General features: G+C 41.5%; 6 protein-coding genes and 1 long non-coding RNA gene across 12 annotated transcripts; 3 read left to right on the forward strand and 4 right to left on the reverse strand.

The window, feature by feature from the left end:
* The first annotated feature begins 8061 nt into the window (after window positions 1–8061).
* Window positions 8062–10408, forward strand: LOC133452604 (uncharacterized). Its single transcript, XM_061732035.1, has 3 exons — window positions 8062–8413; window positions 8515–8632; window positions 9604–10408. The coding sequence occupies exons 1-3, from the start codon at window positions 8347–8349 to the stop codon at window positions 10253–10255; spliced, it is 837 nt and encodes a 278-aa protein (XP_061588019.1). The 5' UTR covers window positions 8062–8346; the 3' UTR covers window positions 10256–10408.
* Window positions 10409–12495: 2087 nt separating this feature from the next.
* LOC133452605 (lymphotactin-like) lies at window positions 12496–14071 on the forward strand. The gene is made up of 3 exons (XM_061732036.1): window positions 12496–12877; window positions 13017–13134; window positions 13577–14071. The coding sequence occupies exons 1-3, from the start codon at window positions 12640–12642 to the stop codon at window positions 13845–13847; spliced, it is 627 nt and encodes a 208-aa protein (XP_061588020.1). The 5' UTR covers window positions 12496–12639; the 3' UTR covers window positions 13848–14071.
* Window positions 14072–36994: 22923 nt separating this feature from the next.
* Window positions 36995–37614, reverse strand: LOC133451918 (uncharacterized). The gene is made up of 3 exons (XR_009783223.1): window positions 37415–37614; window positions 37183–37291; window positions 36995–37021 (listed from the first exon to the last, which is right to left on the reverse strand). It is a non-coding gene; the product is annotated as an uncharacterized LOC133451918 (long non-coding RNA).
* Window positions 37615–53156: 15542 nt separating this feature from the next.
* Window positions 53157–54370, reverse strand: LOC133451919 (C-C motif chemokine 7-like). Its single transcript, XM_061731077.1, has 4 exons — window positions 54216–54370; window positions 54012–54120; window positions 53680–53757; window positions 53157–53562 (listed from the first exon to the last, which is right to left on the reverse strand). Exons 1-4 carry the CDS (start codon window positions 54292–54294, stop codon window positions 53418–53420), a joined length of 411 nt encoding a protein of 136 aa, XP_061587061.1. The 5' UTR covers window positions 54295–54370; the 3' UTR covers window positions 53157–53417.
* A 6398-nt stretch (window positions 54371–60768) lies between these two features.
* LOC133452606 (ephrin type-A receptor 4-A-like) lies at window positions 60769–86370 on the forward strand. The gene is made up of 19 exons (XM_061732037.1): window positions 60769–60995; window positions 61798–61865; window positions 64086–64283; window positions 64645–64755; window positions 65172–65526; window positions 76112–76267; window positions 76859–77356; window positions 79663–79787; window positions 79923–80082; window positions 80175–80286; window positions 81262–81320; window positions 81500–81613; window positions 81702–81887; window positions 81971–82032; window positions 82208–82417; window positions 82504–82680; window positions 83761–83948; window positions 84088–84273; window positions 85360–86370. Exons 1-19 carry the CDS (start codon window positions 60854–60856, stop codon window positions 85475–85477), a joined length of 3225 nt encoding a protein of 1074 aa, XP_061588021.1. The 5' UTR covers window positions 60769–60853; the 3' UTR covers window positions 85478–86370.
* A 6586-nt stretch (window positions 86371–92956) lies between these two features.
* LOC133452607 (phosphatidylinositol 4-phosphate 5-kinase type-1 gamma-like) lies at window positions 92957–111554 on the reverse strand. Of its 6 annotated transcripts, none has more exons than XR_009783267.1 (18): window positions 111324–111554; window positions 105526–105554; window positions 105251–105340; window positions 105005–105135; window positions 104790–104907; window positions 103420–103572; window positions 102632–102931; window positions 102219–102427; window positions 102056–102139; window positions 99612–99660; window positions 99430–99514; window positions 99159–99332; window positions 98723–98879; window positions 97642–97710; window positions 97007–97550; window positions 96799–96833; window positions 94496–94573; window positions 92957–94393 (listed from the first exon to the last, which is right to left on the reverse strand). XR_009783267.1 is itself a non-coding variant. In XM_061732039.1 (18 exons), exons 1-18 carry the CDS (start codon window positions 111415–111417, stop codon window positions 94391–94393), a joined length of 2442 nt encoding a protein of 813 aa, XP_061588023.1. In that variant the 5' UTR covers window positions 111418–111554; the 3' UTR covers window positions 92957–94390. The 6 variants fall into 6 exon arrangements, 5 of the variants coding, with proteins under 5 accessions (XP_061588023.1, XP_061588025.1, XP_061588024.1 ...); XM_061732039.1 differs by lacking the exon at window positions 96799–96833 and adding an exon at window positions 96394–96468; XM_061732041.1 differs by lacking the exons at window positions 96799–96833; window positions 111324–111554 and adding exons at window positions 96394–96468; window positions 105747–105830.
* Window positions 111555–112686: 1132 nt separating this feature from the next.
* Window positions 112687–116136, reverse strand: LOC133451920 (phospholipid hydroperoxide glutathione peroxidase-like). The gene is made up of 7 exons (XM_061731078.1): window positions 116044–116136; window positions 114960–115054; window positions 114337–114481; window positions 113919–114070; window positions 113581–113605; window positions 113421–113480; window positions 112687–113171 (listed from the first exon to the last, which is right to left on the reverse strand). The coding sequence occupies exons 1-7, from the start codon at window positions 116104–116106 to the stop codon at window positions 113139–113141; spliced, it is 573 nt and encodes a 190-aa protein (XP_061587062.1). The 5' UTR covers window positions 116107–116136; the 3' UTR covers window positions 112687–113138.
* Window positions 116137–122661: the final 6525 nt, after the last annotated feature.

Genomic DNA, 122661 nt, shown 5'->3' on the forward strand with positions numbered 1-122661 from the left:
CAGACTTAAAATAATAAAATAATAAAATAAAATAAAATAGTGCTGATCGTGTCCCTCTGTGTGTGAAGCTCAGTCAGTCAGGACTCTGGTGCTGCTGGAGCTGCAGCCTCCTCTTCACCCGCTTTAGGACAGAACAAATGAGGGGCTGCGTTTAGGGAGCCCCACGGAGCCCCTAAAGGGACTCAGATTTTTTTTCATATATATGAGTTTTACGCGCGCGTGAAACCTTTACGTGCAGGTGTATGGTGCCTAAATTAGGGTCCCGCGTTAAAACGACGCAGAGCCTACGGCGTAGGGTACGCGGCGACGCGCACCTACGCCGTAAGCTCTGCGGTGGTGTGACGCGGAACCATAAATCAGCCCTGAACAGCTCTGAGGGGAGACGGGAGAGGAGGAAGGGTAACGGGGGGTGAAGCGGGGCTGCGGGGCCGTTTTCGTATCGCTTTCATACAGTGTCTTGATAATTTGCAATTTAAGGCTGAGCCTACCGTTAGTTTTTAAACTGTAAAAAGTAAGGGGGAAAAAAACATGATTTTGAAAAGACGGGGGGACGTGTCCCCCCTGTTGCGCCGGGGAACTCACGGCGTTTAGCGCAGCAACGGCGTGCTGCCACTCACTCGCTTTATTTTATTGTACTATTTATGTAGTTATTCTAACTTTTACTGTGACCACCAAATAATGTGGTTTTCCTGTCCTCCACATCATCTACAACATCTCTGTCTCCGTGAAAGTCAGTGTCACGGTGGCTGCTACTTCAAATTCATTCTGACGCCAAACAGGCTGCAGGAAGCCACTGCGCATGCTCAGTAGGCTCATCCATATGCATTTATGGGCGTGTACAGGGCGGGGATTCAGCTACGCAGCCTTCCAGCTGGACTGTGATTCATAAAGGAACGTTGCGTGCAAATCTGCGTGCACATGGTTTTATTGATCCGGATTTTTTTTTGCGCCCGGCATTTTCGGCTTTTGAGCGTACGTGCACTTTTAGTATGACTCCTACGCAGTCCATTTTAAATGAGGCCCCTGGTCTGTTAGAGCATTGTTCCAGAGGTTGTTATGTAGTTAATGTTCATGATTTTTTAATTATGAAACTATTTTAATGTGAAGATAATTGCTTTTTTTTCTGTGACAGATGTGACAGGCTTTTTTTAATCACAAAATACAAGTTATTTTACTTGTATTTTGATGTAGACACGAGGCAGGCTGAACACCTCCACCACATAATGTTAAATGGCAGTACAGAAATATCAGTGACAGGCGACAATAAATCTAACAACTAACAAGCGATATGTACAAAAACTGGAAAAAAAAAGCTTTACTTTTAAAACTAAAGGAAAGTAGTATTGCAGTTTTATAGCTGAACCATCAATATTCATTTTTACATTAAAATAGATCTCTTGGAGTGAGCTTCTTCTTTTTTCTATTTTTATAATAGTTAAAAAGTCAGCTTTCTGGTCAGTCTGATGTGTTTTATTTACCGTATGAGCAGTGCATGAAGAAAAATATCCAGAGACCTACAACCGCATTTCTCTGGCAAGATTGAAAGCAACACTCAGAGAAAAGTTCCTTTCTGAGGACACACGGCTAGTCTCTCAGGTACCCTCTCTTTCCAAGGCCTGAACCTGTCCTCCCTGAGTCTGGCTTTGATAGAGGTCTCTTCCTGTTAAAAGTCAATTCTTCCTCTCCACGGGCGTCCACCAGGCTGTCAGGATCACAGGCAGAGGCAGAATCAAAGGTTCACTGCAGGCTATTAGTTTACTTCGCCAGACTGTTTTAAGGAAGTGGAATTATATGAGAACAGTTTTAATGAATTAGACTGAGTGAGACTGAACTGGGATGAATTGGAGGAACCAGATCATAACAAATTTGAGTGACTTAAAATATATTTCAAAAATATCAGAACCATGTTGAACTTTTTAGTTTCTGTGTTAAGTGCCATGAGATGACTTTTGTTGAGACTCCATGCTGTACAATTATGCTGAACTGAACCAAATTCATACCTTGAAGACAATGAATGGTATTTACAGCAATATTTAAAACATTCCTCTCATGGAAATGCTCCATCTTTATACCATCTCCATGAAATCACATTTTACATTTGAAATTTCATCCTGCAAACAGACAACTAAACATAAAAAAACTGAAAACATTCCCCTCTCTTTATATGCTTTTTTTGTCTTTGTCCAAATCTTGGATTCAGTTCAGGAGAGAAAGTGATATGATGTACTGTCAGAGTAAGCCTTCACATTTCAGCTGGGCTTTCTTGCTTCTTTCCTAACCAAACTGTATAAAAGTGTTTTTCAGCATGACAGTGAGAATCGAACCTGCAGTCTCATACAAAAACACATTCACTTCCGTTGCCTGGATTAAAAAGGGAAACTCTCTACTTGTAGCCAGTTCGGCATGATCATAGTGATTTAATGATATGCTATAGAGGCCTCATTTAAACTCTTAACAGCTGTTTGAGATCTATACTTCTATGTTACACAGCAATCAATATGTTACACAAACGGCCTCATACACCCGCACCCCGGGAGGAATTTCTCCTATCGGGAAACATCAGATCAAGCAGATACACTTGAATGGCTATTGGGGCCAGATTGACTCACAGTGAGGGGATTCTGGATCAATGTTTTTGCTACCAAGCCAAACCCGGCCTGTTGTTCTGTGTGTATGTGTGCTAGCTGAAGCGTGTGGCCAGGGAGTGCTGGTCTGCTCAACCAGCTGTCTGCTTATTCAGGGCATATTAATATTAAGATGGCCGTGGTGAGGATCAGAGGACAGATTGGCAGCTCCAGAGCGGGCCGAGCACGTCCGTGGACTTGCCTGGAGAGAGGGGCCCCTGGCGGAGCTTCCCCGTCGGGTCTGGGAGACAAAGACAAGTGCCCGTGTTTCCAAACACAGGCCCCTCTCCCCACTCGGAGGTCAGGAACTTGGTATAATCTCGCTCAAGCAGGAGGGACGATGCTCTCACACACACACAAACACACACACATTTAGGGATTAAAGCCCTGATACGACCCTGCTTAACCCAACAGAGAAGCAAATGGCTGGGTGTCACAGGGGGATGAGAAGGTTAACAGGAGAAAGTTTTTGGGTTGGGTGTCTACGTGGCCAGAAAGACAAGAAAGTGGCGGTGCTGGTGGGTTGAAGGGGGAGACCAATCATGTGACATGTGCCGAAAAAAAGACTAATCTAAACATAAAGCTGGTGAATGCTCTCTAAAGGAAATGTGGAAGCAAGAAGGGGAGACATGGACTGAATGGGCTGTATGATCAGAGCCTAACCACAGAGAGAGGATGGAGAAAGAGAAGACCTTGCTGCAGCATGTTGTGAATGGTGGTCTCAAATGGGTTAAAGCTGTTCAATTTTTTCAAGTTCATTAATAGGAGCCTCATCCGATGTGTCTCTACCAAGTAACTCATAGCTGGATAAATAAACTGATCAATTGATTCATCAGCTGTGGACACACATGTCAACATTTCAGGGTTTTTTGACACAATGTGTGTGTAAGAGCGGACAGTTTACCCTGTTTTGTGTGAAAAGGGGAGTTTAAATTATTCAGTGCCAATTGACAAGAGCAGAATAATTTTATCCCAGGGGGTACAGTGGTTGTATTTTTGCCATTCTGAACTAGTTTTCTGAATTTGAATGTCTCTCTCAAACTCTGTCAAACCCCCTCTCCCTTCCTTGACTACTGCAGGGAAAGTGCGCCATCTAGTGGACGAGCAGAACGGTCCACAAAATAGAGTGTCGTCGTTCAGTGTGTGCATAGGCCTCTTAGCTCAAATTAAGGGAAGATTACTGACCTGGAGGTTCTGCTGTCAGTAGTGCTTCTCTGTTTTATGATCCTTTTCTTTTTCCCAATGTTGCTGTAGGAGAGAATTATTATGAAGGAATTTGCACCTATGGAGAAAATGACCAGAATAACTCAAAATCAAATCAGCATAACTCTACATATCAACTCATTATATTCTAGAAACAAATGTGCAAAACGATAAAAAGTTTTGATACAAAGAAAATTAATAAAATCATAATCAAAAATTGGAAAGCTCCCCAGCATTACGAGCAGCTGGTGCAACTGTGGAAATGGGGGGTTCAGTATCTTGTCCAGGGCCTCTCTGGTTGGACAACAACCCCCTCTACCCACTACACCACAGCCACATGTTATCGCATATCAATTAAGACCTACAAAGTCTCATGCAAACTCAATAGAGCAGCTATAAGCAGGACAGACTCTGCTAAAGACATTTCATACAGTTCATTACAATTTTACAGGTAGTGGTTTCAAAAACTGAGGCAAACTGAGGCAGACTGTACAAACGGATGGGTCTTAGAAACTTGCTAAATATTTTTTCTTGCAGTGCAGTCAGGGTCATACTTCAGATGTCTATGAGTCTTGAAGAGTTTATTTGGTGAAACATTGTGAGTCAGATTTTTTTCTTCACTTTCTTCTGCAAGTAATAACCTTATGAAACAACCTGTATAGAAAACGTTATTTAAGCTTATTACTGATCTCCACTTTGTGCATCTTCAGGACTTCAGCAGCAGATCCACTGATACCCTATCTAACTACACACAGTCAGAGGAATGAATACCTTACTTTACATTTACACTTTTACAACTGTTTACTGCTTATATTTTTATAAATGTATTATGTAAATGTATTCCTGCAATAATTTTTAATGCCATCAGTGGATTGCATCAACATTTACTCAATACAACAATAACAACAACAAAAAGTACAAAATAAAAAAAGAGTATTAAAAAGCAACTCTTAATATCTGTCGGTATTCCCATAGTGGCATTACTGGATCTGTCCCCCTAAATGTGTGACTGAGATGGTTTAATTTTACACAATAGCAGTTTTACACAGTTTTAAATTATGTAAAACAACTTCCTATACAGAAACACAGAGAACAGCAACAATAAAATATGGTTATTAAAAATGCATTTGATTCTGCCTCTGGTAGATATAAAAATAAACACACACATTCAATGTTTTATGCGACGCTTTTGCTCAACTCATCTTGTTTTTGTTGATTCGAAAACTCCTTCATATCTTCATTATACCTCAAGGCTATACGGATAAAAATATGAACAATGTTCCCGTAAACGGCAATAACACAATAGACAAAAGTCCACGGCTGCCTCCATACTAATGGGCCCATTTTACCAAACCCATAGAGAAAAGAGAACAATTTGCCGTCTATAATGGTGTTGACCAGAGACAGGTTACTGAAGCGATGAAAAACGGTTCATCTGAAATGATCGTGCTGGATCAGCTGTGGCATTGCATGTCTCTCAACCATGAAGAGCCGCATGCCGAGGAGGCCTCTATAATTAAAGGGCTTATTGATCAGACTTCACCCACTCTTACGTCCCCTGGACCGTGAGCCGGAGGCGAGGGGGCATGCTGGTCAATCTCACAGACATTCAAATCACCCCAGAGCCATGAGAGCAATGTCTATGTTAATGCGTATGGTAATATGTCCTCACAGTTTAAGTCGATTATTGATGCTTCCCTAAATGGACGGTTGATCCACAATTGCAGCTTTATGAGAAGACGTCAATATGAGATTGATACTGGGGCATCAGGTCAGTTTCATTTTAACTCCACCGGTTTCTGTTAATGAATTGGGCATTACTTAGTTAATTGAAAGATTAATTGGAAAGTAAATGACATTTTTCAGCTCCAAGTGGGATTTCAGTTCATCCCATGGTATTGAACAGAAATATACAATATCCATGCGGCGAGGCCCAGAGGGAATAGACCAGGGACCTTTCACTGGTTTCATTTAAAATGGTTTGCACGAAATGAGAATGTGTTTGTGTGTTCGCATGTGTGTCTGAAGACAATACAGACATATAATGTGGATCAAATGAAAAGAGCCTGACACCATATAACTCCTGAAGTAGATAAGAGTTGAGAAATGAGCTGGTCATACACAGCTGGACCAGAGAATAAGAGCATGGTTGATTTGTTGGCACTGGGAGCACAGTAGAACATCATGTGATCAGAAGAAAGAGGTCAGTGTATTGATTAGTGTGTATGTCTCCGCTGTTACATATCAAAAACATCTTTGCCGTTCCTAGCACTCCTTCAGCACTAAATCTGACTAGCAGGGCTCTGCTCCTCACAAGAGTACACACTCCGACGACTCCGACAGACTTTCACTTTGCCACGTTGAGGTACCATTTTCATGCGTAACAAGGTCATTGTTATGTAAAAGTATTTTTATGTGGTTATAATCACTTAAAAATGTATTCTAACCTTGATTTTTATGTTGGAGGATGACAAAGATTATGGAGATTCTGTTCTTTTCAGAATTAATGAGGATACCCCCCATGATGGGCTAAGTCTGCTATTATTAACACACCATGCAGAGACCAGCCAGCACCTGTCACACTCATCTCACATCTGGCCTTTATGCTAATTTCACGTCAGATCAAGATCAGATCAACAGAAAAAAGGTAAAAGGTAAAAAGGTAAAAAGGTAAAAGGAGACATATGTCTGATCCTAATTCCTCACTGGATTACAGGATACAACAGAACCTAAAGCTATCTAATGATGATTCTTCATCAAACAGGGGGAACAGACTCAACCAAAGATATCCAATAGATAAAACAGACCTTTAATCACTGCCGTCATGTCCCACATGCCACTTACACTGTCTTTGCCGGAAGGTGTGTCATTTACTTTGAGCAGAACACTAATCACACTGAGCACTTTTTCCGACTCAGCCCCTACCTGTTCTAATAAATTTGCTAAGAAGGACAGAAAGAGTTTGCAAGCACAGTTTTTAGTATGACTCATGCATGGGTAGGTGTGAATGTGTAAAGTGTTGGTAGGGGAGTTGGGTTTCTTTATACTGTTTCTCACCTTCTCTGTGCGAGATGATAGGGTGGGCCTCTGTAAAACACCACTCACATTTAATACAGTTTTGTTGTGTGGTTATGTGCAAATATGTTCTTGGGCATGCACCCCTATCCATATGTCTACCACGTCTCTCTCATTTGCACTTTCCATTGATGCAGAATGAGGATATGAGGGTCCATATTGATTGTAATTTCCTGCAACGCAACATTTTTCTGTCTTGCTATGTCAAGAGACTATTTCCTATCTGCTACGCTGTCAACCACCCCGCCTGGCAGCTGCCCAGGACAACAGCTAATGAATTAAAAAGGAATGCATAATCCTGCAAAGCATTTCACCGCTGAGGAGAAGCGTGCCACAAAGACAAAATTAATGAGTTTTATATGTGGTGTAAGGAAAAGTGTATGTGGGCATTTTATATGCACTCTGGAGGCAAGTCATTATGCATGTATTTGCTTGCATAGCTCCATGCTTTTGTGCTTGTTGCATGGTCTCGAGTGAGTGTCTTTGTTGAGTTTTTGTACTTTGGAGAGGTATATACCAGTCAGGGTTTAGGACATTTGGGCAAGATGTCAAGATTGGCCTTCTAATCATTGGGGCAGGTATAATAACGTACAGTAGATGCATTTGGGGTAAATTTGGGCTAAATTTATATTTATATACTAAATTTATATACATACAGTACAGACAAAAGTTTGGACACACTTGACTTGACTAACTTGAGTTCTTAGCGAGGTGTCGTTGCCTGGCTGGTTGGTTAAATGCTGTGCCACAACCCGAGTAATGGCAAATGTGTTGCCCTCAGAAAAAGCTATTTAGGCCAACTATTTCCTGTATGTACATCCTTTCAAAACTTTATCCTGCCCAATGCCCCCTTTTCTGCTTTCTTTTTTCTTCTTATGTTTCAAAATAAACAAAGAAACTACCACCTCTTTCTTGGAGGATTGAACTTTAGGTGAAAGTTCGGTTCTTCATTTCAAGGACAACATTTTTCTAATTGGGAGTGACTTTTTTTACATAAAGCATGGCTGTCAGAGAGAGCGTAGTGGAAAAGAAAGCAGCAGCTTTGTGTGTGTATGTGTACAAGCTCGTAGTTTTGTTTTGCACTCGTGCTTGTATGTTGTGGGTATCGTTGTGGTGAATGAATAGTTTTCACATCTTTGACCTAAAAGAGGTGAGCTCATTGTTTCCTTTTCCTCCTGCACAGTCGCGATGACTACTCCCTATAGCAACGTTATGGGTTAAGTGGTGGGAGAGTAGGGGGCTTTTATTTTATAAGAGGCGAGTACAAAACTCGAATATTCAGTGAGACGGAGAGAAGCAAGGACGACACCTGCCATGCGAGAATTCTGCATTCTTCTTTGAATCTCAGATCTGTTCATACAAGCTAAAAACATTTGCTGGAATACGGCGAGGGTGCCGAAAGATTCAACCCTCAACCACTGAAGGACAAAGTGAAATTTTGACGATGAAATTCAATCTGGTTTTAGTCGCACTTCTCTCTTTTACTACATGGATGAACGCAGTCTACGCAGGTGAGGACCACAAAACAGTATTATGTTGAACATGTGGTCAAGTTGTTTGCCATTCAGAATGTTTAAATGGATATATTTTTTTCTGCTTCCTTTCTTTTCAGTCCACGGACCCACAGACAACTGCTTGTGTCATCAGTGGTCCACCACCACAGTCCATCCTGATCGGATTGTGGATTACACCGTTCAGAAGGAAGGCGTCTGTCCCATCTACGCCATACTGTTAGTATTCTGGCAATTTTGTACCATTTCAAATTAAATAACATAATTAAATAAATTAAAAATATCCATATAAACCCCCATTTTAATTAAAAAATAATCTAAAATCATGAGCCATAAAAAACTTGGGTGTTTTTTTTGTCATTCGAGTTAAACCTCTAAATGATTCTGGCTTTAATTGTTTAACTTTTCAGATGGATTTATCCGTGAAACACCACGCTTATTTCGTGGTGCAGGGAATTTCAATCACTCAACTGCTCCAAGAACTGTATTCAGGTCAAAAAGAGAGGACAGCCTCTATGAGTTTTAAAGAAAAAAAATACACTTTGTCAGTATTTACCATTTGTAAAATAGGTCATAGCTTGTGTAAACATCAGTACAAGTAAGCAGGAGATTTGGTAAATTCTTGGTCTGAACCCCAACAATTTGGTGTCTGTAAGTCTACACTGAAAAAAAGATTATTCAAAAGTGGAAACATTTGTCTTCCCAGGAGTGGGAAGAAGAATGACATTAAGGCCTGCATGACTAAAAGGGAAAAAGAAGAGACCCAAGGTGTTAAAATGACTCAGACAGGGTCTCAAGCTTAAAACGAATTGAAATATTTACTTTATTGTGTTGATACACTAAACATTAACAGACGGTTGTCTTTCTTCCTTCCCAATTCTCCACGTAATAGATTTATTATCAACAACATTTTCGCCTTAAGCCCTGGTGCATTTTTTTTGTTATTAATTCAGGCCCCCAACAAGAAATGAAACATTATGACATAGACAACAGAACATGTCCACATCTGTGTACACCAGGTCTTAAGAGGTTAAATGTCCCTCTAATTCTCAATATTGCAGAAAACACACTGTACGTTTGAATTTATTTTACTTTATTTATTTTTTCAAACTGACTGAACCCACATGTGCACAACAGAAACAATGTCAACCTGCATTACAATGCCATTAACAGCTCATAATCCATTGCAGGTTCAGGACAGTGTTAGGAAAGAGACTCTGCTCTAAGCCCAACACTGAATGGGCGCAAAAAGTGATTTGGACGGTGGATGCAAAGAAAGCAGCATCACTGGGGACGACACAGAGCAAAGACGGGTCAGCCAGTGAGAGCACACCAGCAGCAGCCTTACTAACAAACCCAGCTGAAACAAAAGCCACAACTGTAATGAGACAACTGGAGAACAATGATGACGAGGGGGCGAAAAGCAATGTTCAGATGGAGGATGCAATGATGGCAACAAGTCCCAACACACAAGGACTGGGATCAGCAGGTATTACAACAACCACAATGTCCACCTTAACAAACCCAACTGTAACGAGACAACTGGAGGACTATAAGAACGAGGGGGTGACAAAAGTGAATCAGAATGAGGATGGAAAGAAAGAAGCCTTGATGAGAACGACTCAAAACACAGGATTGGGAATGTCAGGCATGACAACAGCAATGTCCACCTTAACAAGCACAACTGGAAAGAAAAGAACTGCTAGAACTACAAATCCGAATAAAAATACCAGGAAGGTGGTGAAAAAAGTGAATCAGAGGAAAAAGAAAATTAAGTGGCGACACAGAAAAATACAACGGAACAAAAGAAAAATTAGGCAGTGGCAGAGGAGAAGGTCGTAGAAAAAACATAAAGAATCTAATTATACATGAAATGTTTCTTTCACCAATCATAAATATCTGCTAAATGTTTTCAATAAATGTAGCACTTTGTTGTTTATAAATGTGTTCATGTGTCAAAAAAAGCTTCCTATGATTTTAACCTTTTCACTGTCACTTGCCAATAAACTATTTTTCAGCAGATTTTGTGTTTTTGTTGTACAAAACCAATGAGGATAAGAACTCTGGAACTTTCAGACTGTGTTTCTTGATAATTCTCGCAATATTTACTCTGAAATAACAAATGATGCAGGAAGGAAGTCAGGTCAGAGATACAGCTGCTAGGGGACAGTGATAACGATCTAAAAAATGACAAACCTTAAAGTACGTGTTGGACACGGCAAATTAGCGAGATGAAACAGTAGTAACAGAAGTGCAGCTTGCCTGTTTAAAGCATGTCAATTTAAAAATATAAATACTTCATAGATATAGTAACAGTCTTGATAAGTAATGTTTCTCCCCGGTATAAAGCACAACGTGGGTATAAATTTGTCCCATTCTGCGTGGGAACTCATGTTAAAAGGTATTTTCTTATCACATCCAGCAGAGGGAATTAAACTGTACCTACACAAATCTAATGGACCTCAAATACGCCACACTATTCTTCAAACTTTAACGCTAAACAAGGCTGGCTGCTCATTCTAACCCTTACTGGACAGCTCCATCTGTGAATTGGCCCGTACAGTCGTTTAGCTGCAGCTGCAGATCAGTTGTATTTGTACAAGGACTTCTCATCTACCACATCTCAGAACCCAAACAAGGGATTATTGAGAGGTGTCAGGGGGCAGCGTTTTTTCAAGCCAAGTTTATTTGTTCAGCGTGTTTCAGCAAGGTTGTTCAGGGTGCTTTACATGATGAACACATAAAAGGTAAAAAGAAAAAAAAAGATTATGAGTAACAGCACAGCGGCATGATAAAGAAATGTTAGACTTTAGCTAGAGGTTTAGTGTAGTACTGAAATGAACATCTAAATTCAGAAGGGTTTGAATAATTCAGTCAAAGGCAGCTGTAAAGAAATGAGTTTTTAAGCTTGATTTAAAGGAACTGAGGTTTCAGCATCCCTGCAGTTTTCTGGAGCATAAAAGCTGAATCTTCTTCTCTATGTTTGGTTCTGATTCTGGGGACACAGAGCAGACCTGAAACAGAAGACCTGAGAGGTCTGGATGGTTGACATGGAAACAACAAGTCACTGATGTATTCTGGACAGAAACCATTCAGTGATTTCAAAAGTAACAGTAGTATTTTAATGTCTATCCTCTGAGGTACAGGGAGCCAGTGTACGGACCTGCAGTGATGTGGTCCACTTTCTTAGTTCTAGTGAAGATTCAAGCAGCAGTATTCTGGATCAGCTGACTGACCTGTGAAGACACTGTTGCTGTAATCAATTCCACTAAAGTTAAACGCATGGATGAGTTTTTCAAGGTCCTGCTGAGGCGTTAGGCCTTTAATCCTGGAGACGTTCTGACAGAAGGTCGGCTTTGTAATTGTCTTGATGTGTCTCTGAAGGCTCAGGTCCGAGTCCATGACTAAACCCAGATTTAAGGCCTTAACAGTGGCTTGTACTGTAGCTGTACTGTAATACCTGAAGCTGTGTGCTGACTCTTAAATGCTCTTCTTTCGGTCCAAAAACAACCACTACTGTTTTTGTTCAACTGAAGGAAATTGAGACACAACCACTCATTGATTTGTTCTTCTACTCAACGCTCATACAGGCTCATTGTCACAGGCTGTGTCATCTGCGTAATTATGCTACCTTCATTTTAAAACTACCCTTCAGGAAAACTGAAAGGAAAACAAACTAAAACTAACACAGGAAGCCAACATAAAACTGAAAGAGTATATCAGATTCACTGAGGGCTATGTAACAACCAAAAAGGGTTTTATATTCAGTGTTCAAAGTGAAAATAGCAAACACTGATAAACTCAAACTGAGAAATTTTATTTTGCCTTGATATTGATTTTATTTAGATATTATTTTATCAACAATTTAATAGCACCTGATAGCACAAATCCTCCTTTCAGGGACCAAACTGTAACTTTAAGTGACTTTTAAAATGGCGTGTTGTGGTTTTTAGGAAAGTGGAAAGTGACAACCATCTGTGTATCTGTATACGCAGTAAAGATGATGAGTTTTTATGTTTGTACTTAAAAATAAGCCTGCCCACAATGTTGTGCATTGTGGGCAGGCTTGTGGCTAATGGACTAGTTTCAAATCTGTCATTCAAGAGAAACAAACTCATCGTTTCCTTTTCCTTCTGCACAGTAGATGCCCTACGGTGGCATGGTATGGGTTACGTGGTAGGAGGGCAGGATGCTAATATTTTATAAAGGCCGAAATCAATTCTTGAATGTTCAGAAAGACAGAAGGATCTTCACAAGAAAGCAAAGAACTACACAAAGATACCTGCCACGTGAGAAAGATTGTATTCATCAGCAAGCAGAACGGTTTACTGAACGATTGGGGAACTGTGTTGAAAAATTGGAAGCTCAATCACAGGAGGATAAAGTTCATTGTGAAGATGAAGTTCAGCCTAATTTTAGCCACACTTCTCTGTTTCGCCACGTGGATAAACTTGGTCCACCCAAGTGAGTACTGCAAAATAGTATCAGTCTGAATGTTTGTTTATAATATGGTGATGCACATATGTTTTCTTCTTGCTTTCTCTATTAGAATTTATCAGAATGTTTAAATAGATATATTTTTTTCTGCTTCCTTTCTTTTTAGACCACGGACCCACAGACAACTGCTGGTGTCATCATTTGTCCACCACCAGAGTCCATCGTGATCGGATCGTGGATTACACCGTTCAGAAGGAAGGCGTCTGTACCATTAAAGCAATAATGTTAGTACTCGGCAGTTTCATGCTAATATGAATTAAACATACGCTGAATTATGTGAGCTATATAGTTTTTTTCATCCCACTCTACTTATACATTTGGCTTAATTGTTAATTAATAAATTATGACATAGAGTAGTATATCATCTGTTCTTGTCTCTATGAAGTTGTGTTTATCTAAATTTTAGACCTCCTTGAGACTATTTTTTTACAATTTTGATATGCAAGAGATGTACTTTTGTTATATAATTCTTTGTTATGTATCTTTAAAATATGATGCTGTATATAGTAGATTTATCAAGAATATTTTTTTTCATTAAATGTTCCAGTCTAAATATTTAAAACGAAAAAAAAGTTGTCAGAAGAAATGAATTGTACTATTTTTGAAAATATATTTTGGAATTCACACTAAACATTATGATGCCATTAACAGATCAATATTTTGCAGATTTCAGACAGTCCGTGGAAAGAGAGTCTGCTCCGACCCCAGCAGCAGCTGGGCAAAAACAATGATTCTGGTGGTGGATGAAAAGAAAGCAACGCTGAGTTCAGGCAAAGAAAGATTGGCATCATCAAGCATAATGACAACAACAACAGCATCCACCTTCACAAACACAACTGAAACAAATGGCACAACTGTAACTAGACACCTGAAGAAAAGTAACAGCAAAAGGCCAAACACAATGATTCAGAAGAAGGATGACAAGAAAAGGCAGTGATGGGTTTGAATCCAAACAGGGAAGAATCGGGGTCATCAACAATCATGACAACAACAGCATCCACCTTCACAAACACAACTGAAACCAAAGGCACAACTGTAACTAGACACCTGGAAGATAGTAAACAGACAATGAACGATGACAAAGAAAACAATTTATTGTTAACACGTGTATATCAAATAAGCTAAAAGCTTTCCCTCTTTCACTTGCAAATAAATCACTTTTCCCCAAGTTCAGTGTTTGAGTCATTTCTGTTTTTGTTTTTGCAAGCAAACAAACATGAATTGCAAGTGTTAACTCTGGTGCTCTGATACTGTGTTTCTGCGTAGCTGTCTTGGCATTCACACATGTAAAAAATAAACATACAGGAAGGAAACCAGTTGAGACATACTGCCGACAGCGCTATCTATCGAGAGACAACTAAAACCTCAAAAATGTAGTGCACATGAGAAAGCTTGAACACAAGTCACAGGCAAACCGCCTTACAGCCTGCCTATTTACTGATACAACATCAATACTTCATATATCTCTTCATGCAGAACTAAGAATCATTGCAGGAAGCTGAAAGAACTCTGCAGGGTGTTTCGAGGCTACAGACTGGGATGTGCTCTGTGAACCACATGGAGAAGGCATCAATGCCATGACTGTGTGTGACTGACGATATCAACTTCTGTGTAGACAATATCATCCCCACCAGAACAGTGAAGTGCTTCCCAAAAAATAAACCCTGGATCACGAGTGACCTGAAAGAGCTCCTCGTCAGGAAGAAAGAGCCTTCAGGGAGGGAAACAAAATTGTTGGGGTCAGTTAAAAAGATAACTGAAACTCAAAATTAAAGACAAGACAGAGGTGTACACAGTACTGGAGTTGAGGGGGGATGAGGGGGGATGAGGGGGGATGGCATCCCCTCTGAAATAAAAACGGTCAAAATCATCCCCCCCTGTAAAACTGCCATCCCCCCTTTCCATCCCTTATGTCATTTCATCAATGAATGTGTTATTACTGCTATTTCAACGTTTAGAGTCATCACCAGAAAAATAACACCAGAAAAACGTGACAATTTTAGGTAAATTTTCACTTGAAATAAGTAGGAAAATCTGCCAGTGGGACAAGATTTATCTTCTTATTACAAGCAAAAAAATCTTGTTCCACTGGCAGATTTTTCTAATTATTTCAAGTGAAAATCTTCTTGAAACAGGTGAAAATTGTTGTTTTTTCCAGTGTTGTTATTTTAAGTGTAATGAGATTTTTTTTTTACTAAAATGAGACATTTTAACTAGAAATAAGACAAATATTCTTGTTAAGATTTTGAGTTTTTGCGGTGATCCATTTTACTTATCCTGTGAAGGACAGAGTCATATTGATAAATTCAGAAAACTGTTTTTATTTTTGTGTTTTGATGTATTTGATGTAAGTCCAGTGGATATTTAAAGCTTACAGAAGGCTGCATTTAACTCCTGCAGTGTTTCTGCAGGTGTTTTGGTCAGTGCTATTATTTGTAATATATTATATTATTTGTAATCAGCACAAATTATCTGTCCCCATATGATAAAATCCACCATCCCCCCTGATTTTTTTTTACAACTCGAGTACTGGGTGTACAGGAGTAAGATGAAGAAGAATCTCCAGCAGAACAACACAAGAGATGCGTGGTCAGAGATGAGGAAGATCACAGGCTTCATGCAGATGGAGGTTCAGATGGATGTAAGTCTAGACATAGCCGATGAACTGAACATATTCTTCAACAGGTTCAGTTTAGAAATAGTCTCAGCATTCTCGCTCCCACCCCAGCCAAACAGACCTCCCATCCTCCCCTGACCAACAGCTTCCCTGTCACACTTGTCTGTCTCATCGTCCACCTCATTCATGGATCTTACTGCTGCTCCATCACTGTGACCTACCACCTCAGGAGATGCTTCTCCACCTCCACCTCCCCCTCCCACCTGTCTGTCCCCAGTAGTCAGGTGATGAGGCAAATGGAGAGACTGAAGTGGAACAAGGCTTCAGGTCCAGATGGCGTCAGCCCCAGAGTCCAGAAGCCTGTTTGGACCAGCTATGTGGGATTTGCAGCACCTCCTTAACCTCAGCCTCAGCAAGGAGAAGGTTCCAGTGCTGTGAAAGACATCCCGTCTTAGTCCGGCTCCAAAAAGTTCTCATCCATCTTCTCCCAATGACCATAGACCTATAACATCCCACACCACAAAAGTCCTTAATAAGCAAACAAGCACCCTCCAGGATCCACTGCACTACCTGACAAAAACGGATCACAGACTGACTAGCTGTGTGTCTGACCAGGTGGCCAGCAGCACAAGAGTACCACAGGGGACTGTACTGTACAAGAGACTGAGTACAGAGAATTGGTGGATCATTATGTGGCAGGGTGTGGGAACAATCATCTCATCTTAAATGTGAGCAAGACAAAGGAGATGACTGTGGATCTTAGGAGAGCTGGGATTAAGTTGAATAGTTTTCCCATCATGGAGGATCGAGTGAAGGTGGTTGAGGAGTATACATACCTCGGTGTTCACCTAGACAACAGACTGGACTGGAGGTACAACACTGATGCTGTTTATAAGAAAGAACAGAGCAGACTTTCCTTGTTGGGGAAGCTTACACGTCCTTCAGCGTTTGCAGCAAGCTGTTGGTCTGGTGTTGAAAGTGTATTCACCTCTGCAGTCAGTTGGGGAAGCAGCATCAGAGCCAGTGACTTAAAGGGGACCTATTATGAAAAACAAGTTTTTTCTTGCTCTAACTTTATACATAAAGGTGTCTCCCCTCAGCCTGCCAACTCAGAAAAGGAGGAAAGCAACCAAATTCTGTAGTGTCTGTACAGCCGCCCGGATGAGCCATCCAGTGTGATGTGGCTTCTACGAGCCGTTCAGATTCTGCTCCCTTTCGTTACGTAACGAAAATGCGATTTACATCGGTTGGCCTCCGATGCGTGAAGCCACGCCCACAACTCATGTCATTTTGGCGCAATTTATGCCATTTCTTCGGCCGCTTCTTCGCCCGAACCGTAACGTGCACCCAGGTGTGTTATACATCAAAATGTGCGTCTCGATCCTGCGACGATGCACATTACTTTTCTCATTCAAAAGCGTTACCGTGGCGACAATAGATAAAGCGCGCCCCCCCTTCATCTGATTGGTCCATATTTGATAGTTCCTACTTTCTGCTATTACTTTTGAATGGTTTAACATAAAGATTCGTGGGTGGTGTCATCGGACTTGGTTTTGAGTCCTTGAACATAATTGGTGCAAATTAGCCCGCCCCTTCTTCTGATTGGTCGATATTTGATAGTTCCTATTTTCTGCCATAACTTTTGAATGGTTTGACATAAAGAGTCATGGGTGGTTTCATCAGACTCGGTTTTGACTCCTTGACCTTTATTGGTGGAAATTGCACGTGCGAGGGCCCGTTCATCGCTGCTTGCAGCTTTAATTGTTATTGTTATTATTGCACAGTGATTGATTTCTCTGAGACTATGAGTTATGAGAGTTCATCAGAGCAACAGCTTGGGGGAAGATAGAAAGGCAACAGTAACTCAAATAACCACTCGTTACAACCGAGGTATGCAGAAGAGCATCTCTGAACACACAACACGTCCAACCTTGAGGCGGACCGGCTACAGCAGCAGAAAACCACACGGGTGCCTTTCCTGTCAACTAAGAACAGGAAACTGAGGCTATAATTAGCACAGGCTCACCAAAACTGGACAACAGAAGATGTAAAAACGTGGCCTGGTCTGATGAGTCTCAATTTCTGCTGCAACATTCGGATGGTAGGGTCAGTATTTAGTGTCAACAACATGAAAGCATGGATCCATCCTGCCTTGTATCAAAGGTTTAGGCTGGTGGTGGTGGTGTGGTAGTGTGGGGGATATTTTCCTGGCACACTTTGGCCCCATTAGTACCAATTGAGCTACTTTGGGATGTGGTGGAATGGGAGATTCGCATCATGGATGTGCAGCTGACAAATCTGCAGCAACTGCGTGATGCTATCAAGTCAATATGAACCAAAACAGGAATGTTTCCAGTACCTTGTTGAATCTATGCCATGAAGGATTAAGGCAGTTCTGAAGGTAAAAGTGGGGCTAACTCGGTACTAGCAGCGTGTACCTAATAAAGCTGAAAAAGCCCAATTAACTAGAAATAAGTGTTAAAAGCAGACCAAAATTCCTCTGTGATGATGCAGACAACAATACTACAGTGCTTAACGATACTGCCAACATATACAATAGTTATGTTTTATTCAGCGAATAATAGCACAGAGTAATCAATCATGTATTGCTGTATCCTTTAAGTTGTATTTAGTTTTCAGTTTTAAGAGCTCATGAAGATCAGATGATTTTTAAAACATTTTTTGATTTTATTTTTACTGTTCAAGATTTTAGTTTTGGAGACTACACATTTCCTGTATTGGATAACTGTAAAGAGTGTTTTTGTCAACAAAATCTTTCCATGAACTCTTCCCATCAGTCGAAATATTTCAGTCAAATGTCAGAAGAAAAATACTTGTTGAAGATGAACTACAAATAACAAACATAGAAGTCAGAGAGGAAAACTATTTTCATTCAGAATGACTCAAGTCACACATGTATAACAATTCCAAACTGGATTATGATGCCACTAACAGCTCACAATCATTTGCAGGTTTCAGTGAATGGAAAGAGACTCTGCTCTGACCCCAACACTGACTGGTGAAAAATGTGATTCGGATGGCGGATGCAAAGAAAGCAGCAATGACGGAAATGTGTTTCACCAAAATCAACAAATATGTGAGCGTGTGTGTGTGTGTGTGTGTGTGTGTGTGTGTGTGTGTGTGTGTGTGTGTGTGTGTGTGTGTGTGTGTGTGTGTGTGTGGTGGTGTGCGTGTGTGCGTGTCTGTGTGTAAACCTCAAACATGCACCGCACTTGAGCAAGATAAGAAACAGAACAAACACATGTAAACAAAATCCTAGATTAATATTTCAGTCTTGACTGTAATGTTGCTTCGCAAGTAGTACAAATGGGCCGTTGTCATGTGGTTGCAAAGTAGTTAATAATTCTGACAGGTCACACAGTTCTCTAACTAAAGACTAAAGCATATTAGCGTGCCACCCTGAAAGTTTCATCTCTTCCTTTGGCTCAGCCAGTATCTTACCCAAGTTGATTTGTACAGCACATGTCAGCAACAAGGCAATTCAAGGTGCTTTACATAATGAAAACATGAAAAGTAAAGAGAAAAAATAACTAACCAAAGTGTTTAGATATACATCTCCTTCTCTCTGTTTCTAAACCAACATTTGGTATTTTGATTTGTTGATGAACAAATACACTTTTTGTAGGAGACAGGGTTTGACACAAAGATTTGCGGTGTATAGGCCATGACAGAAAAGCCTAATGCTAACCAATTTTGACACATCGATAATTTTACTGAGGTCACTGATCAGATCATCTGTGCCTGCACATACTGTACATCTCAGTTTCAATGCAGGAATGACCCAGAAAAACACTAAATCATTATCATGCTAGGTCATCGCAGCTGTGTGTGACTGCAGAGCCCAAACTCTCAAAGACAAAATATGAGTCTGCACGAACGCGTACTCCTAAGGAAGGTCATAGATGAATAAGTCTAATATTTCTGCCACAGTCGTCAATCAGCTGTGTGGTATCGTGGGGCTCACAACACTGAACATAGACCAGAGAAAGCAAAGGAGAGAGTTGTCTGAGGGGATCATAAGAAAATCCTAGACAAGCCATCAACCAAAGAGGTAAAGGCTGTAAAACCATCTCCAAGTAGCTTGACATTCCTGTGGCTAGAGTCACTTTCAAAGACATTAAAGGTACAATTCCAAGGTCAAAGTGTTGCACCATTTGTCACTTTTTGAGCCAAAGTGGACGACTGAGGAGGACGCCACTCTAGAAAGCTATTCTTAAAAAAAGCCAGATTGGATTCGTGAAAATGCAAATTGCTAAGCCACAAAGCTTCTGGGAGCTTTTCAGACAGTCACATCACCACTACGCTCACAAACATAAAGATAAAGCATTCTAAGAAAAGTACACTGTAACTTTTGTAAGACATGGTGGAGGCCCTGTTATGTTTAGGCACTGCTTTGTCGTGTGTGCTACAGGACTGTGGTTCTCAGTTCAACACCAAATCTATCTGGAATCAAAACCCAAAATCTGTGACCAAGAAATCCAAATCTCTAACTGGAGATGCAGTCACCTTTGTCTGTTGCATTTTTCTTTTTTCAGCATTAGTCCTAAAAGCATCTACATTTTGGAATGCTGTTGCTCAGTTGCAGGGCATAAATCAAAGCAGCTCATTAGCTGCTGAATGACAGCAGAGGTAAATCGTTAATGTCATTAATAACAACAAGAGACAGACATGAACCCCTTGCATGCTGGTCCTCCATGACAGCAACAAGCAAGGTTTTGGCGCTCTGACATCAATGTAAGGTCTTTATTGTAACATAATATATAAAGGAATGTTTCCGTTCCTTTATTCGTTAATATCACTTTTTACTATGATATGTGATGTTCAATATCACATTGTCTAATTTCATAGCCCTTTTTCAGATCGTGGTTGTATTTTTTAAGGGGTCTGGCCTTCCTCATCAAAAACCACATCCTGATTACTCAGTAAAGTGTGCGAAAGCCAGTGAGCTTGTGGGGGTCTTTTTCAGCAGAGCAGTATTAGGAGGGTTGTTTCCTCTCTTCTGAGAAATGTAAACATACTGTGATAAAACTCGCCAGGTGCTATGCTGCACACGTCTTTGACAACACTTTCAACCACAAGCAATTCTGGTACGCTATGTCTCTACACTTTACTTTTACTTTTACTTTTTTTATTTGCACCATAAAAGAGAAAAACAAAAAACAACAATTAACAGAAAAAAGTAATATGTGCGGGAGAGGTTAAAAAACCCTGTACGGGCTTATAAAAAGCACCTACACTTATATTTACATATGTCTGCAAACATGCACAAAAGAGAAAAAGGGGGCCAGCACAAGAAACTCAGGAACGATGGACCAAAATGATGGCTATGAGACACTAAAGTTTACACTAACTAGAAAGCTACTAACACCAGCTAGAGTCAACTTTTCTGGTCTTTTTTTCAGCCCATCTGTTGTTTTTTGCATAACTTCTTTTCTGCTTTGGAGAAGAAGTCTCCTCCTGATCAGATTTCTTATCATCATTCCCATCAATGCCCATCTTTTCCTTTAGTTTTTCAAGCAGTGAATGTTATTTTGATTCTCTTGCACTTGCACCTTGATTTTCCATACAGAAGCGTCTTCCTGATAACCGATCTCCATATGTTGGGATGTAGCCAGCCAGAGTGTCATCATCCATACAGTCAATGACTGTGGCATCAATCTTCCCACAGTTTTATCAATTAATTTTCTAAACTTTTCCATAACTTTTCCATAATATTTGATATTTTTGGTACATCTAAATTAAGATAGCAAGTGTTAAAGGATGAAATTCTTTGTTTTGTTTTCTTAAACTTATCATGAAGTGTTGTTTTTTTTACATGTACAAAAATAAAATAAATCAAATCAAATAAAAAAAAAACATTTCCATGACTTTAATAGTAGTTTAAAATAAGCAGAACAATATATAGATCATAGGGCGCAATAATGAGGCTCTTACTCCAGGAGGAGGAGGAGAGGAAGAGAAGAAGAGAAGAAGAAGGAGTGATGGGTAGGAGGAGGAGGAGGAGGAGGAGGAGGAGAGGAAGAGAAGAAGAGAAGAAGAAGGAGTGATGGGTAGGAGGAGGAGGAGGAGGTGGAGGAGGAGGAGGAGGAGGAGAAAATGAGGGGACACTGTGGCCATGTGCAGGCGCGTCATTTCCGCCGGGGACGGTGGGGACGCGTCCCCACCACTTTGTCTGACGAGCAGATTTGTCCCCACCACTTAAAAAAAAAAAAAAAAAAAAAAAAAAAAAAAAAAAAAAAATTAAGTAAGACGCGATTTGTCCCGTATTTTCATTAACGCCCCATACACACGTCTGTCACACACACATCAACACTAAATGTATCAATAATGAACAAAATAAAACAAAGGAAACATTAAGGCCAGCAAAATCTTAGTGGCGGGACAACAGGACCTGCTGCGTCTGTGCCCAGATCTTGTGTGTGTGTGACAGACAGCGCTGCGGGGAGGACTCGAGCTTCACCTCCAGGTAGGAGTTGGGTTTTGGGAATTAAAAGTTGCGTTCCGCAGGCCCGGTTCTACGAGGGCGCATCAGCATGCATTGCACCCTCATTTTATGTGTCTTCATCATGGATGTATTATAAAACGGTCTTCATGCTCAGTTGAAAAGACGAAAAGTCTGAAAAAACTGACACATGCGCGCGCGTCAAGCCTGATTTATGGTGACGGACACTGGCTGATTTATGGTTCCGCGTTAAATCGATACGGCGTAGGTTACGCAGCGTCGCGTACCGTACGTTCGCATCCCTGCGTATCCTACGCCGTACGCTTTGCGTTGGTGCAACGCGGAACCATAAATCAGCCAGTGTCCGTCACTGATCTGCTTCCAGCGCGCAGTTTCCTGCAGCAGCCAGTGCTGCTCTCTGCTGCTCCGTTAACACAAAGTAACCGTGGATATTCGGAAGTTGTTCAAGCACAACGACATAAACAAGTTTACAGGACTGTCTCAGAAAATTAGAATATTGTGATAAAGTCCTTTATTTTTCTGGAGTCTAAAAATGTCATACATTCTGGATTCATTACAAATCAACTGAAATATTGCAAGCCTTTTTTTATTTTAATATTGCTGATTATGGTTTACAGTTTAAGATTAAGATTCCCAGAATATTCTAATTTTTTGAGATTGGATATTTGAGTTTTCTTAAACTGTAAGCCATGATCAGCAATATTAAAATAATAAAATAATAAAAGGCTTGCAATATGTATATGATGTTTCCGACGACCTAAATAAGACCGCGCAAATGGCTTTTAATATGGGGACAATATCGCGTCAATACGCATCATCTAATGCAATGCCTATTATTTATCATGAAACCTCAATTCGGAAGTAATGGGCCTAGCTCGTACCCAGCACTTTTCAAACCTTACTCAGGTTTATGGTAAATGTCCCCAGCACTTCTGAAATCAAACTGACGCCCATGGCCATGTGCATGCTCACACACACGCACGCACGCACGCACGCACGCACGCACGCACGCACGCACGCACGCACGCACGCACGCACGCACGCACGCACGCACGCACGCACGCACGCACGCACACACACACACACACACACACACACACACACACACACACTGTTTTAAAATAGCTAAATAGTTGACAGATTACTTGGGATAAACAGTTTATAAGTAGCCCAATAACTGTTGATTGTTTTGACGTAGCACCAGCATCTCTTTCTCCTGGTAATTGTTGTAACTGCACCGGTGTTATGGCGAGTTTTGCATCCCTGCCGAGAATTGCGTCACCGCGGGGCAACTCAACCCTTAAACACTCAGTAATGACACTTTAAAATCAAAGTTTGATAGAAATCACATGGTAATTCGGGGCAGGGATGCAAAACTCGGCATAATAGCGGACTGTGTTACCCGGTAACCCTGGCTGGCTGACTAAGTCAGCTAGGTTATAGGCTACTAGCTACATGACTGAGCCTTGACAGCAGTGAAATAGAGTTTTTACAAGAAGTTTACACTTACATGTTGTTGTTCCATGCGTGAGAGGAACTCTTCTGGTACACCGCGATTTCGTAGAAAGCTCAACAACAGTGGAGTAACTTTATCCATGTTTTTGGTCATGGTGATGCCAGTTCACAACACATATCAGAGACTCACCTCGGCCGACACCAGCCAAAATAACAAACGTATCACGTGATTAATAGCATATTGTTCTAACAATAAACTTTTTACGTTATTAACGGGATCATTTATTGTTCTAATAATAAACTTTTCACGTTATAACGTGATAAATAGTATATTGTTCTAACAATAAACTTTTTACGTTATTACGGGATCATTTATTGTACTAATAATACACTTTTCACGTTATAACGTGATAAGTTTGTATATTGTAATAACGTGAAAAATATCACGTTATAACGTGATAAATAGTATATTGTCCTAACAATAAACTATCACGTTATAACGTGATAAGTTTGTATATTGTAATAACGTGAAAAATATCACGTTATAACGTGATAAATAGTATATTGTTCTAACAATAAACTATCACGTTATAACGTGATAAGTTTGTATATTGTAATAACGTGGAAAATATCACGTTATAACGTGATAAGTTTATTGTTAGAACAATAAATGATCACGTTATAACGTAATAATTTATTGTTCTAAACATTTCACGTTATAAAGTGATACAGACTTTTTTTTTCTGTGGTTTCTGTGGTGGCAGCACTATGCTTCCGTAGGTTTGTGATCTGTCAATCATTGTTTTCAGAAGGTACAACCCAAATGTTTCCAAGCAGAAGCAATTTGTGGCTTTCAAAATTTTATGAGAAAGTGATGTGGGGTCTCATTTATAAAGCTTGCGTGAGCACAAAACAGGGCTTGAAAAATGCGCAGGCCACCTTCTACGCAAAGGTTGGGATTTAAAAAAAAAAAAACTAACGGAAAAATGTGCGTATCTTTACGCAAACCCTGACCCTAGCGCACAAACATTTTGAAGATATGGGGAACTGGCGACGCAGGTGGTGAGGTGGTGAAATGAAGCCAGATTCATGTCATTGTCAGGGTTTGACACTTCCCCCCAGTTTTTGAGTTTCAGTTCTGTCCCTCCTGTGTCCCGTCTGCCCTGATTGTCTGCACCTGTGTCTCGTTATCCCCTGTGTATATCTGGTCTTGTCATTCCCCTTCTCCCTGTCGGTCCGTACTGTTTTTGTTCAGCCTTTGATCCTGCTCTGCAGCGCTTTTGATTTTTGTTTTACTATGATAAATCCTGTTTTGTTGCGAACTCCTGCCTCCTGCTCTCCTGCGCTTGGGTCCTCAACAACCACACCCTGACAGAACGGACCGACCAGATGGACCCAGCGGGAGAGCGCATCACGCTGCTGGAGTTCTTCTGCCGAGAATCGGCCAAGAACATGCGCTGGGCCGAGAAGGAGGAGTCCCCCTTCTGTGGAACACGCCTGGCTCTGGGTGGGCCCAGGAGCCTGCAGGCTCAGGGGAGACAACGACGGCGGCGTCGGCGCCAGCCCCAGCCCCAGCCCCAGCTTGTTCCTGCTCCGGCGGTGGTCCTGGACGCATCGCCCCCTGTTCCTGTTCCGGCGGTGGTCCTGGACGCATCGCCCCCTGTTCCTGTTCCGGCGGTGGTCCTGGACGCATCGCCCCCTGCTCCGGCGGTGGTCCTGGACGCATCGCCCCCTGTTCCGGCTCCGGAGGTGGTCCTGGACGCCTCAGCTCCAGCTCCTGCTCCCGTTCCTGCTCCGGTGATGGTCCCAGACCCCCCGCAGCCAGCGCCGAGGACCCGGGTCCCCCCTCCTCCAGCGCCGAGGACCCGGGTACCCCCTCAGCCAGCGCCGAGGACCCGGGTTCCCCCCGAGCCAGCTCCGAGGATCCTATCTGCCCCAAAGCCGGCTCCCCGCATCCTGTCTTCCCCGCCAGTTTCTGTTCCTGGGGCGGTCCGACCAGTCTCTGTTCCTGGGGCGGTCCCGCCAGTCTCTGTTCCTGTGGCGGTCCCGCCAGTCTCTGTTCCTGGGGCGGTCCGACCAGTCTCTGTTCCTGGGGCGGTCCCACCAGTCTCTACTCCTGGGGTGGTCCCGCCAGTCTCTGTTCCTGGGGCGGTCCCGCCAGTCTCTGTTTCTGAGGTGGTCCCGCCAGTCTCTGTTCCTGTGGCGGTCCCGCCAGTCTCTGTTCCTGGGGCGGTCCCACCAGTCTCTACTCCTGTGGCGGTCCCGCCAGTCTCTGTTCCTGAGGCGGTCCCGCCAGTCTCTGTTCCTGTGGCGGTCCCGCAAGTCTCTGTTCCTGAGGCGGTCCCGCCAGTCTCTGTTCCTGTGGCGGTCCCGCCAGTCTCTGTTCCTGGGGCGGTCCGACCAGTCTCTGTTTCTGAGGTGGTCCCGCCAGTCTCTGTTCCTGTGGCGGTCCCGCCAGTCTCTGTTCCTGGGGCGGTCCCGCCAGTCTCTGTTCCTGTGGCGGTCCGACCAGTCTCTGTTCCTGGGGCGGTCCCACCAGTCTCTGTTCCTGTGGCGGTCCCGCCAGTCTCTGTTCCTGGGGCGGTCCCGCCAGTCTCTGTTCCTGTGGCGGTCCGACCAGTCTCTGTTCCTGGGGCGGTCCCACCAGTCTCTACTCCTGGGGTGGTCCCGCCAGTCTCTGTTCCTGAGGCGGTCCCGCCAGTCTCTGTTTCTGAGGTGGTCCCGCCAGTCTCTGTTCCTGTGGCGGTCCCGCCAGTCTCTGTTCCTGGGGCGGTCCCGCCAGTCTCTGTTCCTGTGGCGGTCCCGCCAGTCTCTGTTCCTGGGGCGGTCCCGCCAGTCTCTGTTCCTCTTCCTGAGGCGATCCTCGATGCACCTCAGCCGGTGCCACGGGTCCATCTGCCCAGTCCCGAGAACGGCCCTCTGACCGGTGTGCCTGGTCCCGAGTCTGGTTCCGGGGTTGGCCGCCTGAACTGACTCTCCGGTTGGCCCGGCCTCGAGGACAGCCCCCGGAACTTTGGCCGTGTGTTGGCCTAAAACTGATTTAAAAAACCTCAAGTGATCGTGCAGATCGAACATGAAACGTCAGGTTATTCCAGAGTCTAGGGGCTGCTGCCGCAAAGGCTCTGTCACCTTTGGTCTTCAGTCCTGTTTTGGAGGGCGACCAATTGCAGCTGATTCTTAACTATTCAAATCTTCTTTTTTTTTAATTTATTCATCATTCTTGGGTGAATTTTTCTTTCAGTCTTCAGAGACTGGGATAGAATTGGTCACGGTTCAAGCAGACAGGTTCTAAAAGTAAATTAATGATTCTTGATCCTCATAATTAATCAGTCCCAGAGCTGTTGCTTAACCTTCCTAACAAACAAAAAAAAAACCCTGCTGAAACATCTTGTCATAGTTAAAGCTGAACTGCAAAGAAGAAAAATAAAGATAGGGATTCCAAAAAGAATATTGAATTCAAACATAAGTTCATATTTAGAGAAAGTCAAATCTATAAAAAATAGATTTAGAGTGCACCATAACATTGAAAACTGCAAGTGACATTCTGTATGACCCCCTTTTTGCTCTGGCAGTTCTTTTCTTTGTGATTGACCTATTCAATCGGTGCCACATTTGACCACACTGACGGCAACATCTTGTGGTGACTCAGTCACCAGTCATTTCATCTGAAAAAAAGGAAACCACTTTCTTTTACCCAGCTGGTTTGATTGGGTACTTGGGTTTGGTTAAGGTCTTATTCTAGAACCCTCATCGTCATTGTCATCATCAGAAAATATGACGCAAATTTCCATTTTTATGCTGATGCCTGTTAAACCTGTTAAAACTAATCAATTCGTTAAGTTAAAAGAGAGAGAATTGTTATACTTTTGAATGCATTCTGCAAACAGACAAATAGTTGGTGTAATTGAAATGAGCCATATAGATCAGCAGTTGAAACAGTTTACCAGCTGCTGCGGCTGAAAGTTTTGCAGAGCCACGTGGAGATGAATTACGTTTGCTCCACTCTGTCACAGAGTGGAGGAAGTTACATAAAGACTGAGGGGTTCATTGGTTAGATTGTAAACAACTACGCCATCTAGGGGTGTGGTGACTATCTCACAAACAAAAAGAAAGTTTGATTAGTCCCACTTGCGGTGGTTAGGAATGTCTTTCACTCATAGCCTTCTTGCGTCCAACAAATCCACTTTCCAGAGCAGTTCTCCTTTGGGTGACGTTCCCATTTATTGCACAAAAATTATGATTTAGAAAACTGTCATATTACCAAATAATGTTGGACACAATGGTTGTCATTCGCTACGGTAAAAACGTGTGCTCCCTCCACCACTCTGCCCTGACTGCTGACAATCACCAACCTATAACACCTGTGCAGGTGCGGCAACCAATTACCTGTGACTGACGTAAATAGCAGAGTGAAACCTACACCCTCTAGTAGGAAAAATAAACTAAAAACATACACATACAATTAAACTAGGAAATGGCTCCTACACACCGGCCCCATAATTGTATTGGTGTGCACTTACAATTACATACTAATAACATAAATTATCAAAAGGAGCCAAAAAGAGTGTATGTGGGCAAAATCTTCTTTCTTCGTTGGCTCTTCTTTCTTCGTTGGCCAATGCTGGGACCTATACTTATCAGGCCTTAACTTCTCATCAGTCCTTAACTTCTCATCAGTCCTTAACTACATGCTTTCATTAGCATGCAGAGCTTTGTGACAGGTCTTTCCAGAAATCCAGTCTTGGTTTTAAGTTGAACTGATCGGACTGCTCCTCTTCTATCTGGAAAGGTTTTCACTTTGCCCATCAGCCATGAACTACGTGGAGCAGATGGGTCCAGAATAATAACAATGTCATTAACAGAGAAGTTCCTTTGTGACTTTGTCCATTTTTGTCTCTCTTGAAGCAATAAAGTGTTTTCAGCTGTTCCAGGAAGGGGCTTGAGATTGTTCCACTGCTTCAGATTACATTTGTTCCAGCCTCTGGTATTCAGCGGATTTAGGTCGACGTGTGGATCTGGATCTCTTGCCCTCCAAAACAAAGGCAATTATCTTGTGTTTGTTGTGGTAAGTGACGTAAAGCACTGCCACCAACACAGCTGTGGAGACGAGGTATGCAAAGAAATGACTGCTTTCAGCCTCCTCTCTTATTCTAGATGGATTATACTGAACTTTCGCTCCAGTTTCTTCTTTTTTAGTGTTCAGTCCTTCTGGATTTTCAAACCCACCATCACTGCCTTCTGTTTTTATTTTACTGGCATCGTCTTCTCCCGTTTCTTTATCTTTGGTAGCTTCTAGTTCTGGTCTTTCGTTGCCACTGTTGTCTGGTAGTTTGCTCTTCTCATCAGCTTCTTCAGTTTTTTTATTGATCTCATCATTATTTCCTTTAGTGTCTTTGTTCTTTTCAATTCCCAATGTTGGTGTTTTCTCATTAATGTTATTATTTTTTTTATTTTCCTCATGAGGGTCCTCATTTTTTTGGTATTTTTCCCATCATCATCATCGTCATCGTCTGTTTTCTTATCAGGTTCCGTATGCAGTTTTTCCTGGTCTTTGTCATCGTCACCTCCTCTGGTTTCCCCATCACCCTGATCTTTTCCAGCTTTATTTTCTTTGTCACTGTCTAAATGGATTATTGGATTGCTGCTCTCTGGTTTATTTTGTTCCTTTTCTTTATTCATAGTTTCATCATCATCTCCTGTGTCCTTATCGCGGTCAGATCCTGATTCCAGTGGTTTCTTGTTCTTATCACTGGGATCTTTAGCTTCTGGGTTTTTCTCTCCATCTTTGTTACTTTGCAATTTTGGCTTTCCATGTTTGCTGTTTAGTTGTCTGTCTTCTGTCCATCCTTCCTCCTCTCTGCCGCTGCAGTTCGAGTGGACACCTTCTCCTCTTTTCTTACAGTTTGACCGGGTATTTCGTCCTTCTCTTTCATGTCTTCCTCCCTCTTCCTCTCTGTGGCCTTGAGGGTGGACATTTTTGTCCTCCGTCTCCGCTTCGTTCTTCTTCTCTAGGTTCTTGCCCGTTGTCTTTAGGCTTCATTGACTTATTGTCTGTAAAAGTTTGGGCTACCTTTGACTGATCAGGGTCTGTTGACTTTTTGTCTAGAGGCATCTGGTTTGTGTCTTTGTAACTTGCTCCACGATCAAATACAACTCGTAGTTTTTTCTTTTTAGGATGGTACACCTCATGGTGTGGAATGTAACAAACTTTGCCTTCTGTGCGTTGTTGTTGTTGTTGTTGTTGTTGTTGTTGTTGTTGTTGTTGTTGTTGTTGTTGTTGTTGTTGTTGTTGTTGTTGTTGTTGTTGTTGTTGTTGTTGTTGTTGTTGTTGTTGTTGTTGTTGTTGTTGTTGTTGTTGTTGTTGTTGTTGTTGTTGTTGTTGTTGTTGTCTATGTGTAGCTGTCTCATCAGGTGCTCTGTACAAAAGGAGGCTGAGCTTCCTGGATCCAAGAAAGCATAAGTGGTCAAAATCGTATTTCCATTCTTGGCCTTTATTTGCACTGGCACAATTGAGAGTACACATTCTTGGTTACCGGCCCCAGTGCGAGCACAGGTCTGCTGAGGGACAACAGCATACTTTGTTGGCTGTTCTTCAGATGATTTGACCTTGGTTGTGATATGAAGTAGTGTTGGATGCCTTGAGTTGCATATACTGCATGTTACACGACCTTTGCAGTTTTTGCTGACATGACCAGGGTTTAGACAGCCAAAGCAAATGCCTCTCTGCTTTAACAGATCAAGTCTCTCACGATGAGTCGCGTTCTTGAGTTGTTCACAGTTTTCAATTTTGTGATATCCTCTGCATATGCAACATGATACAATCTTATTTCTTGATGAAGTGGAGTCATGGCAGATGAGTGATTCTGTAGATTTGATATCTGCTAAGGTGCTGACTGCAGCCACAGTTGCAAGATTTCTATATCTTGGCATAGATTTTGTGAGAACATTTCCTTTAGCGGTAGCAGTCTGCATGTCCTGGATGTTTCCAAAAATAGGATCAGAGAGAACCTTGACTTGTTGCTCCATAAAGTTGACAAAATCAGGGAATAACGCTCTGCATCCATGTCTGTCCTGTAAGTCACAAGCAGCTGATCTCCATATTTCCCTTAACTTGTATGGAAGTTTCATCACCAGAAGTTTCAGGTTGGATGGTACATTCATCTCCTCCATATACTGCAAGCTTCCCATCATATTACAGCATCCTCTCAAGAACAACATAAAAGTTTGAAGGGAACCAACATCCTCTGCCTTTATTGTTGACCAATTTAAAGCCTTTTCCATATATGCTGCTCCAATCTTCATTTCATTGCCAAAGTGCTCCTTTAGTAGGTATTTGGCTCTGGTGTAGCCTTGATTACCTGGCATATGATAGCAGCTTCTTATAAGTTCTCGTGGCTGCCCCCTGGTGTATTGCTCTAGGTAGTACAAGCAGTCTTGGCTATTTGAGGCTTTACGTTCAATCCCTTGTTCAAATGCCATTATAAATGATCCATATTGTAGAGGGTTACCATCAAATATTGGTATTTCTCTTGGTGGAAGAGATGCTGCATGCTGTCGTTGAATTAATTGAGCAGTGATGTCCGTTTGTTGCTGAATGATGTTTCCAATGTTGTGAACTCCATTTTCATTTGAGGTCTGAGTTGCACAGACATTGCTTGTTCTCTGGTCCTGTTGTGAATTAATGGAGGTTACAGCGCCTCTCATTGGTGTTTGAGAAGATTGTGCTGGCTGCCGTGAAGTGAAGCTTGTCCTTTGCGTTTGTGCATGTTTCCTTTCCTTTGGACGTGCACCATGTGGGTGTAGATATGGCTGTTGTTGTGATGGTGGCTTTGACTCGCGTAAGCCTTCCTTAATTGATGATGATTTCGTAGCTTTATTGAAATATGAATTCATTCCATCAGATTGAGCATGGACACTTGTTTCACTGCTGGTGTCCAGTATGGCTATTTTAGCTGTAGCAGCAGCTAGTTCGGTTTCCATTTCCAGTTGTTCTCTTTGTCTTTTCAATTTCTCCTCTTCAGCTTCCAATGCATGTTTCTTTTCCAAAGCAGCCATGCGTTGCATTAATGCTGCCCTTTCCGCCTTTGCTTTAATACATGCAGAACTTGTGGAAGATCTTGAAGAAGCCTTTGAATGCGATGAGAGCCGAGTGTTTTCATGTGCAGATATATTTGAAATACTGTCATGGGGTTGTATTTCATCCTTGTTTTCATTCTCCATGTCACATTGTTTTGCATCCAACAACCATTTATTTACATCATGCAAGAAATCATCATTTGCTTTGCTTTTCTGTTCATACCAAGTTTGTTGCCTTTCATGTTCTTCTTCAGGCAGTGGGATTTCCAACAATGTCCTGTGGGTGTCAGCAGCATCATCACACAGCCTTTTAAACTCACTTAAAAGTTCCTCAACACTGCAAACAATATCCCTTGTTATTTTGAGAGGTAGCAGACTGTGAATCTGTTGCTTGATTTTAGAAGCTTGATTTAGATTTAACTTCCGATTTTTTTGCAGATTTTCAAGCAGCAGCATGACACCTTTTGCAGTCAATTTTCTCTCTCTTTTTCCCACATCACTTTTTGCAGTGTTCTCAACATGAGTTACGTCTTCAGCCTCATCGTTATCATCCATTTTCAATCGTCAATTGTGTGACGTCAGATAAATTTCATTCATTCATAAGCGGCAGAATTCATCCACTTTCCAATTCATATCCATTTAATTCATCCCAGCAACAAGGATTCCATTTTCCATAACTCATTCAAACAGACTCAGATTTTATGACGTTTTATTTCCTCTTCAACAGGCAGCGATTAAGCAAATCCGCTCTGTCTCTTTACCTTATTTCTTGCAGCGCTGTTTGAATGAGGCGAGGAGGTGATCGCAGTGCGCAGTGTGTTTCCAGTTTGCGAAGCCGATCCGACCAGCAGCCTCCTTCCAATGCCGTTCATTCCTCCGTCAGGAACGTTTTTACTTTGTGTGGTGACTATCTCACAAACAAAAAGAAAGTTTGATTAGTCCCACTTGCGGTGGTTAGGAATGTCTTTCACTCATAGCCTTCTTGCGTCCAACAAATCCACTTTCCAGAGCAGTTCTCCTTTGGGTGACGTTCCCATTTATTGCACAAAAATTATGATTTAGAAAACTGTCATATTACCAAATAATGTTGAACACAATGGTTGTCATTCGCTACGGTAAAAACGTGTGCTCCCTCCACCACTCTGCCCTGACTGCTGACAATCACCAACCTATAACACCTGTGCAGGTGCGGCAACCAATTACCTGTGACTGACGTAAATAGCAGAGTGAAACCTACACCCTCTAGTAGGAAAAATAAACTAAAAACATACACATACAATTAAACTAGGAAATGGCTCCTACAAGGGGACTGCACCCCAATCAGTTAACTTTAAACCACAATACTCTAAGCACAGGTGTCAAACTGAATCCAGTGAGGGCCGGTGTCCTGCATGTTTTAGATGTTTCACTGCTTTAACACACCTGATTCTAATTAATCATCGTCACCAGCTTGTCATCAAGTCTGGATAGTTCTGTTGATGACACAGCTCCTTGTATCACGGTGTGCTAAAAAAGGGACCCATCTAAAACATGCAGGACACCGGCCCTCGAGGACTGGAGTCCGACACCCAATTAGGCATGTAAGTTCACTTATACTATAAAAGAACCAGAGATGTTATTTTCCAAATTACACAATGCAATTATTTATAATCATCCAGTTTGCCAGCACAGTAAACACATTAAACATGCACAAGGCTATATGAGCCCAACATAACAACCACCAGACATGGACCACGGGCGGCCAGGGCTAACAAGTGCACTTCAATCAGAAGGAGAGCAAGGCTGACCCTCCCACGGTGAAGGAGGATAACCGGGGCAGCAAAGGGTCCTTACAAAACACAGTGTGAATTGAAAACACAGTGTGAACTTTGCCCTCTTTTTTGCTGTGTTTACACAGAAAAAAAGAGGGAAAATCAACAAACAAAACTACAAACACCAGAGATGTCCAACAGTCAGAGACCAGTGAGGTGAAGGATCCTACCACCTACTTGCTGGTGTAGGCTGCACAGCTCCTGTCGCAAGAGGATGACGAGAAGAAGGAGTTTAGTAGTAGGGCCGGTTAAAGAGTCCCACTAGGTGGTCGGCTGCATCACTCAATAAGATTTGAATTATTTTTCTTAAGTCACTGGAACCCCACTGCAAAAGGATACCGAACACAGACACACTTCCAAGCACCCATAATCAGACCTTATCCACACAGAAAAAAGACAAGACCACACTAAAACGGAGCCCACTTAGTTAGGGAATCAGGCAACAAAACAACAAAAAACTAAATAGGTCTGTCACAGAGAACACACGCAATTCTGAGATGGCAGAAAGGAGCAAAGCAACGTAAGTAGCAATTGCTTTTGATATAATACGATGATCAATATCAAATTGTGTAATACTGCTCTTCTCTTTCAGACCATGGTTTTATCTTAAACAGTGGGCCTGGCATATAAAGTACCACATTCTGAATCAGCATGTTGAACACGCTGACTCTGACGGTACAGCTAACCTGTTAACAGCTTGGGGGGAAGAACTGAAAGGTAGCAGTCGGTTAATGTTAAGACGGTGCAGATGGAGCTGACAAAACTGAAATTACAAGAAAGGACAGGAAGCTCTTAGATGAGCATTTCTGACTCTTTACTCTTATAGTCAGCAGCACTCAGTCATGTGTCTGCGGAGTCGGATGAGTCTGTGGATTCAGGCAAGTTTGACTCTGCTGATTCAGAATATATTGTAATGTACAGGATAGATGTTAAAGTTGTGAATAAATCAATTACTCATGAAATGATTTGTAGTTCCTATGACCCCAATGTGGCACCGATTCATCCAGGGATTCATCCTAAAAATGGGGTCCAGGTCATACTTTAGGTCAGTACTTTGTCAAGATGAACACACTTCAAAATACTATAATATGGGAGAGTCACAAGTACTTTATTACATAGTAGTACAATAAAACCCTGCGTCTGAGTGTTCATTTTGTAAAAGTGATACTTTAACACTTGAAAATATTTAAGAATTAGCCGAAGAACACAACTGTGGTCAACAGTCAACAGTCATTTGTTCAGTAATGACTTTTATTTTGCTTTTGATTCCTTGTAAAAGTCTGACTATAGTGAACAAGTGTAAGGCTAACCACCTCATGTGACAAGTAAGTTTTACATGCCTGCTAGAAAAGTATATTTAGCAGTTATATATCTAGTAGTTAGCATATTTAAAGTTGGGAGTATGCTCTCAACTCAACTGGTGAGGTGGTGGTGAACATGAACCTAGAAGGAAAGTACGCCGTGGTTTGTTGTCAGCTTCCTACCCTTTCACACACCTACACACTCTTGCAAACACACACACATGCACACATAGCACATATGACCACACACACACGCAAGCATGCGCACAATGAATGTTTAGTTACATAACGGGTGAACCATCTGAGCATTTTTGCTAATTTTCTAACACACATTTATGAGCTTAATTTGAGCCACTTCTTGATGTTTGGTTATTTAGAATCAGAATCAGAATCAGAATACTTTATTGTCAGTGTACCTGGGTACAGTGAGATTTGAAGCAGCATCACCTCTCCAGTGCAAGATAAATAACACTAGTGCAAACAATAAGAAATATAAGAAATACAAATAATATAAAAAATATAAAAAAGGTTAAGGTGCATTTGAATAGTTTTTTTATGTATTCAAATGCTTGATAGCTCAGTCATACAAATAGCAGAAAGGGTAGACCACTACATTAGGCGAGAGGTGGGAAAAACCCATTACAATGTGGTTCGAGAAACGTTGCATCGACCTCAAACACTCCACTCCGAGCCCCTCAAACCTCCCCCAGTTACAGCACATGGAGGGAGAGCGTACTCACTTTCTCACCCACAGTAGGCTTTTTTTAACCCTTTTTTTCAGATGATTACACATCGTGAACTGACAAATGGTGGAAACATAGTGACTGAAAGCTTCCACCTGGTCAACTGAAGCCCCCCGTGTCAAACCGCCATGTAAAGGCAAGTGGAATACAATGGTTCCCTATCAAGTTAATGTGACTACAGGGACCACTGCCACAGGAGGAATATGTCACTCCTTTCTCTAGAAAATTTATCAGAGGAGGGTCTTTATCAAAGAAAGGTTTAGGTTGTGGTTAGGTGTTTTAATTAGCTAGAGTGCCATTTAAATGCTAAATAAAACAGAGTGAAAAACTCTCAGTTTAGACTTATCATATCATATTTTAAATGTTATCACAAGTCATTCTTTTTTTTTAAAGATTTGTTTATTCAAAAAAAGAAATCCTGTACATCATTGCTCACAATAGAGTACAATACAAATATCTTTTTTCTTTTTTATAACCCCCCAAAACACAAAACACCCAAAACACAAATATATATAAAATAGTAACATATTACACTAATATATTATAAAGGTAAAAAAACAACAAAAAACTGCTGCAATAGACAATATTACCCCAAAAGGAATAAAATAAAATTGAAAAACTAGAAAAAAATAAAAAAGGCGCCCCTCCCTCCCCTACTTCACAAGTCATTCTTAAAAAGAAAGAGCTTAATATTTTCGATGAATACGCTGAGGAATGAACGAAGAATGTGAAGGTCTCATATTATATACAATAAATATTAGAAGATATAATGTGTGATTATGGTATTCTTATTGACTCATCTACACTTACGGCTGTTGTAACAAGATGTTTACTGAACATGTGAAACACCTGGCATTTCGAATTCAATTCAAACTCTTTTACTCAGCAATGCAGGATGGATGACCCAATCATTTCATAATACACAATCATCACTGGGCACTGAGGACCTTTGCATTTGATTATTATATTTTGAAAATGCCCACTTTTATCTTGGGAAAATTGTTTTAATGTATTTATTTTTGCATGGCTTTACTTTAGGAGTTACTATAGGATACTATTTCTATACTATTTTCTATATTCCAACCCAGCTGAGCTCTTATCAGAAATAACTCTCCTCAAGCTCGGGAACTCATCTCATCTTTCAGTGTCAGTGTCAATCTCTAATGTGAAATATACAGTATAAAGAGATGAGGAAATAAACTATGATTCGATCATATAACACAGTTTGCATTTTTTCTCTCTCTATGGACCTGCGCTAATTTGATCAAAAACACAGATGCCAAAAACGTATAGATATTACGATGTTTATTACACATGCCCATCAATACCATTATACAATGAAATTGCCAAGTTATTTACATATCTACATTCATTCAAACGCTTATATAAACTATTAAATTGTTCAATACAATAGCTTTTATTTGAATTTCACTAGAATTGCATACATTCAAAGTGGAAATAGTTGGGTTGTTTTGCCTAAAGGTGGTTATAATGTCAGTGGCGGCGCTGGCCCGTGGTAACTTGTCCTTTCTGCCAGTTCTTTCCATCCAAAAAGGCCATGCTGGTGAGGGTCCACACACTTTTGGGGTCAGCGCAGATCCTTTTGTTTTTAATTGTGGTGAATCTAGAAAATCACAGAAATCACAGAGACAATTAGCTTAATGTTGATTTGTGTTGGGTTTTTTTTCAACAAGTTCAGAAGTTTTCTAAACAACAACGTATCAAGATACTTTTAAAAACTTTAAATGTGCTAAATGATGTCACATGGGATAGTTTTGAACTTACACCACAGCATGAAGAGCACACGATGGTGAATGTTGGTCATAGTAACTCTTCAGCCATTCTCGAGGAACACGAGTATTGGAGATTTTGAGACAGCAACTTGAGATTCCACCTTTGAATAAAACAAACAATCAAAAAAAATCTAGCATGATCATCAGCGTAAATACTACAGAACATAAGAAGATGCACAAACATACGTAGTTCTGCTGCTATTCATGATACTGCTCTTACCTACAGCTGAAGCTGTGGACACCATGGTAGTTAGAAGTAAAAGCGAGATGAAGATAAGACGTGCCATTGCTCAGCTGCAGTTGAATCAGTTAAGATGTAGGAGCTGTGCTGCGAGCCTTTATAACACCCCTGACTGTGCCGAACTTCATTTATGCTGCTGGCAAGGCGAGCAAAGTGCACCCACAGATGTGCACATGGATGGAAACAAGAGTAAATGCTTCCTATCACATCTCCCCCCACTCTTTTCGCTTGAGGTCATGAGGTGTCAAACTGTTTCCCCTTTCCACTGTAGTCAGATGTGGTCTCTGCATCTATTATCATTTTAATTGCAGTTCATATAAATATATGTAAATAACTTAAGATACCAGTTAGTATAATATCAGTAATATTAAAACACTGAAACCTTTTGTAATCATACCGAGTAACGGTCTTTTTTTTTTTTAAATGTTATTCATGCTGTTTCATGTTTCATAAAATAAAGTGTCACAGCTGTTAAACTAACTCTGCCAGCTTCTTAATCTCACTGATAAGGATGATGTATCTTAAAACATTTAAAAGCAAATTTAACATTACTTAAGTGCAGAGTTTATGAAGAATTTCTATAGCACATCTCTACTCTACTGTCTATTTCACTTTCTAGCAGCTTCCTGTTAGGTTTTTGAGGTAAGCATTTCTCGATGCAACTTGTGTTGCTTCTAATTTCTGCAACCACACTGCATGCAGAGCGATGAAAACATTTACCCTAGTTATTCTCTTTATACAAGCATGTGCAAAGGTTATAAACGAATGCAAAGACATGAGCAATGCCAGAAAATGTCCTGTTTCACTGTAATCTTCATGGTTTGTGTTCATATGTCGTTTTGCACATGTGAAGTAGGGTATGACCAGAGGGACTTTTCAGTCTGTTCAGTTATGAGTTTTGCAGTTGTTTCTTAAATGTGCACATGTAAAAGCAACTGCGGAAAGTACTGGGGACAAAAAGGATTCACGTGTTTTTTCTCTGAAACACTTCATCACATTTTATTTGAAGATGATCATACAACCTCATTCCGAATGATTATATAACATTTAGTGGCCAACACAGCAATGTATGTCAGTCTGTGACAGTAATATACAATTCAATGGCTCTAAATGATAAATGATGCATACAGTTGAATATCTATGACAGTATTGTATGAGGCTATTAACATTTCTTTGTAACTTTCCATCTTGTAAGCCTTAAATGAGAACATGTTTATTGGATTTAATCTTTTTCATGTGGTTTTTATTTTTTGTAATGAAGACCCCTGTCGACAAAAATGACAGATACCCTGTAATAAGTATTTTGTGACCGCCTGGTCACTTTGCTTTCAGCTTACTGAATGAAAAGTAATTATTGATTCATTTTCTAATCCTACTTAAGGTGTGATCAGGTGAGAGGCAGGTTATTTTGAGGTTGATTCTCAAATTGAAAGTAAAAAACAGACCTCTCATGACAGCAGGCATTGCTTTACAATTTATGAGTCTTTCATTTAACACCGGAATGCCCAGATATTGTTGGACTGGTGGAACCGATGGCATCTTCTTTTAGGGCAAGTGATTCTATGAGATTTCTAATCTAGAATACTTTTTGTTGGATCCCCTCCAGTTTGCATATTGACCATATTGTGGAGGATGCTGTCATTTACCTGTTTCCCAGATGTTTTTCAGCCTTGGAGAACACCTGGAGCACTGCAAAGGTCATGTCCTTTGACTTCTCCAGCACATTCAACACCATCCAACCAGTACAGCTCAGGAGGAAGCTGCAGAGAGCTGGAGAGGACCATAGACTGGCTGCATGGACCACAGCCATCGTTGGATGTGTATCTCAGGGGAATGATGTGGAGTACTGGGAGGTCACCGCCAAATCTGTCCACTGGTGTGAACTGAACCAACAGCACACCAACTGCAGCAAAACACATATATTTCTCAGTTTCAGCAGGCAACTACCACACACTGCATTAGTGAACATCCAGGGTTTGGACATTGAGATTCAGAAGCCTGGGGTCCTTTGGTGTGTGTAGGTCACTGCTCAGGACTCTTTATGACTCTGTGACAGCTTTTGCTGTCCTGGTGCATGGCAGAACCTGTGCCCAACTGGACACAGGTGCTGTCTGACCAGTACTTATCCATGCTGGACCCTCCTATGTGATTTCTTGCTTGTGTTGTTCTCTCATATGTAAGTTGCTTTGGATAAAAGCATCTGCTAAATGACAGTAGTAGTAGTAAACACTGGGAGACATAAACAGCTCATTCCCTGATAGACTGCTGCACCCACACTGTAAAAAGGGTCATTTTTTCCATCTGCCTTCAGAATGTTCAGCATCAGTATGACTCTGTAACTGCACTCTGGTCCACTCATTCTTCTTCTTCTCACTTCTGCACAAGTCACATATTTCACTCATTCACTCCACTACCTCATCTGACTGTCCCTGCTCAGCAGGACCATATATACATGTTTTTTTTATTTTCTTGTGTACATTTTTTCCACTTTTGTACAGATTAAGTTATTTGGTTTATATTTATATTTAGTCTATTGATTTATGAGCCGCATACTGTGAAATACCTTTCTTTTTCAACCTATATATCCTGCCTTTGGTAGTTAATCTTTGCTTCTGCTGCTACTGGAACAGGGACATTTCCCAGAAGTGGGATAAATAAAAGTCTTGTCTTATCTTGTCATGTCTTCTCTAAAGTTTTGTTTAAAATACCAACAGAGGTGAAGAAGGATGTCCTTATCCTACCTATAGTTATTTTTTATATTCATCTGGGTAGATGTGAAACTGGTTTTCTTTTCTCTCTTACTTTTATGAAAACAGCCCCAAGCAAGAATATTGTAAAGTGGAAGGTCTCCACACACACACAGACACAAAAAACAGGAAAAAAAAACAAAAAACAATAAAACAAGTGAATTGTCAGCTGCTGCGTCTCAGAGGCTGCTAGCTTGACAATGGTGATATAATGCTGTTACAGCGATTCCTGAATATGAGATCTGAAAATCTGCCAAACATAAAGAAGTCCCGGGGTAAAAGGGCTCAGAGTGGAGTACTTGAGGTTGATGCAATATTTCTCGAACCACACAGTAACCTTTTCTGAATACAGTTTAAGTAGCCACCACAATCAGTTTAGGGTTGCTGAGAGAGAATATATAATGTTTCAGGATCCAAAGTTGCCAATGTGCTTAATAGTGACTGAAACTTGACAGGCTTTCTTGCAAATCAGAAATAATGACTATCAAATGAATAGTCTGGAGGTAAATTAATGCTGGGTCTATAATTAGATGGTAATAAGCAAGAATGTGATTTGAATTGTGGTTAATTGGGTTTGCTCTCTCTCTCTCTGCTGGTCTCTTGTCGATGAGTGTGAAAAAAGGATCAAAAAGACAACTTTGACACCAACTTTTATAAAAAAAAACTTTTCAAAAAGAGGTTTATTACAATAAAAGACGCCATAAAACAGACTGCACAATCTCTGCAGAGCTTTCTGAGCCATTTGTGAAAAAATCAATGAACAAAGACAGTTCCGTGCTTTTATAGAAGATGAGGCTGAAACCCTGCCTTCAGCAGCTGTTACCCATCAAACACCTTGACAGGTGTACCAACGGTGAAACTCATCAGTAGAGAAAGACAAGTCATAAGTCGAACCAGATTCTGCTTAAGACATTCTGTTTCCGCGTTAAGATATTCTGTTTTAAAGAAAAGGCCTAGACGAGACCAGACACCACAGAATCAAAGAGAGAGAACAGGAAATACATTGTCAGCACAATCCCAGTTCATGTTCGTCTTGAGAGCAATCAGCTGATGTCCGAATAAACTGCTATTTTAAGCCTCAGATGAGCTTTTAAAAAAAAAATGAATGTAATTCCACAGAACTTGTGGCATGTACTGTATACTATACTGTGTATAAGATCCCTGCAGACACAACGAGGCCATTTTCATTCTGTGTCAACAGAAAGCGTATAAAAAAATGACTATTTGTACTCACCTTCAGATTACTACCATCTTGATATGTATCAATCAAATGTTGGGGATAATACAGACAATGCAGCCAGCTAGCCTGGAACAAAGAATAAAAATAAAAATACATTATTTTTGACTATTTTGTTATTTATTTACAAAATCCACGTTTCCAGATTCAACTTCTTTTACAATGTTGTCAAACTAAGGAACAGAGTGATGCAGGATGTTCTGAAGCTACTCTGATCTGCCTCCAGCTGGTCCAAAATGCTGCAGCTCGGGTTCTGCTGATTAGCAGGAGAATTTCTCCGCTCTTAGTTACTCTTCAATGGCTTCTTTTGAAACACAGGATAGTCTTTAAAATTCTTCTACTCGCATTGAAGTCTTTAAAGAGCAGGCTCCATTTAATCTTGAAGTCTGAGAGATGCTGACCAGCATTGCTAATCATTCCAGGATTTGGTTTTTCAAGGTTTAAAAACTGTCTGTAGCTACAGATAACTTCAGCAATAAAAGTAACCGCAGCACACAGCCATTTACAGAGCATTGCCATATCATGTCTCATGCTTGCTGGTTTTGCTCGCCAGCCCATAGTAAACACACTCTACAAGCTTTTCTATGCTGCAGGGAACACAAGCCAGAACCAGGGAAAACTGCATCTGTCATGAAAAAGCATTCACAACATCACACTGAAACAGAAACCATCGCTTCTACTGAACCTAAAGAGAGTGCAGCGCCTTCAAGTTTATGGAAAGTTGTAGTGAGATCTAACATTAATCTCATCATTTTCGCATGGGTAAAGCTCTGGAAACACTAATTACTTTTTACTAGACAGCAGACAAACTTAATTAGTCAAATGTGTGGGTGCTAAATTCCAGAACATCCACACATTTCCCCCAGGATGCGTACTGGAGGTGGAAGCTGCCTAAAACCTGTTTCAGATCAGAATGCAATCGTTTACATTTCTCAAGTAATGACTATCCTCTATATAAAAAAAAAAAAATGTAATATGTATTTCTTTCTTACAACTTATGACAGAGAGATGGACAGCTAGTTTACAAGTGCAGTGACGGTGCAAACGTTGGCTGACGTAAAAACTAATCCCATGGTCAGAAGAAGTACAGCTTCTGCGTGAGTTTATACTTTGTTCTCCACTACGGAAATGCCTCTGTCAAAATGATTTTATCATCCGGAGAAATAATATGGCCAACATTGTCTTGGTTTTTTCTGAGTGGGAAATCCCTTCCACTCTTCAGTGGCAGGTTCCCGTTTATGCATGACTTAGTCATAACTGATGCTCTCTAGTTGTGGCACAAAGTGCAGCGCTCTGATGTTCAGTTGTTCACTTCCTGATTGTACCAGATTATATATCGTAGCAAATTGAAGCCCATAAATATAATTCTGGTTTAGAAAAAATGTCACTTCATCAAAGTTCATTTCGTGAACATGTCTTGTAGAATAGAATAGAATAGAATAGAATAGAATAGAATAGAATAGAATAGATTACTTTATCCATCCTCAAGGGGAAATTTTGTTGTCATAGCAGTCCGGTATAAATACAATAAAAAGATGGAATAAAAACAAAAAAAACAACAAAAGTGAGGTAGAAAAGAAAGGACACTTGGACACAAGTGCAAGGTAACAGGCATATTCAGTTGTATGATGATCGTGGGTCTGACAGAGGTGGATGAGTTATACAGTTTGATTGCAGTCGGTAGGAACGATTACCTGTAGTAGGAACGAATGGAAACAGAAACCATTTCTTCCCTCCATCTTGCTCTCTACATCTTGCACTGCCAGTCACTGGCCCCTTGATTTGGCTTCTGTCCAGGAAACCATGGAAACCTGGTCGCAGCTCTAACAGTGTTCAGGCAGTAAATAACTTTCCTTATCATTTATTCCCTTTTGCTTCACTGCAAAGGCTTTATGGTAATCTGAGGAACAGACTTAAAAAACAAGTGCTGGATTTCTCAATTTTATAATGTGTTGAGTGTGGTTAAACGTTCAGGACAATAATGACATGAGACAGTTTCTATAAATCTGTCTGAATATCTGGATCTTGTAAATCACCACATATTCACATCATTATTGATAAAGTAACTGTTCAAGCAAAAAGAAATTGATGTGATGTGAAATTATAAAAAAAAATGAAAAAAGGGTCAAGAAAAGGAAAACTCACTGTCCATTCACAAATCACATACTGGAAATGGTGTTTTGCAATCTTACATTGAATTTATTGAAGTGGGTCACACTATTCCGGCTTCCTTCCTCATCTTGGGGAATCACTTCAACTTTCCACTAAACCAGGATTATAAAAGTAAATTCAAAACCTCCAGATCCGGTAAAGTCATGCTGTACTTATAGTCATCAGATAAGTAGAATTGATGAATAACAGACAAGTACATGTCATTACTGTATGGAACTTAAACCATTTATTTCTTTTTAGAAGTCTGGGATCTTTTAAAAATGTAAATAACAAGAAAACAGGAATTGTTAACCCTTTTGTTGAGAGAAAATAATACAAATACAGCATGTCATATGTTGCATCATGGAGAATAGGTATGTTTGTATGCAGTGTTGGCTAGAATACTTTGAAATGGTATTTAGTTACTGAATACTGAATACATGCCTTAAAATGTAACGTATTCCATGACTTTGCCTTATCAGAGTATTGTATTCTGAATACTTTGAATATTTTGAATACTTCACATTGATCGTCATTATATCTATGTACTGTATGAAGATGGCAGATACAGAGGTCCGGGTCGTGGGGGGCACTGTCCCGCGTGGCCCGGCACTCCCCGCCTCACGGTTTTAACAGCAAACTAGACACTGCACATTCAACACTTTATAAATACACTTGACAAGGACACGTAGTTCGGGAGGGGGGGGGGGTCGGTGTCAATCGATGCTTGGCCCTCCCTCCTCCCTGTTTTTATGGCATTAATCACATGCACTCAACACAAGGGGCGGGAGGGGGTCCCACATCGCCCGCGTTCCCTCACCGGCCTGGGCCTCGGACGGGTGGGTCGGGTTACCCGGGCCTGGCGGGGCCCGCCGTGCAGCCTGGGGTGCCTTCTGGCGGTGCTGGACCCCCCCGGGGAGGGGGAAACGGTGCGTGATTGTATGTCTGTGTCGGTGAGAATGCGGTATGGAAGGGTCCTGCCATGGAGGATTTGAGCCTCCATTGGCAGGACATCAAAAACTTAATAATTTATCAATATTATATTATACAAAGATGGTTATTATTATTATTATTATTATTATTAGTATTATTATTATTATTATGTATAGTATATTATATTATTATTAGTATAGGTATCGGATAGGTGAATGGATGAATGAATGGGATGCCTGGGTCTGGGGCCCTCCGTTGTCGGGCCTGCGCGGGTGTCGCCTTGTTGGGGGGTTCCCTCTCTCCGGGCCCGTCTCCGGTCCCCCCCGCTGCCTCTACGGCGGGGCGCCCCTCTGGTCTTGGAGGGCCACTTTCGTGGGGGACGGGTGCGCCTGCCCGCGTCGGCGGCCGGGGCGGCTCTGTCTCTCCGGGCAGGCTGGCCCCCTGCCGGGTGGGGGTCGTTGGCCTGAAGGGTGAGGGCCTCCTGGCCGCGTGTCCGGCCCGGACCGGGTGGCCGGGGATTGCCTGGGTCGCGGTCCGCCGCCGCGGGATCCCTGGCTGCTTCTTTCCGCGCCGTGGGGGCCCCGCCCGCGGGCCCCCTCGGCCGCCGCCGGGTGGGGGGGGGGCCTCGCAGGCGGTGGGTTGCCTCCCTCCTACTTCTCCCCTCTGTGGGGTTTGCCGGTGGCCTGGGTTCCGGGCTCTTCCTTGTCGGCCTCTGGTCTCGCGGGTGGCGGGGTTGCTCCCCCCCCTCCCCCACTATAGATACACTTCAGACACACACACACACACACACACACACACACACACACACATATAGTCATTTAGTCACATGCACGCACACACACACACACACACACACACACACACACACACACACACACACACACACACACACACACGCATGATCATATACATACACACACACACACATAGACATACACACTGGCTTGTTCACCTGCATGCTGGCTCTCTAGTTTTTGGGTTTAGGTAGCGGTAGCGATAGCTTAGCTCAGAATGCGATCAGATCTCAAGATTTAGGTCGATTGCTGTTCGTGTTTTGGTTGGCTCCGTGCCGGTTTCGTGCTTTGTTTGTGGTTTTTTGTTGCAGATTTCCAGTGCTTGACGTGTGTCTCCGTGTGTTCCTGCTTCCTGGATTGGCAGTGGATGTCGTCACCCCCCCCCCCCCCCCACCCCCTCCCCCCCCCCAAAAAAAAAAAAAAAAAAAACACTGGGTTTGTATGTGTATGTTTATGTATGTGTACGCATATGTGTGCGTATATATATGTATATATTACATATAGTAATAATGCACATATATACACTTTTGGTTTCTACCGTCATGGTAGCAATCAATAATATGTGTGCAGACAAGGCAAAAAAAAAAAAAAAGAAGATGGCAGATACAGTAATTACAAAAATGAAGACTACAATTGTTGGAGCACCTGCTACAAATTCACTTAACATGGAATGTTAAGGAACTCAAACTCTCCTGGAAAATGCACAGGGCACAGGGCAGGAACAGAGGGCATATTAATGCCAAAGTTCATTTATTTACTGGATAAAAATAAAAGCAATAACCAATATATTCAAAATATTTTTTTTCTTTATTTAAACACTTTTCTATTTTTGTAATAAAGTGGCAAAGTGCTTGAACATAGCACTGACTAGATATTTTTGCTTTTCTTTTTTTTTAATTTAAAAAAAAAACAGCCCACCCGAGCCCCGAGAGTGATGTTACCGGCTAATTGTTGTCTATAAAGAGAACAAAATTAGAATGCATGCAAGTGCACCCGAAATATCAATAATATGAACAGTACATTTTACTATTGTATGTCAATAAAACAATTTTGTATATTAAAAACAAAAACATATTATTAACAATTGATTACATTTTATGCAACTTTGATTTGCCATATTTACGTTATGTTTTCTAACTTCAAATTGAAAACTTTGCATTGATTGATGGTGCATTTCCAAATGTTTAAACTGCCCACACCCCATGCACTAATGCAGCCCCACACCCTCAGAGATGCAGGCTTTTGAACTAAGCGCTGACCACAAGCTGGATGGTCCCCCTCCTCTGTAGTCCACATGGTTTCCAAAAAGATTTTGATTAATCTTACCACAGGACAGTTTTCCATTTTCCCTCAGACCGTTTTAAGCTGTGGCCCAAAGAAGACGGTAGCATTTTTGGGTCATATTCACAAATGGATTCTTCTCTGTGTGACAGAAACCTAAGCTGCATTTGTGGAGTTCATGGTGAACTGTCTTCCCAGACAGTGATATCTGTGTTTTGGAGCCTCTCCCACCTGTAGGATCTGAGAGCCAAAAGGTCACAAGCATCCAGTTTAAGCATCATACCTTGCGTCCGCATACAGAGATTCCTCCTAATTCTTGGAATCTGTTGATTATATTAAACAATGTAGATGGTGGAATCTTCAAAAGTCTTTGCAATTTTATATTAGTGAGCATTTTTATGAAAATGTTACATGTTTTCGACACAGTTTATCACAAATTGGTGAACCTCCGCCCATCTTTACATCTGAGTGGCTCTGCTTCTTTAAAATGTTCCTTTTAGTCATGTCAGAAACCTGTTGCCAGTTAACCTAATTAGTTGTAAAATGCTCCTCAATTTGTTTTTGATTTGTGCCAATTACTTTTCCAGCCTTTTTTCAACCCTGTTCCAACTTTTTTTTTTTTTTTTAAATGTGTTGCTGCCATCAAATTCAAAGCGAGCCAATATTTTCCATAAAATGGCAAAATCTCTCAGTTTCAACATCTGATGTGTTGTTTATGTTCTCTTCGTAATATAATATGGGAGTTGCAAATCCGTGTCCCAACTTTTTTGGATTTGGGGTTGTGTGATGAAAAGGACAGACTCCATTAGAGCCCCGTGACCCTGTATTCAGCAGTTATATTAAAATGAATGGATGTCAAAAGGAAACATGCCAGTAATGTGACCTTTGAGAAGTCTTTCAGAACTTGTGCTGGCAGGTAAGTTCATTCATCTGATGTACGAATGATAATACTGAAACAGGTAGAAGACATTCATTATTTACAATTAAAGCTTGGAAATAAGATTCAACCAAGTGAAATCGGTAAAAGACAGGTGAAAACTTTCTCAGCTTTTTAATATGACTACACTTAATGTTCGAAGAGATTGTGCGACGTGGACTGTTGAAATACGTTATCACAAGATTTCTTGTTTTTTGACAGGGCCTCTCTGTGTTTGAGTGTCAGAGTTTGCATATTTTCCTTGTGCCTTTGTAGGGTTTCTCTGGGAATTATTGCCTCTTCCCACAGTCCAAAAATATTCATGTTAGATTTCCTGGTCAGAGTAAATTAGACTTAGATTCAACTTGATTGATCTCCCTCTAGGAAATTCAGTCTCCAGACACACAAGAGTCAGCACACAGGGGGGGGGGGGGGGGGGGGGGGGGGGGGGGGAAGAGAAATAAATTAAATACCAATACAAGATTGGATAACAATCTATGAAATAAATAAGTAAGTGTGCATACTTTTACAAACACAGAAGTAAATGTGTTTGTAAAAGTGTTTGTCTTGTTTGTGAGGCCCCTATACATTGAGTTATACCTTTCCTTAACTACCTTGATGTTGTATCCAAATTGAGAGCAACTATTTCCTTGGACCCCCTGTTCTCTGTGGTTCCCACAGAAAATGTATAATGTTGTCATCTTTTGTGAATTCCCTCACATTTTCACATTGCAGATTTCACATCAACCTCTGCAAGCGTGTTATTTGAAGAGAAACTATTTTTTTCTTCTTTTTTTTCCTCAGAAATGGTTTTCTTGAGAAATTATCTCATGGCCCTCATGAAATACTGAAATATTGAAAAAGTTCTGCTTTTTATTTATATCACATGCATTATAGCAAAAAGCCAAGGCATCCACATTTTGCATTTAACCTAACTATTTTTCATATATGTATACCATTTATTTGCATTTTTTTCAATGTGAACTATATGTACTGAAAGGAAAATGTGATTTAAAGTTGAAAAAGATCGCCTCTATTTCATGGAGGCCTGTCGTCACTCCTGTGGTCCAAATACTGTTTGTGTGGGACAGTAAGTTGTTTTTTTGTGGGTCTAATTTTTGTGTTTTCATAAATAATTTGAATCTACAACACACCTAAGAAATATTAATTTGTAAGAAAATAAAAGTTTATAAAGCAGTTGCTTCCAGCCATGAGTAAAGTCTATAGATGCTGCAGACCAGTAATCTAACTTTACAAACTTTTTTAAGAAATCAGATTTCTAATGCATGCTTCATCTTGCACTTCAAACAAATCCAAGGGTTTTTTTTTTGTTTTTGTTTGTTCATTTGCTTTAATCAGGTTGTGTCTTAAGGATAAAACTGACAGCAAAAACAGTATTTCAGCACTTCACTAAATCAGAAAGCCCTCACTGAACATGTGGAGACTTGTTGAGGCTGCAGGAACAAAGGACCAAATATGGATTGATGACGCTCGGAATTTCGGAAACGTTTGGTTTGTGGTTGACGAACCCCATCCTTCCCCTTTTTCCTTCTTCTAATGGTCATGCCATCGGAACCAGCGAAAAAGAGTGACCAGCACATGATACTTCCTCTTCATTACTGCTAAGATCAGCAGAATTAATACCTCAATGCAATCATTTCATACTTAACTATTAGATAAGAGACTATGCAAAAAAAAACAACAACACAAATTGTCATGCAAATCATTAAACAAAATCATGGCAGTGAATAGTTACATGGTTAACACAGGTGTCTGTAGCATGATGAAATCTCACAAAAAGGAAATGGGAGTCTACACAGTGCACCCTCTCTCCCACCCCATCACTTCCACCTCAAAGTTGCATTTCATCCGGTTGGTATATGCCCCACTTCCTCTTTTCAGGCTATAAAACCTGGAAGTCTGCTCAGAGGAGATCAGTTATCTCTGTCCTCCAGATCTCCTGACCAGCATCTGCAAGAACCTCTAGACAATCCAACGCAGGAAACATGCAGCTGTGTATGAGAAGACTGGCTTGTCTGGCCCTCCTTGCTGGTGTTTTTGTTACACTGACATCTGCCTCTGGTAAGTTTCCTTAACTATTGTACTGTTCTAACCTGCTCCATCATTGCCCAGAGACAACGTTTTACCAAGCATCTTCTGCATTGGTTGATTTATGAAGGAAATGTAAAAGTTACAGTGTCGAGTAAAAACTACAAATGTTTAAAACGTATTTTGTTTATTTGTTTTCTGACAAACAGAAATGAAGATTGCAAAGTGCTGCGAAGAGATTGGCGTGAAGAATGTGACTGCCACCATCATTGGCTACAGGATCCAGAGGAAAAACCCACCATGTGTCCGTGCTGTCATGTAAGAGTGGTTTACTCATTTTTATGACTCTCTTATATACTTGAAATGGTTTAAATAAATGAATAAATACCAACATAAATAAATGAGTGTGTGATTGTTTTGTCCACCCAGATTTGAGACCACAGAGGGAGAGGTCTGCAGCCACTGGAAACAGGACTGGGTGTTTGAGAAGATCAAGGAGCTTGAGTGAGTGCAGCCTTCATGCTGAAAAGCTTCAATTAGCCTTTTTCTTTCTGTCTTTTTTGTTTATTTTTTTGAATAATGGCTAAATATTGACACCTTGATAACCTTTTTTGTGTGTGTTTTACAGGCAAGTCCGCAAAGCAAAGAAGACTACTTCTGCTCCTACTTCTACTTCTACTACCACCTCAACTACCACCACAACCTTGAGCTCGTAGAATAAGCTCCTCATCACCTGAGACACCGATAACTGCTCTGAATTAATTTATGATCATTTAAAATGCTTTCGAAGGTTATACATATTTAATATTTATTCTTTGAAGTATTTATTTGTCCATTGTGTCTCTTTGTAAGTTTCTACCTTTGCAGTTTGCTCCAGCTAAAATAAGTTTTATTATTTTGAATAATAAACAAACAAAGACACAAGCTTGAAAATGTATCCTTGATGTATAACACAGGCTGATTCAGATGAGAGCAGTCTTGTATTTGCTATAAATTAAATAAAAAGCTTTCCCATTTATTCATACTTCTCTTTGGAAATTATTTTGAAATTCATAGTTAATTAAACAAATTGTTAAAATCTATGTTTTGATCAAGTATCAATGAAGAGACAGACAAAGCAACATCCCAAGACTGTTGAGGTTATAAATAATCCATTAACCTGAAATTGTTACACACATTTGCTTTGAGGTATTACCCCTCTTATAAACTTACATGTTCACGATCCTATAGTGCTGGACTAAATTGGAACATTTTTAAGTTTATAAAAGTATATTTTAAGCATACTTCAATAAACAACATTGTGGACTAGAAGTATATACGTAGGACACTAGTAGTAAAGAAATTAGTGTATTTGTTGTCTACTTGAAAGTGGACTTTTGTAAAGTTAAAATTACCTTATAGTATACTTTTATAAACCCAAAAATGTTTCAATTTAGTCTGAATAAGTATTAAATTAGTATACTTTCTAGTACACTGCAAGTACATGGTACATAGTATACTTGCTATACTTATACCTACACTCAAGCATACTTAATAAACTAAACGTTCTGGTATACTACTTTTTGCTAAGGGTTACGAAGGCAAAGACGAAGCTAAGAAATTGGAATTACCATGAGTAACATTTTTTTTTAAAAGCTGCTCCCAGTGTCTGCGTGCCACTGCGGTCAAGTCGTTCACATTTTTGTGGTCAAATCAGCCGCTCTTTTTTTTCGTGTGCACTCATTTACGTATGAACCCAACAAAAATACAACTTCCAAAATCCAACTCTCCGGTAATTCAGTTGCCAGAAGCTCCAACGATTACAACCCAATTATGGTCAAGAAATTTGAGGGTGGTAACAGGGGTGGCCAATCATTTTATGGGGGTGGCATCGGCCATAGTGCCCACCCCGTTGAAACCGCGTATGCTACAGTACCTTTCTCCGGAATATTCCTGACTTCTGTTGAAAGGAAAGGAAATGATTTTGCCATCATCCACTGTAATTGTCTTCCAATGTTCTTCGTAACATATATTTATGGATTTTTTTGTTTGTTTTTCAGTCCAATGATGCCCTCCTTCACATGCATTCAGGTATAATTGGAGTTTTATATCTGTAGCTCCAATGAAACAGCTGCCAAATGGCAACTTAATATCTGAATATCAAATCCAGACCCTCTATCCGCTCTTATGAATGATGTTTTCAGCCGTTTTAACTTGTATGAAAACAATTGCACACATGATATAAAGCTATTTCAAAGTTTAACATTCTATATTTGTAGAACAAAGCTACGAGAAAATTATCTTAAAATTGAATCATAATGAACAGCTTATGAAAGCTTTCTATTTTTGATTTAAAAAAATAAATAGATTAACAAATTATTGTGCCGTTAAAAGAGAGCGCAGCTGGATCTTAATGATGTGTGGCACCCAACTGAAAATGCAGTCTCAACAAGGTATCTCAGTCGGAACTGCAAAATATTATGTTCACCCTTAAAATAAATTATCTTTATCATATGAATTATTTTTCTTTTAACAAAGTAACCCCTTCCACACCGTGAAAGTCTAGTTTCTGACTGGGCCAACACAACAAAGGTTGGGAAAGCTTCTGTGGTAGATATACTGTAGTTCAGTGTTCAGGATCAATGTCTTGTGACATCATTACACCTCATCCATCCCCTAAAAACCTCTCAATGGACATCCCAGGTTGTCCCTCGATATTTGGAGGAGCTTGAGGAGATTTTTTCTTTTCAGAACAATATCAGGGGTAGTCTGTACTCCTGTAGGGGGCAGGGTATCCATGCAATGGAGTTTTTGCTTCTTTAGTTATTTTGGCTGGTTCCTCACTAGTGACAGCAAAAGCCATAATGTATCTCCATTTCAGCTTTTTGTCTAACAATTTATTTATGAATATTTCCTTCCTTTTATTTATTCAAGTTATAAAGATTTGCAATTATTGTCTTTATTTATTCGGCCAATGCTTCTAGAAATAAATAGATAAAAAAAGGGGATAAATATATATTTTTTTAAAACATAGAAACTGTAATTTCAAACACGTGACCCCTGTTCTCCCTGTGTAGCAGTAAACTCGTAACAAAACCTCATCCTGGTTCTGAAGCCAATTCCGAAGTGTAATTCTGCCATCTAGTGGTTACTTGCAGAAACTGCAGAGCGGCTCAGCGTCTCACCTTGTCTGAAAATAAAACTCTTTTTTTGTCACATTATGCATTCGCAAGAACCCAAAGATCAGAACAGCTCACTGAAAAGTTTACAGACATTTCTATCAGGTATGCTGACTGCATTCTTTCTAAAGGCACTCATGCTTATAAAACATACACCATCTGGTGTACAGATTTGGCACAAGACCTGTCAAATAAATTGTGTAATGATGTATGACAATTTGCAATGTGGAATCAGGTTTTCGCATGTTACATGAAAACATGTTGTAAGCTTGGTTATAAATAGTAGTTTCACATAGATCACCCTCAGAAACTTGTAAGTTGACCTCTCTTTTTTTCTTTTTCCTTTTCTTTCTTTGTTCTTAAATCCACTTCCACTGAAGCCTTTAAGGATTACTATGACCTCGCTGACTGTTTAGAAAGGCATGCAATGACTTTATAAAATAACCATGAACAATAGTGTGGGGTGAACATATTTATTTTCTATTTCAGGTTAGTACATTGGAAGATATTACTGTAACTTGATCAAACAACAGATTTATTGTCTGAAATGATATTGCCAAACACAAAAGGATTTAAACACATTCATGGACATTTTCTCCAACAAAGATGCATTTGTTTAGGCTGCCCTTCAGTTTTGATAATAAACCAACGATAATGACATTTTTAATACATGTCCTCATCATTTTCACCATGTTTTTGTTTAGTTTTTTCTTCTTTTTTTCAGGTAAGACTTTCAGTGTTGTTCAGGTAGGCCTGTGTGGTATTGATGAAAGAGCCTCTTTCCAAGGTTTTCTGATGTTCAGTGCTGCTCGGTTTCTTCACTGCTGCTCCACTTTCACTGCCGGACATGTTCATCAGTTTCGAACTGAAGAAAAAGACACAATGTTATTTTACTCCACATGCTTTCGAAATATAATTCTTTTACATTCAGATAAAACTTTTTTCATTTTTGATTTTTTTTAATGAAGTCAGCATTTCATACCTCAGTAGTTTCAGAGTGATCCTCACCCACTTGTCCTCTTTCGTCGCACAGACCTCGTTGTCGTTGATGGTAATGAAACTGCAATAGTGAGACACATCAGTCACTCAAATATTATCGGCACATTGATTCATGAGTAATTCCTTTATTTTTACAACAAATAAAAAAACATTCCGGTTCAATATGAAATCCAAACAGATGTCAGATGTTAAAAATGGTCTAATTTGATTAACAATTTTGTTTTCATGGTACCAGTGGTACCAGTTTAGTAAAACAGAACAAAACTGCATGATTAATACATATAGAGTTGGCTATCCCAGAGTAGGGAGTCTTACATGATTGCGTCCAAGTTGCAGTGTTCATTTGTGGTTTGTTCCTTGTACCCCATAATACGTGGGAAGGGCACCCGTTTTCTGGTGAACGATGTACAACAGCCTTCAGAACCTGCAAAGACACAAAAGTTGTTCAACGATCAGCTTAGTCTGTACCAGCGCTGCAATTTGCTAATCAAACTTTCATTTTAATTGCGATACACTTACTGTCCACTGGCGCAGGACTGAGTATGCCAAGCATGAGGGAGAGGAGAGCAGTTGCCACGGTGATGCTTCTGGAAGCCATGCTGTTGTACCGTCTGAGAACTTCCTACATACTCCTGCATGTATATATATACTTTTTTCGCATCCTGGTTTTGAGCAACAAGTGGGTCCTTAAATTGAGGACAGGAAGCGCATAATTACATCAAAGCTGCCGACGCTGCACTTCAATTACAACATGTTTGTTTATGTGGGCAGGTGGACTGACGAAATATATACGCAACTGGTGCAATGCATTCAGACATGGTCTCCCCCACATCCATGCTTACATTTATGTATGTATACACACACACACTTTCCCATTCACTTGTACGTGAAAGCGTGTCCAAACGTTGGACTGGGAGTGTATATGGACAGGACAAACTTAGAAAAGGCCTTAGGTCAGAAAAGGTAACAGCACCATTTCTCAGAGTTTTTTTTACAGATCTTAATCTCAGGATTGTTTTGCGGTTAGACGTTGGAGAGTTCGAGATGCTTATCAAAATCCCCTCTTTTGTTAGCATGACCTATTTAGCTGTCAGAAAACACCACATCCACCACAGGCGACCTAGATGAGAGCAACATCTTCAAGTCATAAATACTTTCAGGTGGCATGAACATATAAAAAATAATGAATACTAGCTTGCTGTAGGAACTAAAGTCTCGGATGCAATAAACTGGCAAAAACGTTTGCAGTATTCCTGAATAAACAGTAATCACAGCATCTTCTACACAGATTACACTGTGATTACATCAAGTCATGTTTCAAGGTACAAAGGCTAAAATCGCTTTTTGAATCACACTATTGGTCCGCTGATAATTTTTTTTGTTCGCTTTTTCTCTCCCATTTAAACAAAGTGTGCAGTGGCTGACAGTTTCTCAAGGCCAGTTTGCAAGCTCAGATCCTTGCAGCTACAGACTGGAGACAGCTGGAGACAGGACGGCCTGCTGAAGGGCAACATTTAAACATGTTTCAGCTGCCATGTACACACTAAATGAATAACTTTGTAGGGGAATGACTGAATAGATGTGCTCATAGATCTCAGATCAGACATCTTCCTCAAAAATCCCCCTCTGCTCTCCCACTTCGAGCTCGCAGTTTAGCACATCGCACAAACTGTTATCACATTTGTTTGTGTCCAACTGTAATTTTCTTCTTTCCTGCTGCTTTCATCCATAGGGGGCAGTGTTGACATGATCCAAACACAATAGATGGATGTGAATACAGTTTTTTTCTTTAGCAGACAATGATCCACGTGTATTTGTCACTACAATAGTGAGTATCAGAGAGGGGATCTTATGATTAGTAAAGAAAACAATAAAAGTTCGGGAGTTTCTAATATTTTCTGTCACAAAAAAATATAAGTAGAGTCCTGTCTGATACACTATGGGACACAAAGTAAGAGTATGACATCAATATCAAGCTTTCTGTTTAATCCCCTTTGAGTTCATGTGTGTGTGTGTATGTGAGACTATTAACTGTGTGTGCTGATAAAGGGACAGGTAGGGTGATAAACTGGATAATTGTCTTGTTTGACAGCTTAATCCTTGTTAATCCTCGATAAAACCCAGCATCTATTCCCCCTACCTTTTTCCAGGAAAGACACAAACACATACACCTTCTGTGAGGTGACGGCGCTAATACCAGCTGAATTCTAATGTAATCATTTCTACCAAAGTGTTAATCAATGAATGGCTGGAAATGATTCTGAACTGGCCTGTTTTGGTCATTCCTTGAGGACAAAAACCAATAATTCAGCTTCAGATTCTTACAAGTCGATATTTAAATACTTTTTCTCATTTGATTGATCAAAATTCTAATCTCGCTACTTTCGAGGAAAATAAGTTGGGTTGGGCAGATTTTTTTGAGTCAGATGCCCTTCTGGACACAACAGAGCTGAATTCAGGTGACCAAACCAGCATTCCCTCCTAATTTGTACATTGTACATTTCTACAACCTCTCGATATCTGGATCTTTAACTCTCTGGATTTTATCAGTCCGATGTTAACCCCGAGGTATTAAACCTGTATGGTAGCACACGGTACGTTTGTGAAACCTCCCTCCCCTGAAAATGTCGGCTTTCTCTTACTGGAAACAAAGTTGGTGAGAGCTGTGAGAGCAAACCAAAATAGCAATGCTAAAGGCGGTAAACCTGCCATGATGCCAAAAAAGCTTGGCACACCAGAGGGAATTGCTCTTCATGGGTTCATCTCTATGAGTAACGCCTTACTCTGTACATCATTTAGTCATTTCTTCATGTGAAAGAAACCACCGATATGTGCAACTTTAACAATGATTCATTTATCAAAAGAGTAAGTAACCGATTAAATGTCACTCGAAACTCCTCACTTCACATGCATAATCTTTGTTCTTTAAAGAAAATACTTGGGAGCTTAAAAAAAAAAGGAAAGCTTTTGGTGCTAACTTGGTGAATATTTACTCAAGGGGTGCAGCGGGAAGCAAACTTTCTCCTCGTGGGCCTCTTTTCTGCTTTCTAAACTCACCCTTCTGTGTGGAGGACAAGAAAAGAGAAGCGGGACGGGAGGGGGATGGGAGGAGGGTGAGGGGAGGGAGAGAGAGGGTCACCATTGAGTCGTCCACCCACACACGGTCCCCTCTGGTCACCTGCGTGGGCGTGGGCTGCAAGACAGGCGAAGATGCGTGCACACACGAGCGGGCACACACATAAGGAACCGATTGACAGCTTTCTAATCCCAAACCTTAAAGGTGGCAGAGCAGTGTGGAACAAAAGCATTTCTAATTAGCACAAAACTTCCTCAAACCTACAGAATGAGGCTTTGTCACGAGCCGTAAAAGCCCTTCAGAACCGAGGAGAGTTCAGACAGTGCAAGAGGCTGCAGAGAGATGAAAAAAATAAAGCTCTAAAAGCAGTTGGCTGTAGCATGATCTTCAAAAGAAGATAAAAGTCTACTTCAGTATAATTGGCATTGTTCCACACCGTCAGACCCAGGAGCTGCACAAAGCAGTGCACTTGTCTGTGCTTTATTGAGGAATTATGGTAAACTACTTGATATATAATTATGTCAGCTGATTCAGTCCTCACCGTTTCCTCCTACATGCCATCTGCCCTGCGTGTCCAGACTGTGGGTGACTGAAGTAGCTGCGTGGGGTAGATGAGGAATTGTGGCAAGTTATAAGTAAAAGTTCAAATACGACGGTCTGAGTTGGTCGGACTTTTGTTGTTCAACCCGACGTTGTGGCAACCTCGGCCTCCAGCAGAGAAGAACAGCAGATGACGAGAAGAGAGGAAGATGTGGAGTTAAAAGATCTCAGAGGTTTTTGTAGTCTGTCAGAGCTGACTCAGGGCCGAGGAGGCTCCAGAGGATACAGCGAGCCAGAAAAGGTGAGGAGGACAGAGGGGGAGAGAGTGGTGGAGTGGTAAAAAGAGGAGTATTTTTAGGGTGGTCCGTTATCTGTTGAGACAAGGCCATGTGGTATCGCACATCGCTGTGGGGGGGAACGGCACTGGGCTCTCCGCTGAGGCGGTAGATAAGGAGGAACAGAACAATGAGTTTCCTCACCATCTCTCGTACCTACACTCACATGTACAAAGCAACTGACACCCGCTCAAAAGGAAAAATCATGACCACATCCACAGGAAGAAACAGTGCAGATCACGCTTCCTCTTGCAAATACTTAAAAACCCTCAAATGTGTTAAAAGATCACATCAAAAGAATGTCAGAGCTCCCACAGCGACCTGAGTGTGTTTTTTTCACTCCCGCGTGCGACTGACAAAACCAACTTTATCGAGGAATCTTTTTACAACCCTGTTTATCTCTCTCTGTCTGTCTCCCCCCTGTTGTAATACTCCTAAAATGGAAATGCCAGTAGAACAGATGGATAGAGAGAACATCTCATCGCTGTGACACCATGTTTATGCAACCACATGAAAACATGCCACACAAACACACTCCAGAGACACACACACACAGACCCTTTTACCTTTCAAAGCAAGATGCAGATTCATCAAGTCCTCAACGTACAGACAATTACGCACACAAACACCTGAGGTAGTTTGGTGTCCTCATGTCCATCTCACTGCACAGCCATGATCACAAACATGGAGACTCAGCCTCTCGTGTACACGCAACAACTGAGTAATTTAGCAAACCGGCAGCTGTTACGTACAGAGATGGGTACCAGCAAAACGCCTCTGACATGCTAATGACGCTTTGTCGACCCAAGGAGTTAAACCACGCGCTCTCACAGGGCAGATTTAGAAACTCTGACTATTATCTGTCATATATCCAAGAGAATATGAGCCTAGTTGTGTGCATATTAAACGGGTTTAGCTCCCAGGGAGATGTTAGCGCTCTGTGTGGGATTGCGAGCCAAATGAAACCCTTGCTCCTTCCAAGAATATCTTAGAGAGCCTTTGAGGGAAGATCCTTTTTCAACACCCAACACCCCACGCCACACCACCACCCACCCACCCATCCAATCAAATGCTCACTGGCAACGCGCTGCTCCTCATCTCTCTTCCCTGCTTCTTTTGTTCATCTCACTCAGCCGCCCACACACCTACCGTCCCTCGGGCTTTTCTCTTTACACTCTCACGATCATGTACGAATTTACATTTGGCTACTTTGTCTATATTTCAGTTTATTTCTTCCTGTCCTTTCGCTTATCTTCACCATGATTCTCTGTGGAGATCCTCCATGTGTCTGAGTGCAGAATCCCATGTGCCTGTATGGTATAGGACCTATAGGTCCTGCTTACTAATACAGATGTGTGGGCAGCAGCCATCTGGGGGCCCCAAACGGAACAAAGTCTGGGTAAGATGTGTGTTTGTGTGGCGTAGGGCGAAGGGCCAAACTTAAGGGTTCGAGTGGGGGGGGGGGCATCATTGTGGAAACCCCCTCCAGAGAGCTGGGAATCTCACGGGAGAGTGAGAAAAACATTGCAACTATCATCAATCAAAACTTCGGTGACACAAATGACCAGAAACAACGGAGCGTTCTCCATCCACCACTGTGTCCCTTCTACCCCACACCAATGTCCCACCCACCTGCGCCGCCATCCCATAGGCCCTAGCCGCACTCCGCCCGATGCCATTGGCCCATTGGTCCCCAAAGCGAAATCGAGTTCCTCTCTTGGCTAATTGGGTCTTTGTGATTGCGCATTCGATCGTGATGCGGGGGGAGAATGAGACGTGGAAACGGTATTATGGTGGACGGCGGAAGAGTGGCAGGTCGAACTGGGGAGATCGTTTTTTGGGGGCCGTTTCAAAGTGCCAGATGCTCTTCCTTGGTCCATTGTGATGCTTCGCAGGGGCCTGAGATGGTTTGAGCGTAGCAACTGTGAAGACATAAAAGCAAGATGGAGACCAACAAAGATAAAGATTCGCACAAACGCACAGTTGTAAAAGCGGACACACTTGCATGTGCAATCACACACACTTATTTGTTCATAACAGTGTCCTGAAAGCAGCCAAATGGTTACCATGTCCTACTGTATTTCTGTGATTTTCAGTACAAATAAAGTACAGACTAAGCAGAATGTAGCATGTTTTTTTTTTCTTTTTTTAAGGCACAAAAGACAGAGAAAAAGCCCAGATCAATGTAAATGAATGTGTTTACTTCTTCAAGCTGTGCCTCCAGTGACAGTTCACCAGGATCTGTGAGAAGGACGTGTAGGAGGACGGGTCACGAACCTACTCTTTGTTTGTCCCATCATACTTTCACTAAGGCCTGAGCCCTGCACCTTTTAGTTTACGGCTGCCTTTTATTAGGAAATGAATCAGCCCCATTTTCCTTTATTATGCCCGTATAGGGCTAAAAATATTACCGACTGTAGTTGACAGCTGTTGGGGGACTGACTGAATCTCCTTATCCCCACGTTATTAGCCTTAAAATATCCCAACAGCCTCTAGTGAATTATCTTACAACAGTCATTGGGTTTCTCCTCCCTCACCCGGCTGCCACCAACAGGTGGCGCTGTGGTCACAGTCTTTATTGCTGCTCATCGGGACAAAGAGCTCCCACAATTACAAACACATTTCCAACCGTTGATGAGGAATTTATGAAATTCATGCGCAGACAACATTTATGACTTTTATGACCACTCCTATGCCTGGCAGCGTGCTTAAAGTTATCACACATAAAAGCTACTTATTTTTTTCAGATGTCTCCATAGATTAGTGGATTCGGGGTCCTAACAGGAGCTCAGCAGGGTTTTTATGCCCATTTTATCAAATCTAAGACGCATCACTCATACCGTTATAATAATGTTTGATTTGTTAAATTTTGGTTTGTGTTTTGAGTTTCACAGTATAATCAGTCAAAAACAGAAAAGAGTGGCTGTTTTCCTTATCCTGTTCCCCATTTCCCAAATACGCCTACATTTTATCTGAAATTCCAGTGGGGTGCGTGTTTACCACGTTATCTGACATTAACAACAAATACTATTGTATAGATAACGCGTGGACGTGTGTATTGGTCACACTATAGTGCACGGGCATTAGGCTCATGTCATTTACCATTAAGAGAAGCTCCTGAGTGGAAGAGACCGCCCCGTTACCCGCCGCTGCATCCAAACTCGCCTTCACACTTGCTCTCATTCACGCACACTTTTCCCACCGGGATGCAGCCGCTCCAGCCGCCGCGCAGAGCCGCCGCGGAGCCCACACACATGGCCGCAGCATTATGGAGAACATTTGCAGTGTCGCTGTGGACAGTAACACTTGTTTCGAGCTCGAGGACCAGGATTTATCCGCCAAATGAAGGTAAGAGATGGGGATCGTCCGCGTGCGTGCGTGCCACGGCGTCCCGGCTTCTGCCAACGCGCGCCGGAAAGCGGCGGTGCGTGCGCTCCGGGCGCATCATAGGAGGATGATGGAGAGCAGGGCAGATTCTGCGTGAATTTCAAATACTGGGGAGAAAATAAATAAATAAAAAGAGCCAGATTCAAAAAATATTCATCAGTTTTTTTTATTTATTTATTTATTTTTTGCTTTGGTTTGTGGTGGAGTCGTGTGTGAATTAGTTTTAATGTATTTCTTTTCTTTTCACAAGAAAATCTATTTTTTGGACTCATGATATGGTCAAACCTTTAGTTGGTAATACGGATATTTATACTTGAGTTTTTTGGATTTGTAAAGGTTATTATTTTCATAATAAATGTTTTTGTGGGCAGCAAGGTGGCTTAGTGCTTAGCACTGTTGCCTTACAGCGAGAAGGTTCCCGGTTCGACTCCCTGGTCCGGTGGGAGTCCTTCTGTTTGGAGTTTGCATGTTCCCCCGTGTACTCCCCACAGTCCAAAAAAATGCATGTTAGGTTAATTGACGAATCTGATTCTGTATATGAGTCCTTGTGATGGGCTGGTGACCCCTCTGCAAGGGATAAAGCAGGTATAGAAAATGGATGTTTGTGTTTAATGTCATGCAATAGAAATGACTAATGGCAAATTATCAGTTATTGATCTTGAAATCCTCCAACTTGCCATCTACTGCTCAGTAATGTTTTTCAGAAGCACTGCAGACCGTTTGTCCACAAACTACTCTCATATGTGTACATGTGCATTTTTAGTGACCCTGCTGGATACCAGGACAGTGCCAGGGGAGCTGAAATGGGCAGCCAGTCCTTCAGAGGGAGGGGTGAGTGGGAGTTCTTTTTTTTTTCATTTTTATTGTTTGTTTTGTCCACATCCACAGTATACAACCAGCTGGCTTCAGTCACAGTATACAACCAGCTTTCTCTTCTGAGCTTGAGAACACACTCTCTCCCTTACACACATGCACTTGGTCTGAAAACTGTAAACATTCATCCCACAGATTTTGCAATGTGCTGTTGTTCACCGAGTCTAAGTGCTAATATGAGATTGCTGGCGTTGTATTTGGCACAAGTAAAAGCACAAGCCAGCTTGGTGGTGGGTGTCATATTTTTTAGGGATTTGTACTACCAAGAAGTTGCCAGATTTGATTTTGGAAATATTTGTTGAATATTTTATCTCAATTTTCATCTGGCATCTGCAAGTACTTCTCTCACTTTTTCTCTCATCACATCTCTGGCTTAGGAATTATCCTTGAACTTGAGTCTTGTTTCTTCAGTCACTATGCTCTCATTCTCTCACATGCTGCGTGATTGACGGGGTCCTGGTCTGTGCGCACTGAGCTTTTGATTACAGGCCTCCCCCACCTTCCTCATCCCTTAGCTGAACACACACATACAGACAAAACTCTGATTCTTTACGGTTTCGGACAAGTGCAAAGCGTTCTTCCCCCTGACAGCTGTATGTGATTGGTGTCTGCCGACAAAAACTCCAAAGGGGGCTTGACAAGGCACCATCATGCCCCACGACAGCTTTTATCCCGCTATCTTCCCCAACACTTACCCTGCAAACACACCACCACAACACACGGGTGCACTACAGAGGGCATGGCAGAGTTAAACTTAGGACCAGACGGTGTATTATCGGTCAATGTTTCATTCTTAAACTTTACTGTTAGATGTGCCACCAGCTTCAACATTATATTTTCATGGAAATAAGAAATGATTAAAAAATTACAGAATGATTTTCTATGTGTGAAATATTTACTGCACTGCAAATTTGTCCAAAATTTACATGCCTGTTAATTTCTCCTTATGTCAGTAATGAGCTTGTACCGCTCCCTGATGACATATTAATCAGACTCAAGACACACACACTCACACACACACATCCCCTCTGGCCTAAGTGTACACACACACACACACACACACACACACACACACACACACACACACACACACACACACACACACACACACACACACACACACACACACACACACACACACACACACACACACACACACACACACACACACACACACACACACACACACACACACACACACACACACACACACACACACACACACACACACACACACACACATTATGTCACTCTCTGTTGCTCCTTCTTTTTCTCTCTCTGGACACGGTGCATTTAGAGTGTATACAGCCCTCACTAGTAGGGAGAGAGGGGATTATTATTCAGTGCCAATAAAAAGCCAATTTGGAGTTGGGAGGCTTGGCGGTCGTTGGAAGGGGTCACAGCGCAAGGCAAATAATCAGCCCTATTGAGATGGATGGTCCAGTGAAGGTTGAGCCCGCTTCAGTTGTATGGAAATACGCCAGCAGAAACCTTGGACTTGCAACAAATCGGAACCGCCATCCACTGCAGAATATTGATGCGAGGGTGAATGTCAACTGATAACAGCGGTCTTTGGACGCATCCCAGCATCTGATTTTTTTTTTCTTTTTTTTTGCTTTATGTTTCTGCATTTACAAGGACAACAAGTTACATAGGTGGACAGAAAGTGTTTTTCACTGCGTCCAAGCCTGTAGCTGCACACTATTCTTGTCAGAACAGTTTGTAAAAACGAACTTGTAACATTGCATTCTTTTTCTACACAAGACTGGTTGTGTAAGCATTTTTATTCTTGTTAAAATTACAAAATGACCTGCAGCTGACAGCAGGGGTCTTTCTCTGTTGTTGCTTGAGAGAACGCTGTGTGCATCTCATCTGAAACTTGAGTGGCTGCAAACTTTACATTAGAAATCCTTAAAGATTTTACTTGACAGCAGACTTTTACATTTTATTTTTTGAAAAATGCTTTAGAAACTTGCTTTTATTCACTCTGACTCTCAAATCTATGCGCAGCTTTATCATCAATCAAAATATTTTGATCAAGCACCATGACATAAAGCAGGCGGCACCCTGCAAATCAGGAATTCAGTCCAGAGATTTATGATGTGCATTAAAAAGCAATAAACTGATAAATACAGAATGTGACCACTAATGCAGCACTATGATTGTCTGTATTTCAAGTGGGAGGAAGTGAGCATTATGGATGAGAAGAACATCCCCATCAGGACTTACCAGGTGTGCAACGTACTCGAGCCTAATCAGAACAATTGGTTGAGGACAGACTGGATCCCTCGGTCCGGCGCTCAGCGAGTCTACGTTGAAGTCAAGTTCACTCTGAGAGACTGCAACAGCCTGCCAGGGGTCACTGGCACCTGCAAGGTAAATGGAAACATCCTCTTCAGGCACTGACAGAGCACACTGATCGCTTTTTGATCTTAGACCAGGAAAGGATTGCAGCACCACTGGACAGCGTGACAGAAATGTGTTATTTCAGCCATTCTGTTATTCTTTTCCATCATGAGTTCTTGTGAGTGTCCCCAGTTTCTGTTAGGACACAAAGTTATTGTTTGACCATTTGGGTTTAGCTGTCCATCATCAAGGATGTTATTTAGTTTAAAACCACAAGCTATCAGAGCATGAATCTCATTTTGACTCAATATCTTATTAAGAGAAAAGATGATTGCTTCTGATGATAAACAGATGCCTCTAACTTTATTTAAATGTGATTTTTGCCTTGTAGGAGACATTCAATCTGTATTACCACGAGTCAAACGAAGACAAAGAGAGCTACATCAAAGAGAGCAGCTTCATTAAGGTGGACACTGTAGCCGCAGATGAGAGCTTCACCCAGGTAACACCGAACAACTGACTCAGGCTCTGAGCTCTTTATCCTGCCTCTTCCACTCACTCTAATTTGCTGCGATGTGGAACATAAAGCCCTCCGGCAACTTTGCTGTAGTCGTTCTTGGTTTACAAGCACTTTTATCTCGGATGCTATGTTTTTTGCTGTCCCAGGAATGTTGGTTGGGTGTTTCTGCTTACCTCCTCCAAAAAAAAATGTCTTATTTAAGCATTGCAGGCACTTCCCTATAAAATCAATAAAAAAATCAAGTTCATCTGAATGAGAGCCAAGTGCTGAAATAGGGAAGATCGGTAATGGTTCGACTGAAAGTCCCATTTCAGTTTGAACAAGCGAGTCGGATTAACAAGGAATGACACGTTTTACTACACATTCCATTACAGTAACTCCATGCTGTTTGTGTTCAGGTGGACGTTGGAGACCGCATCATGAAATTGAACACTGAGGTGCGAGACGTAAAAGTCACAACACGGAAAGGCTTCTACCTGGCCTTTCAGGATGTGGGCGCCTGCATCGCTTTGGTTTCTGTCCGAGTTTTCTACAAAACCTGCCCGCTCACCGTTCGGAACTTGGCAACCTTTCCAGACACCATCACCGGCGCCGACACGTCCTCCCTAGTGGAGGTCAGAGGCTCCTGCGTCAACCGATCGGAAGAAAAAGATGTTCCTAAGATGTACTGTGGTGCTGATGGAGAGTGGTTGGTTCCTATTGGTGGATGTCTCTGCAACCCGGGATATGAGGAGAAGAGTGGTGCATGTAAAGGTAAGAGACTCAATAGTTATATTACACTAAACTGCTGTTTGTGTTTGTGATGATCTCACTCATTCGTGGTGGGTTCCTGAATTGTCTTCCTTTGTGTTCGCGCTTGGGTTTTTATCGTTGCAATCCACAACAATCACTGGTGCTCAACCTAACGGGCTGCTCATAAATTATGGAAACTGTTGAGATTTGGTTTGTGTAGTGATTAATATGCTTCATTTTCGGTGGATTTTAACAGATTTTAAGGAATTTATTTAGAAAGTCTGTGTTAAAAGGACTCATATGTGTATTTTAGTCTTTGTGTAATAATTGCTTGGGGGTCATGTTCTGGGTCTCTGAAATGGCTTGGGGCAAATTGTGTTGTAATAGACGCTATATATATATATATATATATATATATATATATATATATATATATATATATATATATATATAAAATTGAATAGAATTGAATAGTATATAATGGTGCAACTATCCGGTTCAAAAATATCACTTCAAATAATCATTTTTTTCTAATCTTTGTTCTGCCCTAATGTGACTATGCCAGCCTAGAATATGTTACAAGTTTCAATTTATTACAAAAGTTGTAAATATACATATAAGTATAAAACACTTTTTAAGAGATTTATTATAGTGAATAATAGATGGACATATTAAGACAATTATATGAAATTTATGAGAAAAAAAAGTTAAATTCCCTGGTATTTCCTGAACAAAGTCATGTGATCTTTTTTTTATTGATGAAAAAAAACCAATCCATCTCCCTCAATTCACCACAGATGCACGATAATCAGACCTGGCTGCAAGGCTTAAAGGAAGATTATGGTGTTAAAACAACCTTAGGTCTACTGGTAGATGGTGATGAGTGTAAATGATGTAGTAAAGGTAGTAAACAACATCAATAGAAGCAGTTCTGATACATCAGAGTATGTGTTTGCAGCAAAAAGTCAGTTCGTTTTGGTACTCTGGACTATCGACATATGTCCAAATTAATTGGGATTCAAAGGTTCTGAAAACACTCAAAAATTCCATTTAAGTGATGGTGTTGTTAAACTGATGTAATTATCAACTTTTACCAACAAGTCAAGAAGAGGAGTACGGATGCGTCCACAGAACTGCATCAGTACTTAGATATTCATGGCAAGTCTTAAACTGTCCTTTAACTGTCCTCCTTTTGCATCTAATGACAGTCAGTAGTTGCAACTCGACTTGTATGGAAACTTGCAAACAGAAGTAGATGCCTGTCCAAACTGTCCTCTTTATGCTTTATCTTTACACATACTTTAACATGACCTCAGTTTGTCTGTAGGGCCCTCAGCCACTCTATCACACAGGTGGAATTACATTTCTGAGTCTTGTCCCACAGAGCCTTAAAATAGCAATTTATTCTGATGTACTTTGATTGCCCCGAGTGCTAACATTAATTACCAGTTTGCTGCAAGCACATATTCTGCTTCTGTTCACATCATTTTGGTAATGAAAGTTTATGCTCTTTACCATCCAATAAAAGACCCAGGGTTGTTTTACCTCTGGTACATTCCTTTAAGTTAAAAGGAAATTGATGAGTCTGGTAGCTGAGGATTTATTTATTGACCGGCACACATCAGTGTGTAGCTTACAGGACCCAGCGCTTCACCATACTGTGGATGCAGTGGAGGTTCTGATAAAAGCTTATTCTTTTTATTTTCAACTGTTAAATCAGAATATTGACACCACTTGCATACGGTGCCATCTAGTAGACCATTAAGCAGTTAAGATGGGAAACAACGAAAAATGCTCCTATTGGAAGGAGACAAAGCCTGTCCACAAGTACTGTATCTCCAAAGCTACTATCAAACTGATTAATGCATGACACTTTCATGTAGTTTCCACTACTTGGTTACCTCAAAGTGATGAGAAAATCCCATATAACTGTGCCCTGTGAAGAAATAACCTGATATTTATGCTTTGCTTTGAAAAAATTCAATAAATGCGACAGAACTTGTTAATGAAAGCGCTTCAGAGCTGGACTTGGGCTGGACACAGGTTGATCAGCTGCAGGCTGTAAACAGCTTCTTGTGTCATATCACCAGTATAAGCTCGAAAATGTCAGCGTTATGTCTGCTGACATAATTGCAACCATCTGGTCAAAAGTGTCCTTCTGTTTATCACTTAAATTTTTATGTTAAAAACATGCAAGCTGTTCACACGTCTCACCAACAGACTTGCACCATAGATGACATGTAAAGGCTGGAGACTTCTAAATTTCTGCGTCTCGTGCGACAAAGCGGGCTTAACTGGGACTGCAGACGTGGGACAGACACTTTTACGACAGGACTCCCACTATTCAGTCACACATGCAAGAGACATGCAACATGTTCCCTCCAAAACACAGGGACAGATGGACAGGGACCAATAGAAAAACGGGAAGAGAGAAATGTGCTGATATACACCCTTTATTTATGAAGCCTGTCCCAGCAGGGTAATTGTATAACAAACAGACCCATAACTCAAAGGCAACAGAGAAGACGCCATGAGAGGGAAAGGCGGAGAGATGGACATAAAGAGAGGGGATGAAGTTTAGTGCCAGTTGGCGGAAAAACAGAGGAGGAAAAACTTGAATTATTTTCTAAGCAGTGAGAGGAGGAATGCCAAAATTCTCAGTTTGATAAACGTTCTCTGAAACATTTCGTCTGCCCCATTTGTTCCCTTGAAAAGAGGAGGAGGTTTGCGAGGTGGTCCAGGATGTCTGAAAGATGTTCCTCCTCATCTAGATTTAGGAGATCCCCTTGACTCCGTTGAACTTCAAGCAGATGTGAAGTGCCATCTATCTCTCCGCTGCTCTCCTCTCATTCTTCTGCTCTTCCTGGGTGCTGGGTAGTTGGCTGGGAGCAGCTGCTCCGGTGGAAATCCATCAAAGTCTGGATGAACAGAGGATGCTTCTCAGTAAAATCTCTGACCCTGCAGTGTGAGATAGACACCACAACGCTTCTCTCGTTTTAAGTCAAAAGTGTGCACTGAGGAAAAAAAGGGGGAGGGCAGAGTGAGACGGAGGGAAAATCGATAGCGAGATATTTCTTCCCTAACGTCATTCAGGTCAAAAGGTTTCCTAATCTTCTACTCTTTTCACGCAGGCAGCGTAAGACATACATGCCCCTGGCTGTGTTCACTCTGAGCAACAACCACAGACAAAATAGTTCAAACATTAAGGGAACAGTAGCAGGTCTATTATTAGAGGTAAGAAGTGTACGCTTTTGTTACAGACCATAACAACGTGGATCGAAGCAGTTTTGAAGAAGAACAGAATGTTTGTTTGCAGCAAAATAACAATCAACATCGACACTCAGTTTAACAGACACATGTCGAAATGAAAAGTTATTTTCAGCCTTTGAGAAGACTATCCATACCAAAGGATGGTATGGATAAGAGCCGTACAGACAATCAGTGGGGTAATATCGAGTTTGTATACAGAAAGAACGTAAAAAACACACTTTAGCCTTACCTTGACAAAGGTTCATACAAGGTGACTACCGATGTTGCACGAACTAGAATAGAATAGAATAGAATATAAGACTTTATTGATCTCCCAGAGGAGAAATTCAGTCGTGCAGCAGCCAAAACACACACACGCTTCATACAAAAAATGTAAAATAGAAATAACCAATAAATAGTTAAATAATAAAAAAGAGCAATATAAAAAGTAGAAAAAAGAGTATGTACAAGAGAGAAAAAAATAGTAAACACCAAAAAAACGGATAATATTTACAAAATATTTACAAATATTTCCAAAAATACGTGAGGTATTTAGTGGTTATTGCACTTATAAAGAGACAGGTTTATTGCACACGGGTGGGTACAGTTGCTTATTGTACAGTCTGATGGCTGTGTGGATGAAGGACCTGCGGTAGCGTTCCTTCCTTCTTACTACTGTCAATAGATGCAAGCGGAGGAGAGTCGAGGGCTCTGCCTCTAACGTAGGTCTGTTTTGTCATAAATATCTATGCATGTGTTTTTTACAGCCACCTCTGTCTGGTCACTGACAATTTGTCATTTGTCTGTAAAAGTTGACTATCGATTTTGTATAAATTATTGGCAATAGACACAAACAGAGGAGAATTCATGGCCACTGTCTCAGTGTAACTAGATCGATATTTCTATATTTAGGACAAAATAGACAATGTTAGAAGCAGAAGCCTTGATTCTCCTCCTCTTGCATCAAGTGAGTGTAGCTTGCATCAACTTGTATGGACTTATGATGTCTTCTTTATACACTTTTTCTATACATAAAAAGTCAGAATGACCCCTGTTTGTCTCTAGTACCCCCAGCCACACTACTACTAAAGTGTAATACTATTTTTGAAAATTGTCAGAGATTTATTCCAGGTTGATTGTCCACTGTCTTAACATTAATTGCTTTTTTCCTGCAAATGCATATTCTGTTCTAGCTTCAATTCTCGTGATTTTGGTCCCTAACAAAAGTTAACGCTCCTTATTAGATACAATTAGGCCTAAGGGTCATTTTAACTTGAGTGTTTCATTTAAATGAATAGTCTGAATAGTTACATGTTTGGAGAGGGAAAAAAATTGTCCTTGTTAATTGGAAAGAAATTGTCCACATAAGGGCAAAAAATATGATATTCAAAACAGGAATGTAGCAGCAGACAAGATGCAATAATCTCACCAGAGAGTAAAGTCTCTCTCTGCGTTGTAAACCACGGCTGTGAAGAAACTACTTTTTCAGGATAAAATAAAACAACTTTTCACAAAAACACAGGGCTGCAAAGTTTAGTTTAGTTTAGTTTAGTTTATTGTTTTGCACAGTTTTTAAAAAAAATATACAGGACATATCAATGATAAACACTATAGGTGCAGGAAGAGGCAAAAAACCCAATGGGCTTATTTGAAGCCTCCACCGAAGATATTAAAATTTCATGTCAAGATTAACATACAAAAAAACAGAAAGTAAAACTATACAAAAGTGATGGCAAACTAATAATGCAATATATAAATAATAAAGAATAAAGACAAAAAATAAATGTGTGTGAGTGTGCATGGGATATTGTTTTTACAACTTATATTATATTGACTCCTGAGCAAATAAGACTGTACATGTCACTATGAGTGAAACACAAAAAAAAACAAAAAAACAAAAAGAACATGGATACATAAACAACAATACATTGGAAAAACAGTTACAAAGTTAACATTGGCTTCATTTTTCTGAGACAGGGCCCTACGGGTTGCTGCAGGGCTCAAAGTTAGCATTTGGTTTCAGCTGGAGGTTATTCTTTGAGAGGTACAGCTGAGAAACATCTTCATAGTCAGTCAGTATCTGCTGCACAACCGTGAGAACTGGATAAGTCTGGATTAGAGACAGTCGGGTGAACGCTGAAGAACGTTAATGTTCCTTATCCTTATCTTCAAGCCAGAGGGAAATTTGACAAAGTGGCATATTCTCCTCTATCTTATCAAAGCTCTAAATCTGAAAGTAAATAACTGCTTGTGAGTAACGCTGACATTAACAAGCATCCTCTAAAAAACAAATCTCAGCAGCATCAACAAAAGCTACATCAATTTTAGTCACGGTAATAGGAGGCGGCCTCTTGAGGGAATACGCTATAATTGTTTTTCTTGTTTTTGGTTGTTTTTTAAACTGAATATAAAACACAGAGGCCTCTGGAGTGGGAGGGTTTAACATGCTGGGAGGCAGATTCTGTCACTGCTGAAGTCACCGGACGAGTGGGGCGTTTCCACCTGTTGCCGTTCTTTACAAACTCATCTTCCTCAGACGGCATTTGTGTGACAGGCATGAGAGCTGTAACGGGATTCCCATCTAGAAAGGGGATATGGGTTTACAATTTAAGTCCATACTTTCAAACATCACACAAACAAATCCAGACTTTGATGATGAAACCCAAAACCCCAAAACAATGTAATCACAGGCATTCAGTGGTTTTGTGTGGGGCGAGATCTTCTTAGTGTATTTTAACATCATCAACACTTCCTGCCTGGGGGAAAAGTAGATCTGGTCTAACGTAATGCTGTGAAAGGTCCATTTTCAGTGTTGACATTGGGTAATGAGGATGGAGAGGATGACGGGAGAGGCTCTGGGGAGGAAGAGGGGATTAGATGTTGAATGGGGTGAGAGGGGGGATTGAAAGAAGGCCACTGACAGCAGAAGGCATCAATACAGAGCTGCTCCTCCCCCGCTGGGGTTCGTTACTGGGTGCAAAGGGGACGAGAAGAGAAAACACAAGAGAGAGGGAACTCCCCTTCTTTTCTAAATGGCTTGGTTGGGACTGGGGTCATGACTGAGCCTGATGAAGACGTCAAAAAGTCTGACTGACAGCCACTCTCACGCACACATACAGAGAGGGTTTAGCTGCAGAGTGCAGGGTCACGACCGGGAGAGATGGAGACGTCAAAAGTTTGACAGCTGCGATCCGTCTGGAATAATCGGAAACGAAGGAGGGGAGACAACAGAGAGAATCTGAGATGTGAACGGCTGCCGAGACGTCTTTGTTTCAATCCGGCAGCCGTCTTCCTCTGTTGTCTGATTCTCCCCGACTTTCCTCTAGTTTGGAGGGCAGGAATGCTTCTGTGCGCAAGCGTGTTTGCGCGTGTGTCCTTCCGTGCAAACTCCGTCCAGAGACATTTCACGGTTGTGCTTCTTTCCAATGCACCTGCGGTGTCACATCGACAGCAGCAGGAATTTGAACGGAGAGAGGGAGAGCGGAGAGGCAGAGGGGAAGACAGCCACTCTTGAAAGAGAGATGACTGAAATAACGAGCAGGCAGATGATAGAATGAGTGTATAATCGCTGCATTCAGTCTCTCTAATTATTTCATGGCATTTCTGGACTCAGGACGGGTTGGATTGGTGATTTAAAGTGTGTGTGTGCATGTGTGTGTGTTTGAAATCCAGTGCATGTACTGTATCTCTAATTTCCAACAAAGCCTTCTTTCCAATATACTCAGTTTGGAGGCGTGCCCAGGAATGCCTGGAGAAGGGGCAAACAGGGAGGGAAGAGTGTGCATCTGCGCGTGCACGTGTGTTTGTGTATGTGCATGGCACATAGGAGCGGCACAAGTGATTGTCTGAAGTAAGCTGAACTCTAGACGGGAAGAATGGTTAGCATTTTGTCATCGCAATCAAGGCATGCGTGTGTGTGTGTGTGTGTGTGTGTGGGAGCACATGTGTGTGTGTGCGTGCTTTTGTCTCCATCTCCCAGGTTGGTCTTAATGTACAGGAGCTTTGCCAGCTCCGCCAGGCTGCTTGTAACTCTCTGGCATCCGAACGAGCTCCGCTCTCCCTCTCTGTCCTCCTCTCATTATCCTCCCTTTCTCTTCTCCAACTCTTCTCCCTGATCCACAGCCGGGGGTGGGGGTGCTGCTGCTGGTGGCGGGGTTGATGTGTGTCTGATAGGGACGGTGGTGGGGGGGTTATTGTTGTAGAGCCCCTTTCACATGCTAATGTTACACTGCTAGCTCTGCCTATGCACACACACTCACCAAACCACACACAGTTCTCTTTAACGACCAGTTTTGTTGTGACTATTGAGATTAGTCATACCTAACGCGCCAGCGTCCACTGATATCTGAGGTCCTCAAGGCAAAGTCCCTCCAAGAGGGCTGTTGTTCTTGGGACATCTGAGGTGAATGTGGCATACAGGAAGTTCCAGCTCCTTGCAGAACAAAAGGATAAGGGTAACATCTTATCTGTAGTATTTCAGCGGGTTTTAATTAAAAGGGCCACGACCCCACGGATTAATAGTGTCCCTCCTTCTTGTGTGGCACTCAATCAATCCATCCATCCATCCATCAATCCATCCCTCCCTCCATCCATCACGCAGACAGGTGTCAGACTGGAGCAGTGAGGGGTACTTCCTCTATCTCCACCCCTCCACCGAGCGGGAACAAGGGATGATGACAGATAACTCCGGGTCAAGGAGAATCCACACAGACGCTCACACATTCTTGCATACAGTTTGCCGAGGAGGTGCTCGGTCGGTTTTGGAAGGAGCTGCATTTGCATTTTAGCTAGCAGAAGAATGCATATGCAAATGCAGACAATGCTGATAATAATCAAAGGGCACCTTCCCCCCCGTGTCTCTCCCTCCTCTTCATCATTTCGTCTCTTTTTTTTCCCTCCTCACCTCGTTATCTCCCGCTCCTCGTCAGTCTTTTTCTTCTATCGTGTTTTCTCTCCCACTCAACCTTCCCCATCCTTTACAATCTCCAAACAGCTGATTTCAGTGTAATTACTGTCCTCTTCTAACGGGCAGAATATTAATGTGCCCTCACACACACACACACACGCAGAGACACTTTGCCACTCCAAGTTTCCACCTCGTGTTGTGAGTACCAGTGCACATGTCTCCATCGCTTGTGTTTCACCAGCCGAGCTCAGGCTCTCGTGGTGTCGGGTTAATGTTGGGTTAATTACGCCCTCATGAGCTCTCATTCCAGGTCACCAGCACTAGCCTCTCTTGTCAAAACCAGCGCTAAAAAAGAAACAAAAGGCTACAGAAAACCGAGAGAATAGACGTGAGAGGACACCGACAGAAGTTTATGGCTTCAAATACCTTTCCCTCTCTATAGTCCTCTGTGCTGAAGCCGGGCACAGAGGATGGGACGGGACACAGACAAAGGCAGTGCAATGCCACCCCCCCTCTCTTTCTCTGGCAGAACCTTGTCGAGTCCTGTGATAAACCTCGAAGTCCTTAACAGCTCCACTACTTCTCTTTGTCTTTCTCTGTTTAATTCCCTGTCCCATAGCTTTACTTCCCCACACTGTCGATTGCAAACAAAGGCAAACGCACAGAACAGCTGGGGAGCGACAATACTGCATTTCATCTCCCATAACATGATGAATCATTCAGAGGATGAAAGCCTCTCTTATCAGCTGTAAATGTGTTTATGGATTTACAGGTTTCGGCCACATGGCTTTCAGCTGTGCGTGTTTGTGTGCAGTCTCATATTCATGAGCGGTATCGATGGACGATGCGCGGGGGCTTCAAAGCCTTCCCGTGGCCTGCTACTCGGAGAGGAGAGGGCCATATGGAGATACGGCAAACGCGCGAGAGTTATTAGAGACGCGAAGACCGATAAGAGGAGGTTGAGGAGGAAGTGCAGAGAGGGGGAATGAGAGAGATTGTGAAATCATGTGAAAAGGGAGGGCATGTGAGTGTGTGAAAGAGCAAAAATCTGCGGTTTACAAGATTGAGGCAGGATGGTTGGTCTGAGTAGATTACAGAGGAGACTTCCTCCCTCTCATTTACTGATGAGAGCGTCATAAAGCACGCTGACACATTTGAACACACACACACACACACACACACACACACACACACACACACACACACACACACACACACACACACACACACACACACACACACACACACACACACACACACACACACACACAGTATTCTTAAATTCCTATCCACTCCCACTAGGGTGTCTTCATCTCCCTTGGAAGCGTGAAAGGGTTGGGAAGAAAAGGACGGCATTGGGAAAAAAAAGGGAAAAAAAGTGGGATTGAAGGAGGAGAATGAATAGGATGTGATGATGAAAAAGAAAGTGTTGAAAAAGGATTGCAGTAGAAGCAAATTAAAGATCTCCTTCTGAAATTAAACAGAAATAAAACAAATGGCTCTAACCAACCACGCTCTGCCGTCTCTTTCTCTTCACCACTGGATGTCAAGCGGTATAATTATGTACTCATTTATTGCATTGTTGCTCTGTCAATGCATGAACTCCTCGGTACACAGAGAGAAGATTTCTTTCCCTCCACTCCCCCCTGTCCCTCCGTCACCCGCTCCCTTTCTCTGTTTCTCCACTTTCATATATTTAAATGTCAGTAGTGTTTGTGTGGGCTGCCAGCGCTGTGGAGTTTTGATGTATTCACTTCTAGTGTTGCACTTCTCCGTGCGTGAGTGGGAGCTGATCATTAAATGTTCTTTTAGGTGTTCCTTTCTTCACTCATCAAAATTTAAGATAAAAGAAGTCAAACTGCCCCTCCCCCCACACTAGATCTCTTTCTCTCTCCAGATCTTTCTTTGAAGTTGTTTGTCCTTGAATCCAAGTGCAGCATATGCTGATTAACATATTGTTCAGGCTCGTGAAGGAGTCAATACAGGAGATAACAAAGACTGTATCAAGGGTCAGGGTGCATTTGACCTCATGCTAGCGGTGGCTGCGCCGCTTCCAAGCCTGCATCGGGGTGGACTTTACTTTCTGTAAACATATATACACCGAAGAGAGGCTGTCTTGCTGTTTTAAAGTCTCACAGTGCAGGATTTTAATGATGTTCATTTATTCACTTTAAATTACTTGCAAATTTGGTGTATAGCATTTGGTTTGTGGCTGTGAATGTTGGACATGTTTGATTTTGCACAAAATGACTAATACGCATAATTTATCAATAACTTTTGCAGAAGTGTTTTCTGCTGGTGACAAGCTTCAGCTCTGGCTCGCCGTATTTCTCATATTTGTGTCCCTTCACATGCAAGTGGGCCCAAAGCAGCTAAATGCTCCGCTCTGTTCAGGTTCAAATGTTTTACACGTATCCTTTCCTGATGCAAGTATCTCTTTGTCTCTACCAGCGTGTCCAGCTGGTTTCTATAAGGCCAAGTCCTCCGACCCCGGGTGCTCCAAGTGTCCTCCACACAGCCACTCACTCAGAGACGGGGCCAACGTGTGCGACTGCCACATGGGATTCTTCCGCGCTGATTCTGACCCTCCCTCCATGGCCTGCACCCGTAAGAACAGATGCACAGACACACACCTCAGACGCACACACACGCAGCTAATGCAGAGGTGAAAGCACAGACATTGTGTACATGCATTTTTCACAAATGAAAGGAAAAAGAATGGTCATTGTTTCCCAAACTCTCTATCTCTTCCGAACAGAAGGACAGACAAGCATGTCTGAATGCCACCCCTGTCTCATGATCCCATTACTTATGACTAAGCCACCATCTACATCCTGCCTTAGAGTGATAACTAGAGACATTGAGGGGTGAATAAATGTCTCCACTCTCTCTCAAAGTTTGTGCGACAGACTTGCAGGCCTCGGTCTGTGTGCCTTAAACTTAATTATGCCTATATACAGCACATGGTTTCCTTGGCCTGGGAAAACACACACACAAAAATTAAATGCCACAGAAGAAAACAACCAAACCATCAAAAACATTTCCGAACCATATGGTTTGGTGTGTAATACCAGATGTCCACCCTTCATGCCTTGAACCCCCACACCCCCCTATAGATGCCTCCACCTTCCTGATGTGTTATATGCCGGTTGCTGTATTTTCATTCTTAATGCTCAAACTTACTACTCTGTTCCTCAGAGCCGCCATCAGCGCCGCAGCAGCTGATCTCTGTGGTAAATAAGACATCAGTGGTCTTGGAGTGGGCGCCCCCCCGGCGGCTGGGAGGAAGGAGTGACACCAGCTACAGTCTGGAATGCCTCATCTGTCAAACCGGAGGCCACGGGCAATACGCCCCCAGGAATCGCAGCGTTCCCCAGCCTGAGGCCCAACAGGGCGGCGTGGGAATGCAGTCGGACCAGGGGATTGTCGGACCCGACGTCCAGCCGGGCAGGGGAGTCATCCAGGGCCGGCCCGTCTCCGGCTCCATCTCCAGCTCCCCGCTCTGCCTGCCCTGCGGCTCGGATGTGCACTTCTCCCCGAGCCAGGCGGGCCTGCAGACCACCAGGGTGGTGGTGAGCGAGCTCCGGGCCCACACACGATACACCTTCATTGTCTACGCATGCAACGGGGTCTCCCGGGCCAGTGGCGCAGGGGCTACACAGAGCGCGTCCGTCAGCGTCACCACCAATCAAGCTGGTGAGGAGGAGTCTGTTTGTGTTGTCAGAGCGTTGGTTTGAGCAAGAACACAAAACCTGCCTATATTGTGGTCTGTAAGTGGGTCAGCTGCTCGGTGCACGGGGGTCCGCAGGGAGGCAAGGCCCCACGAGCAATGTTCAAAACTGTAGAGCAGGCTCTCTCTGTGGGTATCTGTGTGCATGATGAAGGTTATATACACATCAAAACACTTTATTTATGCTGAGCAGATTATTTCCCGTTGAAAGGAGTAGTTTATCAGTTTGGGATACGCATTGTTTTTTCTCTATATCGTTCATTTATATTCTGCTTGTAAAATGTTCTCCAGGGATGCTTCATTCTCTTAACTGAATATTCAAGCCCACATTAGATGAGGACAACAGATCTGAATGACATTTGGAGAGCAGTCCTTCATTAAATTACACCATACGATTGCTTTTAATCTGCACTTTTTGCTGCTCTCTCCACTGCAACCGTTGCTCTTATCGTCGCTGTCATAGTTGCCATAGTTATTACTCTGTCCTCCTACACCTAACAACAACAGAATTAATTATAGGGCTGTTCTAGAAACTGTGAATCAGTGACTTCAATACAAATAGACAGAGTTGATTGAGGGGAAAGTAGATACAATTAAAAGCAAGTCATGACAGCTGCAAAATATACCGTCTGCCAAAAAAAAAAAAAGCACCATGCAGATTTAGCCAAACAGAGCAGTCTACTGGAAAAAGCTTGAAATGCTTAAGATGACTAGGAGTTTACCCTAAATGATGCAGTGAGGAGCTTCTCAGTCCTCAAACAACCAGAAAAGCACATGCTGTGGTCGTGAAAATATGCTACTCTGTCATCATTCGTCTTCGTTAAGCAACCAAGCAGCTAGGGATATTGTTGGAAATGTTTTAGAATCTATTGATATGGCTGAGACTACTAAATGGAGCTAAAAACTGTCCAATACATCATTGAAACCTGGAAGGATATTTAATGTGGCCATAAAACAATCTTGAACGATCGTGATCAGGGATCACCTGAATGTTCGGTAGAAACCAATCGAAGGAACTCAACAGCAGCAACCGCAACAATTCACAAAACCGAGAGCACACAATGTGAAAAGGATTTAACATTGAAGGTGACAGGAGATGAGGAAATCTTAAAATCCATTTGCCAAAGAGCATGAAGACTGGACTAATTGAAAAACTGCTCTAAAGACTCCAGATTTACGCTGTACCAGTGATCAATGCATTATGGTAAGAAGAGCTGCAGGAAACCTGATGCAGCCATTATCAGGATCCGGTACTGGCCAGGTTAAAGTTCAGAGACATTATGTGCCCAAACATCTGAGGTCAGCTGACATACTGACTATGAGCAGGTTTTTCTTCCATTTGTAGATGTTTTTCCTCTTGATGGCACGTCCACGTTCCAAAACGACACTGGCAGGATTTATTGGGTGCGTGCTGAGTCAGAGTGGAGCGGGGAGTCTGGGTCATTGTTTTCACACATTGATTGGTCACACCAGAGTCTAGACTTTGAACGCAATGAGAAGCTCCGGGATGTGTCGGAGAATAGTTTACTGAGCAATCCGACACTTCTACCATCCATACAAGATAATGCAGAAAATTCAGAGCAATTCTTCATGGTAATATAGTACATGTAAGATTGAATAAGCATGTTTGGCCAGTGTCATTCAGCAGCACATTGCTGAGACCTGATGGCACCGGTCCATTTGGAGTTGGTCTTGTTCTTGCCAGGACTTAACCGCAGAAGTACTTGAGAAGTCACCAGCATTTCATGAAGTGTTTCATTTGTTATCTTGGTGTGTGGCATTCCCCACACATGGTTGCCATTAGTTTTTAGTGAGTGTTTCTTTCTCTCTCTTGGTCTTTTTGCGTGCTATTAACATCTCAAGTGTCATTGCTTTTAGTCTTTATGGTGGCATTTAGAAACCAGGACACCTGCTTGGTTCCAGGCTCCCTCAGGGAAATAAGTTGCTGCGTGTGCACAGCATGGGAGCATGCCTCCGATATGTCAAGTCCAACCTGCACTGCCATATGGTCCAATATCATATGAGCAGCCACATAGCAGGACACATGCAGATAAATGGAGGGATGTGAGCGGAGTGAGAGAGAAGAATGTGGATTTGGAAGAAAAGAGATGTGGGTCGCTTCTCAGGTGCACTGGGTCAATGAGATTGCTGACAAACGGACCCTTTCAGCTGCGTTCAGCACGCTGAAACTATCATCAGAAGTGCAGTGTGTCATTCTGCGTGCTTCTGTCACCGTTTCACCACTAATTATCTACGCTTCCCTCTCTCTCAGCTCCCTCTCCAATCTCATCCATCCAAGTGACTGATGTCACCAGGCACAGTTTGTCATTGTCATGGCAACAGCCGGACCGACCCAACGGGGTCATCCTGGAATACGAGGTCAAGTTCTATGAAAAGGTGAGCGGTTGCTGCAGTTCGAGCACTCGGTGCCAATGTGCCGGCGAGCTTTTTTTTTGCATTTTCCCTGGTGATGAAGGAGGACGTGCTGCCCGGCATTGAAAAGAGGCCCCACTTTGTGTCCTTTCTAATCAGGATCAGAGAGAGAGTTCCTACCGCATCATGAGGACCTTTTTAAGGAGTGTGGATGTCACGGGTCTCAACCCTCTCACCGTGTACGTGTTCCACGTGCGAGCTCGCACAGCTGCAGGATACGGAGAGTACAGCGCCCCGTTTGAGTTCTCCACAAACTCAGGTATTCAGGCACTGATGTCAAGAAAATGCATGAATGTTTTAAGAGGAAATTGTTCTTTTTTTAAAAAAAATGTATTCTTTCCTCCATCTTAGATCCCTTCCCTTTGATTGGTGAAGGAGTGAACTCTGCCTTCCTGCTGCTGTCTGTCAGTGGAGTCGGACTTTTGCTGCTGATATCTGCAGGTGTCTTCATCATTAGCCGCAGGTATGCCCACATGCATGCACCCAAATGTAAACAATATAAACACAGATCTCTGGACTTGCTACATTGGGTTGGTTATGATTCAGTCCACATGGGTGCAGTCTATGTTGTATGTTACACAGATGCTGACGAAACCGCCTTAATGCACACACTTAAAACGTGTGGCTCCCCTGCTATTCTGTTCACATCAAATCAAATCAAACTTTAATTGTATAGCGCTTTTCATACAAATAAAAAATGTAACGCAAAGCGCTTTACATAAAACTTAATAATGCCCCCCCACACACGCACAGACAGGCTCATGCACACTGCAGTTCACACAAGTGCTGTTGCTAAAGAGTGTGTGTGTGTGTGTGTGTGTGTGTGCGTGTGTGTGTGTGCGTGTGTGTGTGTGTGCGTGTGTGTGTGCGTGTGTGTGTGTGTGTGTTACCTGCAGCTTTTAAAGGGGATTAGAGTGGAGACATTAATCCCTTTGTCCCTGACTTGTCATTACTGTCTTCAGCGGAGCACGTTGTGTGTCAGCTTCTGCTGGCGTGCACGCTCACAAGCACCCAGATTCACATGCACACACACCTGCGGAGCCACAAAGGTGTTTTTTTGTGACAGTTTCTTTGTTTAATAGAAAAACACCTTTTATCTCGTGCTACCTGAGGCATCACCCCTCCTCTCTCGCGGGCTGAAAGGCTTTCATCTGGTTGTTCTTTACTTCCCTGCAGCCCGTCACTCTCTGTTCTCATTGTCTTTGACTTCTGTTGCAACAAATCCTTGAACACCTTGGTGAAGGCCCAGGCCTTCCCGGGGATGAAAAACACAGGAATTAAAAGCAGTACGAGACATGCGCCCGTCTGTATTTTAATTTATGTGTTAAAGCCACAGCAAACAAATGAGCAATCAAAGGAAATGATTACAGGAATGCTTAGACGGACTCGCTTCTCTGCATGTTTGTATGTTTAATGTCCATCATTTATGTCTCATCAGGAGGAGCAAGTACAGCAAAACAAAGCAGGACTCAGAGGAAGAGAAACATCTGAACCCAGGTACTGCACACAACGGAACAACAAATGCATCCTTTTCTCTCAGAACCCGCTCCACTTATCTCACACACGCTTTTCCAAAGGTTTTTACATAACATACCCAGTTATACAACTCCTATTTCTCACCATCCTCTGCAATCCTCCCTCGCTTTCTGTCCTTCTCCGCCTCTCCCTCATGGCAGGAGTCAAAATCTATGTGGACCCGTTTACCTACGAAGACCCAGATCAGGCCATTCACGAGTTTGCCAAGGAGATCGATGTTAGCAATATTCACATCGAGAAGGTCATTGGCATGGGTAGGCCCGGCTTTGGCGTCCAGCACACACAAACCCACACACACATGCTTACTTGGCGCTGACGCCAGCATTCCCCGTCTGTGTGTAGGAGAGTTCGGGGAGGTGTGCAGTGGTCGGCTGCGGGTTCAGGGGAAGAGGGAGGTCTACGTGGCCATCAAGAGTCTGAAGGCGGGCTACTCTGACAAACAGAGGAGGGACTTCCTGTCCGAGGCCTCCATCATGGGACAGTTCGACCACCCGAACATCATCAGACTGGAGGGAGTCGTCACAAGATGTGAGTAGCGCCAGGGCTCAGGTTTTAAATTGATGTCGTGGGTGTGTTTTGTCCTAATATCTATCAATGTTTACCTTTTAAAGGCAAGCCATTGATGATCATCACAGAATACATGGAAAATGGATCCCTGGACGCATTTCTTCGAGTATGACATTTTCTATAAACTAGAATATTTTTCATATGGAAAAGAAAGATAAAAATTAGGAAATGAGGCTGAACTTATACTGACAATTTCAAAATCAGCGATAAGATGCAGCCACTTGTGACCTGACAGCGAACTGCAGGAGCCCATGTTAGTTTTTTTTTTAATCATTTTGCAGAAACACGACGGCCAGTTCACCGTGATCCAGCTGGTGGGAATGCTGCGCGGCATCGCCTCGGGTATGAAGTACCTGTCAGACATGAGCTACGTTCACAGAGACCTGGCGGCTCGGAACATCCTGGTCAACAGCAACCTGGTGTGCAAAGTGTCCGACTTCGGCCTGAGCCGAGTTCTGGAGGACGACCCCGAAGCCGCCTACACCACAAGGGTAAGAGACAAACTAAAGCACGCAATACCGGATGTGAGCGTTACTTTGTTTCTTAAAATAAACCATTGTTTCCCCTGCTGTTCCAGGAGGCCACTGGGTCTTACCTTTCACCTGGAGGGAAGATCCCCATCAGATGGACGGCCCCAGAAGCCATCGCCTACAGGAAATTCACCACAGCCAGTGACGTGTGGAGTTACGGCATCGTCATGTGGGAGGTGGTGTCATACGGAGAGAGACCCTACTGGGACATGAACAACCAGGATGTAAGTCATTGTTACACACTCACCAGCCACTTTATTAGGTAAACTTGGTGTACTTTAAGCACCTGAGAAGAAGCATTCATTTAAGAAAAATCTCTCAAACAAGAGCTGCTGTGACTGTAACCGTCAAATTTGACCTCTCTGCTGATCACAGGGGATTTGAGCCAGGTTGAGCAGAGACACAAATAAAATAGATCCCACCTCTTTAGCAGTGTGAGGAAATATGCTTGACTGATTCTGCTGCAGGTCCATGTGCGCTTTAGATCCACGTTGCAGCCAGAATATACTGGAGCTCTGCAGCTGCAAAACAAGTCAGGTTAATTGCATTTAATCAATATTACTCCTGGTCAGACTTAACAGCAAGTTCTTAGAGGACATTCAAGTCAACGTACTATGGATGTTTGTTCATGAAACATCTTTGCACGTACTGAATCAGTCTGCAAGGACTGTTCTGATTCTCAGAGTATAAATCTTAATTTGAACTACACGTCTTGTGCAGTTTGCAAGTATCGGCATGCTATCACCCAGAGACAAACGTGAACTATTTTTTGAACAAATTATCCAAAAAAGCAGGACGGCTTAACAACAGCATGTTTCTATTGTTGTCAGGTAGGTAGGTGTCCATATGCTCAAAAAAACAGAAAAATCCCTTTAAGCTACATAATAATGTAGCTTAAAGGGATTTTCTTTCATGTTTTTCTCCACTTAGTTGTGTTTGTGAGTGAGGGAGGAGTTGTTAGAGGCTGGTCACCATATCAAACAACTCGAGACTCATAAACATCATAGCTTTTGCTGTATGAGAGATAGTTACATCATATAACTTCCCCGTTAACCATTGTTAATGGATTCATTATAAAATACACACACATCTACATCTGCTTTTAGGTCTACATCTGCTTTCATTGCACTGTGAAGTTTTTAGAAAGGAATAAACGATTGTTCTGAATCAATCTGGAACCAAGAGCTGTTTTGATGGAGAATCAATTCTGAATCTGATTGTGAGCTCAATAACTGAATTGAATCTTTGAGATTCAGTCCTTTACTTCGGAGCAGTCTCGTTAAAAATGCAAATCCTTCCTTTAGGTGATTAAAGCGATAGAAGAGGGATATCGACTGCCGGCTCCCATGGACTGTCCTGTCGTCCTGCACCAGCTCATGTTGGACTGTTGGGAGCGAGAGCGGGCGGACAGACCCACCTTCAGCCAGATACTCAACATGCTGGACAAACTCATCCGCAACCCCGGGACTCTGCGTCGCATAGGGGGAGACAGGTACCGGAAACAACACAGCCATAACTCTCAACACACTCGGAGTCCATCGTCATTCTACACAGAGAAGGTTGATCTCACCCTTTTAAGTAAGGCTTCACACTTGTATTTCATCCCTTTTTTTCCGTTTCCACCCTTACAGACCCTCGGGCGCAATGCTGGAGTCAGGGATGGGCTCGGAAGTGTGTGTGTCAGTCGTACAGGAGGTGTGTGTGCCACAGTGGTCGATGTGTGAGTGGCTGCAGTCCATCGGGTTGGAGAGGTACAGAGACACGCTGGCAGCGGCGGGTTACACCAGCCTCGACAGCCTCCTGACTCTCACACATCAGTAAGTGCAACTTTGTGTGAAAGAAATTTCATTTCATTTCATTTTATTCTTTATTTCATTCAAAAAACAAAACAATTTAATACAAACACAAATACAAATGTTCCTAACTTATGAATGAAAAGGGAGCAGAAAGAAGAAGAATCTTATCTGATCTGCCCCTTTCACAAATAACATAAATTAATAATAATAAAAAAATGAAAAAATTAAAATAAAAAAAAATAAAAAATTAAAAAAAACAACTAAGTGAATAAAAACAACTAAAATAAAATTAAAATAACATTAAATAAAATTACCACCGCCTACGGGTATGTCAATCAAACTCAACATTTTTCGTTATATTTCCTTAACATACAGGCTTTAATTGTTCTTTTAAATGTAATGTTTGATTTGGATTCTTTGTTTTCTTTGTTCAGATTGTTCCATAAATTGATTCCTTTCACAGAAACACAACGTTCCATCAATTTTGTCCTGCATCTTGGTTTTATAAAAATCTCTGTTCCTTTTAAGTTATACTTGCTTTTTCTTTTTTCAAATCTTTTCTGAATGTTGATTGGTAAAGTTTTTTTATGAGCTTTAAACATAATTTGCAGAATACTATGGTCTACTAGTTCATGAAATTTCAACAAATTTAACTGAAGGAATAATGGATTTGTTGGATCTCTATATCGTTTTCTACTAATTATCCTTATGGCTCTTTTTTGGAGAATGAAAATTGATTGAATATATGTTTTACAGGCATTTCCCCAAACTTCAACACAGTAGGTCAGATATGGAACAATCAGAGTGTTATATAAAATGTACAATGCTTTGTTGTCCAATAAATCCTTAACTTTGTGTAATAGAGCAATTGTTGCAAAATCTCACTTTTGTTAAACTCCTGATGACAAGGCTGTCTTAACCCTTTGTAATCCATTTTTTTCAACAATAACACCCTTAAACAAACCATATTCATGAATGTGTTTAGATAAATACAGAATGCTGAACCCTAAAGTTGGAGTTAAAAGTGCCGGGAAACCCATGAAACTCTTGACCTTTGAGCTTCAGTGACCTTTACGTGACCTCATGTGTTTGTGTGTGCACCCACAGGGAGATGGACAGACTTGGAATAATCACACCGTCACACCACGACATACTCATCGCGGGTGTGCAGCAAGAAATTTTGTCTCAAATGCAACACATGCAACACTCGATGGTTCCGGTCTGAGCCGGCGAACAGATACGAACCTGTTTCCAGAAGAGTCTCATTTACCTCATCTGTGCACTTTAGAGGAACATTTCACCGGTGGAAACACAAGGAGTGGATGAAAGGAAAACGTAGAGCGAGAAGAGGTTGAAGAGGAAGGCGAAGAGAGAAAAGCAGCACTTTTTGCAAACTTCCATCCCGTGGGGTTTTCTATGAACTTTGACCTGGATGCGGCCCCGGAGCGCGTCGAGCCTCTGAGAGCTCAGACCGATGCCCGGTCCTTCTTTCCAGCTGTTTTTCTTTGTTTCCTTGTTTGTTCGGTGAAGGCTGACGTGTGCATTAGCAGAATGGCTTCCAAAACCTTTTCTCTTTTTTTTTTCCCTTTTGCTGCTTGACTTGAATTAAGTGTATTTTTTGTTGCCTGTGTGTGTGTGTGTGTGTGTGTGTGTGTGTGTGTGTGTGTGTGTGTGTGTGTGTGTGTGTGTGTGTGTGTGTGTGTGTGTGTGTGTGTGTGTGGGTGCATGAGTACTCCACAGTGAGTGCATTATCTGTTATCTTTAAGTATTTTCAATATGCAAAGTTAGGGTTACAGTGGGAGGAGCTGAACAGAATGTACCATTACAAGCTCTTACTGGTTTCATACTGAAGGACTGTGCTAACAACCTGGATCATTTGCTTGTTTCTTTTTTTATTATTATTATTATTCCTTTTCTTATTTTGAATTAGACATTTAGATTCAAATGTCATTCATCTGTGTCTGTACATATGTCTCTCATTTGATGTTGCGAATTAGCTACTTGAAACATTTTGTTAATTTATTGTCCTTTTTATCTAGTTTGTACGATGTAAAATAGAAACACTGAGGAAAAATTGTAACGAGTGCCATAATTGCATTGCAATAAATGCCCAACCTATCCGTGTACGTCGATATTTAAATGTGCCTGAACAGATATTTGCACGGAGCCCTTTTTAAAGTGCATTTTATGTACCGTGATTACGATGCTGGCGGTGCTTTCTGGTTGTGGTTCTGGTGGGAGACGTGTGTTCACTGCGACAGGCAGATGTGTCTGTCACAGCTGTAAAGAAGGGGCTGCAGAAGAACGCCACATTGTAACTTCACACTGTTTTGGGTTTGAGTGCGTGTGAAGGAGAGGAAAGTAGCAGTAGAAAGAGAAGGAGGGGGAAAAACAGAGAGAGAGAGAGAGAGAGAGAGAGAGAGAGAGAGAGAGAGAGAGAGAGAGAGAGAGAGAGAGAGAGAGAGGGAGAAATAAAGCTCAAATTAAAAAGGGGAAGGAGTGGGCTGTCACTATGAGCGCCTGTGTGGCATCACATTTTTTGTCAGCTAAATTAGTCTATTTGCAGTGTAAATGCGCCGAATCAGCAAACATCTGTCTCCTCGACACACACGCAAACATACACACACCCATACACAAACACATACAGTATGTATAAGTTTGGAGGAAGCCTTTGATATAGAAAGTGAGAGATGATATGATCTTTTTCTGGCAGCAATGTCAATGTTTTTCCAGACTAATGAGAGTTGCTAGCGCATGCACACACACACGTACAAGCATTTACGACCCCCTGCCTCCCTCTCAGTACATCCAAAGAACACACGGCAGACAAAATGCTGATGGTGGTTAATGAGGCAGATGCCTCTGAGTAAGAGGCACACGGAGGAAGAGAGACGGAGGGACGGAGGCGACTCGCCTTGAGGCAATGAAACAGTCAGCTTCTGTCACGTAATGAGACACTGACACCACTCTTTGCAAGTTGCTGTTTGTGGTGACGCATCGACACACCGAGCCCTGCTTGAAAAATGACAGTCCTCCAGCTTTATTAATGGAGATGCACAAAAACGGCAGATAAACTCACTGTTACATTCTATTTTAACTTGGATGCATCGTTACTATTGATGTCTCTTGTTTAAACTGGGAGCATGGCTTTGTGAACGCTGTTGCGTCACCACACCACTCTAGATTTAGATTTGCACACATGGCCCGGCCTTCTGAGTGAGGAATACCACTGGACATTTTAAAAGATGCAGCTTGTTTGGCACATGGGGGATGGCTTAAGCATCAGGGGACCCTTCCACACAGAGACAGGAGGATTTAATTGTCAGATCATTTTCAACTCTAGAAACACCTGTGATGGCATTAGAAGTGTAGAAGAGGCTGATCGTGGCCTTGTTTTTAGTTTTAAGTATAGTAATCTGGTAATAAACAAACATATATATGGTTGTTTCTTGAATGTGTTTGATGTTTTTGGGCAGCAGAAATTACCCACACCAGAATCTTATTATCTTCCCATATGTTTACATCTCGTTATGATGTTTTCACAAAGGGGTTCACATGGCCGTTCTGCAGACTCTGCATAGGAGAACCGGCGTAACAAAGTCAGCACAATGTCTGTTCTGATTGATGCAGACATTTTCATTACAACAAAGATCTTCTCTGGGGAATGTCAAGAAAATTTCAGGGCTGCAGTCTTTGAATGCGGTGTTTAGCAAATTTCTTCTATGCATCGCTCTACATTTAACCCTCAACCTGGTAGAACAAATACATTCGCTGCGACAAAGCGTGGCATGTAGGGTCCAAACGGATGTGAAAGAGATTGTTCATAGTGATATTAGGAGACAGCTGAGCGCTGAATCCACACTGACTGATGGTAGAGCGAGCAGCAGTCACTTTAACTCCAAAAGACACTTTGCTTATATTGAGAAGCCAGATCAGATTGAACCTCTGTCTCCGTGTCTCAGTGGGGGGTCATTGTGGGTTTTTGTCCCCAGATTAGGGTGGGTATAGCACTGGCTAATCCTGCCCGCGTTTCCATGTGGGAGTGGCGGTGGGGTGTCTTTGCTGTGCGGCCGGCCGTGGTCTAATGGGTGCGAGGCCGAGCTTTCTGCACGGGCACGCTCGCTCACACTAAGACGGAGGCAAACAACACAAAGTCTAGATTTGTTTCAGGATTAAAAGCACCACCTCAATAACAGACGTAAGGCCTCAGGCATTCCCACGGTTGTCCTTGTGTGTGTGTGTCTATCCCAGTGTATGTGTGTAAGTTCATGAGTGCTCAGTATGTATATGTGTGCATGTCTGTGTATGTGTGTGTGTGGTTGCATTTCTAAATGCTGCTGGTGACAAATACAGTGGAGGAAAGAGCACAGGAAAATTAGGAAAAATGTGTTATATTTAATCTGCACACACACACAGTTTCACTGATTTCCTTGAGTGTGTCTTTGACAAGATCTTTACAGCAGTTCTTCACTTTAAAGATGAATCATGAATACTGTGCCTGCTTCCAACATCTCTATATTGTGACTAACTAAACACATTTGGGTAATCACAAAATACCTGAAACACACACACACACACACACACACACACACACACACACACACACACACACACACACACACACACACACACACACACACACACACACACACACACACACACACACACACACACACACTCAGTCCCACTAGAGAAGCAGCTGCCTATGTTGGCAGGCCATGTTCCTTTCATTATGCTGGCTAGTCACTTGTGTCTTGGCTCTCTCTCCCCCGCCTCCCCTGCCGCTGCCGCTGTTGGACAGGTAGCATCTGACGACCATTAGCCAGCTATTAATGACTTCTGTTTCAGCCATTGTCAAATTTTAGCTAGAGACGTCACCTGTGTGCCATTTCTGCAGTGACATGCATCCAAAATGATCCATTTTCTATGAAGTTCTGCATGCAAAGTGATATTTTTGCAAGACAGGACCTGGCTTTAATTCTCTGAAAGCTCTATGGGTTGCTCTACAACAGCTCAGAGACATAGACTTGATCAGACATCAGAAGTGACCCAACTCATCTATGAGCTGCTGTGACCTCCCCCATCAGAAAGTTAACGCCACTATGATGTCATTCATCTGGCAAATAGTTTTGCGGACAACAACAAAGCTCATCATGGGGTTTTTCAACACCAGATCCAGCTGCTCCAGACCTTAAATTGGATTACAATACCCTAATTTCGTGTTTCACACCGTGTCTGTCCAGATTTAGGTTGGAACAGGTCCTGGGATTATTCAAAGATTCTTCAGCTCCATGTCTGTTTAGTTTTTAGTTTTAATTTGTTTTATTCTAATGATAATTTTAAGAAACAATTTCATGCCCCCTGACTCAAAAGAAGTAGTATAGATAATGGATTGATGACATTTTACACACATGTTCGGTAGAAAAATATGAATATAAGGGTGAAAAGGAGAGATTTTCCTTTTTTTTGTTTATTAACATTGCAAGGCAATGACTCTACAATTTAGGGTTTCTAACGTCAGAAATCTAACCTGTCTCTTTTCAATCAAAAAATGAAAAACCAATACATCATTCACATTATATCAGAAGTACCTTCTCCCTTTAACTCCAACCACAAGTGAAGGAAAAATCTTACCACGAAACAGCTAAATCAAATTGGTTTCTGCTTATCAGATAGAAAAATAGGTCAAGGAGAGAAGAAAGTATCACACAGTATCAAGCGGATGTTTTCACCTCAATTATCCAGTTTCAGTTGTTGTTTTACACCTCTGCTGAAGCACCTGGCTGAGTTTATTTTCCCGTGCACCATTAACGAAGTGAAAGCTCCACAAATGAGAAATACGGGCTGAAAAGGTGGGCAGCCCACTGTAAGGGAAAGGTTTTGTCCTTCATCGGCATGCCACCCCCGTATCTCATTAAGGGAGGATAGATGATCAATAGGGTAGAAGCAGTAGAAGGGGGCTAGGATTAGAAATCAATGGCTTTGTTTTCTCCGGTCTGCCAAAGATAAACACTGCCTGAAGACAGTGATAGTCTCTCCCAGCTTTTCATGTGTGTGAGAGGGCGCGACATTCCCTCTGCGTGGACAGGCAGACATCTGGCTGCAGCTTCTCACGCTGAGTTAAAAAGAGATGCTTCAATCCCTTCATGAGACACGGGCACAGGGGGGTGGGCTCTGATCCAACTTCATATTTTCATCCAAGACACTAACCAAGACCTCAGGTGTTGAACGCGCTGCACACTTTTTACTCAACACATTTCATCGCTGCATGCTAGGAACTGCTGAAAGTCCCATGCAGACCTGAGTGTGGGGGACACACTTTACACTGCTGACAGGTTGACTGCTGGGTCGCATCGCGCCCTTTTTGGGACCCCCCGAGAATAGCTGGAGATGACTTGTGAAGAGGCAGCGCAACATGCTGGCTGAAAAGTAAAGTGATGCTCCTAAAAACCTGAGTGGGCTGTAAGGAGTGAGACAAGGCATTCTGGGTAGGTGAGGCTTCACCTCCCACACAGGGTTTCAAAAACAAACCCCCAGCTTTGATCTGTCTCCACATTCTCACAATCATACCTCTTCCCTTTCTCTTCACGTGCAGACGCACAAACTGCACACTCACCCTGTTTGTTGTGGCTTTCGCCCCTCTCTCCTTTGAAGGAACAAAGACATTTGTTTATGTTCTGAACAGATGAAAGCTCGGCTTTGAGATGACCCACTCACCTCAGATACAGGTGCTGCCACTCCACCGTTTTTATTTATGGGGATGTTTTAATGACAATTTTATCAGACATTGTTAATGGTAATTTAAGTGTAAGTGTGTGTGTGTGTGTGTGTGTGTGTTTTAATTAAGCTGTTCATGAGTGTGTGTAAGTGTGGGCACACGTGTGTGTGTGTGTGTGTGTGTGTGTGTGTGTGTGTGTGTGTGTGTGTGTGTGTGTGCGTGTGTGTGTGGGTGGGTATTTTAGGATAATCACAGTGATATTATTCCCATTCAGACTCACAGGTGTCTGATGGCTGCATGCAAGCAGACAGCGGTGGGGTAGAGGGGAACAGAGGGAGGAGGGAACCGACAAAGAAAGAAATTGTCTCCAATTCATCTCACATTCATGAGATTGCGCCGATGTGGATAACTAGCGCGCCCTCTAGCGGTCGCTCTGAGAACACGCTACACGCTGGCATGCGGGTCTGAGAGAGAGCTGCAATAAACTCTTATTACCTCCTCGTTTTCCACGTTGGAATCAAATGATGACAAACGTTAAAAAAACAAACGTTCAAGAAAACATACTCCTTTAGAAAAAAAGAGTCTAAAACAACTTTATAAAACATATAACTTTATAAAACTAGAATTTCACAACAGCAAGGCAATGAACAAGACCACTTCCAGTCTGGAAGAAATCAGCATCTGGAAGTTCCAGATGCTGATTTCTGCATATTTTTGCAGCTGATTTATGGCAGTGGGATGGTTCATGTGTGAGATACAAAGCATCTATAAAAAGAACACTGCATGTAAGCAAACATTTATTTAATTTATTTGCATAAATTACGTTTGGATTTGGGCAGCACGGTGGCTTAGTGGTTAGCACTGTTGGATGGAAGTTTGGATTCATTTTGTGACTGTCAGTTGTACATTTATGAGCCCTTTAATGTTTTAATAGTTAATGAGTAAAAATGCAACTCTTCATGAAAAAGAAATAACACTTTGTTTTAATCAGATTTCAGATGCAATGCTTGTAGTACACCAAATGTTTTAGATTTTAACTAATCTTAAACAAGGCTGAGTTAACTGCACCTTGTAAGGAAATGCCCCTCCAGCAAAGTAACATTGAGGGACATCATTGGTAAAGCCTGGGACTGAGCAGAAGTTATGTGTGTATGTATATAGCCTACGTGTGTGCGTGTTTATGCGTGTGCACCTCCTGATCAATTGCATTTTGTTCAGGAGGCTGTTGATCCTTGTATTAAATCATGGCCCTACATGCCTGGCTTGTCACATGACTGACATTCACAGCTGTTTCTAATACAGCACAGAAGTCTTTGTGGCAACACACACACACACACACACACACACACACACACACACACACACACACACACACACACACACACACACACACACACACACACACACACACACACACACACACACACGACTCTCAGGGTGAACATATCCTTCCTCTCACTTCAGTATATTTAATGACTCGTGTTTCTTGTTTGCCTCTTTCTGTGTAAATGCATTTTTATTGATATACTTATACAAGAATCCTGGATTACTGAATCCAAAAGCATATTTACTGCGAGGCTTTATTGATTCGTATTTCATGGCATGCACTATTATTGCTTGTAGCCTACTGATAAATTAAAGTCATGCTGACTCTTCAATCTGGTGTTACGGCAGCGTGACGTTGGTTTGAGGTAGTACCATGGATGTATTATAGAAATTGGATGTATTATAGAAGGGTAGTACACTTTATACGAGCCTCATTTTATGGCCTTCGAGGTACAAAAAAACATCTTCATTGGACATGATAACACAATTCAAATCCAAAACGAAACTGAGAAGTAAATGTTCCAAAGCGTAGAGCAGTGTGTGTCACAACTCGGAGACTGCAGTATTCGTGATCTCGTCCCTTTAAGGACTGTGGCGCCCTCTAGTGGCTCATCTTAACAACATGCAACTATAAAAAAAAACCTCAATATGATTTACACAATATAAACGTTTTATTATATTTTTCACAGTGATAAGCTACATATACTGTTGCCTACAAACAGGCTGGTTATTTTCAGCAGTAGCAAGGTAGAATAGTGATTACAAACATAATTATGAGTCTTGTTTCAGCAGGTATCACCTTGGTACAAAGATGGAAGTTAATACTTTTTTTTCTCAGTAAACTATAGCAACCTGGGTATATTTGAGTTCAGCACGCTTTGTTTAATTCTGAAAGTTTAGATCAATCCAGTGCCATTAAAGATTGAGCCAACTTGTATTTTCTTTTCTTTTCCACACAGCAAACATGCTTATAGCTGCTTTTAACCCCTTTGGTCTATAACAACACCTTTTTTTCACATTTTGACAAATATGCAGGACGGTAAAATCTTACACAAGTATCTCTCGGTCACACATCACATGCATGCAGAAACATGCACACACAGAGATTTAAGTGCACGTACAGACTTATGCAAACAGACGTTTTACAAAAGATAACTTCCTCCATTATTTCCCATGTTCTTTTGTAATATATTGACTCTTCACTCACACAGAAATATTTTGCGTGTTTGTGTTTTTAACTTTTTTTTCTAAATGACTACATGTGACTGGAAAATACCTTCATTTTTGTTTAATAAAAAATGTTTATGATAATATGTTAGTAAGTAAGGCAATTTCAACAAAACCCTTCGCTGTGAGATCAAAATGTGTAAAGTGGACCCACACACACCACTGGAGGAAGAAGAACACTGAGAATTAACTGCTCACTAAACATTAATTGAGTTTGGGTGGGTTTCCAATCAATAACTGATGATAAAACATAAAAACACAGGATTTCAAAAGAACTCACGTACACTGATAAAGTGCTACAAATAAAATGGTACAGAGCCGGCATGCTACTAGTGAAAAACAAATGCATGAAGTAAGTCTGAGGTGTTATTCATGAGTCAAGACACCAGTAACACATATTGCATAGGCAGAGCTGGGGAGAAGGATGTCTGCACTGTCTTGCTGCTTCCACAACTGACTTTTATATCTTCTGCAACTTTGGAATTTAAACATTATCTTTTTGTTGGTCTTGTGTGAGTTCATAAAGGTTGGAACATCAAGACCAATGACACTGCTGCTTATGTGACTGTATTTTGCTCTTGACGCCAGGCTGATTGTCCGAGAACTTTAGTTCAGTTTTCTAACGCACTAATACTTCTGTACCATCTGTTCATTCATTTAAATGTTTCAAAACGCGCTCATGAATCAAAGCTTCATCCTCATCTTCACACCTTCGGTCTTTGCCCTCAACAAAGCAGATCACATGCAGCTTCAGCATCCAGCAGCGGATCTTCAGTGTCCCGGCGGGGACTTATTATTAAAACCTCACAGCTCTCTCATGTGGAGGCGGCCTCTGAGTTCACCCATCACTGCTGTCTCCAATGTGAGTTACTGAAAGACAAACGAGAAAAGAGATTTTTATCAGCGCCGAGACATTGGGAGGACAGGAGGAAACTGGGTTTCCTTGAAAGCGTGACTGAGCTGTAGACCTACTGTCTCCCCATCTGAGCCCCTTCTGGACTCTGAGCTGCAGTGGAATGGAGAGTTCACCCAGCTCTGCTCCTCCTGAGCCTGCAGTGATCAACCAACATTCAGCAGAGGGCAGAAGGAAAGGAAACAAGGAGAGAGAAGAGGAGAGGAGCGATGACTTGGAGAGTCAGATTTGCAAAGATGTTTCACACACACCGAATGCTGTAAAGCTGCACTGTGTATGTGTGTGTGTGTCTCTGAAGGTGACACACTCGTGAGACGAATCACAAACATGACAATGAGAATCTGAGGCCAGTTTTGGGCTGTTTGTTTATGTTGTCACCATATCAACAGTTTCCCATTCTTCGTGGTTAGTTGAAATATTAGTAAGGGGTTACTTCCCCAGTTTTGACACTTCTTCATTGTAAAATGAGAAGTATATCTTTATACACTGGAAAAAGACAACTGTCAACACAAGTTGAATGATCTTCCCTAAGTGATATAAAAGAAATTACTTTGTTTTTCCCAGATTTTGTCAGTTTAAAGGAAATTCTGGATTAAAACAATCCTAGGTCTTGTTATTAAACAGTAAGGAGAGTGGACGTTTGTTACTGACCAAAACAATGTGAACTGAAGTATTTTTGAGTGAGACCACAATGCACATTTGCAGGAAAGTGGTCTTTTATGTTAGCCAAGAGGACAAATTACCCACATTACAATATATTAGTCTTTTAAGCCTCTGATAAGATCTAAAAAGCAAAAATCATTCAATTTAAGCTAAATTATGGACCGGGTCTCTGCAGACAAACTGAGGTAATCTTAGCTCTGTTTGTGTACAATAAAGTGTAAAAAAAAAAAAGATGTTACAGAGATGTTGCACTACTGGACTCTGTATTCATGAACACTTCTCTTAATAGACACAAAAGGAGGAATGTTACTGGCCTCTGCTTCCATAGAAGTGAGCAGGTGTAGATTTCTGGACAAACAGTCCTTTGTATGCAGATTGTGTACGTAATACGGCAGTAAAAAGCTGGCGTACGCTCAGTCGTCCGGGCCATGGGGAACCTCAAAAGCTTGGCAACTGGACGTCTTTGTCTTTTGCTCTTGAAAACTCATCAAGATTTTTTCAGTTCTGACAAACCTTTAAGAGATGCCAAGGTATAACCTTTGTTTTGTCTTTAACAGCCCCTTTCCACACTATGACTTTGGTAAAAGGACATTTTGAGTCTTGTTAGAGGTTTAAAATATCAATTTATCTAGCAGTTGAAGAGAATATACATATATCCATTCTAAAATGGTTTCTTTTCACAATGTTTTGGTGCTAAATAAACATTAACATTCCTTACCATATAATAACAGAGTTATCTTTTTTTTTTGCCAGAATTATCTTTTAACATGATAAGTAAAAAAAACACTGCTAAAATGCAAATCAAATATTCTTTTTACAGTGTGTGAATGATTTAATCCCCTCCATACTGAGGCATTTGTGTAAATGGGTGGATGGACGTTTATGTCCTTTATTAACATTTGAAGCCCTGATTTCAGGATCTCCCATTATTCAAAGTGCAGCTTCATTAGAGAGACACAGATAACAGTAATCTGCTCATCAGCTACAAAAAAGCACATCAAATCAAGCTAAAGCTAGCTAACTACACATCCAAGATCCCAAACATTGAAATTACTATCACCATAATAAAAAAAGCATAAATGCTGAGGATGAAACTTCAGAAACCATACATTTCAAAGTCAGTGCCTTTTTCTACAGATTTTAGTGAACTCTTGTGAAATGCATTAGAGTTTTATTTTGAAGGGGTTTCTGAAGATCCATAAACAGAATTGCAAAAAAAAGGGTCCCCAGTGGAACAACTACTAGCAATGCAGCATCTCTCAGTGTTAAAATGACTGAAACTACCTGGACTTACATTGTAACTTGCGCTAGAATTAAGTTTACGACGGCCAAGAACTGGAGAGTACACCCAGTATCTGCCATCTGCATACTGGTGGACGGACACGCACAGATGAACACACAGTTGGTCAAATTAAAATAAAGAAATGTGGATGAATTATTGAAAAAAGGAAGAATAAGAAAATTGAGAATAGATGTTATAGAGTAGAAAAAAGAAAACAAAGACAGACTGACATTGACAGGTTTGCATGAATGCAGACTGAGAAAGGTACATGCTGCAACGGAGTGCGTTTTGCATAAACAGTCCAAAGCAGGAACTACCCCTAACTGAAGCTGCATGCTTTAGAAAGAATACAAAATTAACACAAAGCAGCTCTCATATCACATGCACACCGCAATACACACACACAGCCCTCCGTACCATCATAACTCTACAACGCTGTCCTGACTGGGCCACTGCAAAAAACCCAGAAGATCAAAAAGAAACACATGCTAAGTGATCTTTACTACCTGGGAAGGAAATGCTACTGTGATTCATCTTTGGGCTTACTTTCAGTAAAACGTCAATCTCTGTTTGAATGTTGTCAGCAATCAAACAACTGCGATGAAACATGAAGGAGGGAACTTACAAAGTAGATGTCAGAAACCTGCAGCTCCCCTTCCAACGAGTTGTGGCTGCTGGACACGGAAAGCTGGTTGCGCAACGCCCGCTGCGCCGGCTGCGGGCTCGGGCTCGGGGGTGCGGAGGACGGAGGCGTTGATGGGAGGTGGTGAGAGGAGCTCTGGGCTGATGAGAGTGCGGACGTGGGGCAGATAGGGGTAAACGCTGATGCGGGTGGGAGGGTGGAGGAGGTGGGAGCTGGGCTCGTAAATGCAGATTGTGCTGCTGAACGAGAGACTGCGGAGGATACGGTGAAAGACTGGGTGGCAGCAAGAGAGGTCAGCGGTTTGGTGGATGGACAGATGGATGAAGACAGTGAGGAGGATGACTGGGCAGCGTGATGAGCGGTGGAAGATGGTGAATCAAAGGAAGGCGGAAGGGTGGAGGAAGAGTATGCGGATGATGGACCGGTAGAGGAGGGAGTGGATGAAGCAACCACATAGGTCTGATGATGGAGTGAGTGCTGGCTGGACGAAGTCATGTCTGTGAGCTCTGTGCTCTGAGGGATTTTGCTGCATGAAGCAAAACAGAAAGCTCCACTCCATGAGTACTAACACACAAATGTAGGTCACTGTAATATTGTTGACCTGCTAATGTGTGTACCTGAGCTCCACCTCCACTGTGATGGTGTCCTGACGTTCACCGTGAACCTCAACCACTTCTTTCTGTGATCTGAGAGAACACAGTAAAACACAGGGCGTCAACAACAGAGCTCACATAAAAAAATCAAAGCAGAGACAAGATAGTGAATGTACAAATACCATTATAACTACTACTACTACTACTACTACTACTACTACTACTGTCATTTAGCAGACGCTTTTATCCAAAGCAACTTACATCTGAGAGAACAACACAAGCACAAAATCACACAGGAGGGTCCAGCTGGATAAGTGACTGCGTTTACATGCAGTCAATAACCCTTTTAAAACCCGAATATTGGCAATAACCTGAATTTGCACGACCATGTAAACACCAATAACCCCTTTGAATAACCTGAATTTGCTCATATTCCGGTTTTTAAAAACCTGAATATGACCCCTGGGTTACTCCTTTTAAAACCCGAATATTCGGTCATGTAAACGCCAAACGGGATATCCCGATCAAACGGAACATGAATGTGTTTTCTGCGCATGCTCTGCTTGCAAGGAATCCTGGTCTTTTGAGTCCAGGAAGTTCTTATAAACACGGAGAAACTCAAGACCACGCCACACTTTTGGAGTGAGGAAGAGACTAATCACTTCATAAATGTAATGAAGGATATGAACATTTTGGCATTTGTAGACGGTAGAAAGTAGCGGGATAGCGAGATTTACAAGAAGATGAGCGAAAAGTTGCGCAAAGCAGCATTCGTTTTTCAATTTGGATACAGGAAGAAGAAGCGGAAATGACGCTAATTGCGTCATCACGTTGATTGGGATATCCGAAATGATTAATTACCATGTATACAGGGATAATCCTGTTTGCTCACGCCTGTAAACAGAATATTCCAAATGTTTCAGTAACCGGAATATTAGCAATAACCCGAATTTTGACTGCATGTAAACGTAGTCAGTGCTGCTCAGACAGCTGTGAGTCCAGTTGGACACAGGTGCTGCCATGCCAAGTGCCAAGTGCCAAGTGCTAGAACTGTTGTTTTTTTTTACAAACACATTTTTTAACGAACAAATGCAATTACTCTCACCTGGACACAATCGGTGAATGGATTTGCCTTCTGTAACGTGGATGCTCTGGTGTATCAAACGGGGTGGTCTGTAAGGAGTTATTGGATGACAGAGTGGTGGCGATAGATGCTGTGGTAGCATCTTCAAAAGAAGGAGGAGTGCAGGGGGGGTCTCTCCCTGAGTGGCATAAAGAAATACACTTTCATGAGCAAGGAAGATGAAATGATTTGATTGTTTTTACAAACTTTTTAAATGCACATCTTGTATGTTTTTAACTATTTCCATCCATGACAATCTTTTCTATCCTTTTGTAAGGTTGTGAGCCTTTTCTGATGTAGCACTGATTGTGCTAAAGCTTTACACACCCTGTGGATAACTCTTTACTGGTGTTTTACCTCCTTTTAGATCCTGACTGTGTTTCATATTTACATTAATAAAGCGTACAAGGAGTTGTACCATTGTCGTCCAGCATGGAGAAGTTGTGAGCTCCTCTTAGATTCTCCAGGTTATCCAAGTTTTCCTGGGTCTCCTCATTCAGCGAGGGGCGTTTCCCAGCGGAGCTGGCTCCGGCGCCGGACTTGGACATGGCGAGAGCCCCTCGGCCTTTCTTAGACGGAGACGATCGCAGCGCTGCAAAATGAGGTTATGGTTTAATCAGACCTCTTCCTACAAAGTTAGATGTCTGGCTTAGTAATTCAACAGGTCTCATGAAGATATGTAAACTCACAGCAACTCTTCTTGAAGACAATTGTGTTGCAGAATTTGTAGAACCTCTCGGCATAAAAACCAGGTCTGTGAACAGATACGGTGTCCTGTGGAGGCAGCGAGTTATGATTGTTGTAACTATGCTGCAACAGTTAAGTGACGTGTATGTTATTATTTTACCAAACAGCTAGAAAATCCACTCACTCCATCATGGATGAGAGATTTCCAAGAGTGCTCCAGTTTCTTAACAAGTCTAGAAAAGACAGGTAAAATCAATTAGTTAAAGGAAGTTTTCAGCATTTTCTACATGTCTGACTCATTTTAAAGTGGATTGACTTTTTTCCCCTGAACATACACACAACATTTTGGAGTGATTTTGTAGCTTTATGATGAAGAAAGATTGAAATATACAATTTACATATATTCCAGTATCCAAATCCTTGTTGTAGTTCTTTGTTAAAGCAGTTTTTACAGAAATGACAACTTGAGTTATCTTGGATATTGATTCCCTAAGACTAGCACATCTTTTCTTGGCAAGGTTGGTTGTGTCAGAGGACAAGTGTTTTGTAAACCTGAACACACATATAAATACTCTGGGCTGAGGTTCAGACTCTAAAGCCAAACCAATCCTTCACATTCTGCTCCTGAAAATGTTGTGCAACTCCCGGTGACACAGTTCACAGTGAAATGTGGCTTGTTGGTTACCTGATAAAGGTAATCAATCTCACCAAGACGTGTCCAGGATTACACAGTCTGGCTGGGCAGACCGATCTAAGGAGTCTGTTAGCTACTGCAAATATACTTTTTTTCTTATGCTGTTTTTCCCCCAAAGACAGGAAGCCAATATGATTCTGAGTTCTCATAAATGTTCTTTGTCCTTTTTGCAGATCTGTATCTTGACATTATTTATTTACCTGTAAATAAATAATGTCCACCGACTAGGTGTCCCAGGTCGGCTCTCGACCTCGATGCTGGATCTCATTCCAACGTACACAATCAAATGTGAGGCCTCCTACACTAACACTAACCCTACCTTTATCAGGTATACCAGGTGTAGCAAATGAAGCGGCAGGTGAGTGTATAGACAACAGTGTGACTTCTTTACTATATTAAAGACTTTCAGTTGAGCACATATGGAATCTAAACAAGTAGTAGAAGCTTCTCAAGGACAACTACTGGACCTCAGCTTAAAGTGACAGAATAAAGAGTCTCAATACTACAAAATTTGGATATTTCATCTTTTTTGAAAAATGTAATCTCCAAAAGTCCCATTTTGCCTTGTCACTGTGGAGGATTGTGTTCGGACGTGAGAGAAAAGTACACCGATCAGCCATAACATTACACCCACAGAAAGGTAATGCGAGTAAACACTGCACATCTTGTTGCAGTACAATGTTCTTATGTAAAAACCTGCATCCTGACATTCTCATGAATGCTATTTTGTGACTTGCCATCTGTCTAAAACTCCCCAACATGTCAACATCATTCCTTTACAGTAGCTATCTGATTTTGATCTGATGGCATCTATGGGAGGAAATCACAACACAGAGAACCGGCTCCACAGACCAACAGGTCCAAACAATCTATTCCTACCATCCTGCTACCAGACACTACAGCATACAGACGTTCCAACTGAAAATCTGTGCTGGTGCTGGTGTTCAACCCAGTTAAAAACAGGTTTTACAGAAAACTGGCTTGCTTTTCCACTGGCCGGAGAGGACCAGAGAGCCAGGACTCTACGTCCTCTAATACATCACTAAAGCAGGAAATCCATAAAAAGGAGCATGAAATCTCTCAGAGTAACAGCCATGGAAATAGAATTTCAGCATGTGCAGACGACGATCCTGGCCCTAAAGATCTTGTTTGGCATCTGAAATTGACTTCCTCTATCAACATCATCTGCATTTACGTTTCAGGGCGGAAGTAAATCCTTTTAGAGTCACATGTTCTCTGCCCAGTACACATGTTTCTGATTGCATGGGTAAAATCAGGAAGAGTACATCCAGAATTTCCATAATGTACATTTTACAGTAATGAGGTTGTTTTAATATGGTGGTTGCATTGTTTTGGTTGGTTACAATAATCCTGGTCCCCGCTGTGATGTAGCGCTTCTTGCCTATGGCCCAGCAAGGTTTTGGGGCGCGGCTTAGTACCAGTTTTATTGGCACAGAGTCGGAGCTTTCCTCTCGGCTGGTGGTGGAAAAGCACCACCAGCAAAAACGTCTGGCACGAGCACCGAACTAGCACTGGAACTGCTTTGGTTGAAAAGTACTATTTTTGGAGGACAATTAGTACTTGCACAAGCGGTGGTTTTATGTTATTGTTGACCAGTGTAAACAATCCATGTTATAAACAAGCAAAAGTAAAGAAAAAAATACTAAGAGGATGTGATTATTTATTAAGAATGAGGTGCAGTTAGAACCCACTGGAGGTCTAGGGTGCCACAGAAAGTAGTGCAAACACCAACATCTCCATAGGTAAACCTTGCTGTGAAGCTGGGTCTCCCATTTAAGACCAAAGATGCATTTTAAATATATCCTAAAGCATTGTGAAAGGCCTAGACCTTTTTATATATGTATTATATAGGATTATTATTATTCATTTCTTTAGTAGCATGCTGTTTAAAATGAAAAAAAGAGGCTGTCTACCTGTAAGACTGCAGAATGTCGATGATTCCAATGAACAGCAATAGGCGTTCTCCTTTACCACTCACAGCTGGAATACCACCCATACTAGACAGGGAACACGAGTTAGCACTGTGTGGGATTGTGAGATGATGTTGAAGGAAATTATTATGAAAGGACGACTCACGTATCATCATGGTCCAGTGTGTCCCTGCATGTTGACCCCCCCTGTATGGACTCCATGGCAGTGGAATATAAGGCTCTCTGTCCTGCAGGCTTCTTCTCATCCCCGCCTCCTGTGGGTGAGCCCTGGGACTGATGCTCCTTCTCCGCTAGCGTCTTGTTGTGTACGCCAAGCAGCAAACTATAGTCCATAATCTTAAAACTCTCCAGAACCTATCATGAAATGAAACATATTTCAGGATGATTTTGAACAATGTTCCCAAAATTGAAATGTTTATTATGGTTGATTTGCAGCCACAGTTAATATTCTTTATGCTTTCATCATTCCTTTGAATTAGTTTATAATTAACAGTAACATTGTTATTCTAATTTAACTCAAATACTGCTTGTGCAATCCCTCTCGTTTCGTCCTCTCACCAGACAGTCTCTTTGTAATGTTTTGACCAAAGCTCCGTGTGTATCCTGGTCCAGAATGAGCCCCTCGGGAACGTCGCTTAGAAAATCCAGGTCTTTAAAAGTAGGTTTGGACTTCTCTCTTTCCTTCTTGGACGCTCGCCTTTTGTATGTGGAGCCTTTCAGGTCAAATTTAAGGTGCATGCGAACAGAACGCGGTAAAATATTGTTCATCACAACAATCCTGATGTTCTTGCCGCCACACTGGACGCAATACAGGCCAAAGAACTTTGGCAGCAAAGTCCGGGGGTTCTGGTTCAGGTTCTGGAGAGGGGTTTGAGAAGGCGGACGGGGACAAAGAAAAGAATAAATAATAGATTATTGGTGTTTCATTTGGCTTGTGGCTAATGTATAACATCTAAATAGGATGCACCTGCTAGAGAGCGTGACCCGTCTGCAATCCTCACAGCAACCCGTGTGCATGTGTGCATGCTTAACCCATTAAGGGCTACTTATCGTGAGTCTCGGCTCTTTCCTATCACAAAGCCACCTCCTTACGTCACAGCTGACTGAGGGCCAACTCCAGGGGGTTGGATAAAGGAGATAAAGATGACCAGAAGCTTCTGTCTGAATGCTACTCTTAAGCATGTGCTCATGTGGACAACCGCCCCCATTCCCAGACGTAGGAAACGCTTAATAGCGACACCATGACAATTTCTCACAGAGGTGTCGTGGTATTTCTCCTTGTGTTCACAACTTTATCACAAATGCGAGAAGCATACATTTAAGCGGTTGTAACAATTTTGACTCACCATGTAGTAACCAGGGAGCAATTTCTGCAGAAACTCAGCCTCCTTGTGCTGGACTGTTTTGATGATGAACTCATCATCACGAGTCACATAGAAAATGGAGCCACTCGCGCCCGGATTTGTCAACTCAATCAGCGGCTCATTGCACAAAGAAAACTAGACGGACACAAAATAAATAAACAGATTAGAATTGAACCCGCTATCTTGTCTCAAGCCTGACAAATGTATTGTAATGTAATATCTGAAAACACTGTTTCATTATAGAGCAGCCATGAGTATGGATTAAACCTCTTTTGTTTTTCTTTTTTGGCCTATTTTGAGTCGATAAGCTGTCTGACCAGGTCATTTTATGATAGTCATTTTGAACGAGGTTTGTTCTTCGTGTAGCTTGTACAAAAATGTAATACTTCTCTATAATTACTACTAATGTCTAGAGATTGTTTTCATTTGTAAAAAAAAAAGATAACTTCTCTATCACGTGGCATTACTGGTCAGCACCAAAACCAGAATATGTTTTAGAGGACTAAGTATGTGCAGACGGTTAATATTTACACACTAATGTCGTATTAGTCACTCAAATTAACCTCAATTACCTGTTTGGCTCACTTTGTGAACGCTCATTAGTGTCCAAACTAGCAAGAGCTGTTTTTCAGTAATTCTGACCTTATTATAGTACAATGTACTCAAAACAGAGACTCCAACAGCATCAAAGGCCTTAGGTTTCTTAAGTACAGTTTACATTATGTATATTATTTGATTAAATGCAAACAAAATCACAAATTACAGCAAGTGTATGTAGCTACCTGGAAGCTAAAAAAGTGAAAGCTTTCCTCAGCTAATCTCCCTCTGGCAGAGGTAGAACATGATCTTACTGCAAGCGAGACATGCATGACATGCACGACACTGAACAGCATGACTTTGTGAATCTGCATGTGCACAGATTTTTATTTATTTATGTATTCATTAAAAGTCCACCTGCAGAGAACTATTTCTTTGGCTGATCTTCAGTCAAATTCTTACAGATGGAAATTCACATAAATTGACGATCAGTTCACTTATAAATTAGGTGAATACTTTCATATTTTAACATAACATTAACTAAATGGATGTTCAGAACTGGGAATATATAAAGCACAAAAGCTTCTCACCGGTGATTGTCCTGTTTCAATTTGATCAGTAGATCTTTATTACCACAGTGATGGCATGACCTTTCTGTCAATGTAAACATATTTTCTAGCCTCTACAGCTTAATACTGGAGCTTCAGTAATACAGGGCTTGGCTAGTTTCATATCATTTTAACCAGATAAAAGGATACTTGCACAATAATTTAGAAAACACTATTTTGAGTCATCATGAAAAATGACTGTCTCACCAAGTAGTCATCTGGTCGGATCCCAAAGAGCTCTCTGAAGTAGCGAAAGGCCACAGGAGCATATGTCTTAAACCTGAAGTCTGGGTAGTGGTGGGCTGGAGTGAGGTTACTGCCTTCACTGTAAGAAGCAATTCAGATCAATGAATGGAGTAAAAGAACGTGAAAGGTTACACCAGTTATTTCACAAGCCTTAATGCACAACCACATGACTGCACCTTGGGAAGAAGATACTTTCAACTACATAAAAGTCTTGCATGAGGACATCTCTTTCAGGCTTGGAGCTGAGGTTGCCGACGGTATATCCAATACCCAATTGGATGGCCCCCTTCAGAGCAGAAGAGGTGGTCTGGGGGCAGTGAGCAGAGACAACAGCAATAAAGTAGAGTCCGGACAGACTGTGGTTGAGTGAAGAGAACATTTACAGACAAAACCTGAAATAAATGCAAAGAAGAAAAGCCTACCTTTTTGTATGTTGTCTCACCAGAGGCATCTATTCGCCTGTGGCCAATCTTTTTATCGCGAGCTTGGTCTACCCCAAACGGGGACGGCATCTAACAAAGAGGGTGAAGCAAATGTGTACCGGTATGTGATTTAACTACTTGAAACGATATACACACACTATATATCAGGCATGACCACTCGCTTAATACTGAGTGGAGCAAATCTGTGTCCAGTGTGTCCTGGAGCGTCTGGTACTGATGAAACAGATTGGTGCACTGGTGAAATGTTCTCTCACCTCTGTTAATTGAGCCTTCTTGGCTGAATCTGTAGACAAGAGCAGAGGAGAAACATTTACGTTATAAACCTTCACAACAGAATCAAAATATGTCTCATGTTTATCAACATGCAGATCAGATCCATCAGCTCAGATTCCCATAGAAAAGGAGAACTGATGTTGCATTCTCACAGCACCAGATCCCTTTAACCTTTCGCCTGAAAAACTGCCGTCTAACTTACCACCACAGGAGCTCAAATCTTAGAAATCTCAGAAAAAAGAAGGACGCGCCTGGAAGCCTACAGTGGGTTGTGCACGGTTTTCTGTTCCAGGATCAATGAGATTTATATATTTGAAGTAACAAGGTGAAAAAAACAACTCTATTGGATTGACTTGCCCCATAATCTGAGTCCCACCATTGGCTGAGAACTCATTACCGGCCAATCAGACGGAAGGATTAGGGAAGAATCTCTCCAACTGACATGAGAGACACAGCTAGACTCTGTGCATGTGTGTGTGTGTGTGTGTGTGTGTGTGTGTGTGTGTGTGTGTGTGTGTGTGTGTGTGTGTGTGTGTGTGTGTGTGTGTGTGTGTGTGTGTGTGTGTGTGTGTGTGTGTGTGTGTGTTAAATGACAACAGAGCAAAAGGAATGTTAAGAAAACATTGAGACACTTCACAATTCTTCCAAGCACGTTAAACTGCTTTGTTTACGTCAGCATGCTCACCATCAGGTAGGAGTATGAACGTTAAGAAAGTACTGTTGACAGATAAGATGATAAACCGTTAAACGATATTAAATTACACAGAAAACGCTGAACCACATGGTAGCACCACTAAAGCAAGACAGAACAACATAACATTTTGTAATAGCGCGATCTATTGTGGTGGATTAGTAAATAAAAAGAAAATGCAGAATCATAAATACTTTACTGCTGAATATTCTTGTGACTATGCAGCATGTTTGGTTTTAACATGACAACAGTAAGGTATTACAGTCCTGTGGTCCAAGCTGTGAGGTTTAACTTTGACACAGCACAGCTATGAGTTTTGGTTTATGACTTTCAATAGTTCCCCTCAACTATGAAGCCATTATCTCAATGAAGCACCTGGGTCTCAAATTGCAGACCTACTTGTAGTTCTTTACATTCCCAACAGAAAAATAGGAGGCAGAACCATCAGTAAATCCGACAGACAAACATGGATAGCTGTCGATGGTTCAGTTCCTGACTTCGGCAGGAGGGCCCCCCCTTATGATCCAGGTCCTGCTCAAGGTTTCTTCCTCCTAAAGGGGAGTTTTCCTTGCCACTGTTTGGCTTAAGGTTTTTCTAACACTAGGGGAGTTTTACCTGCCAGTGTTTATGTTATGTATATGTAATAATTGCTACAACTGACTACAACTGATTCTTAAGAGTGTGTGGATGGGCAGATGTGCTGTCCAGTGTACAAGCCAGTACCAGTAATTATATCTTATGATTTTATTTTTTTCAAAAGGCACATGTTCTCTCCTTTCAGGTAACCATTCACATCCAGAAAAATGATATTTATCACCATGAAAATGGAAGAAAGGCTTGTCCCTGCTGTGTTCCTCTATTCAACGCTCTTTCAAATGTCAAACAGAAATTGCTTCAAAGAAAGTAAAACCTATTGTCAGAGCAGATTAGCCAGACAGCAAATGTTGTTGGTGATAATATTATTGTGATGAGGTTACCACATGCAGACCCGGCAGGACTAATTGTCTATTAATGCTGTGCCCTGTAGGTGTCCCCACTAACTCTCAAAGAGAGTTGTCCTTTTTTAGATGTATGAGGAAGAATTAGTGTAGCTATCTTTGAATCCACCTATTCCAGTTGCTCCAATAGTGAAGCAGTAAAAGCATCAAACACCAGAGGGAGACAAAGAGCTTATGATGAATTTCGCCTCACAAACCCACCTGGGGACGTGGCCCGGCAGTTTTACCTTCAACACTGAGGCAGGCCAAAATTGCTGCTAAATGCACGTTGATGGCTTGAAAAACTGAATATAGTCTATTTAGTCGACAGGGTATTTTACACAGAAATTTATCAAATGTTGAAAATTATTTATTTTACTTTTTCATGAAAAATGTATTATGACTTACAACGAATTTAACTTGTAAAGAAGGGAAGGAACCACTTGAAATGAAAAACTGCATTATGAAATTATTTCAGAAGAGCATTCTTCAGCATAAAATTGCAAATACTTTCATCAACTACAGTACATGATATCGTGAAAAGACTGAGCACCCAAAGAAAAGTGCTGTGCACAATGAACAACGGGAAGAAATAAATATTGGATGCGTATGATCTTTGGGCCCTCGGGCAGCACTTCACTAGAAAGCGGCTTGACTCTGTAATGAATCACTGCAGGGGTTCAGGAGCACCTCCACATCTCACTATGAACCCAGATTACATGCCAGCCACAGATGCAGGTTTGAGATCTATCATGCAACGGAGAAACCATTTACTTCATACTGAGCCAGTCCTCTTTGTACTTTCAAAAGAATGATTGGTCTGAAAAAATAGGTAGGTGGCAACAACATTGATGCGAATGCAGAGAATGCCATGTTTTACCTGCAGAATATTGCACTGTAATAAAACGAGGAGTCTTTCTTTACCTGTAGTAGTAATGTCAGTTATGGCTGAACATGTTATAGCTTTCTGAAACATGACCCAGAAACACAACCACCTTCTTTGGGACAAAGCTCATTTAAAATGGACTGAGACAAAATCAAAATGTTTTGGATTTTTTTATTTTTGGACTAAATGGGAGAGCGGCCGTCATTTGAATCTATTGTGCAATTAAATGAATTTCAGTCATGATTTCAGTTTTGATTGCCAACAATCACAAAGCAATGTAATCAAGAAAAAAAAACATGACTTTGCTTCATATTCTGTCTTGTGCTCTGAATGAGGTGCACACCTCAGACTCCACTCGTCTATAAACGAGTGATTATTTTGTGTTTAAAACACGAGTTATTTCTTGAATGAATGAATGAATGAATGAATGAATGAATGAATGAATGAATGAATGAATGAATGAATGAATGAATGAATACCTTTATTGTTCCCGTAGGGAGATTCAGTTTGTCAGCCAGCAACAGAACTTTAAGTAATACTGTGGTCTCCCTGGTGTTTGTGGCCAAACACGTTTAAGGGATTATCTGAGAAGTTCCACTAGCATTTGATAAGTTGGCCTGAATATTTTTGTTTTGTCTGAAAATGTAAGTTTATGGTGTAAATTTAAGTGTTTTAATTTTAATTTTTCAGACATCATTTTAAACAATTGTGATTTAGCTGATGGTGATTTTTTTTCATATTCAAGCAGCTCCAATATGAATCAGGTCATATGTAAAACGTGCAGGGAAGCAGCTGCCAAGGCTGTGGGTTGACGAGCACTCCCCGAGTGAAGGTTTCGTACTTGGTTCAGGACGTCTGGTACATGGACGGCCTTCTAGGGCGGACATTTTTTTGATCCTCTACAGTCGGCTTGTGAGACAGCGGATGAAGCCGCAGTGATCTCAGACCCCCTCCCTGCTGACACGGTGGTATTTTCTGTCCTGATTGAGTGCCTTCAGGAGAGGAATGAAAGGTTTCAGTGTTAAACCAATCACCAAAAGTTTCAAATAATTTATGTGGGATGAGTGCATGTAAGGTCCCTAAGACCCATTTCTGTTCTCCCCTTAAGATTCTCCTCACAACTGACTGGGAGGCCTTCGGCATGACTACATTTCTGTTTTCTACAGTTCCCATAGGCACACCCCGAGTCACTGCATTTACATTTCTCCAGATATGTAGTATTGCTGTGCAGCTTGCTGGGACTCTCAATCTGGGAGATGTGTGTCCGTTCAGCTGTTGTTGAGAGAAAAGTCTTACTCTGCCTTGAACTGAAGCTAGAGAGAAAATATTAAAGATAATAATAATCGTACAATAATCACAGAATATTGAATTCATGTCCTGGGATGGAAAGAGATTTACATTTACATTTATTCTGAAGCCCAGAGCCGTTATGTGCCCCAATAACAATTTTTCTCTGATCTGCTGCCCCCTGGTGCGAGGAATCTGCAGTAAACCCAGTCATCCATGTACAGTGCCACTCTCACCTTCACATCCATGACAACTGTGCAGGGAGGAGAATGTTTATGTGGCACATCAGATAAAATGATATAAAACAAACAAAAAAACTATGCGTAATTAAGGTTGTGGACTTTAGAGGGATGGTGTAAATTTAAGCGGTCATCACTTGAGCAACTTAACCTTTAGCATTACACATTTTCAGTCAACTTGACTGAATCTGAGTCTAGGAGTGATGTCACAGATAGGTTTATTTAGTTCTCTTTTTACAGTATATGCACCTCACCCATGCACTTCTACCAACACAGACAACAATGCAAAGACTGACAACCTGCTGTAATATTGGAGTTATAATGTCACTCATCATGTAGAATATGTAGGCACGGCTGCAAACAAATAAACTATTAAAGAAGTAAATAATTGATAAACAAATGTGTAATTTATATTTCAATACATATGACAATAAATCAAAAAAATTTCAGTCGGTCTGTCTATCACAGTCCTCCAGACAGACATCTCTGTCTGATATCAACACGCTCACACCTGTAACCTGCAGATTACACTGGAACAAAGAGAAGGACTGCAGGGCATGTACACAAAAACACACAAGTGCCTTGTGGGATTAGGGTCAGGCCAGAATAATGTGTCACTGAGCTGCAAGCAACACACAGGACACCCTCGCTCTGGTATTTCTCATGTGTACGTGGGTAACATGTCACCTAGAAGACAATTTATTTTGAATGTGTTAAATTCAAAGCACAAATAAAATGTGCCGTGACTAAAAACTCACTTTTATTATTATGTAATTCCATATTTCTGCAGGGATAAGAGAGGTACATGTTGAAGCATGTCTGTGCATATGCCTGTCATAGTAAAGAGGATTAAATCTCTTATCAGCTGAGAAAATGGTGGGCTGTTGCTATGACATTATTGTGACACCAAATTCCTGTTGATTGCTCCAAGCTCTACGCATGTAAATATAATCTTCAGGGCGGAATAGTCGTCCCTGCAGACATCCATTTAACGATAACTTGCTGGACCTGCCAAACTAATGACCACATCTGCTTTCCTTCTGTAACAGAAGGATGCATTCCATATCCACAGAATTCCAGAGTGATTTTTACACTTGCATGAAATGATATAAAATATCTTCAGATTGACATAAGAAGATGATTAGAGAGGAGGTGAAAATTCTGACATGCATGCTCACCATGTAAGTCTGCTGGTCACAGAGAAATTATTAGTACTTTGTGTGTAAGTTACCAAAGAAATGAAGAAGTGCTCCACACTTGTGCAGGAAAAACAGAGGGTTGTTAACCCAGCTCATCTCAACACGACATCTGAGACTGTTTGTGCAGCTTGTGTGTGTGCCAGCCTGCAGTGAGTCACTGCTACGCAAAGCACAGCAGCAGTAGGTCCAACATTGGCACCTTGATCAAACGAAGCAATTTAATGTTCATTGGCCAAGCTTAATGGAAACCCTATTATTTTCTTCAACCATCTTGGTGGGATACATTTTCCCAAGGACTTTCCATAGTCAATTTAAAAATAAACATGTACTTACACAGAGAAAAATGAATAATGTGGTTATAATGCAATACATCCAGCAACAGCTGTTACTTCCTCCTGTCGTGGCTGTTGGCACTTCAGTCGCGTATTTTGCTATTATTATTTGCTATTTGAAAGACGAACCAATACGACATTTGACTTGCATGAACGGAATATACGAACCGTAGTCCCCGAGCTCCAGTTGTTGGCAGAAGCCCGCGGCCGCCGCCGGGCTCCAGCCTCCATCCTCCCCGGGTTCCGCAGCGCCAGCATCCATCTCCAGGACTCTTCTCCCTCCGCGGGGACGAGACTGATCAATGCACGATTCCTCACGCTGCAGCTCATTCAGTTCACTACCATGCCTGCGTTACGTAAATATGTGCCAAGAATGTATTGAAAATGAGTGGCTGCCGACGCCGTGACGCTCCGATCATCTCCGCGGCTCTGCGTCATCACTCACGCACGCTCAAAGCCTGAATTATGGTTCCGCGTTAAATCGACGCAGAGCTTACGCCGTAGGGTACGGCGTAATGTACGCGGCGAGGCGCAACGTACGGTGCGTGTCGCCGCGGTACCCTACGCCGTAGACTTTGCGTTGGTGTAACGCGTGACCATAAATCAGCCTTCACGACAGCCGAGTCGACCCGCACCATCCCCAGATTTTATTATTATTTCCACCGCTACTTGTGTCATTATTCATATTTTATGGTGTTGCCATGAGCCAAAATATTTAGTTTGTGCTCATAATTAGCTAAATACATCATGCAATAACATCCTATAAAGTGTTTCACATTGATCTTACTGCTATTTATAGTAGTACCCTACTCCTCCTAAATAATGGCATGAATGATGGCCATAAAATAACCCTTCATGGCATGGAACATGCATCTAAATTTTAGATGCATGTTCCATGAAGGGTTCTAAAACACCTTAAAATGTGCTTTTCATTCAATCCAAATTTATATTAAGCAAATTTTAAATTGTAGATATAGTGAAACTACATCACATGATAAAAATGTAATCCCAGGCAAGTGAAGAGTAGAAAAGGTCCCCATTTCTCCACAATTAAACTTAGGCCAAAGATGATTGCAGGTGAGGAACTGCAAACAAGCCCTTTGTGGCTTGAGTGTAAATCATGAGTACTGTGTGGCACGGAGGCCCGCAGACTAGTGCTACCACCTCATTACATATTAAGTTGCGGAACACGATGACTGACTTCACGTGAAACAGTTATCCACCTGTGCACGTGGGTGCTCCTCCCTCAGGGCAGAGGCCGTTTTCCTTTGCAATATACACCACCTGTTTAGTCTGTTACACCCCAACTGTCAAAAAAAAAAATCACTCTTGTTGAAATGCTACACACTAATTTCTACAGTTCCACAATATACCAAATGAATCATGTTATATTTAAAAAAAATGCTTGGCAAGAGTAGCAAGGAATACAATGTTTCAAGGATATTTGAACTGAATAATGGATTACTTAAAAATCTGATACTTTAATTAGGATGGTTGGTTTGTGACAGCTACAAGGAAATTGACACAAAAATGCAAGGCAGCCTTTATTTCCTCAATTTCAATGCATACAAGCTTGATGTAATGGTACTTTTTGTCCAGTGCAACAACATTATCAGTAGCTTTAAATAAACCTGTGCAATTAATGGGGTTTGTGATATTGCATAACACCAACATTAAACGTATTTAACTCAAAACAGGTTTTGCTGACATTCTTATTAGGAAAAGGAATGACTATTGAGGTTTAAGTATGACATGAACTGTCTCTAATTTGGCTAACTAGTGAATGTCCTCTTATATGGTGATTCAAGGTTTGCGTGAATGGGCTCTGGAGATAAGTTGCACGCTTGGAAACATCAGGCTCTGCCCCTCCCAATGATGGGTTTAAAGGCAGTGCCGTCACTGGTCCAGGCACACACACACAAAAACCCTGAAGTCCATGCAGAAGGTCAGGAGTCACTTAATCACATAGGACGGAGGTTAGCATTATAAGTATTCGGGCAAGTCCTTCTCCACCACCTGCACAGAAATAAGAGATAGAAATAAATCACACCAGATAAAAAAGAAAAAATATGAAGGCAAAATGTTTTTTCTATTAACAACCTGCCTATAATAATAAGTGAGACTCAAAAAAGTCACAATAACCACAAGCACCAACCCCTTTATGAATGGTCCTACACATCATGCACAACAAAATATCTATATATATATATATATATATATATATATATATATAAATAAAAATAAATAACAGTAGATGCGGCTTACACTTGGATCATCTGTTGGGCCATATCTCTTCACCACCTGCCCCTCCTTGTTTATAAGAAACTGTAGAGGAATAAGATACCCAAGTGTTATATCCACATTTGCAGCAACAAACAGCTGAAAATGACGATCAAATTACAATGTAATTGTATTGTCAAATTACCTTTGTGAAGTTCCATTTGATGTTACTGTGAAAAGAAGGGAGGAAAAAACATGTACTGTATTATTCCTTTCACGGGTAACACTGGGTATGGTCAATTTGAGGTTGAAAAGATTGCAAAAAGGGGCAGACTTAAGTCATACAAAAAGAAACAACCAGTCACATCCTTCCGACAAGTACTTCTTTATAACCCAACTCTTACTTAGCTAAAACATTAGGAATTTACAGTTTCAAGTGCAGCCATTGCACCATCACACCAATTTTTAAAAAGGATAAATAATCAGGTGCTGAGTTTTCATTAATTTATCACAAAACATATGTAGAGAAAAGTAGGTACTGACTTTCCCATAAACCCCTTTCCTTTAGGTTGTGCCTTCATCCACTTCCAGAGGGGGTGAGCATTGTCACCATTCACCTCAATCTTACTGAAGAGGTCGAACTCTGCATTGTATCCTTTGGCGAACTCTTTGATCTCAGCATCTGTCCCTGGTTCCTGAGACACACAAAAGGGAAACAAAAAAACAACATTCATGTATGAACACATTCATATAGACAGACATAAGAAAGATACATTTACTAAAAATGGAGCAGACATTCACACACACTTTAAGGACTACCATCCTGCCAAACAAACTCATTCATCAAGGTCAGTAAGACCAAGGAGTCACAACATTCACTCGTGTGAAGGCCTCTCTTAAAATATTTGAGATGGTGTAAAAGAAAATATAGACTGTGCTGCCACCAGTTTATCCCCGTTACCTGTCCTCCAAACTGGTTGCAGGGGAAGCCGAGGATGCGCAAACCTTTCTCAGCATACGAGGCGTGCATTCCCGCTAGCTGAGTGTAGTTTACTTTGGTCTTGCCTCATTTGGATGCAACATTTACAATGATGCAGACATTCCCCCTGAAAAAGAAAACAGATTAAAACTGTTAGACTTATACTGAAGAATGGACTGTTTGAGCACTTTGCTCTTCTATTGTTCAAAAAAATAGAAAAAGAATTAGCTAAATTGTAAAGTGAGATTAATGTATTTTCTGCTGACCCAGCATTAAAGAACTACATGACCCTTGGACACGGTACAAATTAGTCAACACCAAGTTCAAGTTTGAGCAATGACAACTAGTTACTGATCACAATAAAGAGAAGTAGTCCTTTTTCCTCTGCGATATGAAAACGAGCAGCCTTTTAAGAGGCCAGACACGAGTGTTTTTTGTTTTTGCTTTAGTTTTAGTTATTTAAATCATTTTGGTTGCACAAGTTCTATGAGAGGTACCATAAAAAGGTACAATAAAGTTTAATTGATTGCACGTGGCAATGTACCAAGAATGCAGCCTTTGTACTCAGACTCAAGTCATCCTACAGGAATACGGCTGCTCTTTACCTGTATTTCTCAAGAGACACCTCATTCCCATCAATGTCGTTGGCAGAGAACTCGTAGATGGATTTGGCACTTTGCCAGTCTCCCACCTGGGCACACTATACAGGTGGAGAGGGGAAATTGCAATGTCATGATAGACAACAACATACAGGCATCTTTGGTCTGAAATCTAAAGGTCAGAAGTAAGCTGGAGCAACATTATGAATCACACTGGTGACAAGACAGACAATCGAGGTTCTTGTCAGTGCACTCTGACCCATTTATGGTTATCTTTCCAAACCACACTCAAGCGCTCACTGTGCAGGGATAGGCTCAAGAGATGAAAGCCTGATTATGGTTCTGCGTTAAAACGACGCAGAACTTACGCGCACCTCCGCGTACCCTACGCCGTAAGGTCTGCGTCGATTTAACGCGGAACCATAAATCAGCCTGAAGAGGAGGAGGGGGGATTAGTCACATCTTGGAGCTATCGTTTGTGGTAAATATCGAAGTGTCACGTAACAGAAATGAATAAAAGTGCAAATAAAAAGAGTTACAGATAAACCGATCCCTCTTTGGTCCTCGTCGTGATTTAAAGCGACCAATTTAGTGCAAATTTAATCCTAATTCCAAAAGTGACGCCCACACATGAACAAACACTACCTTTATATTCATGGAGGAAACGTTTCTCCATACAACAGAATTTCACTGCAGGAAACTACCACATTTAATAACATCGCAGAAGCTCCGCAATGCCGCTATTGGGGTTGTTTATTCAAATACTGCAGCAAGGCACCTAGCGCTGGCTGCTACAGGCTAAAGCCTGATTTATGGTTCCGCGTTAAAACGACGCAGAGCCTACGCCGAGGAACGGCGTAGCCTACGGCGTAGGCTGCGTTGGTGTAACGCGGAACCATAACTCTACAGCCCGGAGCTGTAGCACCGTCGGACACATTTACTCGCTGTACCGCAGCTAAAAATATAACCCTTCAACGTCACCTTCTTAGTGCGAAGCATATTAACGGCGGCCACAATATTGATTCTCACCCCATTCTGTTTTTAAAGTCAGATGTTATGCGTCTTATGGGCGATAGTGTAGTCAACTCACCATGGTTCTCACGATTCCTCTGTGTCCCACAACACCTAACAACACTGCTGTTCTCAGCCACATGGCGGACCAAATACACCGACCAAGACACGCCCACAATATAACGGCCCCGCCTATAATATGATGGCCACGCCCACCAATAACCCCCCCCCCCCCCCCCCCCTTTTTGTTAGTTTAAATAACATCTTCAAATATAGAATCAGAACAGAGGTGTCAAAAGTATTCACATTCATTACTCAGGTAGAAGTATAGATACTAGAGTTTAAAAATACTCCTGTAGAAGTTGAAGTATCAACTCAAGTTTTTTACTCAAGTAAAAGTATAAAAGTACTGGTTTCAAACCATATATGTGTACTATTGAGCATTAACATGTCAGAGAGCAGAAGATATGATGACTAGTTGCCTGTAAGTATTGTAATGGTGCAAAAAGTCAAACTTCAGAGGCATGTTATCATTTATCCTAACCTTTATTGGAATGTACATCCAAGTTTAGTTGCAGGAATCTGAGGGCAACGGATGTAAGAACAAAACTGGACAAGAACATCTGTGCCACAACCACAACCAAATTCACTCTATCCGGATGGAGCAATTTAACTGGATAGTTATTTTTTAAAGGCCGAAATAAAATAGAGTAACGAGGCTGTTTTTAAAATGTAAGGAGTAAAAATTACAGATAATTGCGTGAAAATGTAAGGAGTAAAAGTAAATAGTCGTCTGAAAAATAATTACTCCAGTGAAGTATAGATAATCAAAATTTCTACTTAAGTAAGGTAACAAAGTATTTGTACTTCGTTACTTGACACCTCTGACAGTAGACAAATGACAGCTCTATTAACATACAATTTAAGGTGCAAGCCAAGGCAAGGCAAGTTTATTTGTAAAGCACAATTCAACACAAGGTAATTCAAAGTGCTTTACGTCAACATTAAAAGTGGCAAGACACAATTAAACAGTAAATAACATAAAATGAAATAAAATGAAGAAAAGAGGTAAAATAATAAAAAGCACAAGTTGTTAAAAAGTAAGGGCAGTAGAATACAGCAGGTAAGTATTTAATTTAAGAGTACACTTCAGTAAACAGTAATGTTTTTAACCCTGATTTAAAGGAGCTGACAGTTGGAGCAGACCTCAGGTCTACAGGAAGTTTGTTCCACCGGTGAGGAGCAGAATAACTGAACTGCCTCACCTTGCTTGGTTCTGGTTCTGGAACCACAACAAACCAGATCCAGATGAAGCTCAGGGTCTGGGAGCTTCATAGGAACTAACAGATCAAGCATGTATTTTGGTCCAAGACCATTCAGTGCTTTGTAGACCAGCAGTAGGATTTTAAACTCTATCCTTTGACTCACTGGAAGCCAGTGGAGCGATTTCAGGTGCAGCAGTATGAGGTAGACATGGTTATTGAAAGGTGCTTGTTACAGCATATGATTGTGGTTATTATTACTATTATTTATTGCACAGTGATTGATTACTCTGAGACTCTATGAGTGATGAGAGTTCATCAGACCAACAGCTTGGGGGAAGAAACTGTCTCTGTGTCTGGAGGTTTTGGCGTACAGAGCTCTGTAGCGCCGTCCAGAGGGGAGGAGTTCAACCAGTCTGTATCCTCGGTGTGAGGGGTCTGCAGAGATGCTACCTGCCCGTTTCCTGGTCCTGGACAAGTACAGGTCCTGGATAGATGGGAGGTTAGACCCAATTATCCTCTCTGCAGACCTAATTGTCCGTTGCAGTCTGTGCCTGTCCAGTTTGGTGGCCGATCCAAACCAGACAGTGATGGACGTGCAGAGAACAGACTGTGTTATGGCAGAGTAGAAGGTGGTCAGCAGCTGCTGTGGCAGGTTAAACTTCCTGAGCTGACGCAGGAAGTACAACCTCTGCTGAGCTTCTTCCAGACAGAGTTAATTTGGGTTGTCCACTTCAGGTCCCGGGAGATTGTGGATCCCAGGAACCTGAAGGAGTCTGTGGTGGAGACAGTGCTGTTGAGGATGGTGGGGGGAGTGGCGGTGGGTTTTTCCTGAAGTCCACTGTCATCTCCACACAAATTATTTAGGCGAATACTTTGTGCTTTGATACTGTTGGATTAAAATGTCAATATAACTGACTTACGTAGAGCAGCAGAAAAATACCAATTATGTAGAATTACACATTTCATTTGTTATGTCTGCGTTTTTGAGATGGTAGACACTTCAAACAGTCAAATACAGCTCTGAATCACGGAAAAGGAGATTTGGTTTAGGAACCTTCCCATTTAAAGCAGAAACTTTGTTACAAAATATACAATGCTAAAGTGCCTCTAACAATTATTTCTGGATTTCTTATGGCCAGTCTGGTGATGTATGGTTTGTGTTATCTAATTACTGAGGAGGAACTATGTGAAGTCAGTTTGGAAATATGACGTTTGTTTTTTTTGTCAAAACATACTTGTGCAATGGAAACAACCTAATTTCCTTAGAAATGCTGAGCGGAGGTGTTATTGCAAAAGCATAATGATGTATCATCATAACTGGCACTGCTTATTTAAAAAAATACAGGAAATCTACATATGAAAGGTGTTTGCGCAGCCTCTCTACCCATCCCTCTATCCAGATGAAAGCCTTACAGATCATTTATACCTGCTAATTCTTCTTCAGAGTGGTCTGCTGGAGCCTATGCCACATATGTATGATGAAAAGCAGGGACACCTTGTACAGGTCGCCAGTCTATCAGAAGAAATCAAAGAAAGATGGGATAGACTCCAGCAGATCCTCATGATCTTGAATTGGGTTAAGCAGGTTTATAAATGCATGCATGGATATATCATGAACATAAACAAGTGTTTATTGTATGTTTTAGTGTTGTCTTGCTTATTGCTGATAATGAGTCAAAAAACAGTCTAAAAATGTTGTACTTAGATGTTTGTTTTGTTTCTAAAGTGATGTTACCTGACTTAAGAACAGATAAATCAAAGTATCCCTTCAGAAGTTGACTTTTTCTCAAGCCAATCCATCTAAACTGCAGCTTCACTTTTCCTCCAAGAGATGGCACTGTTTCATTGCAGGAGTATTTCACTTTTAATTTCATAACTTCCATATATGTGGAAGCAAAATGAAGCTGAATTAAGATTTTTTTTCAAGACTTATTTATGGATGTATATTATCTAGACACGTTTGCTTCATTGGGGCCCATAACAAACTGAAAATAGTGTGAGATCTCTAAGTTAATTAGGACTCACAATGTGGAAATAGTGTTATTTAAAACTCTCATAACTGACTGTAGCACCTTGTTTTGGACTCTATTGGAGCAGTGACTTACTTCTACATATCTTTGTGTGAGGAAATTGCTTTAAACAATGTATCTGTTTCATTCTTGTGAAACAACATTTTGCTACATTTGTTTGGACTGTAAATACAAACGGAATCTTATCTGTCAGAGAGAAAATTATAACCCCATAATTGAGTGTGGTATTTATCTATGCAACTCTGATGAATTTCATTGGAATGTAAGATAATTGGTCCAGAGCAGAGAAAAAAATAATAATTTCATGCTAAATTACAGATGAAATTAACATATATTTATCAGAAATGATTACAATTGTTGCCTTACTGATGATATTGTATTGCATTTTAGATTTTATCATGGTACAAAAACAAAGGCCAGGCCTTAGTTTTATTGTTGATTTGGGTGCACGAAGAGTTAATTCATCTTTATTATTATTACGGATAGAAACGGGACAAAAACAGGTAAAAATGTAAACACACACAGAGACTTTGGAGAGCATAATTTGATTCAAATAAAGGATGTCAAGCAGAAATAAAACATCGCAAGCAATTTAAGACATAGGCCTACCCATCCATCCTTTTTCTAAACCCACTTCACAGCGTTCAGAGACATTGCTCCAGCAGAGCTTATCGCAGCTGAAGGTGATAGACAGGTTACCAGTTCATTTCAGGGCCACAGAGGGAGAAACAACCATCCTCACATTCACTCCTATGGGTAATTTAGAACCACCAATCAACCTTCTCTACATGTTTTTGGACAGGCGGGGGAAGGTGGAGCATCTGACGAAAACCCACACAAGCATTCGGGGAACATGCCATCTTCAAACAGAAAGGACCAGGTGGGATTTAAACCAGGAGCTTTTAACCACATCATTTTTTCTTTTGTTTTAATGAGAAGAATGATGTCTGTATGCTTTTGCAGAGTTTCTCCTGCATCCCCGAAGCTTTGATTTGATTTGATTTATTTTATTTTTGTACATGTAAAAAAAACAGAACACTTCATGAGAAGTTTAAGAAAAAAAAACAACAAAACAAAGAATTTCATCCTTTAAAACTTGCTATCTGGATTTACATGTGCCAAAAAAGGAGTAGGAAGAAGTGTAAACTTATTTAGTCCTACCCCCATCCACTGATCATTTAACCTGTATTTATAAATATTCACACACTGTACTTTCACATGAATCTGGTGATTGGTCATAAAATTACACATTGACTGGAGTTGTGAGTGCAGTCATGAATGATCATTAGTCACTTTTTGTCCCTGTGATGGATCGGTGATGTATCCAAGGGGTGTCCTGTCTCCCATAGTGACAGCTGGGCTCCAGCTCTCCTGTGACAGTTGGCAGCATGAAGCAGGTATGGAACATGGAAGGGTGTGAACAACAGCATGGGATGATACAGGACTGTGCAGTGGAAACTCACTTTGAATATTGACATGCACACAAAGTGTTTTTTGGCTCATCATGCCTTCCAAGAAGGAAGTTTTTAATTAGGGTTTGACAAAGACAGAACCAGCTACAGGATTCCACCTGATATATTCAGTATGGAGAATATAATTAAAGACTTCACACATGGCCAATTAAAACTCAGATCAAAAGGGTTCTTCTGCAAAAAAAAAAAAACATCAGTGGAACAATCAGTAGGGTGTAAGGCTGCGCAGAAGTGTAGGGGAGAGACTTCGCAATTAGTGTGCTGTTTTGCCGTCAAAGTGAATCTGCGGTAAAAAATACAGTTCATTTCTGCTTAGCAGGTTTTCACAGTTAGAAGCGCTGAGGTAGATTTGTGTCTAATTACCTCACATGTATTGCGCAATTTTCTGCTCATACATACAATGATGCCATATTCATATATTTTACATTAAACCCATGATGTGAAACCGTACAGATGCTCAGAGATTAAACAAAGTGTATCTCCACTTTTAAACACGTGAATGCACAAACATATCCACAGGTTTAATTAAAACAACGTGAATAATAAAGCCACAAGATAGCATTTCTAAGTGGTGGTCCTAACAGATATATAACATGGTTTAGATTGCTAAAAGGTCATTTAAAGAAAAGGTTAAGTATTTATTCGTCTACTTTACCACAACCCACAATGTAATGTGATAACATCCTCGCAGGCTACTAGGCTGCCAGCCAACAATAGGTCAAATGTTCAGTTCATGCACCCTGCAGTTATGGTAGGTTGAAAAGCCCAATATGACTGAACAAAATAACACTGAAGCAAAACACTAATTGCACATTTCCAGCACTAATTACAGAGAAAGTAAAAGATGAAATAAAACCACAGTTGCAAATAAAAAGAACTGGGATTGAATTTGAGGTGAAAAACTGTCAACATAGAGATATTGTTAGCTCATGAGCCATAGAGCAAGTTCACCATAGTGTAATGATGAACACTCATATCCGTGAAGAAGTGGAAGATAATGATTAGGAAATGACAGAAAACATGCTAAACAAACAACTTTGAAATTAAAAGCGGGGAAAAAAACAACTGTTGCCTAGAAACAACCTCTGCTAAACCTGACTCCACCACCCGCCATGACACACACAGTAATACATACACATGCACACACTTAAACAGAGCTATGAACACCATGGGAGACTAGATCAGATGCTTGAAAAAAGTTAGGGTTATTTCTCGCTGTTTCTAGGCAACAAGTTTGCTGTTTTCTTTCCTTCGCTATATTTCCGATGGCTCTGTTGGAGAGTAATAACCAGACAGAAATTAAGTTTACTGCTAAACTTTAGCAATTACTCAGAAGTCTGCTTTGTGTTTGAGGAAGAAGTGAAAACTGCCATAACCTCAGCAGGACCACAGATTACTCACTACATTTAAAACACACACACCAAATGTTATACAAAGCCTCCGATGAATTAAAGATGTGCTACTGGAAGAGTCCATCTATGCATCATGTCCCATAGACTTGAAAGGCATATGATTGGTATTGTGTTGTAATTACAACCAAGTATGAATATTACACTAACAGACACAATCTAATTAGGATCATGTTGTAAGAATCACTGAACACCTGCATTGCCACCAATTTTTGCATATTTTTGAATATATAACAAAGGACATGTAATGAAAACAGATGGCAACCTATATTTGCATTGGCAGAGAATCTATTATATTTAACCCTCACACTCTGAGGGGTTTGGTTGGCAAGGCAACAGATTCTGCAGCCTGTTTTCCATGACTGCCTCCTGATTGTCCAGATCCGCCTCTATCCCTTCATCTTCCTTGAAAGAGCACAAGTGAGACAAGGCAGGTGTGACATAGGTGGAATGTCACAGAAGTTATTATAGATAGATAGATAGATAGATAGATAGATAGATAGATAGATAGATAGATAGAT

The sequence above is a fragment of the Cololabis saira genome, chromosome 10, assembly GCF_033807715.1.
Source record: "Cololabis saira isolate AMF1-May2022 chromosome 10, fColSai1.1, whole genome shotgun sequence".
NCBI classification, from domain to species: Eukaryota; Metazoa; Chordata; class Actinopteri; order Beloniformes; family Belonidae; genus Cololabis; species Cololabis saira.

Bases quoted from the DNA above. Each gene is read 5' to 3' on its own strand.
- LOC133452604 (XM_061732035.1), top strand. From the start codon at position 8,347: ATGAAATTCAATCTGGTTTTAGTCGCACTTCTCTCTTTTACTACATGG. The intron at 8,414-8,514 runs GTGAGGACCACA...CTTTCTTTTCAG, and splicing joins GATGAACGCAGTCTACGCAG to TCCACGGACCCACAGACAAC. The intron at 8,633-9,603 runs GTTAGTATTCTG...AATCCATTGCAG, and splicing joins TGTCCCATCTACGCCATACT to GTTCAGGACAGTGTTAGGAA.
- LOC133452605 (XM_061732036.1), top strand. From the start codon at position 12,640: ATGTTCAGAAAGACAGAAGGATCTTCACAAGAAAGCAAAGAACTACAC. The intron at 12,878-13,016 runs GTGAGTACTGCA...CTTTCTTTTTAG, and splicing joins GATAAACTTGGTCCACCCAA to ACCACGGACCCACAGACAAC. The intron at 13,135-13,576 runs GTTAGTACTCGG...AATATTTTGCAG, and splicing joins TGTACCATTAAAGCAATAAT to ATTTCAGACAGTCCGTGGAA.
- LOC133451919 (XM_061731077.1), bottom strand. From the start codon at position 54,294: ATGGCTTCCAGAAGCATCACCGTGGCAACTGCTCTCCTCTCCCTCATG. The intron at 54,121-54,215 runs GTAAGTGTATCG...GTGTCTTTGCAG, and splicing joins CAGTCCTGCGCCAGTGGACA to GTTCTGAAGGCTGTTGTACA. The intron at 53,758-54,011 runs GTAAGACTCCCT...TCACTATTGCAG, and splicing joins TGCAACTTGGACGCAATCAT to TTTCATTACCATCAACGACA.
- LOC133452606 (XM_061732037.1), top strand. From the start codon at position 60,854: ATGCAGCCGCTCCAGCCGCCGCGCAGAGCCGCCGCGGAGCCCACACAC. The intron at 64,756-65,171 runs GTAACACCGAAC...GTTTGTGTTCAG, and splicing joins CAGATGAGAGCTTCACCCAG to GTGGACGTTGGAGACCGCAT. The intron at 81,321-81,499 runs GTACTGCACACA...CCCTCATGGCAG, and splicing joins AGAGAAACATCTGAACCCAG to GAGTCAAAATCTATGTGGAC.
- LOC133452607 (XM_061732039.1), bottom strand. From the start codon at position 111,417: ATGGATGCTGGCGCTGCGGAACCCGGGGAGGATGGAGGCTGGAGCCCG. The intron at 102,140-102,218 runs GTGAGTCGTCCT...TTCCCTGTCTAG, and splicing joins ACACTGGACCATGATGATAC to TATGGGTGGTATTCCAGCTG. The intron at 99,661-102,055 runs GTAGACAGCCTC...TGTCTTTTCTAG, and splicing joins GACATTCTGCAGTCTTACAG to ACTTGTTAAGAAACTGGAGC.